General features: G+C 47.8%; 2 protein-coding genes across 2 annotated transcripts; one reads left to right on the plus strand and one right to left on the minus strand.

Moving 5' to 3' along the window:
• Positions 1 to 6628: 6628 nt before the first annotated feature.
• LOC149369738 (O-acyltransferase like protein-like) lies at positions 6629 to 116512 on the plus strand. Its single transcript, XM_089576279.1, has 15 exons — positions 6629 to 6935; positions 9428 to 9639; positions 10742 to 10853; positions 20366 to 20450; positions 30514 to 30596; positions 38032 to 38205; positions 43128 to 43221; positions 63503 to 63592; positions 69174 to 69339; positions 70632 to 70714; positions 74891 to 75010; positions 86328 to 86448; positions 112653 to 112839; positions 114089 to 114231; positions 116291 to 116512. Exons 1-15 carry the CDS (start codon positions 6629 to 6631, stop codon positions 116510 to 116512), a joined length of 2199 nt encoding a protein of 732 aa, XP_089432405.1.
• LOC149369739 (uncharacterized) lies at positions 48844 to 50065 on the minus strand. The gene has a single exon (XM_089577193.1). The coding sequence runs from the start codon at positions 50029 to 50031 to the stop codon at positions 48844 to 48846; it is 1188 nt and encodes a 395-aa protein (XP_089433319.1). The 5' UTR covers positions 50032 to 50065.
• Positions 116513 to 144179: the final 27667 nt, after the last annotated feature.

Below are 144179 nucleotides of genomic sequence, written 5' to 3' on the forward strand. Positions count from 1 at the left end.
CGACGATGCCGCACCAAGTAACGCCCTTCAGAAGGTTAAAATCAACCCGGAGTTGTCACCTCATCAGAAGAACCTTCTGTCGTCGCTGCTACTTGATTTTAAAGATTGCTTCGCGGCGAGCTCCAAGGTCGGACGTACGCCGGTAGCCAAGCATCGCATTGTCACCGATTCGACCACGCCACCAGTTTGTCAGCGTCCATAGCGCGTTTCGCCTAAAGAGCGCGAAGCTATTAGAACGCAAGTCGATGAAATGCTTGCAGACGATGTTATACAGCCGTCAACAAGTCCGTGGGCGTCGCCGGTGGTCCTGGTGAAAAAGAAAGACAACACGTTGCGATTCTGTGTTGATTACAGGAAACTGAATAATGTTACCAAAAAGGACGTATACCCACTCCCGAGGATCGATGATGCCCTCGACCGACTCCGGGACGCCAGGTTCTTCTCTTCCTTAGATCTGAAAAGCGGATATTGGCAGATCGAGGTGGACGAGCGAGACCGCGAGAAAACGGCTTTCGTGACACCCGACGGTCTGTACGAGTTTAAGGTGCTCCCATTTGGACTTTGCTCCGCTCCGGCCACATTTCAACGCATGATGGACACTGTTTTAGCTGGTTTGAAGTGGCAGTCGTGCCTTGTGTACCTGGACGACGTGGTCATCTTTTCGTCTAGCTTCGAACAACACTTGCAGCCATTGCGCATTGTCCTTCAAGCCCTCCAGTCTGCACAACTAACTATCAAGCCAGAGAAATGCCATTTCACCTTCGAGGAGCTCCGTTTCTTAGGACATGTTGTTAGCGCACAAGGTGTTCTTCCAGACCCCGACAAGTCTTCCGCCGTCTTCCGTTTCCCACGCCCAACCGACAAGAAGGCCCTCCGACGTTTTTTGGGCCTCTGCTCGTATTACCGCCGCTTTGTTAAAGATTTTTCTCGCCTAGCTGAGCCATTGACTGCCTTGACTCGAGATGACACACCCTTCGTATGGGGAAGTGCCCAAGACGCAGCCTTCGAGGAACTCCGCTGCCGCCTTCAAAGTCCACCAATACTAGCTCATTTCGACGAGAATGCAGAGACTGATGTCCACACTGACGCCAGCAATGTCGGCCTCGGAGCGATCCTCGTACAGTGGCAGGACGGCGCAGAGCGAGTAATCGCTTATGCGAGCCGCACACTTTCTCGATCGGAACGGAACTATTCGACGACAGAAAAGGAGTGCCTTGCCGTCATCTGGGCTCTTGTAAGTTTCGACCTTACATCTACGGCCGACCGTTTCGTGTTGTCAGCGATCATCACTCGCTATGCTGGCTAGCCAGCATTCAAGACCCTTCCGGCCGGTTGGCTAGATGGAGCCTCCGTTTACAGGAGTACGACGTTACGGTCGTCTATAAATCGGGTCGGCAGCACCAAGACGCGGACTGTTTATCACGAGCGCCCGTGGAACCGGCTACGCAAGACATGACCGAAGATTGCCCTACTCTTTGTGCCATTAGCATCTCCCGTATGGCGCAGCTTCAACGAGCAGATTCTGAGTTGGCGCCACTCGTTAAGTATCTGGAGGGTTTGAATGCTCATGTACCTCGTGTGTTTCGCCGTGGACTACAGTCCTTCATTCTGCGGCGTGGAGTCCTCTACAAGCGCAACTTCGACAGCAACAAGGAGACGTTTCTGCTTGTTGTGCCATCCCAGTTACGCTCCGAAATCTTAAGCGCTTGTCATGATGAACCATCCGCCGGCCACTTGGGGGTCAGTCGCACACTGGCAAAGATTCGGCTTAAGTATTACTGGCCCAATTTACTACAATCCGTGCGTAGATACGTAACAACATGCCGGGATTGTCAACGGCGCAAATCTCCTCCTCTAAAGCCAGCAGGCTTTCTGCAGCCCATAGCACCACCAAAGACCCCTTTTCAGCAAATTGGCATAGACCTCCTCGGCCCTTTTCCGAAGTCGTCCAGAGGAAAACGGTGGATTGCGGTCGCGACAGATTATTTGACCCGATACGCTGAGACCGCGTCACTTGCAAACGGTACTGCTGCTGAAGTCGCCGACTTCTTCGTCCACAACATCGTCCTGCGTCATGGCGCTCCTGCAGCTATCATTACTGACCGTGGAGCTGCATTTACGGCCCGCTTCACTCAGGCTGTACTCAAGCTCACGCACACCAGCCATAGACGTACAACGCCCTACCACCCGCAGACAAACGGCTTGGTGGAACGCCTCAACAGGACCTTGACCGACATGCTTTCCATGTATATTGATATCGAGCACAAGACATGGGACGAAATTCTTCCATACGCAACATTCGCGTATAATACCGCGCAGCAAGAGACGACGCAGTTCACTCCGTTCGAATTAGTCTTCGGTCGACAGGTTACCACCCCCCTGGATGCTATGCTACCCGTGGACCCCCCTGACAGTGAGAGTGAACTTGATGTCGACGTCGCCACCTATGTTCAGCGTGCGGAAGAAGCGCGGCAACTGGCCAGACACCGCATTCATCGTCAGCAGCAGATCGATGCTGACCGCTACAACCTTGGACGCCGCCACGTTACCTACAACCCAGGCGACTATGTGTGGGTTTGGACGCCCGTTCGTCGCCGCGGGCTGTCCGAAAAGTACTGCGCCGCTACTTCGGCCCTTACCTTGTTGTCCGCCGCCTCAGCGACGTAACGTACGAAGTTGCACCAGCCTCGCCAGCTCGTTCATCGCACAACGGCAAGCGCAGCGACGTTGTGCAAGTGGTGCGAATGAAGCCGTACTACGAGCGACCCCCCGAGTGACTTTCCGGCTGCATGTAGTCATATTCCGTGATGTCAGACTCGTGGTGCAACTCTTGGACACTTTTTCTTCGGTCTGACGGTAACACCGCATCGGGGCGATGCTCCTGAAGAGGGGGCAGTGACACGAGGATTGGACGTAGAAGAGGAAAAAGATCGCAGCCGCAAGAAGTAGACGACGCTGAAGTGGAGGTCCGTTTCTCTGGTGCCCTCGTTCAGCCGCTGCAGTTACTTTTCAGTGTAGCAACTGTTACAATATTATCTTCAAGCACTCCCTTAGACAGAACACATGTAGCATCGTTAGATGACATTCGGCTGGAAGGCATTCGAAGCGCCCGTGTAGCAGGGGTTACCATACACGAAAGGATGACAAGAAAGGGAAAGTTTTCACTCTTCGCTGAAACGTCATTTCGAGCCCTAGATTGTTCCACGGTAGCTTGAAGTGTAATGCAAATATGTTTACGCGGACAACCCATTTGTTAGAATTTAAATATACTTCAGACGGATTAATTGCGTATTTACGAAAGTACACTTTAAATAGATGGCCAGCACCAAAATGCGATGTCCCGAAACTCGATTTTGAGCATTAGATTGTTCAACGACAGCTTGTAGTGCGCTGCAAATATGCTAATGCGGACTGCCAATTTGCTAGAATTTCAGTGTTCTTTCGACGAATTAATTACGTATTTACGGAAGTACACTTCAAATACATTGACGACACGCAAATGCCATTTCCCGAAACACGACTTCGAGCACTCGACTGTTCATGGCAGCTAGAAGTGTGCAAAGACGTTTAAAAGGACTGCCCGTTTGTTAGGATTGCAATATATTTCGGATGAATTAATTTCATATTTACGAAAGTTCACTTTTAATACATTGACAAGATGCTAAAACTGCATACATATACGTTTACAAGGGCTGCCCGTTTTCTAGAATTGAAGTATACTTTCGATGAATTAATTTCATATTTCCGAAAATACACTTTTAATACACTGACAAGATGCTAAAACTGCATGCATATTTTTTCATGTATTTGAAAAGTGCTCGAAGTATGCTTTAAGTGAGGTATTTTTGTCACATTTTAAAAATATATTTCGAATACCAAGCATGAAATTTCAGAAACGTATTTCCTACATATTTTTAGTGCATTCACGAATACAAAATATGTTTAAAATACATTTTAAATAGACCTCCGTATATTCCAAACGTATTAGTTTTTGCTAAGGGTAATATTGATCGTTTGTGCTTTTCAAAGACACCTACTTTTTAAACCTATACGTTAATGTCTCAAAAACTTCCGAAGAAAGGGGAGCAAACTACGCCATGCTGCTAGTTAGAATCCTTTTATTGCATGGGCTCGCGATTTTTGTACTTTCGCGAAAAATGAGAAATTAAAAATTAGAAAAAAAGGGATATACTCCAGACATTTGCCATAAAGTGTGTATAACAGGAATATACTTCCATTTTCTTGACGCGGTACAGCAGGCTTCGGATCTTGAATTTTCGACGAATTTGTTTATCCACTCATTCTTCAATGCAGTGCTACCTACTGAACACCTCCGCTCGGAGCGCAGCCCGCGTGTTTGAAGAGAGGGTTGAATAGGCGTTTGGCCACAATGGTTTTTTTTTTTCTAAAACTGCCAAAGTTGAGCTCGCGCTTGATAAACCTGTACGCCTCACGTGGGCAGCCGTGGTGCGAATGCGGACGCCAGCGCAGGGCGACGATGATTTTCGAGACAAGCAGGAAGAGACCGGCGTCTCCGATCCGCGTTTTCCTGCGACTTACTGCGGCTCGGCGGAGCGTAGCATCGTGCGGCGGGGATCGCCGGTCGTCGCCTGCATCTACGTCGGGGAAGGAACTCGCCCGGATCAAGAGGGAGCCAGGCAGTGGCAATCGGTGACCTTTCATCTGGCGGACACGGTGATGGCAGAAAAGAGCAATATCCCCGATGTCGCATTTGAATGGCAGTCCCATCGAAGAAGGAAGCAACGCACACAGTGCCCTCTTCGAGACACGTGGCGAACAGCGATGATAGCGAACCTATACGTCAGGAGCCGATCTGGGATTATTGCAGGAGAAAGTGAACGGACTCTGCCCTCCTCCTCCTCTTGTATGCCCGCGACCAGGTAAGACACAACAATAAAAGCGGGTGTGCGTTTATAATTTTTTTTTCCGCTTTAAGACTTGTGTTGACACAGCTGAAAAAATAATTACATGCGCATCGTTTCAAGCCCAACTGCTGCTGTGCTTGGCTCTTTAGCCCACTCTTGGCCCGCGTTTATGAAACGCGAGATGGACGAAGTACGCCGCTATTAAAGGCGTGATTCGGCATGAAACTTGCAACATCTGAAGTGGCAGTGTTCTACTTGCGTTGGTGCAGTCATGTACATTCCCACATGAATCGGCACCTTTTGATTAGTCGACATGCACGTACACCACTTACGGGTTTCTATTGCCTTCTCCGTGGTCAAAGTTACGAGAAGGATTAAGTCCAGAAGACACATATTACTGGGGCACACACGTTCCGAAGCAAGGCTACGCAGTGCCAGTCCAGTCAAAATCAATCTTTCTGTTTAAGTTTAGGTTTCTTCCACAATTAAGAATGAAATGTTACGTAAAGGCCAGGTAAAGAGCACAAAAAACAGCTTGAAAAGGCCTGATCCCCAAGCACACAAAGCAGCACAACGGCGAGAGCCCAAGGCGATACCCGTACTGACATTCCAGTAGGTTAACTTACATCGCGTTAAAAAGAAATCAGAAACAAGGCGAGCTGAAAATGCCAAAGTACCTTACGTGCAAACGTGCTACGCGATTCCTTTTGTTGAAAGTGTGGGCACTTCAATGCTTATTTATATAAAGATCTGATTTCAAAAGCGTTTATAAAAGTCATCATTGTGGGATCGATACGGAGCTTTTAAGGCCCAGCGTGAGATTTTTTTCCTCAATAGTGGCAATTTGCTAACATTTGCTGCTGTTCTATACCGTACAAGGAATTGCTCAAATAACATGAAAGGAATTGCACAAAAGTAAGCTGACTAAGGCTGGTAGATAACTGTGGCTGCACATGAGTCTAGTAGTTGTAGACAATTTGTTAACGATTTATTAACATGTTCATGCCATGCCATATGGTAATAGAAGAAAATAAAAGAATACAATAATAGACAATACAAGAAAATAAAAGAATAACACTGAAGGGGCAAAAATTAGGGTGAGCGATTAAAAGAAATGCAAAATAATAGCGCCCAGCCCGCACCGCTTACTGAAGGGGTCATTTGTTAGGTTGGGGCAACCAAAAGGAAATAAAAATAATACGCCCCTGCCTGCACCGCGTACGCACAACAGGCTTTATTTGGTGGCGGGGGTGGGGCACGGGCAGGCCGCACAGTCGGATTTCCTCCCCTACTCAAGGGGACAGATATTAGGGTGGGCTTGTCTAAAAAGAAAGGAAAATAAAAGAGCCCGGCGCGCACCGTTTAGAGCACAACGGGCTACTGAAGGGGACAGCAAGAATCACTAAGGCGGCACGGCCTGCATCATGGCGTGGTGCATAATAACGGGGAGGAATTAGCGTTCAGTGGCTGTGGCTCCGCTGACCGGAGAGAGGAAACTCAGCTGGCCGTCCTCAGAGCAAAGCTCCGCGTCCGCCTTGCAGCAGGCAGTAGTCCCAGCTCGCTGGTCAATGCTATGGCAGCGGGATATCGTGGCCAGTGACGTCCATCGACCACAAAAATTATTCTGTGCGTTTTTAGATTGACCACATCATTAATGTACTTTTACTAACAGTCGCTTCGATCAATGTTCAAGCGCTGCGCAGTAAGAGCGGAGAAAATAGTGGCGGCTACACGCAGCAACAATGAAGCCGCCAGTGTCGATCCTGTTAGTGGCGCTCTGTTGCTTTTTGGTCCCTCCTCTGGCGGCGCCGCTTGTCAACGATGGCATCCCGCCAGTGGGCGGACCCTTCCCGAATTCAACCGCGGCTGCCGCGTCGACGTCTGAGAAGTTGGTGACGAGGCTTCGGCACTTCGCGCGAGGCCTCGCGAATCGCGTGCCTCCGTGGGTCAAGAAGAGACTTCTCCAGGCCCCAGTGTCAACCGAGTGCTCCCTGGGCTTGCTGAGGTTGCTGCGAGGACTTTCCAACTTGGATCCATGGGCCATGCGCAGTGAGTGTCGTTTAGGGAGTCGTGCGCTGCCGGCGATGTTAAGGCGCCCGATCCCAAAGGCACTATGCCATGTGACGTGGCACTCTAGGGTACGGAGCGCACATGGAAGCAATGGCATTGTGGCAGCACAGTCAATGACCACATTTACATGACTGGGGAATGAATAAATACTGCAGTTGGTCTAACCGGTATGGTTACCGGGGAATAAGGCCTACGAATACTCTTAACTTACAATGCCAGTTACGGTACCTAGGCCTTCTAAGCACAAGATATTTGCGCAGATGTTTTTAAGGAGCATGCTTTGAGGGAAAAAAACGGCAAAAAATATGCAATGTACACGTTCAAACATTTCATGCAGGAAGTCGAGTACCGGTGAAGATTGGCACTGAAAGGTGTAAGTCTGTGTACTGACGTTGCAAGAAGGTTTTTAAATATAACTAGATAGCAAATGATGTCATCGTGCGGGTAATTCTGATTACGTTGCCAAGGAACATTACTCCCAGCCAGTTACTGATCGCCCGTTTCACTATTAAGTGGCGAAACGCCCTAAAGGACGAAAACGAGGTTCCGAATGGGGAATATGATGATGATGACGGATTTTTATGGCGCAAGTGGAACTGTGGGCGAAGAGCACCATGGCACGAGGTTTTTTTGTTTTTACTCAAGGTGGGGTAAAGGACCCATTTCGCAAGCATTTCAGACAAAAGACGCCGCACACCAGGCGGGCGAAAGCTCATACCCACTGTATCACCTGTGGGGAACTGGTGGCATTGGAGTCGAACCCCGCACCTGCTGCATGCCAGGCGGATGCTGAAACGACTAGACCACAGCTGCGGAAAGGGAGCATCGAAGATGACACGTGGATTTGGAATGACATGTCGTAAAGTATACGCTTCTTCCGTCAATATACTCCTCAGTGGGAACGCTTCAGACACACACCTGAATAATGCGGTAAGCTATCAGTGTTGACAGTTGTATGCAGCAGTATATTTCGCGCAATTTTAGACAAGACACTTTGAAGCATAGGTAGCAGAATTTTGAAGAAGGCGTTTGTGGACATGTTTCAAATTTCTACAAAACCTAAATAGTATTACAGGTGGGAAGCGTCAAATAGCGAGCTGTATATAGGGCATACCATAATATTTTATTTGTATAAATATCATTACAACATTTTCTGTTTAGTTTACGGCGGTTAAATGCCCCAAAGCGGCTCAGCCTATGATAGATGCCGTAGTAGGCTCCCTAAATTTCGACCACCTGGGGTTCATTACCGTGCACTCTCATCACACAGCACATGAGCCTCTAGCATCCAGCCTCCATATAAATGTGACTGCGAAAGCTGGGGTCGAACCTGCGTCTTTCGGGTCAGCAGATGAGCGCCGTAACCACTGAGCCACAGCGGTGGCGTTGTTGCATTTTTACTATAACGTCTGGTGGAGTTCTTTCTGCTGTTGATCAACGTCAAAATTTACAATGCTGACAGTGCATCGGTGGCATAGTGGTTTGAGCATCTGTCTCGTAAGCAGGAGTTGCCAAAGCTGCCCCTGCGCCATTAAACACATTATAATCGCCATCAAGACACACCGAGCAATCCTTCGCACCAGAAGCAATTTGGAGGAAATGTGACTGAGCTTCAAGAAAATTTCATTTTCTACAATATGCACAACGCGCATAAAAGTCACGAACAAACAAAAGATGTCCACCCAGCTTTTCACGGGGCACCAGTAGAGCATATCAAGGTCATTGCACAGCTCAAGCGACCTTCTTCGATCGGTCTTGATGTGGGTGCACGGCTAACATCATCCGATCCTACACCATGCACTTCTGCCTCAGGCGAGTGATGACAGAAGCGACGGGCTCACTCGCTCGTCATGGATACTGACACTAAGCTAAGCAAAGTTTTTATTTATTAAGTCGAGTTATGCACTATGTAAAGGAGGCATTCGGGGCATATTCCCCTGTGATCCCGTGCGAGATCGATTTGTAGCTTTTTGAAGTTTCGAATGAGAGTGCATGTGTAGTTTCGAATGACAGTTCATGTAACGGTGTGTTTCCTGAGTTTAGTCAAATACTTGAGCAAATGAGTACGTTTTAAAAAGCTAGAAACTACAGAACAACGAAGTAGACTACGCACCTCACAGTGTATAAACTCAGTTCTTTATTGAGCCTAAAGAATATGTATACAAAAAAAAACAGTTTTCAGAATGCATCGAGAGGCAAAGTTTTCAAGCGCTGATTATTTTTTATCAGCCCATACTGGAATGCGTATGTTCGCTGTCTGTAGGCCTTCGTTAAAAAGAAATAGCTCGTCTGATTACATGACATCCTCTGCTATGCACCCAGCAATAACTGTCTATTCGAGTTATCTGGGCTGCCTTGTATATCAGTTCTCGCCTTTTTTCTGCTTGTATTCGCATCTACAACTCTCTGGTCCTCCTGTTTTGCGCTGGGGTTTCTAATTCTTAAGGTATGTTTTCGCTTACTCGACGCAGTGCTGGACTCTTCTGCAAAGGTGCATGGCGGCATTTTCATGGGCTCATTGACCGAGTTGGGCTCCTTCGACGAGTGCTTAGACACTGTGGTCAAGGAAGAATCTGGAAACGAGTTGGTCAGGGCGCAGTACTGCAGTTTCTACCTCCGTCCTGACGACAATACCTCGCTCATCGAACTACTCATGCCGGCCATGTTAATGACGAATTCAAAGGTGCTCCACTTTGCTTAGAGGTTTTCAAAAATTGCTTCAACTTCAGAGAACTTAATTAATGTGTTGCCTCGAATATATAAGTGATTTTAGCTTGGAACCTGGTGCCACCAACAAAGGCGACACCTTGTTGCAGTCTCAGACCGTTCTTCCTCTCATAAACTCCACGAGTTGTTTCCGACGAGCGCAGAGTATTACTTTGATGTCAATTCGGCAGTGATATGAATATCAGGGCGGCACTAGTTCTCTTTAAGAGGACATCGAAATATTTAAATGGTGCTTTGCTTACGTTGCGTAAAAAAAAAAAAACCAGAGCACTGAAAATGCGGCACTTCAGGCAGCACGTCAGGCGCTATTTTCCGCAGGGTGTTTCTTCCATGGTGTTTCTTTCATGTCTTCCATGTGACCTTCCCGTTATGATGTTGTTGTCGCGCTTGTTTTGTTGTCTTTCTCCTCATTCGTCGTATTGCTTACGGTCTTTAATAATAAAGACCGTTTGCTTTTTCCTTCTGAAGGTCATCACCTGGAAGGCAATGATTGAAATTGGATACCGTTTTGCAGTACTGAAAGCGCGCTAACTCTTCGTCTTGCTAACATCAGCAAATATTTCATTTCATTTCATTTTATTACCTTAAAGGCCCCTTAAAAGGGGTGTTACATAAGGGGTGGCAAGAATAAAAGCACAAATTCACAATGACAGGAAAGTTTCTACATTATCAGTGCAAAGTCGTGGGCAGGTGATGATGGCAACGTTGTTTGGAAGGCCGTTCCAGTCTGCGGCTGCACGAGGAAAGAAGGAATTAGAAAAAGTGACGGTGCGTGATCGTGGACGGGAAACTTGTAGGTGATGGCTGGTGCGGTGAGATATGCGTGCGGGTGGAAGAATATAAGGTGCGATGTGCATAGGGCTGTGGAAGAATTTGTGAAATAAAGACATGCTGGCGATGCGACCTATATGAAATATGTAGGCATTTAAGAGATTATCGTCGGAAGTGAGGGTCTTTTCAGGTTTCACTGACTAATTTCGTTTCCTGCACCAATGAAGCTGTGCTCATGCATTGCTCAAGTAATAGCATTGCTTTCCTCATGTGGCTACCATGCGCAGGCCTCGAGGATGGTAAAGTACCTGGCTGAGCCCTGGATGCCTGGTTTTCGCTGGGGGATCTGCGTCGTCTCCGACTGCAGCCAACAGGACCTGGAGGTTGTCGGCCGCGCATGTACGTTTCGTTCTCTCATTAATTAAAGCTCACAGAGACACGGGCCTGCAATCCTCAGCAGCGTAGGGAACAACGTGGAAGCAGTGCTGCCAACCCCAGGGATTTTTCTCTAGATCTAGAGAATTTGGACGTTGTTTAGGTGAAAAGGGATTTTTTATATAATCTAGGGAAATTACATTTGCTCGGAGAGTTTCTTTTTTTTTCTCCCTCAAATTGCGAAGACAGTACAAGCTTTTATTTGTTTTTTCTCTACAACTAACGGAGGCCCGCACAACACCGCCATACGATCGAGAGAGAGAAAGGAATTTTAATGAGGGAAAGGTGGAGAGGTCGGCCGGTGGTAACATGGCCCTGGCCTGCTACTCCACACAGGGGAAAGGGAAGAGGAGGAAAAGGAAAGTGCGAATGAAGGCTGATGATGGCATAATACAATGAGTTTCTCGGGTGATGTCTACACACACACACACCACACACACCACACTGGCTGGCACTCGCATCGCGGTGAGTAGACGCACATAAAACTCATAAAACTGGTGTCAGCAATACAAACACCGACACATGTCATTAACCATGTAGGTTGTGCACAGGTGGTCACAGACGAGTATCCAGGCCTGTTTCACACAAAAAGTTGAGCAGGGCCTTTGTCACACGGCACCAATCAGAACGTCTCGTCTGGCGCCCAGAAGAGTTTCCTCAGAGAGAGGGCGAGAGTCCAGTCGTTTCACGGTCGCCTCCAATGTTGTTCTTTCAGCAGTATAGTTCGGGCACTCGCAAAGAAGGTGTCCAATAGTCTCTGGAGTGTGGCACTGTGCGCAATTTGGGTTACTTTCGATGCCGATCTTGTGAAGATAGTGTTTGGTGTAGGCAACACCAAGCCGTAGCCGGTGGAGTAAAGTCCCATGACGTCGCACCACCATAGATGGCAAATGTAATCGTGAGCCAGCGTCAAGCTTACAGACGCGGTCCTGTTGATGACTCGAATCATGCCAGTGCGACTGAATAAAGCCGAATAAAGCCTGCTTCACAAGCAAGTAAAAACGCTGTGTTGCTGCGGCCTATAAGCTATTTAGAGCCATCGCGGCGGCTCCAGTAGTCAGAGCGGCGATTGCTCCAACAAGTTACCAATTTTTTTGCAGCACTGCGCTGCTAAATTTTCAGTCGCTTGCATGGGAACCAGCCTTTACAGGAACGTAATCGGGAGTATATGGTCCCTGACGTGGCCAGTGGCACCCGCTGCTGTGATCAGGCGTGCCACCGCCTTCCCTCAAGACGCGCGCCCCTTCCTCACGCTGTATTTGAAGCTTGCTGCACGACTGAAATTCCTATTTAGTAAGCATATCTGCATGTTTATTCTGATAACTAGGAAAGAACAAGGGCGCCATTTTTGTTTGAGAAAGGAGCGCCTGGCTGGAAATATTCGCTAGTCCAACTAGGGGAACAATTACCAGTTCTGCCGGCGCGGTGGCTCAGTGGCTATGGTGCTCTGCTGCTGACCCCAAAGACGCGGGTTCAATCCCGGACTTCGGCGGTCGAATTTCGCTAGAGGCGAAATTCTAGATGACTGTGTGCTGTATGACGTCAGTGCACCCTAAAGAGCCTTAGGTGGTCGAAATTTCAGGAGCCGTTCACTACGGCGTCTCTCATAGCCTCCGTCGCTGTGAGACGTTAGACGCCCCAAAACCATAATTCCCAATTCTACCACGACGAACAAAGTAAGTTGAGGTCACATGAGGCGTACATAAGCAGTAACAATCACTGCTTCATTGTTTTAATTTACTCAAATTGCTACGTCAGCCACCCTGTAGAGCAATCCCAGCAAATGGGCAAAAAGTTTTTATATTGCAGTTTCCGTACATTCCTCAAGCGACCTCCAGTCATTTTGCACGTGGTATCCTTCGGCTGAAGACGAAACCGACACAACGTGAGGGAAAAAAATTCAGTTAATTCCACATGCTGACGCATATGTTTACTAATATATCTTGCGGACAGTGAAAAAAAAAACACATACACGATATAGAGCCGTTAATATGTAATTTTGAAAGAGCGCTATACAGTTTACCTTGTAGCTTCATTTAGAAGTCCTTCATTTTAGAACCTTCATTTCAAATTTACAGGTAATTTGCTTATCTACGACTGGTAGTAGGGCAGCTTCATGATAAAACTTGGTACTGAAAAACCCATATACATTTTTTTTCACAATTGAAAGCTATTTTTCGTATCTAGGAAAATCTACGGAATTTTTATTGCAAATTATTTTTATTGCACAACAGAGGGAGAGAGCTGACAACTGATTTTTAATGGAGCCGGATACTCTTTACATAGGTGGTACGCAAGTGACACCCGTGGGACAAAAAAAGATCAAAGTAGAAAGAAAACATGAAAAAAATCGAGACGACGCACAACACAACCAAGTCTATACAATGGAACAAACTGATCTCGATAGCCCAATCAATTCCACTCCTTTTACTGACAGCGACGACGACACGTTGCTGATGCCGTTCTGAGCCCTTGCGGATTTGATTTCTAAGGAGGGTAGCTTGGTGCAGGATTGTAGAAAACCCAGCAGAAAAGACGCGTTCACAAGATGAAAGAGTTGACTGGAAGGCGCAGGAAACACGAGGGAAATTTACTCGGTGAAAGTTGTCTCAAGAGAGCCAGGTGCACCTGCACGTAAGCAGCACCGACGACAAAGAAAACATAGCAAAAACCAACAACAAAAAGAAACATTTTATAGTGCGGGTCTGTTATCTTGCAAGTGACAAACTATATCCCATTGATGAAACAGAATTCTCTTTAAGTAAACCGGACCGAGCTGTCGCGTTTGCATTCAGTGCCAAACTTTTTTTATTTTAAATGCTTCCAGGATTTCTCGCTCTATCTGTGTTTTCCCGCGGCTGATGATTCAGATATCATTCAAGAGAGGGTTACAGTATTGATAGTGGTTGCAATAATTAGGAAGATGGCTGTGTTAGCCGGTCGCAGCGAGGTGCGGTGCCGTCAGAAGCGATCGTTACTATATAGGCTGGTCTGCCACTCTAGACTTTCCATATGACAGGGGGATAGAGTATACAGCACTGGTAGTGCATTTTGTAACACACTCTGATGCTTGACATTGATTTTCTTCTGTGTTCTCTTATTGGAAGAGATACGGGAACACAGTGGCGACAGCTTCGTGAAAGCAGGGGGGACAACGTTGACACCGTATATCGTGGCAACCAACAATGCGTTGTATACTGCATAGCGTTCCGATGCGGAATGAAGTATGTTGGACAAACCGGCCGCTGCATAAACAAAGGTCTCTTAGCATGCCAACAGGTGTCGGTCCTTCACTCACCCAAGAAAGTTGGCCTCGCAATGTAACCGCTGCAACAAATGCATGCCACTGTTTGACAGAACCGGTCTTATACCATTCAAATAATGAAACAGAAATGGAAATAGCCGGAGCCTTCGAAATCGGATCTGAAGGGGTTGACAAGTATGTCAGTAATTTGTCGTTGTCGCCATCAGAAAAAGAAGTGCAATAGGTATGGTTTAGGGGAAGAAGCGTCCTAAAGCAACTGAGGCTATGAGAGACGCCGTAGTTAAGGGTTCCGGAAATTTCGGCCACCTAGGGTTCTTTATCGTGCACTAACATCGCACAGCACACGGACCTTTAGCATAGCATATTGCCTCTATCGAAATGCGACCGCCGCAGCTGTGCACGAACCAGTGCCTTTTGCGTCAGCAGCCGAGTGCCATAGCTATTCAGCCATCACGGCGGCAGAAGTGAAATTACTTGGAACTGCTAGGGCTACCGAAACGAGTTTGTTCCGCTTTGTAGACCTGCCTGTGGTGTGTGTCGTTTAGGTTTTTTTCTCCTGTTTTTCTTCCTCCTTTGATCTTTTTGTCTCCCACAGGTGGCAGTTGTGTACGTACTACAGAAAAGGAATCCCATTCTATCAAAAATCAGTTGTCAGTTCGCGCTGTTTGTTGTGCCTTCATTTTGTTTTGTTCGTAAAAAGATTAGCGCGTTTCCTCAAAATGTTCGTTAGGAGAGATGCAAAAGCTCGAAAACACATACTGTTCGTTCGAGCCCCCTGCCCGCTCTGCCATTTTCTATTGTTGTTCTAGACTGAGGACTTCTTTCTTTGCTCGCTTCGACCTTTGCCCCTCTCCCTTTTATGGTGCCCTGAGTCCAGTCGCTGGAAGTTGGATCCGCCGCAAGCCATGAACAAGCAGCAGCCGCCTTGGTTATGTGTCGCCAAACGGAATTAAATGAAAAACATACAAAGAACACAAAGACTAAAGAGCAAAGAAATCGACCTTGCAGCAAACACCCGGCTTCGCCATGCCACGACCGCAGCAAATTTCTGACGACAGCCTTTGGTGGTTCAGTTTCAGTTTCAGTTTATTTGCCACAACAAGTAGAGGGCATGTACGACGTCCCTCTCCTCTCGTTCCTTCTTGGCTTCCCGGCGCGCAGGACGCGTGCAAGGGCAGGGCATGCTGTGCCTGGGACGGGCTCGAACTTCCGGAGCAGGCGGGCTCCCTAAAAGAGCTTTTCGGTCTAAGAGAAAAGTAGATGTGTGCCACTCCAAACACGTACAGCCTTGTCAAAAGTGTAGTGCCTAGGGTGTTTGCTTATAAGCCGTGTAGTGGAGCTCCTGTAGAAATTTTGAAGGTCCTACGGTTTCTAGGTGCAGCACCAAAGACTGCTATCGTTTTAACATTCAGTTACAGATTTTTAAAAAGAAGGTGCTGATAGTATCGTGAATGCGGCCTTCACGGAATGTTTATTCGTCTCGGCAGACACAAGATAAGGATATAGTGGTCAAAGTTAATTAATTAATTAGCCAAATTTCGTTAATTATTTTTCTAACTCGAGTTTACACTGCATATTTCAATCGCAATTTTGGAGACTGTAAAATACAATTTGCAGCATGTCCCTAAGTGACACCCGTACTGAGATATTCGCGACTGAATTTTCAGCCTTTTCGGATCCGATTCGGCAACTGAATGCTCAGAGTGCGCCAGAATTTCCGCCCACGATACTACGTAAAAGATTGACGAAATCATGACGCACAACCGACGGAACCAAGGCTATAGCTGCGACTGGGGCAGGTAGGCACTCGAAAAGAGCGCATAGTCACTGCTCCCGTGCGCAGCTCGCGCTCTTTTTTCGTCATTGGAATTGAACTTGGAGGCACTTTTCCTGCAATCAGCGGCTTCGAAAAAGCAGCGCGGTGATAACGCGCCAAGTTTCCCTTTTCGCTCTGGCTCTGCCAAGAAAGGAAAGGTGTGCAAGTTAATTGTTTGTGCGTTACTAAGGTGAAAGCCTTTAATGCCTCATCGTTGTCGACAGAAGGTTGGCAGCAGAGGTGTCACAATTTTTTTGGGTTGGTCGAAATAGTTATGGCTTGAGAGTGCACGGATTCGAAGTTACGAGGTCCCCCACGGATGCCTGACGCCGCCTTTTGGAGCAGAGGACAACTAATAAAATAGTTGTCCTCCGCTCCCACAGGGAGCGTAAGGCGTCCGTGGGTCCCCACATTACATACCCTCATTACTCGAACAGAGCCGAACAACCGAACTCATCGAAGCAGAGAGAGAGAGGATGCTGCTAAAGAAGCAGTCAAAGTGTGTAGTCAAATAACGCACTAGTACAGCACAGACGGTCCCGCAGTCAATGAATGCCAAACAGTGCGCCAGGAAAGGCTTTCGCCTTGCAGCACTTTAGAGAGCCAAAGTGCCCCCTGAATTCTTTATTCTTCACTGTCGTATCTCGGTGGCTAGGTTTTATGCATCAGTAATGCTCAAAGTGCCAGCCTTCAACCGCCACGCATGCCATGAATCTCTACTGCAGCACTGGTTTCACAACCTGCGGGGGTATATTCGCGCATGCCTTGATGATTCTTTGCTTGAGGTCTGCCACGTCTTCGGGTTCAATTGCTCAGACTTTGTTCTTGACGTAACCCCAAAGAAAGAAGTTTAATGGAGTTAGGTAGGGTGACCTAGGTGCCGAAAACATGATTCCACCGCGCCCTATCTACTGACCGGGAAAGTTGCTGTCGAGCCAAGCCCTTGCACGCGACGAGAAGTGCGCAGGCGCCCCGTCGTACTGAAGCCACGCGCGTGGGCCTAACGGGATCTCGGAAATGAAATCGCTGACAGCACCACTCAGAATGCTCCCTGGGTACGACTTTGATGTTAGATTTGGTTCCAGAAAGTACGGAAAGTGCTCGATTTGCGTAAATGCCACACCAGACATTCCCTGACTACCGGATTTGGTGGTGCTGTTCCCAGAGCCAGCGCGAGTTCTGATGAGACCAGTAGCGGGGGTTGTGTACATTGACATCCCCATTACGGCAAAAGTGGGCCTGGTCCGTCCACAGAACTTTCCTAAAAAAGTGTGCGTCTTCGTCATATTTTATCAACGCCCAGTTGCTGAATTCATACCGCTTTTTATAATCGTCTTCAATGTGATCCTTATGCGGCAATATGTGGTAAGGATAAAAACTATGCTTCTTGAGCGCTCTCCAGAAAATAGCAGGAGGATCCGACGGCCTCTACGATTTGACGGATGCTGGCCTCGGGGTATGCACGAACGTAGGCGAGAACATTTATCTCGAATTCTTAACTCAGGATAACTCCCTTGGCCTTCCTTGAATGAAGCGCAGATCATGTGGTCCGGAACAGTTTGTGCGTTTTAGTGAACATCCTATGTGAACGAACCGGGCGGCCAGGATTCTGGGAGGCGTAGAGTCTTGAGGCGAGGCGAGCGTTGCCACTCGTTTTTACACAGGCGACTACCCTCGGCACCTTCTCGGTCCAGTATCCCGGTTGCATCTGCCCCGCCATTTCAACGCGCATTCAGAGTTCATGGGTATAATATTGTAGCAGCCTTGTTCGTTCTGTTAACAGAATCGACAGCCCGCCGCGGGCCACTGGAGATTCCGGTGAAAATTAATAAATCGCAAGCCGATAAGCCACCAGTCCTTTCTTCTCCCAGCCAGAGCGGAAAGGGAAATCTTGTGCGTTATTGCCTGGATGCTTTTTCGAAGCCTCTGACGGCGGGAAACGCGCCTGTAAGTTCAATGCCAATGACGAAAAAAGAGCGCGTGCTGCTCACGGAGGCAGTGACTATGCGCTCTTCTCAAGCGCCTGCCTGCCGCAGTAGGAGTTAGCCTTGGTGCCGTCAGCTGACGTTATCATTTCGTCAATCTCTTACGTAGTATTGTGGGCGGGATTTCCGGCGCACTCTGAGCGTGTAGTTCCCGAATCGGATCCGAAAGGCAGAAAATTCAATCGCGAATATCTCGATACCTGTTGCACTTAGGGACATGCTGAAAATTCTATTTGCTTGGAATCATTGCAGTCGCCAAAACTGCGACTTCAATATACCGAGTAAAATGAAGGGTTAAGATGATTGTTAACGAAATTTGGCTAATTAATTAAATAAATTTCACTGCTATGTCCTTATCTTGTGTCTGCCGAGCCGAATATACATTCCGTGAAGGCGGCATTCACGATACTACCAGCGCCTTTTTTAAAAAAAATCTGTAAGCGGTTAAAAAAAGACATCCTGTATATTAACCGAGTAGACGTGCGAAAGCATGTGTTTACCCCGGTTCTTTAAACGACTGTTTAGCTCTGGTTGTAAGTTGATGGAGACGACCATGTGCTATGCACAGCGCGTTAATGAGTTGCAGTTTAACACGAAGCGTGACCGGCCGCGGCGATAGCATAGTGTTTTCGTGGAGTGCCAGCGAAGGTGATCTGTTTGCGCCGTCGCGAGCTGAAAACCAATCCATGGACAATTTTACTTTATTTCTGCGTTGGCTGTTGTTATGCTTGGCTTGGCCAAAGACACTCTCAAGATGAACCTCGCATCGGCTGCAGCTGGCGGGACGCTGCTGCGAACTAAGCCGAGCTTAGCCGAGTCACTGCGAGCTTCACAGAAGATTCCTCGTTGGGGCTGTGTTAAGTAGTGCTTCCGCACTTGAATCTTCTTATCTTCAAGAGTTTGCATCACTGAGGATGTTTTAAGTTCACACTCTGTGGCTTACACCCATACCCCCTGGGCTCTAAATTGTTCACAGAGGGGCATGTCACCTGTCCGAGAATGATTCAAATAGTGTGACTAGCAGCGCCTACCACCCGGATTGGGATGTGTTACGTTTGTTCTACGATGCATTTCACGCCGCAAATTGTTCTCGACGGCAAGAAAAATTCTAGAACGTTTAAACATATTTTGCAGTCAGTGTCGTCCACGGCAGTCAGTAGCAAACACGTCATCAGAGGTTCATTGTTCAATGGGTTATCCCACCAGCCAAGCATTGAGAGACCTACTACAGAGGGAAAATAGAGAGACGGCTCATGCATGGTTCTTAAGTGAATGCAGAAACAATGCTGATTCAGAATTCGTCCTCATCGGGAGTAACGGAACCACGTTGGTAGAACAGCGGGAAGGCAATTCAAAATAGAAAAATACATTGATTTTTGGTAATATTTGAGTGGTCGATGCGTAGCTTGAAAGATAATGCAGACGGATGAAAGCAATGTCCAATTTTTGCGACTGTAGATATAAAAATTTTTTCGGTGCAGCGATACTCATACAAAGCGCTTGCGCCGATGCACGTTTCGCTTCGTTGTACAGCCGCTCGTTTCTTCTTTATCGAAGCAACCAGGATTTGTCAACTTTTGACTATATTACAAGAAGGCTTATTTTAACATTTTTTTGAATGGTCAAAAGATTCACAACTGGCAGTATGTTCACAGACGTAGGCGGAAGAGTATCTTTAGTGTGCGACGTAGATCTTGTATAAGTCCCGTTGTTGACCCGTCCGAGAGCGACCAATAATGTCGTAGAACAATTGGCTAAGTATTGAGGGCAGCTCCTCGTTTAAACTGTAAGAACAGTGGCTATCCAAGCTCTTACACTACTATGACGATCTCACAAGCCATCATACTTTTCCCCACTTAGCGTTTTCTAGGCTACTCGGCGTACGACTTTGTTCTTGCCTGGGATTGTGGTACTCTTCCCAAATCGATGTTGCACTGTGGGAACTTTGATGGCAGTCGTCAAACCATTGAAGTGCTTTGGATAAAAAAATGTCAGAGAATGTTAACGGCATTATTCGAATCAGTTCGAAAGCGCGGACAATTAGCGGGACGTGCCGCGGGACGTAGCACTCGCGCTTCTCGGACATAGTTCGTAAGAGACGATTTTGCTAGGCTCTGAACTTCCGCATTAGTGCCACGTAGAAGACGATGATGAGCGGGCCATGGAACGGAACGGAGCCCTCGCGCTTTTCGAACATACTATTGGGAACGGATTTTTCTCGGCTCTGAAGCTCCGGATTAGTGATTTCGCAGTAACACTGCTTGTGACGAAACCGCCACGTCCCATATCTCATAATGCACTTATCGCCGCAGCCGGTGATTGATCTTGTCAGAGTTCTCGAGCTTAGGTTGCAAACTTTCGTCTGGCGTTTTCTTGGTGGGTTAATTGTTTCCGTGTCCCCTTCTCGCAGTGTTCGGTGACGTGGCCGCGGTGCGCGTAAAGTACTGCACCACGGGAGTCTCGCCTGTGCCCACCACTCCGCAGATCACCGTCTGGTAAGTGCCGTGCATGCAGCTTCAACTTTGTTGCCCGGTATTTACAAAGTGTTCAGCAGGCATGTTGCATAAAAAAATTCATGGAGGTCTCTGTTACAGAGGCCTTCGCGTAACTAAAAACGAAACTCACAATTTTGGTACATATCACATTGGACAGATTTTTGAAACACAAAATTTAGATTATAAATTAAAATTCTGCCAAGCCATCGCCAGATTGTATTATTTGTAACCTAGATGGATGCAACGAAATAAAGTGGTCAGCGCTTGAAAATGAGGGCAGTTTGAAAACTCAGTACATTCGAAAAAATATATCAGTATTATCGACATTTTTGTATCAAGGCACTAATTCATTGCTGAAGGAGCTGCAATAAAAAAATAAAAATAATGCTTTTAATTAACGCCATTTCGTAAACACAGCACAAGTTGTAACCTCCTGGGGATCTAGAGAAACCGAAAGTAATATATATACAGCAAAATAATTCCCAAAACGTTTCCAGCATTTCTTAATTTTTCGCCCAAATTTTTAAGTTTATACCAAATATAATTGTTTGTTACCGTCTACGTCTAGTATTCGATAGTATGTGATAACTTACGCAATCACAAAAGTGAAACCGAGTGTTTTGGAACACATTGGATACTTACGTTAGTCAACCACCACTAAAGTCGGAATTGAAGAATTCCGTTTGTCATTTCAGCAAGAGAACTAAGGGATACTAAACATTTTCAGACACATTGGGGTCATATCTGTTCTGCCTACACTTAAAGCTTGCCTGACAGGTGACCCAAAATCATTTCTGGAAATCTTCCTGTCCGTCTACACATGCCGCGAAAAACACGTGAAATAAAAAGTGAGCCCTTATACGAGCGAAAACAAGGAAAAACAAGAATAAGGAGGAACTGACCTATAAATTGGTAAAATTCCAACCTTCCTTAGTGGTGCTTTATGGCATTTGCAGCTTTCTCTAATCTCTTTGACGAGCGTTTTTTTTCGAAACTAAATTTTGTGCCATTTCCTCTTGCGCGGAAATCCTATCTTTATTGCGGCAAAGGATTTTTTATTGAAACTTTGTAGTCTGATCTCTTATATATCTATCTGGGCAATCAACCATAATAAGTAAAACTGCGTAATTTGTTTTATATTCCGGTACTTCATCAGGAAAAGCTGCCTAAATAAAAAACCATTCTTTTTGGACATTGCATTGTTATAAAACGACAAGTGACGGTATTATATTTATTTTGGTTCACTGCACAGTGCCAGCCTTTATGTATGTAAATGCGAAAGCAATTGGCCTTGCGATCAACTAAATTGAAGTTGTGGCTGCTGGCTTGAGGTGCATAATTATGCATTACATAAACAATAAAAACGTAAATTTTCTTCAGCACACTTTCACACTTTGATTTAAGTAAGTCAATATTTTTTTAGACCCTGAATTTGATGTCTGTACCGGGGGTCAAATTTACTTACCCAGAGAGTGGCCTTATATCTTATCGCTCTAACTTTTATACTTCCTTATTGACTCATTCGAAAAATTGGCATCATTGAACCTGTAATACACGGGAACAAATCACGATATGTTTCCATGGCCAGAAATATGGTAAATTGACAACATGTGCCATCTCTACGTAGCTTCTTCCGGAGAGATGCGCATTTTCAATAGGCCGCCCTTGGTCATACTGTTTTCTTTGAAAAACGGCGTTGCATATGCTTAAAAATACCGCAATCTCGTTCGACGAGGCAAAATCGCTGTCTTACTTCTACGCTATGCAGCAAGGCACTCTTCTAAATTAGGTTAAGAAGCGCACTCACGAAGCCATGTTACTCATACTCCGCGTCCATCTAGAAAACATGCGTTTCTCAAAACAGTGCTCATCTGTGAGTGTGCATGTCGCTGAAAGTTCATTTTAATCGTAATGTAGATGACGCCTCAGGGAATTCGCTTCACTTATTCACTTATATCACCAGGGGTCATTGAACGTTTGCCAACATCCCCAAGACGCTGCCGTTCTTCCATATCGCCTCCAGTGTGATGCTGGCGCCACGGCCGAGTTCCGATCACACCTCCTTTCGATCAGTGGCCTAGAGCCAAATCCACTGAGCTCTTGCGGTCGCTTGTGAATGGAAAGATAGGGCGCGCATTATGCAATTTACCAAAATTCTGGAGGGGGGGGGGGGTGTTCGGAGAAAAAAAAAAGGGCGATTTAGGAAATGATATGCTAACGTTGCCCCCTGCCCCCTTCGCTGCTGATGAGGCGAAGGAAAAAATTACGCCAGAGTGTTTCAACGCCACGCGGAAAAAAATATTGCTGATTTTCACTCCCTCTTTTATCATTTCCCTTACGGTGCGGTTCCGGTGTCCGCCGAGAAGTGAGACAGATACTGTGCTATTTCTGTTCGTTGAAAACACATCTTGGTTTGGTTTGGCTTATGGGGTTTAACGTCCCAAAGCGACTAAGGCTATGAGAGACGCCGTAGTGGAGGGCTCCGGAAATTTCGACCACGTGGGGTTCTTTAACGTGCACTGACATCGCACAGTACACGGGCCTCTAGAATTTCTCCTCCAAAGAAATTCTAGCCGCCGCGGCCGGGATCGAACCCGCGTCTTTTGGGTCAGCAGCCGAGCACCATAACTGCTGAGCCACCGCGGCGGCGAAAACACATCTTGAATTCGATGGTGACGGTGGTTGTTCAGCTTGAAAACATGTTTGTCATACGTGTATCCTCTCGACACCAATTTTAGAACAGGAGGTGACGAACCTTGGCCCATCAAAGAAGGCAGCGAGCGAGATGTGAAAGCCGTTACCGAAGCAACGCTCCTGAGGAAGTACCAGGGGACGGTGACCGCAGCAGCAGGTGGCATGGACACCCGGCTGAATCATTAAGTGGCTTGCGAGTTGCCTTGCTACACGCACCATTTAAGTCTTCTCTTGGCTGAACGGCAGCCATAGGCATGATCTAATAAGGCGCGCCAGGTGGCACTTTACAGTCGCTCTTTTTCCACATGTAGAGTACTAGGGCGATTGGATGAAAGTTATAAATTCACATCATGAGCAGCTACGAAGAGCCAGAAGAGTCGGCATAAGTAGCAATGATTCTTGTCCATCTCGCTTCCTCTTAGCTCAAACCTCGCTATTACTCAAGAAAACACTTTCTGAAACCCAGGAAAGCATACTGGTGTTTTTTTTTTAAATCTGGGCATTAATAAAAAGTAAATTGGCAGTGTAACTATACTTTACCTAAGCGATGAATATTTTCTATTGCTGAAAATATATGCAGGGCGATTCCCCTAACATGCCACAAGATTAAAAAAAAAACAGTGCATCGGATCTAGGTGAGACCAATGGCATATTGTTTCACGGCATGTGGCTCTCCTGGGGATATCTTTAAATTCCGATTATTTAGTTGATTACCTCTTGTTAAATACGCAATTTTAAAATATTCCCTTCAAAGTCACATGTGTTTTGTCAGGTTGTAGATGGGGCTAGTAAACAGACGATCCCTTTTTTGTAGGAGCATATCTCCCACGTGGTGCTTTTTTTTCCTATCATCTAAAGAAATCCTGCGAAATATGATCATAAAATTGAGGTCGATTTGCGTGGTGAGGCCAGATGCGAATTAGGCGTGCTAGCACTGTGGTTTTCTTCTGCTGTGGTGTTCGGATCCAGTGTTCACGGATGGCAGTCGTTGGGATAGCGATGTGGGTTCAAGCGGAAGTGGTAATGCTCACCTTTAGATTCATAGATAACTGGGTGCACTCACGCCTCACCTGGCACAGTAGTGCGGTGGCCAAGGGATGGGCCACTGCCCTCCTATGGCAGGGTCTGCCATCGGCGGGACTTCGGTTGGTGGCGACCGAGGTTGCTTTTCGCGAGTAGCCTCTCGCGATTAAGCCAGCTCCCACCTGATACGATGGGCAGGTTGCTAGGTACACATATACATATGAAATCGACACACCTGGGCAGATGAGCAGCTTGTCACTTAGCAGGCTTCAGACAAACAGATGTATATTAGAAAGGGCGAGAAAAGGAAAGCAGTGCCCTGGCCGCACCGCCGGTTAGCACAACGGGCTTAGACGGACAGACGGACAAACAACGGCTAAATGCGGCCAATGCCCAATATAGGTGACTGAAAAACCGTGTGATTGCGCTCTTGCGCTACCCTACTGCAGCGATAACAAGCGCGCTTTGATTGAATGAAGCGTACATGCTCAGCGCCTTGAAGTAAGCGGTCGCCGACATTCTCAGCAGCCTTAAAACTGCGTCAGAATATTCTTCTAGAACAGGGGTTCTCAAACTGGGTTCCGCGGACACAGGGGTTCCGCGGGTTGTCTTCTTGTGTTCCGCGAGAACCCTCACCGGCCCTGACCCGGCAGCTGATATGAGACTGGCTCTGAGTGCTACTGAGCCACGCTTTGACTTGCTCTTAAAAGGGAAGCGGTACCACCCATCACATTAGTATTTGTATTAATCTGTGCAATAAACATTTAACCTCTGCAACTTTCCCTTTGCAAAAATGCACTCGACATCATTGCTGGTAAGTGAAAGCGGCGGGGGGGGGTTCCCTGGAACTTATTGAAGGCTTTTGGGGTTCCTCCAAGCAAAAAAGTTTGAGAACCCCTGTTCTAGAAGATAAGAAGCACGCGACGTGACCTGCGATCAGAGATAGGCAGGCAACCGACAGCCGATTCGGACCGAGGTTTTACTGAGCCATCACGCATACAAAACAAAAAACGATGGCAATACAGTGGGGTTTGAACGTGGCCTCCGTTTTCTTTACTTGCATCATTGTGCAGCCAGTACACTGATCGCCGGCCGCATGTTCCTTCAAAACACCGCTGGGGGCCCTGGAATATGGTACCGCGTGGCGGAGACATTTCATTTTTTTTATATTTCGTGTCTATTTTTTGACGCCTAAGAAAGGACGACGTAATTAACCTTTATGAATGAACTAATTAAACGAATTTTTCGAATACCCTAAGGAGCGCCACAACCCGAAACAATATGTTGTCGGTTTTGCTTAGCTCCACTGCGCTGCTTTTTGTTAATCCTTGGTATATGCTACGTGACACACCCTGTATATAAATTCATCATCAGCCTGACTGCGCCCACTGCAGGGCTAATGCCCCTCAAATACCTCTCCAATAAACCCTATACTGTGCAAGTCGCGGCCTTCCTATCCCCGCAAACTTCTTAATCTCATCCACCTACCTAACTTTCTGCCGCCCCCTGCTACGCTTGCCTTGTCTCGGAATCCAGATAACCATCGGTTATCTTCCCTTCGTATTATATGCCCTACCCAAGGCCACCTCTCCCCCTTCATTTCGACTAGCATTCCATTAGGTCTCATTTTTTCCGTGGCCTACCCTGCTCTCTCCCTGTCGCATCACGTTAAACTTTTCGTTTCAATTTCCAAAGCGTCATGAGTTGCCCTTAAGTTGAACCCTTCTAGATACTAAGGTATTTGTTTCACCTTCTAGCTAGCTTCCACGTTCCTGCCCGATAGGTAAGTAGTGGTAACATACAGCTGTTCAATAATTTTCTCCTTAGGGATATTGGTAAACTGCGATTCATGATCTAAGGTAACCTGTTATGCGCTCCAACCCATTCTTATTCTCCTAGTTATTTCCCTCTCATGATCCGGATCAGGGCTCACTACCTCTCCTAAGTACATGTTTTTCCTTACCACACGCAGCGCCTTGCAGCCAACTGTAAACTGCTGTATCCTTCCTAGATTGTTTAACAATGTTTTGGTTTTCTGCACATTCATTTTTATACCCACTCTTATGCTCTGGCTGTCTAAATCATTGATCAAACTTTGCCATTCATCCCCTGAGTGACTTAACAATGCAATGCCATCAGCGAATCGAAGATTATTAAGGTCTTATATAATAACTCTTCACCACAAGTATTCCCAATCGAGGCTTCTGTTACCTCCTGTGAGCCGCCGCAGTGGCTCATTGGTTATGGTGCTCGGCTGCTGACCCGAAAGACGCGGGTTCGATCCGCGGTGGTTGAATTTCTTTGGAGGAGAAATTCCAGAGGCCCCAGTACTGTGCGATGTCAGTGCACGTTAAAGAACCCCAGGTGGTCGAAATTTCCGGAGGCCTCCACTACAGCGTCTCTCATAGCCTCAGTCGCTGTGGGACGTTGAACCCCACAAACTAACCAACCGTTACCTCCTGAAAACAGGAGGCAAAGAGCGTTGGCGAGAATGTGTCTCCCTGCCCGACACCCTTCCGTACTGGTATTTTCTAGCTTATTTTTGAAGGCTATGATGGGAGTGCGGCAGATAAAGTTATCGCAGTATATTTTTACGCCAGGCTTAACTACATCTTGATTCCGTAATCGCTGCCTGACTGCTGAGGTTTCGACTAATTAAATCAGATGTTTTCTGGTGAAGTGCTATGCAGGGGATAATTAACGTTATTAATTCGCTTTTTGGTTATTGCAGTTAAGTGTCTGTTTGTAAATAGGAAATTTCAGAGGACCATCAGTCAAACCGATATCCGTCGTTAGATTTATGAAAATGCAATGGCGCGCAGAACCACAGCGCTCAGAATCAGAATCGGGCCAAGTAATCGGCCCGCCGCACCCAATCCATTGCGAAGGAAAGTTCACGTCAGTGAAACGGACATCAAAAGACGAATTTGGTGGCGCGCCATCGTGTTGGTATCACATCGAACGCACAAAGCTGAGTGGAAGTTCTGATGCGAAGTCCTTAACCACATCCTTTAGAATGCCGTCTGTGTAACGCCTGGTTGTCATGTTTCCTTCAGCAGAGTATCGCTCACAGATGCGTTTGCGAAAAATTCCACACCACAAGTTTTCATAAAATTGCCAATAGTGCCCTTGTTCTCGCAGCAATTTGGGTTTCCTATTGGCCAGTAGTGCGCGTGGTGAACGTTAGCTCCCGCATCTCTATCGAAGTGCGCCTCGTCTGAACAAAACAGATAATTAAGAAAATTTTCATCTTGGTCACACTGGATGAGGCACGAGTACCAGAAGTCCAGAAGTCGCTGGAAAACGGTTGAGCACCGTTTTGAAGGAAAGAAGTTTTTGTACGTGACGACCGGGCTGTCGTGCAGTATTCAGACGTGCGGCTAAAGCGATGTTTCCATCCACATTCACGTATGCAATAACCATGTGTACTCTGCAGGCATGTTGAGCGGCGGAAAGGATAATACATCCGATGCTAATGCGCTGCAAAAGAATTTGACATTGAGGGTTTCTAAACGACACATTTCTATCTTATAATAATGCGAAAGCATTTCTAGGCTATGTCGGCAGGGTCGTGTCATCGAAACGTGTCCGCAAAACGTGTCCACAGACGTTGTGATGTTCTCAGAAGAGGTGGCATCAAACGAGTGGTTGTAATCGAGAGAGAATGGTGCGAGGATGCTGCGCAAAAAAATTATGTTCATACAAATTATGTTCATGGCACGATTAGTCAATTAATTAGAGCCAAAAATGCCGAAAAAACGTCCAAATTGCGCGGACGCCGATATAGTCAGTGGATGGGAAAACAGCCTTGGACAGCAATAGTACAAAAATGGGCAAAGGAGTTAAAATAAAATTTAAAATGATTGAAATGTATTCGATGGAACAAAGGTGTTTCATTGAGGTACATTATTAGTTAATTAATTACCTGCAAAAACAATTGGACGGCTGAGTAAGCTGGACGGGTGTATAGTAAGTGGACAGGAAAGCAACCACGGCGCCAGATTAGAAAAATTAAAATGGTTGATGGAGAGGAAAGAAGGTATAAACAGAGTAAATAAATCGATCTTTAAATAAAGCAGAAGATAATTACGACAATTCCGTAGTTAATTTAACAGATAAAAAGGAAATGATAAAAAGAGGCAAAGAGAGGCGATCAGTGCCGAGGAGGCATCGATGCTTTCGCATTCTCCCTATGAGGGTCGCTGCAGGCATCTCTAATTTTGTACATGTATACGTACCGCGTCATTACGGGTAAACCTCAGTTCGAAAAATATTGGCAAATGCTGGTTCTTTAAAGAGCCGGTGTGAAACCAACCACTTGTAATATATCCCCATTCGACTCCAGCGCTTGGTGGTGACTGTGGTCGGATAAAAGTCGGAAACAAAGTGGCAAGTATCCATAAATGGACGTACTCCATCCAATGGCACGGTCCTTTTCCCATGAAGTTGTGGTCAGCCACTTTGCGTGGGCTAAAGTAGCAGTGCAGGTGTTTAGCAGGTGCACAGCGATTGGCGGCGATGTCATGGGAGAAAGTAGGCGCCAGTGGTTGGATGGCCTCTTTTCAGAGCCTTTAGCCACCTAATTCTCCAGTTTTAATAGGCCGTAGCTGAGCTGCATTTGTCGATAGAATAACTTGAGTAAAAAAATATCTGTGCTGAACGATCACAGCTCTCACCTTGGGCAATGCCTGAATACCCACAAGTGTCACAGATGATCATTTTTGGTGCATCAATCTTCGAATAAGTGACGACCCGTACACTTAGTGCTTAAAACGGTTACGGCACACAATGAACGCATCTTGCGCACTTCGAGCTATTTTAGTAGGCCAAGGTTTACTACACAATTTTATTCGCGTACTCTTTTACCATGTCCAAAGCGAAATTTTAATCAACAACTTCCTAATTACACCAACTACAGGACAAAAACCTCTCCGAAATATCTCTAATTAACTTCGTCCTGGGCTAGCTGCGGCAACCTTATCCCTAAAAAGAAGAAAGTCGGCTGATGATATTAGGAAATATCATCCACCAACGTGACTTCCTGGCCCCAACTGGTACGAGTGCGTTCTCTTGGAATAAAGTTCGTTACCCTTAATAACCATCGGTTATCCTGCCTTTGCATTAGATGTTTTGCCCAGACACATATCTTTATCTTGATTTGGACTCGAAATTCAGTAGCTCTTGTTGTTCTCTGACCTACTCTGCTCTCTTCGGGGCCTTTACCGTTACGCATGGTAGTTTCCTTTCCGTCGCTGTCAAAGTCCTATATTTACCTTACATTTTTTTTCTACCCTCCATGATTCTCTACGTTTGGACTTCCAGGGCTTCTTACGTAAACTTAATATACCCTTCGGCGTCTCCTGCAGCATCCCTACGCTGTAGTGTCGCCCGTGGATGCGAGTGGTTGAGAATGTCGATTCCCAACCAATCGCAATGGCAGACGCCCCAGCGTGTGAGAACTGCGGATGCGATGAGAGGATTGGTACACTCTTTGTCAAAAGTAAGCAGGCTGCATGGTTTGCTTCCAGCTTGTATAGTGGAGCCCTTGTGGCTTTCCTAAACATCAAAAGTTGTTGGAAGGTAAGAAGACCCGCAGTCCTTACCTTTAGCAACCATTTCAGCTTTAGAGAAGCTGTAAGGGCTCCACTGTACGAGCTAGAAGCAAACCATGCAGCCTGGTTACTTTTGACAGACTGTACCTTGTTTGTGCCATGCCCTCGGGATGAGCGTGCGCTGTGTTCCTAGCTGCCACTATCTGTCGCCTAGATCCTAACCCTTTTACAGAAGCCAGGCTTTCGTGGCATCGGACAAAGCGTCCCTCTCAGACAAACGATGTGAAGGCGCTTAAGAAATTCCTAAAGGACTCAGGGTTGAGTTCGAGACTATGAACTTTCGGTCTGCGCCCTGTGTGACTGAAGTGCGTCCTATGTGCCCTTTGTACCCTGTGTAACTGGCCGTTCACTCCTCTATACTCTTATTTCATCTCCTATATCCCCCTTTTTTACCCTTCCCGCGTGTAGGGTAGCATACTGGGCGTAGTCTACTTACCCTCCCTGCCTCTCCGTTCTTTTGTTTCTCCCTCTCTCTCTCCACATTTCTTCCCTATATGGGTAAAATATAGAACTTATATGTATACTGCTGCCTGAATCAGCCTTAATTACGGGCTGCGCATCATAACCAGCAAAAAGCAACGGCACTGACATGGGTGCTAAGAAATGCCACGTGTTTTAGAGCACTGTCCTCGAGCACATGTCAGTGGCCGTGCTTGCCTTTTGAAGCACAACTGCGTCGTTGTGGTGCTAAAGCTTGGCCATTACAACCAGTGACTTACGCGGCCTTTTTGCAGGGTGATCCTGGCAGCAATTGCCTTGCTCATGGCGGCAGGGACCAGCACCGATCTCTGCACCTCAAAGGAGGGCAAATCAAGCGGTGAGTCGCCGTAGAAATATTACCAGCTCCATGAGAATCTATTCAGTCGTAATATAACTGCGTCGTCTTGGCGATTCTGTTCGTGACTATCCAGTGCAATACTTGGAGCGGTAACTTTTGCCTAGGGTGCTTAGCGGGGTGAGATTGCTTGCAATCTTTGCTGGCGTCAACTGAAAGTGAACAGTTTGAGAAGCATGAAGGTAGGCGAGAAATGCTGCGATGTTCAATGTTAGGTGTAGCTTGGTAGCGGGGTGAAAACATGGAGAGGACGGTGTGCAGGATCTTCTTAATGGGGTTTCTAAAATAATTTTGTTTTGAGTCTAACTCTTAAAACATATGAAGGGACAGGGACACGATGAGGCCGTCCTGGAGACTGGCGCGCACTTCCTCGGAGGTCGACACTGGCTGAGTGCTGTTTTTATCGTAATCATGCCAGAGCACTAGCAAGTGTTAGGAATGGGCTGCTCGCCGGCCACACGCCTCCCCTCCTGCCGGGGCGCTTGTCAGCAGGCATCAGGCACAGAGGAACAATGGAGTTTTTAGAGCGCAGCTCTTGGTCACACGTTCTTGCGAGGAGCGGCGCCGTCGCCGTCGTCGGCGTAACCGAGCGAACGAGAAGAAAGGGGAGCGTTGCAGAGCATGAAAGACGGTGATAGCGAACAGAGTGCAAGGATGAAAGTGGAGAAGGACGCAGTGGAAGCGTGAAGAGTGGCGCTCCGCCGGTGGCCCGCTACGAGATGGCGCTAGAGCAGGTAGTCCGTTTGCCCGAGGAGAGGCCCAGCGGCGGCCCACAACTGTGCGCTCGCGAAGCTGAAACGCACAGCCGTATTCGTTCGCCGCTCCGCGTGCGGCCGCTGCCTACGGTTTGGGTAGCCGAGCAGCTCCGCTAATATATCACCCTTCTGTAAAGCGTTATCGTCGATCAGTTATTCTTGTCCGGTCCGACGACGTCATTTCCTGAAAAAGTCGAGAGGATGACACTCAACGTGCTGAAGCTTACATGCTGTCTGTAGGTCATGAAGGGATTTCTCCCCATCGTCCTCGATCCTTCCACGGCGTACGTGAGCACGTATACTTTTCTCGCCGCGTCGGCTTCCTCAACGTGCGCCAAATTTCACCACACCTGTGCAACATATCAGCTGGGCAGTGGAGGAACGCTCGGTAAATATGATGCGACTAGGATGAGGACTATGCTTACACCAAAGGGAGTCTCGAATGCAGCGGCCGCTGCAAAAGCGGGAATGGCTCCGCTTTGAGCTCGTTTCCAGCGTCGGAAATCGGTCCATTCGAGAAACAAGATTTCAGGGGGGCACTTTGTTGACCTTAACTGCGGTGAGGCGATAGCCTTAAGCACGGTGTTGCTGCTTGTGTCACTGATGTGTGGTTAGAATGTTAATTAAGTACACAATTGTTTGTGAATCTTAAATGCTGGAAACATTGAAGGGCGTTTGGGAGGCATCAGTCTGATTCGATGCCTTTCTGCAAACACTCTGCAGCGTCCTAGAAAAGGAAGACTACATATGCGTTGGCAGGAAGTAGCGTAGCTATCAGCACGCTCGTCTGCGGAGCGGAAGGATGGTGGTTCGAATCCCGTCGTTCAAGAAGTTTTTTTTTCTGGTTTTACTAGAAAACCATGACAGCCCTGCTGACAACCTTCTGTCGACGTTTCTATGAGGCATTCAAGGCTTCCGCCTTAATAGCGATCACCGTTAGGCGTACCAGGTGTTCGGGTACGGAAAGAGCAAGACCTCTGCTCTCCAAGCGAAGAGCAGGATGACGAGTTACGGCAAAGTCCTTTTTCAAGTTAACCTGGAGAGGTACCTGATGGCTGCAGCGAGACGAACAGGGATGGAAGAGGAGGCGGCGTCGTTGAGCTTGTAGGCGGATTTCAGCCGCTCCTAGGCTACATTATCAGGAGAATAGTGGATATCAGTGTTGTACGATGCTGTACTGTGGTTGAGAACGCGATACAGCGCGAGATTCTCAGCCAGACAAAAAAAAATTGGCTTACGCAAAGGAAATTTGAGCGCACCTCTTCAAACGCCACCTGCCACAGCTGGTAAGTGGTTTGTGACGTTGCTAGCCACCCGCCCGGATCGTTCGGTGGCAGCCATCTTCCGGTTGTTCATTCCTGCGCTCTCGCGTTTGTAGGTGACGTTTAGCTGTTGTACTAACTGCCACCTGTCAGGTTGCAGGTGGCGTTTCGTTCTGGTAGTTGGACAGCCGCTTACGCCTACAACGCCGTGCGACGCAGAACGCATGAACGAGCGCCTAAGAGCTACGCTCTGTAATGTCGGTAGCACCGCAGAGTTCTGGGCAGATGGAATCTTGACGAGGATTGCCGTGCTTGAGGTGGATTGCAGCGGAACACATCGCGAATTAGCTGCATATACTCGAAGGGCCTAGGAGATAAGTACGATGCCGAAGTGCGGTGTCGTATACAAGCTCCACCGCCTAACAAGGGGTGTCTTTTTTGAAGGCGCAGCGTATACCTAATAAGATGAGATGCCTGCGCTGAACCTACTCAGATGGTGTGGCATATGGGCGGCGAGTCCAATCTTGAGGTGTCATTGGAGGTGCAAGTGCAGGATGCCTGTGAGGTCGAGGGTGAGGGAAGTTTGTTTGTGTCCGATATGGCATAGTATGGCTCTGCCCACCGTTGTAGTGAGGAGGCGAGTATGTTCAGAGGTGAGGAGAACGTTGGGTTCGAAAGGGTTGTAGGTGCCAACGGCGAGGAGACGTGTTGTAGAAATGCAGATTGGGAGGCCCAGGACAGGCTCGTAGAAGTTGTATTAGTGAATGTTGGTAGGGCAGGCAATTTGCATGCGCCTGATAGGGAGGGCTGTAACTAGGCGGAGGCGCCTTCTTCATGAATCATGCATGCATGATGAAGGGCAATCCGTCGTATTGAGTGCGATGTTTAGGGCAGCGGTTCGAATTGTAATAATTCTATAAGCAGGGCCCCATCTTGTTGGAGCCAGAGGCCAAGGACGCGTATTAGTGATCATTGCATGATGGGGTCGCTATGGATTTTGATCTCGATGCGTCCTGGTGATGTGTAGTTGCGGCCATGAGCACAGATGGCTTCTGAATTCTCGCAAGCACATTGGATGCCTCTTGAACTCACGAAGGCTTAAACTGTATGTATCGCGGATTGGAGAACGGCCTCTGTCAGCCAAGAAACCATTGGTAGGGCAGATGGTAATGTGATCAGCGTAAACTGTGTAGTCGATGTGAGGGAGTGCAGAAAGTGTGCGCGCCATTATCACCACAGCAATGTTGAAATCGAATGGGGATATGACTCTGCCCTAGGGAGTGCCTTTGTTTTATGTGGTGTATAGCGGTGAATGTGTAGAGTCGATACCGATTGTGGTTCTGCGGCTCGATAAGAAAGCGCTGAGTATTGAAAGATACGGGGGCCACCGTTGATAGAGTTATGGGATATGTTGTCGAAGGCGTCTTTAATGGCCAGAATGCGGAGTAGATGCTCTCCTTTCTGAGGGATGCCCTCGAGGACATTATGCTCGAGAAGGAGAAAAAACCATCTACAACAGAGACGCCTGGCTGAAAACCGAACATGATGGTAGGAAGAGTTGATATTCCTTGATTTAGTTCTGGATGAGAGAGTGTAGAACCCTTTCATACAGTTTGCCCAGACACGAGGTGGTGGATGTGGGTCTGAGAGCCTTGATGGAGGCTGGTTTATTGGGATCGGGGATTAGGATGAACTCAGTATGCTTCCATAGATCTGGGAGGTAGTTCGGAAGCCAAAGTTCATTGGCGATTTAGGCGGTTATCGCTTGGAGAGGTTCCGTGGAGAGGTTTCGGGCGATAGTGGTGGCGACTTCTTCCTCCTCATGAATATGGTTATAGGTGAAAGAACTAATTACCCCGTAATTCTGCTAATATTTGAATGGGGCGTCCAATTCTAGGTTGGAGAGTAGGTGCCGAAATAATTAGTTCAGAGCGCAGTTGGCAGGGCTTGATCACTGCTCTGGAGAGCGTGGTCAGTTTGATGATGCTGTGAAGTTGATGTCCTCAGAGTGCAAGGCCGAAAAAATGACCCAGGTTTTGGATGCGCTAACTGTGCTATTTAGTGTATCGCAGAAATGGAGCCAGTTTTGAGCGGAGAGCTCGGAGGCACACTTGAATCTTGGTTGTAATGTTGGCAATGCAAAGCTGGAGCTAGCGGTTAGGTTTTGGCGTGGAAAGGTGGAAAAGATGGGTCGCCGCAGCCGGGTGTTCTTCGGATTGGTGTAGTAAATGGGAGAGCACCAAGTGTTGGAGACAGGTTTTGCGACCATTCGAAGATATCAGAGATGGGTTGGCTTGATGAGAGGGTGGCTTGAAAAGAGCCCTACTTTTTGGCCAGGTTTCCCAGAGTGGCTTGCGTACTTGTAGGGTCGCACTATTGATAGAGGATGAAATGATCGCCTCCAAGGATATCCCCTATGTTTGCCCGTAGCGGATGATTGGTATTTCTTGCACAGGTGAGGTCGGGTAGGTTGTCCCTTGATACACTATTGGCAATTCTGGTTAGTGCCCTGAAATATTTTAGAATATATAGTTTTACACCATGAAATGCTGTGAGAAGGGAGAAGCTTTGAGGTGTATCAGAGCTGTATACCCATGTGGAGTGGGGTGCGTTCATGTAGTTATCCTCATCATCCACCTGACAACGCCCACTGCGGCGCAAAGCGTCTCAACCTCTCTCAGTTTAACCCTGTTCTGTGCCAGCTGCGGCCACTTTGTCCCCGCAAAGTTCTAAATCTCATCCGCCCACCTAATTTTATGCCAACACCTGCTACGATTGCCTTCTCTGAGAATCCATTCAATTACTTTTCAGGACCATCCATTATCACGCCTTCCTATTACACGCCCTGCCCACGCCCTGCCCACGCCCATGTCAGCAAGCGCTAATAGCTGATTACTGGAGTCTGCTGTGAAGAAGTCAGGAAGAAGAGGTCCAAATGGGTCTTGCATTTCTTGCATTGCACTGTACATGTTGAGTTTGTAGGTGCTCCGTTTCTGATGTTTGGGCGGGTGTATATCCACCGACTGATGCTCGAGCGTGTCATATAGTAGCAGATGTAGCCGGGATGCGATCGGTTTTGAACCCCTAGTGGTGACCCGGAAGGCTGGGTGGGTCCATAGTGTATAATATCCGACTAGTCGAATGGGCCCTGGTCCCACTGCTTACAAACATATGTCGGTGGTATGACGGCTGACAGAATATCCTGGAGAGGGATACAGGCAGCTTTTGACTAAAAACACCGGCAATTCCACTTCCACATTTCGAAAGGGGGGTGGTGGGTTTGCGGAAAATTAGTGAGGGCTATTCTGACTGCCCAGGTGAGGAAAGCTATCAATGGTTTCCGAATCGCTCACGCCTGGGAGGGGTTGGATGCGACGGTTTGTTTTTGTCGACATCATTGCACTGCAGTAGCCCATACTCGGAAAATGTAGTCAGTCCGCTGGCTGAGAGCGTTATACAGCTCCGTCATGTATTGTTGCCAGACATTCATTTGTTGCTTCATTTGCAGTTCCAATTGTTGCAATTGCTGGTGCATTTCCGTTAGGAAGTGTTGCACAGTAGGGTCCAGGGGTGGTAAAGGAGGTGTAGTGGATCGTATGGTAGAGTTTGTGTCGTGGTAGAGCTGCCGGGGGCCGTGCCTCAGTATGAGTGGAAGTTAGCGAAACGGATTCCTGTGGTGGGCGTGAGATTAGTTGGTGGATGTATGCTCTAAGCTTTTCTATTTCGCCTTTAGGATACTTAACCTGAATAGGATGAGCTGAAGGAGCGTCGGCGGGAACGAATGAGTAGCTCAACTTGTGCGGTGGATCGTTGACTGGAGACTCAGGAAGGGGCCGTTGTGACTTGTTGGTGCTGCTATGGGAGCCAGGCCAGGATGTCAGCGATTTTTTGTCGGAGAGCGGGTTGTTTGCGGCGTAAGAAAACCAGTGACTACCTAAAGCCCAGCCTAAGGGCGAAACTGACGCTAAAAGTATCCGAAATATTACGAAACATTGTATTTGAATGGTGCCTAGATGAAGAGAAGAAATGGGATAATATAGCAGCCAGCACGAGTCGAACCAGCGAAGGCGCAGAAGCTGCTTACTTTTTGCGTGTTCTAAGTCGCTGCTTCTGGCGCTCTGTGTTCGCAATCATCTTCCTAGACTTTCATTCGATCATGCTAAGCCTCGGATATAGAAAGTAAATAGCAGGCCAGTGCTGTGGCAAACATTGACAAGCTTTGCAAAGCGGCTGGTGGCAGGAGCATCTCATGCCGCGAAATCAGCCGGGTAGACCATGCGCGCTGCTCAGCTCAGTCGACAGTCGACAGCTCAGTAGACAGAAGGCGTGACCAATAAACGCATGCAGATATTCTGCATCTATAAGCCATGTTAGAATGCTGCGCGCCTTTCCTACAATGTACATTCCTTGTCAAAAGTAACCAGGATGGATGGTTTGCTTCTAGCTCATACAGTGGAGCCCTTACAGCTTCCCTGTAGCTGAAATGGTTGTTAAAGGTAAGGACTGGGGGTCCTCTTACATTCCAACAACTTTTGATGTTTAGGAAAGTCACAAGGGAAAGTCACTATAGAAGCTAAAAGCAAACCATGCACCCTAGTTACTTTTGACAAAGTCTGTACATCGAGCTTTCTTACATCTGCTCTCGACGACGAGATACTACGCAATATTTTACAAAGGCCCTACTGTACATTGAATGTTTATTTGTATATTTCGTTGAGTGTAATATAATCTACTTCACAAAACCATGGCGTACGGTCTCAGGAAATGTTATCTAGCTTAGGGCTGCCCTAGCGCTTTTCTCTAACAGGTAAATATATTATTGTTGGTTATTGTGGTAGTCACAGCATACCTACAGATAGAAATTCCGACGTGAATGCACGAGACACAGGCTAAATGTCTCTTTATTACCACTCGCAAAATATTTCTAAATGTATAAAAATACTCACGAAACAATAGTCTTTTTTAAAAACATATTCTATATGTGGTGTTCAAAGGAGATGCCGTTCAAAATTAACACCAAGATTTGTTTAGAAAACTTTCCTGAAGATATGCATCTTTAAAAATAAGGTGCAAGTGATTTTCAATGACATTATTACTAACTTTGAATAATATGTAGTTAGGTAAACAGAGGTTTTTTATGAGCGCAATTTCGACTGAAGGACTAACTTATCGGCGTAGCAGTATTCTTCAGAAAACCTGCGCTTACGCCTGTCTGGGCCACGAGACTGCCCAATAAACCTGGTGCGCATTAAATTTTTACTTGAGGTAGAAGTTTAGGTGCTTATGTCCATAGGAGTCTACTCAGTCTCTTGTGCATTAATGGCGGCTATACGTACCTAACAATAGTTGTGGCCGCACTGAACGGACGCGCTTACATGTACTCCGTTCGCCTTGCGATAGTGAGCCTGGCCGTGCTGCGGTGCTTCTCGGTGCCTGCTAACCTGCGGATGATGGGAACCCCGACCAACAAGGCCTCACCTGCGTACAGCCTCCGCTTCATGCACGGCATGCGCGCCGTCAGCATCTACCACGTGGTGTTCGGCCATGCAGCGATGGATTTCTCCTTCGCGAGCGGTGAGCCGTGCGTGGGAGAGCAGCGTTGTACCGCTGTCCACGTTGTTCTTGGGCCCAGTAACTGGGTACCGCCCCAAATATTACGGAGAGTATTGTAGTATGGATTATTTATGTTTAAACTATCGGTCATTGTGACTCATGACGAAAAAAATCCTACAGCCGGGCCCCTTCCTAGCTGGCCACTGCGCATACGCAGCAGGCACCACAGTCCGGCACACGTCTCCACTAGTACACCTGCGCTGCGCTAGAATTCTGCGCAAACAGAGCGTTTCAGAACGCAGTTTGCAATTTTCAATCATTTCGGCGTTCCGCAACGTCGTCATGGTCGACTTCAAAAGAATTGTGGGGAGGAAAGGAATGAGAAAAAACGAAACGAGAGTTGCGGCGCGCCACGTTGATTGGTAAGAATGCCCTCGCCATTAGTGAAGTCTCAGAAAGGGGGACAAAAAATTAGGAGCCACTTTGGCGACTAAAGTGGTGCAAGGCGAAAGCCTGAGTACAGCATTCTGCCACGAATGTGGTTTTGAATGATGATTCAAGTGCTGCCAGCGAATGACGCGTCCATTGGCTGTCTGCTTGTGTCACTGATGTGTGGTTAAGATGTTGAGCTTCGCCTCTAAGAGTGGAAGGCGACAGCGTCTTGCAACGCTGCCAGGGAGTCCACAGAACGCCATCGCCCATTCGGTTCTACGCCTTGCTGGAGGGTAAATTTATTTTTGAGGAAAGGAAATGTATCTCTCTCTCTCTCTCTCGCATATCTGGGTGGACACCTGAACCTCGCCGTAAGGGAAGGGGGGAAGATGGGAGTGAACGAAGACGCTGTTAGCTAGACGCGCCTTTGTTCATTCCAAACCGTTCAGCTGGCATGGCGGAGTGGCTAGCGTGCTCGTGTCGCACTGCGGAGACCCTGGTTCGATTCCCCAACTCTATCAATTCCGTATTCGGTTTTAATGATTTATGTGGTCTGACTGGAAAGGTTAATTAGGCTATTTGATATTTGTACTATTGCAATTCTATCCATCGCGTTCTGTCCTTCACCTTTCAAATGTTGGAACTGTCTGGGATGTTCGACACAATGTATATGAAACGAGAAACTGGGTGGAGAAGTAGGTGGTGGTGGAGCGAACGAGGCTTCGGACGGTTATCTGTTTTTTTTTTTTTTCGGCAGGGTCTGTTTTTGCGGACGCGGTTGTTACTGCTACGCGGCTCTTTATATTCTTTTCTTTTCGTCTTTCTTCTGATCTCTTTATCTTAGTAGGCTAATTGATTTAATTAAGCAATTAACTAAACTCAGTACCTCTTAGTTGGAGCATCACTATACGATCCCTTTAATTGGTTGCATGGTTACTAGCCAAAGTACAATTGGCCCCATTTGAAATTCGCGCCCTGTGACGTCACGGCCGTTTCGACCAATTGAAAAGCGTGACATTTTCTGTCGACAACTTCTGCTTACAACGATGAGGCATTAAAGGCTTCCGCCTTAATAGGTGCCGAGCATCATGCAGACTGCTCGTACCTCGTGTCCGTTTCACTCATTGCTCCTGTTACGTCGAACAATGGCCTTAAATTCCCCGCGACGCATGCTTAAACCACACTTAATCTTAATCTCGCACCCGGAATTACTAACATTCTAACATCTGCATTAAGAACCATATCAGCTGTGGCTAAAATTAGTATTAGCACAAATATGGCCGATGAATGTGTTTTTATGAATGCGATTCACAGTCGCGTGACGTCACAGCACGGGTGCAGGAAAGCAAATTAGGCCGTTGTGATGTGCACGCACCGGCACGAAAATGCAGGGGCTTACGCAAACAGGAGTAGCGTGCAGCGCTTTTGTACTGGACAACGTAGCTTCAAAAGGGCCTCAGCTCACTGGCGAAGTTGTGTTCGACGCTTTTGGGAAATCAAAATGGGAACGCTTCGGTTTTAAAGGGGTGAAAGTATATATCTCCTTTTATACAACGTTCTGTTATCTTGCCTGTCGCATTCTCCAGAAATGGGAACTCGGCGAGTAGAAAACCGTGAGAAAACAACTGCAAAGCGAGTGACAGACACTTACAGTGTGGCCGCTACGACGTACTGCGTACCGCGCGCCAGCCCTATGGTGGCGCAGACTGTGGACAAACATGCACGCAACACGGTCTTTAACCAACAAGAAAAGCACCGATCCAAGGGCCCAGTTATGTCGGAGATGTGGATTCCGAAGGGAAACCACATTCCACATATTGCAAGAATGTTAATAGTTCAAACTCCCTCGTACTGAGCGTCAGTTTTATCTCTAAGCGAGTCGCAAGACTTGGCAAGGAGGAACTCCCTGGGGCAGGTGTCAGGGAGGAATCAGTCTTGAGAACGATTTGGGTAACGTAACTCAAACCAGACACTTTAATAGGGTCAAGCAGACAGGGGATCGTTGCAGACGCAGCAGAGGTGTGGGACGCCAATGAAGGTTTTCTCACCCACAAAAGCTTGGAGAAAGCTGGCAAGTATAGCGTGCTCCGGGCAAACTTCCTGGGAAAGAAAGAATTTCTTGTCGAGTTATTGGCCTTCTAAGGCCGAAGCATGTTATGCCTATGAACTATCAAGGTGAGCAAATTACTAAGACAAGCAATTACTTACACAAGCAAATTACAAGCCGCAGGTGGGAACTCTAGATTGGTTGGGTCAGAAATTTAATGTGTCAGGTTAGGGACGGAAGGGGGCTACTACGACAACGTTGTAATAAATCCTAGGGTTTCAAGCTCTCCACAACCAATTTCGTGCAGTGTTGCGACCTGTTTAAGTTACTTGCGGTAAGGACACCGAGATGTTGATACATCTGTAATCGTGTAATTAGACTCAATTTAATGAATACGCGCAGGTAATGTTACGGTACTTGCGGTTATCTTGCGTAAAATGGCATTCAGAAATATTAAGCTGCATAAGCCACTTAATACATGAGTTATTTGGTAGAAGCAGGTCGTTTTGAAGATTGATCTCATTTTGAAATTGGAAATTTGGCACTAGATTATATATTCATCTGCTAAGAGGGGCGGTGATGCTGAAATGCCACAGCCAAGGTTGCCGACGCAGACGAGGAAAAGAAGTGAAGCAAGAACTTATTCTTGGAGAACGCCGTAGAGTACTATGCTTGAGGCTGAGGGCTGTATCCGGTAACGATGCATTGAAAGCGGGCGGTAAAGAAAGAGTTGTTCCTGTATAAAATTAGTGGAATAAGGCTGGGAAAGGAAAGCCATATGACAGGAACATGTTTGAATGGTTAGGAAACGCTGAAAATTCTACATCATTCTAAAATACCGAATCTATGTTTAAATGAAAATAAATGCTAAATTTAAAAGCTGTGATGCCCACGAAAGCCCAGAGCGGAAGCCATGATGCTTGGCGAGAAAAGTGTAATGTTGTCGAGGTGTAAAGCGACTTGGAATCAAAATATGTTCGCCATTAATGTATGCGCGACTCATTTAAAGTGATTACAAGCACAGCCAGGCGGACATCAGTCAAAAATGTTCATGTTCAAGGTATGCTTACTGCGTGCATATGTGCCCCAGGTAATACTCAGTGGCAGCACTGCAGGCATGCATGCACTTACGCCCCCCCCCCCCCCCCCCTCCCCGATAGCATCCTTGCAATGTTAATCGGAAACAATCTCGACCGCCCTGGTGCGGCTGTTCGTTTGCTGACGTCGAATCTGCTGGTGCAAATGCGCCTTTAATGAGATCATGCCGTTAATGTGAGCTTTGTGCTGATAGCGAACGATTTTCCCGCTAGAAATGAACTCCCTTCAAATAGCTGTTGCGAGGAAAACACCCGGTGAGGTGGCCATTATGCGCGGCTAGTGAAAACAATGTCGCCGGATCCACTCCCGGCCGTGGTGGCAGGACTTTGATCAACGCGCAATAATTAAATGCCCGAAAGCACGGTGTGTGTGTATTTCGCGTTAAAGGAACATCTGGCGGTTGAACTTAATTTAGAGACCTCCGCTACGGTGTCTTCTCCTCGCTTCCTGCTGTGACTCCCTCCCTTGTCCCTTTCCTTAAGCACAGTGCAGGTGAACACCGAGCCTGAGACAACTGCAGCGATTTTGCTAATTGCTAGCTCACTAGAACATCCGCTGCCAGCCTGACAAGTTGAAATGCAAGAGTAGCAGATGCAGTTAGCTGAGACCTAATAGCTGGTACATCAGTATAAGGAGGCGGCAGATCACTCTGAGTAAGTTGCGATGAAAACGTAAAGTCTATCTGTGGTTGACTCACTGCATTTGAGAACTTCATTCCTCTTTACGGCCGCGATTAGCAGGCAACAACTTTGCCCCGCGGGTCGAATTCTATGATCGGCTTGAGTGTAAGATCACATAAGACGTCATTTCTTGACTGGCACATGTAGTATGAATGAAAATTTACCACGTTATTGCGCGAGGTTTTTGAAGAGCAGATCATGAAAGCTCTGTCAGCCCAATTAACAACTGAGGCATCTGTATGTAAGTGACGGAAGAAAGAAAAGATAAGATAAAACTCATTTCTCCGTTCACCAAGAACAGTGCGACTCCAGTAAGCCTGGCTGGCCGACATGGCTCAGCTTAATTTTGAAGACCAGGCCTCATCGGTAAGTGGTTTTCGATTGTAGCCAACCACGTAGCCGAATATGCAACAGTAGCGTTTACAGAACCGTTGGAGTGCTACAGTTGTAGAACGTCTATCGAGCAGTGGTAAAACAAGGGCAGAGATTACGTTGGGGCTCTCCTGGAGCGGAATACTATAGAACGAAAGAAGTGGCATAGGCCTCTGTTCTGGAGTGAACCTTATCTATAGCCCAGTGACGATGGTGACGCGTTACTGGAGCTTGAGTGGCGGCCGCATTGTCTGCATTCCCGGCTCGTGGAGGCCTCTGCGAAAGCGCGTCGTTTCTCTCTTGCTCGCCCACAGCTGGCATCGGGTTCACGCTCTCCTACGCGGACCGCTACGACTCAACCTTGACTATGGCTGCCTACATGGCCGTGGACACTTTTTTCTTTCTCAGGTAAGAGGTGCATGCTGAGAAGTGGGATATATGAGAAGTCAATGGAATGTTCTATATAGAGCCCTTATTTAATTCGAGAGCCTAAAGATGTCTCTGAACGCGAAAACTGTTCGGTGTCGGCTTCTTTTTCAAGGATCCACCAGCCCACCTTGGCAGGTGATTTTTGGGGGCTTTCTTTCTGTCCTGTAACCACCTGTCCATCGGCCGATATCGCCCATATACCGAGTGTTTAAGCGAACACTTTGAACAATTTTCGAAAATAGGCTTTTTGGGGTAGATATATGGCTTTTGTGACATAGTATTCCCAGTGTTGGCGGACACCAGAAAACCGCTGACACGTCTTAAGTAGTAAGCTGGTTAACTAATCTTTCATAATTAAATTTTTAGCTATTATAGTTAGGCACTTAGTTGCAATCAGAGAATTGTAGCCGGTCGTTAGTAATAGCCATATGAGTTTTTAGAATTTCGAAAACAAGATTACCTTTGGCGCTGTGGCTCAACAAAATTCGGCTTTTTCGACTAGTTACGTGCAGTGGAGGGGTTGCTTTCCCGCATGCTTTAGAAAGCGCATGTATTTTCGCACGACGTAGCCAAACTTTGTCCAGCCACAGCGGCAACGGTAATCGCGTTTTCGAAATTCTAAAAACTGATATGGCTATTACTAACGACCGGCTACAAATCTCTAATTGCAAGTGGGCGCCTAACTTTCCTAGGTAAAAAGTTAATAAAAGTTAGTTAACCGGCTTACAACTTAAGGCGATTCACCGGTTTTCTGTTGTCCGCCAACAGTAATAACACTATGCCGCAAAAGCCCCATTTTTACCCCAAAAAGCCTATTGTCGAAAATTTTTGAAAGTGTTCGCTGAAACAGCCCGTATATTTGTATGCGATAGCAGGGAGACATACGAAGAGCGCCCGCGCCAGAGTGAAAATTACGAATAAAATGACTCAGGCCTACGTCAGGCCTGAGTCATTCAGGCCTACGTCCAAATAGCCGCTCGAAGAACTGTCTGTGCGAAAATGAGGCTGGCGAGAAGTGTTCCTTTTCCGCAATCGCTTCTCAGCACTGCGGGATGCGATTACGATTCGCTGTGAAATAAAAAAAAACTGTTGCAATAGAATAGGAATTTGGATAGATTGGTGAGTTGAACTCAGTGTTAGAATTGAATCAGATTTGGAATAGATTGGATAGTGAAAGCAAAATGTTGCCGCATTTCCTCCTCGCCGATCTAAATGATCACCCCCTTATTTTTCGGTCTTGCTCTCAAAGTAATGATAGTGAAAGCTCGTTTACAGCTCGCCGTCCGCTGCGGTCAGAAGCGACAGCGATGCCTACGTGAGGTTATTTCATTCTTAATCGCCGCTGGCGCGCTAGCCCATCCACCAGTGGTAAATGTTCAGGTCGGCACGGGCTACAGCTCACACAGAATAATCGGGCAGTAGAGCCGGGACTCTCTAAAGCGTGCCGTCTGTTGTCACGCTATAGACTGGCGCCAAAGAGTGAGGGCTCGTGCACGGCCCTCTGTACGAACCCTTCAACGTTTCGTCACGGATATTAAGGCTAAAGCCTTTAATGTCTCATCGTTGTAAGCAGCAGTTGTCGACAGAAATGTCACGCTTTTCAATTGGTCGAAACGGTCATGACGTCACAGTGCGCGAATTTCAAACGGGGCCAATTGTACCTTGGGTAGTAACCATGCAACCAATTGAAGTGACCGTATATGATGCTCCAAAGTGTGACTGAGCTTAGTTAATTGCTTAATTACTCAATTACCTAATTAACTTTTCTAGTCAGGCCATATAAATAAATAAAACCGAGTACGAAATTCGTCGAGCTCAGGAATCGAACCCCGGTCTTCAGAGTGCGAGACGAGCATGCTATCCACTCCGCCATGCCAGCTTTTTTTTTCTTTATTTTCGAGATTGACATGAAAACAATAAGACCACTTCTGCTACACTTGAGCTGATACGGGTGAAGTTAAAATTTCTTAAGTTTCACTAGATCATCTAGTAGTGTTACCCACTGGGGTGGGTCACGCTGCGCCTGGTAACATTCCCGCAGATAAACAGCACTTTAAACAAAGTTCTCACGTGTACTACGAGTGTTTATATCAGCATGCCTTACTTGCATTTGCGTTTTCCACACGCTGTGGAGGCCAAGAAGCATTAATAAGTCATAGGGTACCTCTTTGCGATCAACTGGTAGAAATCTGATCCCATAAGGGTGCAGTGGTAGTTCTTTCTTGATGGTCCTCTGCAGGACATCCCAGAAAAGTATGGCGTCCCAGCAGTCTAGGAAAACATGTTCAATTGTCTCCGGCTGCTTACATAAGAGGCAATTTGTTGTCCATGGGACAAAGATTCCTTTTTCATGGAGCCAGGTTTTAACGGGTAGTGTATTAGAGTGCAATTTGAAAAAGAATGTTTTCACTGTCGGCCGGACCGGCTTCATTTTCACCCGTTTTAAAATATCCTGCCCTGGGCCTCCACGGTAAGGCGCACGATACAAAGGTGGCGGCAGCATAATATCAACCAGATCCTTATACAGCTTCTTTTTCGGAACGTTATACAGGTATTCTAGTGAAAAACGCACTTCCAACAACCTGAAGGAAAGGACAACCTCACGCAAATATCCGTTTACAGCACCACACATGTTTTCACACGATGACACTATGATTCCGGGGAGCAGCCTTTGCAACCGCATTTGCATAACAGTTCTCAAAAATATGTCATTTTGATCACGAAGGAAAATAAAGCGCGACACCATTTGACGCAAAAACAAATGAACCAGTCCAACGCCACCGCTTTTGACTGAAATAAACAAGTTTGTTCGCCTGGTTTGCTCCCAGGTCGACGTCCAAAGAAAAACTGCAAACGCTCGATGGATTTTTTGAATATTGCTGCGCGACGCACAGAGCACATTCATCACGTAGCATATCTTAGAAATCAAGAAAACATTGCACACAAAGGCACGCGAAAAGATTGACAGCTGCCTTCCTTTCCACGCGTCCGCTTTCTCTCTTGCCTTTAACGTCTCTTCGTTCCAGTGTGTGCTGGCATCGCGATATCTTTTTAGGGGCACCCCAAGGTACCGCGTCGGCAAGTCAGTCCATTGCAGTCGAGAAAAAAAATCTGGTGAAACATCCCATTCCCCATGCCAATATCCGGAGCTTTTTTCCCCGTTTACCTGACATCCAGTTTGGTCGCAGAACTTTTCGACCACATTCGTAGCTTCACGAATGCTGTCTCTGTGCAAAATACCGCTATGTCGTCCGCGTATGCAAGGATTTTCACTTCGGCTGCCTGAAGCTTGAATCCAGAAATGCAGTCACTGTTAAGAATGGCCAAGCACAACGGCTCGAGATATACTGCAAAAAGCAGGGGAGAGAGCGGGCATCCTTGTCTCACCGACGAGCGTACTATGAGGCTGTTGGTAAGTTCGCCGTTAACTATAATTCTCGTCGTACAATTTGCGTAAGCCATTTTTACCCCTTCTACTATTACGTTACGCAGGTTGGCATGCTCTAGAATGGAGAAAAGAGTGTCATGAGAAACACGGTCGAAAACTTTTGCTAAATCTAGCTGCATCATAGCTACTTGACTGCCAAGCGCGTCAACGCATTCTAATACGCTTCGTGCAACATGTATATTTGCGGCAATGCTGCGACCTTTGATGCCACAGGTTTGATGCGGCCCAACTAACTTGGTGATTGCACTTTGCAATCTGCTGGCTAAAATCTTCATGAACACCTTGTAATCCACATTTGTGAGGCTGATTGGTCTGTAGGACCCCACCAACATACGCTTCTCCGTGTCATCAGTCTTGGGAATGAAAACAATGTGGGAGGTAGTAAAAGACAATAGAACTTGATTATTTTCATAAGCTTCTGTTAATACTTTGAGCATCAGTTGAGCGACGTAGTGTTTGAATGTTTTGAAGAATGTAGCACTCAACCCATCTGGCCCAGGGGCTTTCCCAGATGGTAGGTCGTCTATTGATTTTTCTATCTCCTGCAAGGTAATTGGCAGCTCTAGGCGCTGCCTGATTTCATCGTCAATTGTTGGCATCAATTGTAAGAAGTTTACATGAAAACCTTCTACAGTCTGGCGCTTGTTACTGAAAATGTCTGTGAAGTGGTCCACAAAGGCGTTCTGAATATCTCCTGGATCGCTGGTAATTGCGTCTCCGTAGCTTATCTTTCTCATTTCTTTCTGGCAAGCGTACCGTTTTTCGTCCGCGAGCGCTCGCTTTGTAGGCGTTTCGCCTGCCCACAATTTTTCGGACCTTGCACGTACGACGGCAGCTTTATATTTTTCTGTGTCATTGCGTTCCAGTTCGCATTTCACATCTCTGATTTCTTTTGTGAACATTCCAGGAGCTGTGCTTTCCATGTTCAGCAAGCATTCCAGTTTAGCGTGCAGGGTTCTTTCTTTTTCTTTATACCTAATCACACTGCTCCTTTCTATTGCTTTAATCTTCACCTGCTCTTTGAATCTTTCCCATTCCATTGCAAAAGAAACTGGTTGGGCAATAAGAATGTTCTCAAAATCAGCCTTAATTTTCATCACGAACTCATCCTCCAAAAGTTTGGCATTCAGTTTCCACAAGTGCCAGTTAAAGCGTGCTTTCCTGCTCTTTTTTCCAAAAGTGGCACTCACAAGACAATGATCACTGAAAGACACTGGTTGTAGATGATAACTAGAGCATAAGGGAACAAGATCAACTGACACATATACTCTGTCCAATCGCGCATGACTATCGCGCTGAAAGTGCGTGTATTCCGACAGCTCCCAGTGGAGAACACACTGCCAATATCCTCTAAGCTGTAGTCACTAACAAATGCGGTCAGCATTTCAGCACTCTTATCTCTAAATTTTCTGCACTTAGCTCTGTCAACAGCCATGCACACGCAATTGAAGTCCCCAACAACAACAAAAATTTTGTCGCACTTGAACCATGACTCCAAGGATTCAAAAAAATTCTGACGCTCTCTTTCCACATTCGGAACATATACACAAATAACACGCCAACATAATTTCGAAAAGGTGAAATCAACAACCAAAAGACGGCCAATTTCACAAGAAAAAACCGACTCCACGCCTATACCCAAAGTGTTGCGTATAAATAAGAGGCATCCACCAGATGCGCCTACAGAATGGCAAACGCAGACATGAAAATTTGCCTGAAAAGGAACCACCATGCGGCCGGCATGTTCCTCTGACTCTATCTTAGACTCTTGGACTGCTATCAGGTCTAGATCATTGTCTAAAAGGAGGCGGTGAAGCTGGTACTGCCGCCGTCTTGCTCCAAGCCCTCTGACATTCAGTGTGGCTACACGAAGTGGTGTGTCCAGCTTAAATACCATGTGTTATATAGAGAGAAAACACGCTTCTGGCCGTCGCGTTCCTACCTCCGTGGTTGGTGTGGCTTTCGTCGGTGGAAGGTCCGCAGCGTCCGCATGACCATGCGGCTTCCCAATGTAACGTCCGGTGGCGATTGCAAGCACATCGGAGGAGCAACCTCGATTTTTTTTTTCAAACACAGACACATCGCCGCTGCCGGACCATCTTGAAGATGATCGACGAAGAGTTGACATTCACACCAACACGGTCTCACTAGAGCTACGGAGGCGGTTTACCCGCCTGCCGCGTGTCAGCCGAAAAGATCGGCCGCGGCCGTAGCGTCGAGCGTCTGACTCCCGATGTCTTCGGCGGCGGTTCATCATTGCCCCCATCAGGCGGCATCTTCTCGCCTACGCTCTCGTCATGCGACCGCTTCGCTGCTGTCATAGCGGTCTCTTCCTTGCTTGTGTCCATGGCGACGTTGTCATCACTCTCCACGCTGCTCAGGGTGTCGGACGCGACTTCCGTCGCGTCCGTCTCCTGGCCACTGTCGTCTTGTTGAGAGCCATGCTCCACTGATGTTGCAGCTGCTACTTGACTGGTCGTCGTCGTCACCTTTTTTTGAAGAGGCGTCAACGTAGGTCCATCCTGCACAACTGGTTGCCCAGTTTTTTTGGCTGCCTCTTCCGCGTCCACCTCATCCATCAGATGCTCGGACGCATCTTCACTGGTCCCAGGTCCTGCGATGTTCGCGTAAGTGCGAGAACACTGGCCTCCTTGATGGCCAAAACGCCGACAGGTTCCGCAACGCGGGACTCGGCACTCCCGACGAATGTGGCCCGTACTTCGGCAGCGAAGACACAAAGGGGGTCTTCCGGGTACCACAACGAGTGCCAACTCACCTCCGACGTTCAGCTGGTGAGGCAAATCGTCAAGTTTAACACCGGCCTTCAACTTCAGGGTGACAAGCCTTGTGGTCGACCCCTTCTCTGAGACGCCTTTCACGCGCCAGCGTTCCCGGGCCACTTCTGCGACCTTCCCATATGGCGCAAGGGCGACACGCACGTCCTCGTCGGGCACGTTATGGAGCAGCCAATGGAGCTTGAGGCGCACTTCCTGGTTCGTCGGGTCGATCATTAAGCAGCGGCGTTCCTTCACGAGCAGCTCACCGACGCCTGCAATCTTCCGCGCTGCATCGGCATCCTTCATTGTGATAGCCCAGACGTGGCTCATGCGATACGCCCCCAGGGCGATAACGTCAGGGAGCAGCGCATGCTGGGCTAACGCGTCTCGGAAATCTTCCACCCGGTAAGGACGGGCCGTGATGTCGGCGTGCAAAAAAACGGTATTTAAAACAAAACGCCCTGTAGGCAGACCTGGCAGAACAACCTGGTAGGAACTTTCCTGTTCAGCAACCCTGTTTCCGCGGCCAGACAAGGCCGCTGAAGCCGCTCCTACGAAGCCCATGATCGCACGTCCGAACACTGCGGTGGCTGGAAGCTCCGCCATGCCAGCTCGATGGTTTGGGAAGAACAAAGGTGCGTCTAGTGAATACGATGTCTTCGCTCACTCCCATCCTTCTCCCTTCCCTTCCGGCGAGGTATAGGTGTCCTGAGATATGAGAGACAGATACATTTCCTTTCCTCAAAAACCAATTTACCGACGAGCGAGGCGTAGAACCGAATGGGCGATGGCGTTCTATGAACTCCCTGGCAGCGTTGGAAGACGCTGTCGCGTTCCACTCTTAGAGGCGAAACTTAACATCTTAAACACACATCAGTGACCGCACTTTAGGTCAAAAAAGTACCCCCCTGAGTTTTGACGGGTGTCCACCGAGATATGTGAGACAATTCCGTTTCCTCAAATACAATTTTCATTTTCTTCATTACGGGCCATCTTGCGTTTCTTCTTCCACTGCCACTTCCTCCCTTCCTCTACGGTGCGGTTGAGGTGTCCACAGAAATGACAGAGAATTACTGCGCCATTTCCTTTCCTCAAAAAAGCGTTCAAAGGGCAAGGCATCGCGCCGAACCGATGGTGGCGTCCGTGGACTCCCTGGCAACGCTACAACACACTGTCTCGTTCCACTCCTAAAGGCGAAGCTTAAGCGTCATTAATTAGCAGTTAATTAGTTTTCAGGCACTAATCAGTAATTAAGCATTAATTAGTGATTTGTCATCACTTAGTAATTAGTACTGAATTACATGTGACGTCACCAATGCCACAGAAGCAGTCAAAGTGGTGCGGAAAACGCTTTCGCCTCTACAGAACGCTACATGGCGGTTCAAGCAAGCGGACGCGCGTCGCATCGGTTCCGCACATTTTGAGCAAATTCCACCGGACCAAATCATTCTCGCCACCGGATTTTATTCGGAACGGAAAGATATCAAGTGCTGGATCCCCAGGATAGAAATTTCAAGAGGTAGGACCAGTTTTCGGCTTTCTACCGGACTTGAAAGTTATAAAGCGGGCGCCGGCCCGCTAACCCTAACGGGCCACCCAGCTCGACATCGTGAGAGCATGGGCCGCTAACCTTGTCGACGACGCCGACGCCTAGCATCGACGCCGTTTCAAAGACGGACCATATGGCGGGGCCCAGCCAAGACAACGATGTGCCAGCACAATCGTCAAACGTCCTTCTCAACGAATTCCAAGTGATGGATGAAGACGACTTCGGAGACGCCGACTTGGGAAGTGAGGACGAGATCCCGTCCGACTCCTCGTCGAAGCCAGCCGGGTACAACAACGATGCCAGCTGGGAGCTTGTACAATCCAAGCGCCAGAGAAAACTTCAAAGGCGAAAGGAACGCAAAGGCACGGGAACCGGCCCGGACGCCAATCCTCAAGACGGAAAATTACCGGGTGATGCGACCGGCTGCAACAAGTATGGATCAAGGGAGCAGAGCAGGCCTAGGCGAAGAATGCCGCCACTCCCCAGAAGCGACTACAAGATCATTATTCGACCCAAGAAAGGACTCATGGTGAAGTCCCTCACCACCCACCAAGTAGCGCGCGCAATTGTCATGGCGTGCGGCCAGCAATGTAAGGACGAGGACCTACTTGTAAGGCTTCGCACCGGATCCAATATCATTATCGTTAGCACTCCGCACGAGCAAACGGCTCAGCTAGTGCGGCACATTACCCGCCTCAAATTCGACGGAAAGCCTTATGATGTAAACGCTTACGTGGCAGCACCGGAAGACGTCCTGCGCGGCGTGATCCACGGTGTAGAGCCAGGTACCCCTCCCGAAGAACTTAAAGCACACCTACGGGTCAGAACTCAAGGAGTGACCATACTTCAGGCAAGGATGCTCGGAAAATCCAAGACGGCAGTGCTCACGTTCGACGGCCCAGTCTTGCCGAAATTCGTCATTTATTACGGAGGTGAAGTACCATGCTACCAGTACCGCCCCACTAGGCAAGTGTGTTACGTCTGCTTCCAGCAAGGACACCGTTCCGACGTGTGCCCCACACCGAACATTATTGTGTGCGGACTGTGTGGAGTTTCAAACCCGCCCGCCGACCACGAGTGCACGCCCAAGTGCATAATCTGTGGCGAGGCGCACCGGACCGGATCCAAGGAGTGCCGAGAGAGATTGAAAAAAGCCAGGCCAAAACCCACAGGAGAAAGAGGACGGAGCGACCAACGCGGGCGACCACCCAAGCGATGGCTCAGCTCAGAGGGAGAGACATCGAGGAGCCGATCGAGGTCCAACTCCTTCCCGCCTCTACCACCAGCCGGCCCACAGGAGGGGGAGAAGCAAGAGAAAAAGAAAAAGAAGAAGGTTTCCCAGACAAGCGGCAGCAAGGTGAGCTGGGCTTCTACCACTGCTTCGCACTCGGTAGGAAAGGGTAGTAACATAGACAACACAAACAACAAAGACAGTTGCGTCACAGAACCGAAGGACGCGAACAGCGATGCGCTCAGACGCGAGCTAGAACTCGCTCGAATCAAACAAAACGAGCTCGAACGCAAAGTTGAGGAACTCACAAAAACACTAAAGGACCAACAGCGGGAACTCGACACGACTAGAGCACTTCCAAAACAACAACCACAGGCATCGAATGAAGGAGACCTTGAAGCACGAATGCAACAGATGATGCAGCAGATGATGCAGGATATCATGCAGCAAATCCAATCGCAAATGCAACAGATGCAAGTACAATTCCAAGGGCAGATCGCAGAGATCAGAAGCGCTTTTCGAAAACAAAAACATACCGAAAACATTAGGGAAAAAGCGTACAACCGTCCAGCGCTAACAGCTTTCGCAAGCGAACAAGGCAACAGCAGTGACGCGTAAACATGATCAATACGTATCGGCAAGAACAAGAACACTTAGATATTTGGCAATGGAACTGCAGAGGCTACCGCAAAAAGCAGGCCCTTTTAAAACAATATATAAACACACAACTGACACCTCCTGATGTAATTGCGCTCCAAGAGACTGGAATCAAGCCGACCTTACAAGGGTACGAGGTTTACGAGAGTCAAAACGAAGGTAAAGCGGCCGTCCTAGTCAGCAAAACCATTACCGCCATCAGGCACGATACCATCGCCGACACCGACATCGAGCACGCGCTTGTTGAAATTATTCCGAAAAAGCGACAGGGAAGCAGCACGTTCTTACTTAACGTGTACAGCCCGCCGAGACAAAGAAAAGCCAAACTCTTCGAACTGTTCTATGGAGCGCACAAGCTGGCCAAAAAAAATGCACTCATCATCGTAGGAGATTTCAACGCCATGGACAGGAGTTGGGGATACCAGAAACAAGACATCAAGGGAAGAACATTAGTGGAAGTAGCGGAGTACTTTGGCTGCAGTCTAATCACAGATCCTGCGACCCCCACGAGAATCGGAAATAGCGTGAGCAGGGACACATGCCCGGACCTCACCTTCGTAAGGAAGAGCAGGGAGTCACAGTGGGAAAACATGATGGAAAATCTAGGCAGCGATCACTTTATCCTCCGGACACGAATAGCATCCGACACCATAAGACGCCAGATTGGACAGGCGAAAATCACTGACTGGAACGCGTTTCGCGGGGCTTGCAACAAATCTGAAGGCGGTATCCAATCACTGGAGGAATGGAGCGGCATGCTGAGAGAAACGCGACAACGATGCACAAAAAGCCTAAGGAGAACGACAGCAACGCCTGAAGTAGACGCCCACCTCCTCAGACTATGGGAAGCGAGACGCAGTCTCACCAAAAGATGGCGGAAGCAAAAACACAACAGGAAACTAAAACTAAAGATAGCAGAAATTACGGCAAAGGCGGAAGAATATGCGATGCAACTCGCGAAACAAAATTGGGACCAACTCAGCGACTCGCTTAGGGGAACTCTAGGCACGGCCAGAACCTGGAATCTCTTAAGAGCACTAATCGATCCGACCAAAATAAAATCAGAAAACAATAAAGCCATCCACAGGTTCATCCACTCCTTCGAGGGATCAGACATCACCCTACTGGAGAAGGCACGAGAAAAATGTTTCAGCGATCACAACCCCCCGCGATACCAAGGAACGTATCGAGGAGCCGAAAACGAGAAACTCGACCGCCCCATAACTGTGGAAGAGGTTTACGCGGCCATAAGAAACACCACCAGAAACACGGCAGCCGGAGCGGACAGAATCGACAACGCCCTAATCCGCAACCTGAGCGACGACCTCATACAAGAGCTCGTCAGCTTTCTTAACAAACATTGGGAGGCGGAGACGGTTCCCGAAGATTGGAAACACGCCGAAGTAATAATGATACCTAAACCTGGTAAAAAGCTACAAATTGAAAACCTCAGGCCCATATCACTCACGTCGTGCCTTGGCAAACTTTACGAACGGGTGGTAACTTTAAGACTGCAAAATTACATGGAAGACAACGACTGTGTACCACATACCATGTTCGGCTTCAGAGCGAAGCTCTCGACGCAGGACGTTCTCCTCCAAATACAAGAAGATGCCCTGCGAAACGTACCGCGGACGGGAGAAAATGTCATAATGGCCCTGGACATCAAAGGGGCATTCGATAACGTCAGCCACGAAGCGATCCTTACGGGCCTAGACAAGCTGGATTGCGGGCGCAGAATCCACGGCTTCGTCAAAGCCTTCCTGTCCGACAGAACTGCCACCATCGGCATAGGAGACCTTCGATCGGACAAAATTCGCACTCCAAATAAGATAACTCCAGATAACTGACCCCAAGGGTCAGTTATCTCCCCCTTACTTTTCAACATAGCTATGATAGGCCTAGCTCGAAAACTAGAGAACATCGAAGGCATCAGGCATGCAATGTATGCTGACGATATAACAGTCTGGACAAACACGGGTTGTCTCGGAGAGAAGGAAGAAAGGCTACAGCAAGCGGCCTCTTGTGTAGAGCAATACCTCGCAGAAAGAGGACTCGCATGCTCGACCGAGAAATCGGAACTGCTGAGAGTCTGGAGAGGCAAGCAAAACCGGACCGTCCCAACCAACGAGGACCTAAAACTCAACGTCTACCTTGACGGGACACCCATCCCCGAAAAGACAACAATAAGAATTTTAGGCATGTGGGTTCAATCCAACCAGCGCAGTACTCACACTTTTACCCTGCTCAAAGCAACAACACTACAAGTCTCACGCATGATCACCCGCATCACCAACAGGCGACATGGCATGCGTGAAGAGGACACACTCAAACTAGTCAGAAGCCTTGTAGTTAGTAGAATCACGTACAGCCTACCCTACCAGTGCCTCAACAAAAACGAAATACAACAAGCGGATGCCCTGCTACGCAAAGCGTATAAGACAGCGCTCCGACTTCCGCGCAACACGTCAACCGAAAAACTCATGGCCCTGGGATTACATAACACCTTTGAGGAGCTACGAGAGGCGCAGCTTGAGTCGCAAAAACTCAGGCTGTTGCAGACAACGACTGGAAGAGCGCTCCTGCAGAGGCTCGGATACCGCGAGCAGATGCGAGAAATGACGAGGACGGCAACGATCCCCGACGAGCTTCGCAAGACCCTCAAGGTAGCGCCAATACCAAAAAACATGGATCCCAACCTCCATCGAGGCAGAAGAGAAGCGAGGGCCGACTTCATCGAAAGAACATACGCTCCTCAAGCCACGACCGTGTATGCAGACGCGTCTTGGAGAGGAGGAGACACCAAAATCGCTGTGGCGGCGGTGGTCAATTCGTCTTTACGCGAAATGACCAGCGCGTCTCTCCGAGGCTGCACAGCTGCAGAGTCCGAGGAAGTAGCCGTTGCTCTAGCGGTGGCGGAGGGCTATAGAACCGGGCGGTCGCTAACAATACTCACCGACTCTCAAACAGCCTGCCGAAATTACATGAATGGCAGGATAGGTCGTCACGCGCTCCGTATACTCCTCGCAGCGAGCGACAGAATTAAAAACCAGGAAGAACAAAGCGACAAGATCCCACACAAAATTGTGTGGGTACCGGGGCACACGGGGGTGGCAGGGAACGAAGAGGCCGACAGGATAGCTCGAGGATACATTACTTTCCGAGCATCCGATGAGCCCGCGGAACTCGCGCCAGCACCCAGGGATTACTCGGCCATACTACAAAACTACAGAGGCAGAAGATTGCGGTATCCCCCACCGCACAAATCTCTCAGCAGAGAGGAAGCTGTCACTTGGAGACAATTACAAACAGGCTCTTTCCCAAACCTACATATACTAAACAAAATGCACCCTACCATATACGCGGACAAATGTCCCTGGTGCGACGGAAAACCTACTCTCTATCACATCACATGGGCCTGCCAAAAGATAGACGTGGTCCCCAAAATACAAAACCCGAGTGCGGAGCAGTGGGAGACTCTGCTGTCCAGCGACCGCTGTGAAGACCAAGAAGGTCTGGTACAGCGAGCTCAACGGGCGGCAGTGGCCAGCGGAGCCCTGGACTGAGGGCAACCGACCACTGATTAGAGGCGGACGACTTCGACAGAGAAGACTCCTGGGGGTAAAATCAAGGAGAAAACGTCTCTGAAGATGCTCCCAAACCGCAGGAAAAAGGACTAGAGTAAAATAAAGTTTTTCCTTCCTTCGCCTCTACAAACTTTAGACAGTCAGAGTGCCCCCTGAATTTTACTTGAAGGGGAACGGGGCGGATGCAGGCGTTTTCGGTGTTCATATGAGTGTATAGAATGGCAAATAGTTATCCTAAATATGTTAAAACACTTTCAGAAGGGAGAAAAAATTTTAGGGGACAATTAAGAGCTGCTTTAAAGATATGACCCTACAGCGTAATTTATTATTTGTCGTACATTCAGAAGGTCATTTTATACTTTACATTCATAGATTCCTGGGACTCCTCATACCCCTCCTGCCGCAGTGGTGCAGCGGTTAAGCTATGCGCTACTGCCCTGCGATGGCAGGTGCTCCCAGTGGTGGGCCTTGTGCACCCGAGTTCCACTTCCTGAGCGACCCGCCATTAATAACTGCCACGTGCCACAGTGGGCAGATTACGATGTAGCGGCAAGGTCACGTGACCAAGGTGGCCAACCTTACCCCTAAGTTGTTCCCTGGGGACCACCTGCCAGAGCCATGCTCGTTATTGTTCGCTTCCAACGCCGACGCCGACAGCCCCTACAGCCATTCTTGTGGAGAACGGGGCATTTAACACTATCGCGTTGAAATGCAATTCAACTAGCAAAAAAGAAAATTTTGGCATAACGCAATAAGTAATAAAGCCCAGGCGGAAGTAAGGCAGTAATACAGGATGTTCGGATAGCTGCTTAGAGTTGCTGAAAAAAAAACGCGCGAGTAATAAATTGCAGTGATTGTTCTTTCCCCTCGTTGGCCAGAGGTGGCGAACCTCTTCTTCAGCCGCCTCCCATAGTGTACCGCTAACACATCCCATTCAGCATTCTTGAGTGGGGCGACGGAGAATGCGGTGGATGGGCGCCTTTGTACCCCCCTATTCTACTCGTCTTTTGCGCTTTGCTGGCTGCGCAGACAGCGTACGTCGTGTAGAATGCAGAGAGAGACGCCGCAGCGACGGTGATGCAGTCGGACGGGCCGGGACATATGTGTTTCTAGCCTCCCTGCTGGCCATGCTACCGATGAGGCCATCGATTTGAGGCGTTCCTCGATAAACAGCTTTGCCCAGTGGCTATTTCTCAATGTTTGGTTCCTCGAACTTATAGCTGTGGCCCGAGCTACTGGAGATTCCCTGTCCCACCCCACGCTAGAGACCCCAGATTTTGGCACATCAATGTGAGGCCCCTCTGAGAGTTCAGCTGGGGACTCTAGGTCACGAAGCAGAGCACGGCATCCTACTGCAGATGCAGAATTCTGGTGTCCGTAGAATTCCATGCATGAAGGGTGGCTGGAGACCGAACTACATCACTGGTGGACCCTGGCAAGTATGCGAAGCCAAACCAGATGGCAGAGGCTTCCAAACACCATCGCCTCGAGCGCGACCGCAGGTGCGGCTTGGCGAGCGAGTTTCTCGCGAGGTGATCCAGATGTGCGTTTATGGTGTTGCCAGTTGACGACGGCCACACTTTCCAGTGCGCTCAGACAAGCCAGCCATTTGGCTCCGCATAAGAATAAGTGAACTGCTTTTGAGCTCCGACTATGCCCGCAGAAGCGTGATTGAACTTTGCAGCTATCTCATAACTGTGTTGCATGTAAGGAGAAGGATGCGAAATGAGAACGATGCCGTAGCGTGGTCGGTCCAAGCTCAAATTTCGGCAGCATGTAAGTACCGGTCCCCGCCTCTTGCAGGCGAGGTGCGTCTACAGCGGCGTTGCAACAAGGGCTGAGGTAACCCGTGCACAGATGATCAGTTCACGAGCGAGCGTGTGCCGTTTGAAACGGGGGTGTGAATGAGTTGTCACAGATGCGCTCTCAGGGGCGCAGGTTACTGAAACCGAATAGATTGGCGGAAGGAGCTAGTTGCGAGGAATTGAGAGCACATGCAAACTGTTGGTTTGGCAACCCCCCTAGAGGCTGCGTTCAGCAGTGCTTTCGATCATTAGCAGGAAGGCTCATTTTGTCGGTAGTAGGTATCGTGCATTCTTGCTCTAGCTGGTTTGGTGCCGGCTGGGAAGGAAATGTAGGGTGCGCAGCGCATTGTGATTTATGGAAAAATTTACGGCATAGACAGAGGCTAGAAATAGGACGACAAAATGAAAGGGACACTAAACTGGATTTCGCTTTTGAAGATGTCACACTAATGTCGTATGAGCAGTCAGAATGAATGAATATGGCCGCTCTCTTTTGAAGTGTTCCGAGCGCAATGGTAAGGTAAATTTGATGAGGGCTGTAAATGGGCGATGCGTATTGTTACTGTGACTTGACAAGATATTTATATGCTAGTAATTTTGCCTTTTGTGGAGCGTGATAAAGATGGTGTCGGAAAAACCCAAGCGTTTTACTGGCTCGAAATTTGGCTCATGATAAGTTGGCTGGAGATGGCGGTAAATTTGCATTGGTATATTTTTTTTTTCCTGTGACATTGTGATCTTGCGCATAATTCCGATGCGAAGATGATGATGGTGCGTGACTTTTCGTGTTCGGAAGAGCACCTCATACCGAACCTAGCTGATGAATCCGCACCATAAACAGTGGTGGCTGGTGCAAAGGCAACGTTTATTGCTTTGATGCGTGTTAATAAAGGCGTTGTGCGAAACGGTTAAAGAAGGAGTGTGTGGAGAACTACAGTGGCGATAACTGTTGCCGTAAGCTTGCGTGACGTCATTCCGATGTAGCTCTAGCGAGATAGAGGGGTAACAGCCCTACGTTAACCTCTTCGACGTTTTAGGAAGCAAAAGACACGGAAAGGTTTCGTTTGGTTTGGTTTGGTTTGGTTTGGGGGGTTTAACGTCCCAAAGCGACTTAGTCTAAGAGAGCCGTCGTAGAGAAGGGCTCCGGAAATTTCGGCCACCTGGTGTCCTTTAACGTGCACTGACATCGCACATAACACGAGCCTCTAGAATGTTGCCTACATCGAAATTCGACCGCCGCGACCGGGATCGAATCCGCATCGTTCGTGTCAGCTGCCGAGCACAATAACCACTGAGCCTCCGCGGCGGACAAAAGAGAGGAAAGGCCGATAAAAGATTGTATGGGGTCCTTCTTAAAATCAGTGACTGCCAGCTGTGGGAATAGTCGACGTAGGCAAAGAGACGATGCTTGTTTTGAAATGTGGGTGCATGTGCATATCGGCGTGTATGCAGAAAAACTGTGCTAAACAGAATATAGAATACCCGAAGGTCTTCCTTCATTTCTTGTCATTAATTAGCTATAAATGCGAAGTTATTCACAAGCAGATTCATATACTCAGTTGTCTTCTAAAAATTCAAATAACTACCCTATCCCTGCGTATTACACGGATACTGCGCAACGTTAGCTGCATGAAATACTTCTAAGACCCACCCTTCAAATGGTGTTTGTAGAAGGGTCATGCGTGCTGCCAGCCGCACGCTTTGGATCGAGTGGGCTGTAGTGTTTTGGGCGGCGTTTGCCCACTTTTCTACTTCAGCTTTGGAGACTTGTTCAAGGCCCTCCTCGCAATAGTAGCAAAGTGCTCTCGTTAGCGAGCAATCGAGCGCTTATTTTCTCTGCCTAGTGCGCTGCGCATTCCCATTTCTGAAGAAGACTGCCACCTCTAGATTCATCCCACCCACAGCACTGCTCCGGTTGAGCAAGTGAACGCGCACCACGTATGCACAAATAGCGGTTTTCCGAACCACCCACATCAGCATTGCGATGATGGAGGAAGACCGTTGCGAAAGGCGCATTTTCTGAATGACTACTTACCCTGGATGTGTGTGACAGAATTCCAAGCGGTACTTGTACTCCACTTTGTGTGCTAACATTGCCTTTTTTCTAGCATTCCTTGGTTCTTCGTAAATAGCTGTAGTACAGTCTTTGTCAAAAGTTTAGAGCCTAGGGGGTTCATTTCCAAGCTTTGTATTGGGACTCCAGGAGCATTCATGGAAGCCCTACCTATTGCAGGAGTCAGTACCAGAAATCTTCTCATGGCCAGGAAATTTGGAGCACTAAAGATTCATTAAGAACGACAGAGTGTGGCTCAAAAGAAAACCCCCTGGGCTCCAAACTTTTGACAAAGGCTGTACATCCGTCCACGACTAAACACGAATGACGGAAAGCGTGGCCGGGACTGCTGTCAGCGCCACGAAGCGGCAGTCACTGGTGCGAGATAATGCTCTCAGTATGCTTACGGTGGCGGACCATAGCTGCTTCGAAGCTCGCTTTGACTGCTTTTCTGCTTGTGCCTGATCGCCGCGTGGACACAGCGCTCGTGACGGGGGCATTTCTACGCTTTATGCTCATCGATGCGGCCTCCATTGCCCCGGCCACGCCATTTGCAGTTTTCTTATCGCGGGAACCAGAAATTGCGCACTAAGCTGCACCAGTTCGCACCAGCTATCGTCAGCCACTGTAGACATACCGAGAGCATTATCTCGCACCCGGCGACTATTGCTTCGTGGCGCTGACGGCAGTCCAGGCCATGCGTTCCGTCGTTCGTGTGAAGTCTGTGGGCGGGTGTACTATCGTGCGCAAAAGTGAAGAGAAAACGGCTTCGACGGCAGGGGCGGCTGCGGGGCCGCACCGCGGCGCTGCTATCTCGCGCTGCGCGCTCGCTGCGAGATTGCCTCGCGTGACGCAAAACTTTTCCCTCGCTCTTGGGCTGCTGCTTATCACGACTGACAAACTTCTAGTGCGTCGTTCGGCTATTCTACTGCTGACGATCGCGTCGAAGGGGAGCGCGCATCGCAAGGAATTCAGGAATAGCGCAGTGGCGCTTTAGTGAAGCAAGCGGGCGGTGACGTTGCGTCCACTCACTTCACTCCGCAGCGGCAAAGGCCATTCTAATTGTAGCTGCAGTGACGTTTCGTATTTTCTCCACAAAGAAAGAAGAGTTGTGTGTTTTTGTGTTGATTTGCGAACACGACTGCACGATATTTTCCCCTTCTAATCGAGGTGCTAGCGTAGTCAAATCGGCGATGTGCAACAAGCTTTTTCTCCATGAACCGGAAAGCGCATTTCAAAAGATGATTTCTAATAGGGTCTTCAGTCATGAATGGCTACCGTTAGGCAGTGTTGCATTTTGCGCTGTGTCATTCGGTGGGTGAGTTCCTCCAGATCGGAAGTACGGAAAAGTGGAGAAATCCCACGCGCTGTGATCAGGTCTTTTGTCAGCGCCATAGGACGGCGTGTGCCTGAATGTGCAATGCGTCTGTCCTAAACTTGCTGTCCCGTTCACCAAAGCGTCTCAATAAAGCGCGGAGTTTTGGATACGAAAGATGCAGAATGCTGACGAGGCTTGAATCGCTCGACACGACCCACGCCGACGACCGTTATTTTCGACATGCGGTTATTAACGCTATTGCTTTAAAATAAACCACTCTTCTTTCTGTGGGGAGAAAATACGAAACGTCGCTGCAGCTACAATTAGAATGGCCTTTGCCGCTGCGGAGTGAAGTGAGTGGACGCAACGTCACCGCCCACTTGCTTCACTAAAGCGCCACTGCGCTATTCCTGAATTCCTTGCGATGCGCGCTCCCCTTCGACGCGATCGTCAGCAGCAGAAGAGCCGAACTACGCACTAGAAGTTTGTCAGTCATGATAAGCAGCAGCCCGAGAGCGAGGGAAAAGTTTAGCGTCACGCGAGGCAATCTCGCAGCGAGCGCGCAGCGTGAGATAGCAGCGCCGCGGTGCGGCCCGGCAGCCGCTCCTGCAGTCGAAGCCGTGGTCTCTCCACTTTTGCGCACGATAGTAAATAAACTACTTAGGTACATAAAACACTATCTCTATATATGAATGCGGTGATTGGTGAGCGGTTTTAGGCGTCAGCTTAGCACCGTCGTGGATGTGGTTATCACTCTGAACTCAAGGAATGTTTATTTTTGCTACACAAAAGCACGTTGTCTCCTTTCACGTTCATAGTATGGCTCCCATTTCTTCTGCTTTCGCTGTTAATTATGCGTTAATTATAGTGTTTTTACGGCTGGCGTCCCTGTCAGGATTTTAGGCTATACTTCTATACTGTATTAAAGCGGGCAGAAACTAAGTCACGCCTCTGTTCACCATTATTTGGAAGGCAGGACTCATATGGGCTCATTTGCTTCATCAGCTGACAAACGGCAATGGGTGCACCTATGCACCGTATTTTTCCTTGCTGAATTCTGCCGAACTATCAAACAAACCATTCACCGTGTTTTTATCCTTCGCTGATAGGCCTCCCTGATGTGCTGAGTGTTTTTAGATGCGCGGGTTCACTTTTCAGCACTGCCCAGTTTGGCGGAAAAAAATATTTAGGAAACTAATGTGCTTTCGAGTATTTTATTTCGTGAATTGCCTCATAAAACTTAGAAAATTATTTTCAACACTAATGCAAAATTTCATATGCATAGAAAAAGCTGAGGCAGGGATACGTTACTCATTTCAGGTGTTTCCAAGATGTCCTTGATAGAAATGCGTACTGCCATTTGTTTCACAAAACAATCCTCGAAACGGATTGAAAGTGATGTAAATAACTTTATAGGGAATTCTTTGCTTAATTTTCCTATTTTAAGCATGCGAAACGTGCATGCAGTTTGAACTTTTAAAAAGTGTTAAGAAATTCCACTTTTAGGTAAAACTAACATGCGCAAAACTAAACAGTCCGGGCTTTCCACAAATTGCTTACAATCCGAAATACTCGCTGCGGGAGGCCAAGTTTCAAACATATAGCACCTTACAGCGTTCTCTAACACGCCTCCAAAATGGCGCGCCCAGGTTTATGCAGGTGTAGAACGTATCAGCGCGGGCACATGGCTACAATTTTGTGCTTTTTCCACATCATGCAAACAACTAGAAATCACCAAGCCATTTACGAACATTTGTGAGGGCGACGAATAGTGGCTCAGTAGCTCGACCAGACCTTATACTTTCAATCAGATGACTCCGCTGTTCCCCTTGCAGCGGCTACCTGCTGCTGTACGGTCTCCACGGTGTGAAGAACTCGCGAGGTGTCAAGGCGACCGCTGTCATCATCCTTCGACGCTGGTACAGGTGCGTACATTCGCCCGCGCTGCCTGCGGAAGCTGGATCCTCTTCTAAGAGGAGCCGTGGCAGGTGCCATCAAGCCTGTTTCTCCACCGTTTTCAGGAATCCTTTGAAGCTTTTCTTGAAAGAGTCCATGAGCACCCACCCTTGCAAACCATGCAGTATCCCTCCGTATGTGCGGATTGTCCAAAAGAAAAAATTGCCAAGTGTTCTCTATCTGCTTTGTAACACATTGAACTCGGCGAAAGCAACGCGGCTTGCCGTTTGGGATGATCATGGGCTTTCATAGTGACCGACAGTGGCTCTGCCCTACTGCCTCCCGTAAGTTGCTTATTAGAGCTCGCCAACGTTCTCTTTATTTAGCATGGTTTTGTGAGTCTTATGTAGGCGGGCTTAATTTCATACGACCGGGGGGAGGCGGATGTGGAATGTAAATACGTCATCATTTAGCAGCTGTAAGAGCTTTTGCTGAAAAACGTACATCAGTAAAAGCTTATCAAGTTGATGATAGGTGCACCCTGAGGATAGATGCTGAAATTTTTAGTACCTTTGAGATAGTGTACCGAGCAGGGGTTGAAACTGACCGCATCATGGGCACTGCCGACAACCAGCTTCGCAAGGAATGCCAAATGGAGGGTTTCAGCTAGTCCTTCAAAAACAGCCGTCCGGCGTTGTAATTGTGGTTTGGAAGAGCTCCTGTGACTGATATCATTATGTTGCAACGCTGCAGCGCTGCTCATAGTTTTTGAAGTAGCAGTTCACGAACAAGTCATGGCAGGAAAGCAGACATGTTGATGCGCTTGGAGCGCCTGTATTCAGAAAAGAAACGATTTTCCTATCAGAGTTTCCACAATCTGTGAAGAACTGTGGAAGTCTAAGAGCTCATTTTGAGAAGCTTGGCCGACGTAGTTGAAAGGGAAATATCGCGTATTTCCCTTTATATTGCTATTATTAATATTAGTACTTTTACTGTTGCTGCAGAGTACTGTTCTGTCCAAGGCTCTAGACCGTCGTGCGTTGGTCCGGTCTTAACTGTCCCTGTATAAATCCGCCCGCCGGATGCCCCTTCCGCCGGATGCCGAGAAATTCTCTTATTAGTCCAGACAGCGACAACTTTACACTTATCACATGACAACCAAAGACCCATCACAGCGCGCTGACAGATTTGAAAATCCATCACCACTAGGGGAGCTGGGAGGCTGCAACAGTATCGGCGTCGCTACTGGAGAGGGCAAGCGTATCAGGGGTAGTCGACGGTAAGGCGGGTGGACGAGATAATAAAAAATAAAGAAACGAATAGAACATGTAATTCTAGTGAGCTATATGAAAACCCGCTATGGCGCGAAAAGGCCAGCTGTTCTGGCCATCACCCACTCTGGCCATCGCCATTCAGTTGTGTGGTTGGTCAATGCAAATATTCTCGCATCTAAGAGGAACCTTATGCACTACATGCGTGGTGTAAGCCTTCTAAAAGTCCGAGAGTTTACACGGAGTAGAACACCCAACGTTTATGCTCTGCCTGACCGCTACCTTCTTAATTTTGTGGGCTACCTGTGCACATAAAAGAAAACTTTAGATTTCCTCCATTTAGCTGCTATCGTTTCAAGAAACTTAGTATCGTACTTATTACCCTCTGAGGCAGCGATTCATCCAGCGGTTTACAAATGGCAACACGGAATTTCACGGCTTCCAAGCGTTCGGGTCAGCAGTCAAAGCTGCTTTCGACGGCGTAGTGGCAAGTTTTTTTTTCAATGTATTCCGGGAAAAATCTAATGCATTTCATCTTTTCCCAATGTTTCGGTATGCGTACTCACATGGCAACAGTGTCGTTTTCCGTCAGTGTAAAAAAATACCAGCATAAGTGGCCATCGATGCGAAAATTTAGTTCAAGTTCTAAGAAGTCGATGGGGTGATGATAAGCGTCTGTGGCAAAGCTGTGAAAGCACTTAAAACATTGTGTACAACGAGACGCAAGAAGTGATTAGGTAAAAGCTCTAAAATTATAAATAAATCATCAATGTTCTTAAAACTCCGCACACACACTATTGTTTTTAAGCAAGCCTTGAAGTAAGTTGTCAAATTAGGCTGATGAATCTGGCGCAGCGCTGGTGCAGCGCTTTCGCTTATACATTTCCCTCCTGTAGGAGGAACACGTAACTCTTCAATTAATAACGGTGGAGTACAAACAAAAAGTTGGACTTTAAATTGACAACGATTCACTGGCCACATACATTCTGCAACACTGGACCTAAATGTTCGATAAGTTCATGCACAGCTACGAAAAATAAGTTGTGAGTGATGATGTGGAAGAGATCATCAATATCCGCATAAAAAAATCACAGTGGCCGCTGGGATGGCCTCGCTTAGCGAGCCTACCATCGATGCTGAGCAAGAAACGCTACATGGTTCAGCAGAGAGAGCGAATTCAGTGTGACAAGTTGCTTCCCTGCCATTAAAAGCAACTTTCACGAAAAACTAGAACGTTTTGAAGCCACGGCGTTCCCTAGAGTACCTTTGAAGACGGTGGTCGAATCATTGCTTCAGCGCACAAAGAATGTCAAGGCCGAGCTTCTTGACGCTGGAGTAGCTGAAAGAAGGAAACCTGAAGTTAAGCACAGCAATGAGAATGTAGCGGTCAAGCAGAGCATAAACGTTCTTAAGCCGCTCGCCTGTAAAGAATTACCGATGGCATTATAGCGACCAAATTTGGCACGAAAATCTGTCCTTTATTTCCAATTGGGCAAATCGCTATTTTTTGCAAGCATGGCTCGTCGTTCACGACACGAATAGGCCGATGTCCAGCCGGTGGAATGCTAACATTGACCTCAAAATATTCAGCCAGTTCAATGCCAATATTGGCCTAGTGCACGGCCCTGCATGCGCTAACAGTGGCGTTTGAATTATTGGCATAGCATGGGTGTCTACAGGCATATGCAGTATGGCATACCATTGCCTTTTCCATCAACATCAGCGGAGAATTATCTCATGCAATAGAGGTACCGTCTGTGGTTTGTAATGCTGTCGGACCTTTTTCTATATAATGCGTAGTTTGTTGTATCTTTGTAACTTGCAATAAAGGAGCAATTACTCATTGACGTTCACCCAAGCGCAGCCATGAAATCCTGGAGGAAGACTGCAACAAGTTTTGAACCAATGTATTTTTATTACACAACAATTGACTCAAACCGTCCTGCCGGACATATTTTATAGAAGTATCATTTACTGTCGAGTTAGCTGCTGTTCTGATGATTCGTATTGAGCAACAAAGCTGGGCAAGCTGATGTTGCGCGGCAGAAGCATACATAAAGTGCTTTGTGGAGCTGTCCTTGAGTGAACTGATGAATCATATCGGAACTACTCATGGCTCTCCTATTGCAAGATGACTGTTGCACTCCCTTGAAAGAAACTCCTGGCCCAGCTTTTGCTCGATGACTTCAAAATACGTCGAAGCTTCAAAGAAATGCGCAATGTGATATTCACCATAAGTGTGACCGTCGCAGGAAAAATGCAAAAATCAATATTTTCCACTTTGACTCTTGCGGCGTAGAGCGCGAGAGAAGATCCCCGCAAATATTTTTGCAGAATAACTTGTAAATATTAATGAAGAACTATCGCCAAATTGCAAAGTTGGAATCATATTTATCACATTTGCCTTGCGCTCATTGGCCGATTTATAATTTTATTTTCCGTGTGACATCACGAAATACAAATATAAAACTCACAAACGGAGATGAATGAAGCAGTTTATACAACTGGAGATATTTCCTAGCTTGATTATCATAATTACGTACCTAAATTATGAGCAGTTTCTGCCCTTTTATTCAAGCAAAGTTATGAAAATTCCAAAGATATGGAACGATAACTGAAATTACCATGCTGAATGCATGATCTTCGTGTGTTTCATATATATGATACGTGCGGCAAACAAAACAGTGTAATACACGTCCAAGCAACTCCGTTCTTGAATACGATGATTCCCTAGAGCAGCGAAAAATACTGTAGTTTTTATTCAAAAAGTGGACAGGCCGGCCTGAGCCATAGTCATGCGACCCGTCCCTGAATGTCTGGGCTAGCTCGAAATGACGCGATGGGCTGTTCAGCACTGCAGCATTTCTGGATGGTTGGTGTTAAAGCTTCTCACAAAAAAACGAAAAACCGCGAACAAGCACCTTTTGTTCACTCAGTACGCGCCTAGCAGCGCTGATACATGGGAGAGCAAGAGCGCGATCCCGTGTTCTTTTTTTCATATTTCTGAGGCTTTCTTTGAATTCTAGAAACAAAACGCGCAGAAGATATGTTGCTACAAAAAACTGGATTGGTTGTTTGTAACTACCTCCGCAACTTAACGAAACGCACGAGGCGGTGAAATCAGTGTTGAAAGTTTTGCATAATTTAAGTTAGTTAACCAAATTAAGTTGAATTTAAAATTCTCCTAGCAGCGCCAAACGATGGGAAATAATATGCCGTTGGTGTCGTCGTGCTCCGGTCGCCACGTTTTATTTCTTGGTTTAAGTTACGTAAGAACTGCACGAAATGGTGCATGTTGCCAAGCCTGTTAGAAAGGCACCGCCAATCCTGAGAAAACATTGGACAACGAGCCCTATTGCAGGCTGTGTAAGGGAGTGACGATACCAATATTCGTAGCTTATTATAATCCGTGTTCATTGCAAATGTAACTGAGTGCCACTGCCAACAAGGCAGAAATAGTGCTCAACTAGGGCCATTGTTGTCAATTTAATGAGCAGCGCTGCTAATATTGCGGGAACAGAGTGCATGTAGGACCGTTAATGTGTTCATCTTATAGCGGCACCACCAATACTGGGCGCTCATAGGACAGGTACGGCTATTATCGTAATTGCCACAGAGCAACATTACAATGAGCAACACGCTGGCGACCGATACATTTCCAATAATGGGCCGAAACCCTGCGCTGCCTGGGTTGTATGTTCTTCCCTGTGCAAGTTATCAGGCTTCTGGACGCAAATTTCACTATGCAGGTCAAGGAATCCTGTGTGTACGACGCAGCACGATAACCTTTTCACGACATTTCCCATATGTGTTGTATAAGTGTCCTGTACATGGGAAAATTATGAAAGTTTCTATACCACCTAAACTCACCGATTATATGATGGCGAACTGATAACTAATATACATGAATAACAAGCGAGCCACTTGAGAGCAAAGTATAAACGTTTAGGCCAGGAGTGTCAGCTGTGCAACCCCCGCCCCCTTCTTCCTAAGAAACCGCCCTTTCCCTCTCGCCAATGTGGACTCCCGGATCAGGCCCTGAGGAGTGCAGCAAGGCTGCTTCTGCTGGTGATGATGATGATGGCAGTACGTCTTGTGGTTCTTTACTATCCGAGGAACGGCTGGCAAAGTAACTATACTGCGTAGAGCTCGGGACCACTAAGTGCATGACACCTAGAAGTCTTCATGAAGGGCCCTAGAGTGTATGTGCATATGAGTGCTTGCGTTCAAGACTGAAATCACGGCTATTTTGCAGTGTACCTGGGCAGATTGAGAGAGCAAAAATAAATTAAGGCCCGAAAGCATGTTTTAAAACGCCTCCTTCCTCAACCCAGCGCAGGCTTCTTCTGCCCGTGATGGTAGCAGCATGCGGCTTCTCGCTGCTGCCGCTTCTGGTAACGGGGCCCACGACCGCCATGGTGTACACCACTTTCTACGACCACGTGCGCAACCACTGGTGGACCTTCATGCTCAACATACAAAACCAGTACCCCCACCTCACACACGTGCGTGCTGGTACCTGACTTTTGTCACGGGTAAAAGGGCCGAGAAGGCTGCGGACAGGATCACAGGCGGGGCGCGTAAAGCATTACCATATACAGACCCGTCGTGTGCGTCCTGTTGTCCTCTTATCCTGTTCAAATTGGTTCAGCACTTCTTGAGTGCAGACATTTTATCGCGTGCACGCCTTTTTTGAAGTGAGAGCCTTAGTGGATCTATTCAGCGCTACCATGCGACTGACTCTCTGAAAAGCGTCGCCGCCGCTTAAGGCTGGGCTGATTGCTTACGGCTGTTATCTTTGTACTCTGTTCGCGTTAATGACTTTCAACTGCCCAAGAAGGGCAAAAAGCCCATGAGGCGCCGACAGAGAAGTGCTGTGCGCGATCAAGCTACTGCGGTAGTTGGTAGAATAGCTTCTGCAAAATATAATGCAATGACAGGGAAAAGTGCACAGCAAGAAAGTAAGGAAAAGATAACCTAACAAAAGCTATTGCCACATTCCTCCTCGCCCTCCGCTTAGGGCCAGAGGTGGCAGCGATATATATTTTCTCTAATGCGTGAGCTCAATCACTGCCACTAGGCGAAAATCTTGTCGTGTGTCTCTGTGTAGCTGTCGAGCTAAGTCTGCGGCGCCCGCAGCAACCTGTCCGCGGGGGGCCGCCCTCCGTCGACAGGCGAGAGGGAAAACCAGCATTAACGCGTACGGAGAGGCGAGGTGCTTTAGAGAGGCGGGCCCAGTGACGCCTACAAGCGAGGGGCGAAAAAAGAAAAAGGGAAAGCGGCCCGAAAGTGAGTGCGCGTCTGCTGACTACGCCAGCGAGCCCGCGACATAGGTTGAAGTAATGCGGCGCGCCAAGGAGAAATGTGTATAATGCAACAAATGGAAAGGCGAAAAAAATATTAGCGTGGTATAAAGGCAGCAGGAGTAAAGCAAAATATTGATGCGGCGATTATAACTTTTAACATAATTAAGAATGCATAAAAGCTGGCGAAAGTAAAGCGAAATTGGCGCAAGTTTCAGGCAATGAGATAAGGCAAAAGTGAGAAGAATCGTTTTAAAATCAAACTCTTTTTATGAACTTCATCGCACCGGATGATCTCTGCCTGTCTTTTTTGACGTACAGCGTAGATATCTTAACAATAGTATCAATTTTACTTTCACATCAACACCTGTGAACTGCTTTATTCTTCGTAGGTGTCTAAATGATACGCCTGCAACATTGAGCATGAATTTTTGGGAAAGAAATGCGCGTTCCAATTTTCCGACGGGGTACGACAATGACGTTTCACCTCGCAGGGTGTGGCTGGCCACCTGTGGTTCATCTCGGCGGACTTCCAGCTGTTCCTAGTGGCTGTTCTAGTCTACGAGATTACGCAACGGTAATGTGGTCACCTTTTTGCAGCTCGCCCAACGCGGAAACAGGAGCGCTCATATACGCCTCACACAGCTCAGTTTAACAACGCTTTTAGGCACGGGCACTCTAATGTACTCGGCTTATGACTAATCCAGGCTCAGGAAATTCGCTATTAACTGAGAAGATCAGAGCTTTCCGCCGGTTGTTTACAGATGTTGAAGGAAGGGAAGCGCGACTTTGTAAAAGGCGTAAGAAAGTGGACAGAGGGGACAAGCATGGCTAGCAACAAGTTTGCTATAGATTACCGTGTCATGATTACGGAAAAATGAGCAAGAGGAAGTGGCACGTTCGATATTCGAAAAATTACATCGTAAGCTACTGCTTAACACAAAAAATTAGGCGCAAAGCTTTTCCTTTCGGCGGAGTTCCTGCTGCTGTTCGACTTTGCCAGAACGGTGTTCATTTGTTAGCCCACGTTTAGAAGGGAAGGGAGCGGCTCCGTCGGCGGTATACGGAGGCAGAGATGACAAGGAGACCAATAACCCAGATGCTTCCACCTTATGCTTGCTATGCTCCAGGGCATAGTCCTACTGCACTGTTCAAGGGTAGCGGCGAAGACCGTGCTAAAAAGCGCCCTCTGCGCTTCTGCTCAGTAGTGCAAAGCTCTGCCCTCGAAAGTATCAGAATGGTACGTATGCACAGCCCTCGGTTGCGTCACGGCGCGGATTCCGCAGTTGAAAGGTCTCAACACCACTGGAAATTTCCTTTTGCCGTACGGAATATGGTGGGCATATGATAAGTCATGCAGTGCTATCATTTAGGAGATTTCCTTGAAAACTCTAGCTCCTCAGCACCACTGGCCTCTTTAGAAAGCGGCACCTCAATGCAGTGAACAAAGGGAATAACAAGAGACAAAGTTGGGTGGGGCTCGGAACAAGCAGCGGTAGTGGATTCTTCAATTGGTTGCAGCACTGACACGAGCGCTACTACTTGACGCCATTCAAGTGTGCTCAGGTTGTTAACAGAATCTATTTCTGCCAAGTCTACTGTCACAGCTCACTTCAGCTTCTGCGAGTGCGCTAGCATGGTGTATTCACTCTTCCATCTTGTGGGCACATCTTGTATCCCCTCCAGTGGCTCCTCTATGCCCATTCTCCTTTGTATTTCTTGCAGTCGTGTTCTCGCGCTGCTGCTTCGTTTGTAGAGTCCAACGATAGCCCGTGATCTTACACAGGCTTACGAATCCGTTGCTTTCTTCTTTCTTCGCGTCCTGAACACAAAGTTGCATAGTGTGCGCGAAACAAGCAACGTGCACCCAAGGCGTTGGCCCAATCGCGGACACAAAGTTCCGAGCATTGTCAGTCACAACATAGCAAGGAAGGTCCTCATGTATGTCCCACTCTTTCAAAAGGTCCATGAGTAAACAACGCAGGCTCTCAGCAGTGTGATTTGCACAAGGTGGCGGCACGCAAGAGCAAAACTTAGAGGCACGAAGTCGTCACTCAACACGTGGCACGTCACAGGCACGTAACTGTCCTCAGCTCGCGACGTCCAGCCGTCAGTTGTGATGGCGACAGAGCCTACAGACAGAGCTGCGTGCTGACAGAGCTGCGTGATGGCGACAGAGGGGCGTGCTGATGACGCTGTGCAGCTTATCACGGACGGAGCGTTTGATAGCTTTGTACATTTCAGGCACGACGGTCCTCGAGAACGTCATGCCTAGGGGGCTCTGGGGGCTCAGCTGTGGCTAGAAAAACGAACTAGCACTTGCCTGTCTTGTCTTTGATGTAGAACGCTGCTGAGAAGGAGATGTTCCGCTCTCATACTCCTTGCGGGCTCCTGAATGCCGTCTGAGGTGGTGATCAAAGGCGTAGTTGTGCTAGCTGGCGTTTTGACAACCGCTACGCACAAGACGCACTTGGACGAGCCTGCCTCTACATGTTCGTAAAAAGCCCGAACACCATTGCGTTTCTTTGTGCATGTCGCAGTCGCTGTTTCACCTTCATTCCTGACGAGGCAGCAAGAGGCGTCGGAGCAGCGGCGTCGATCGGCGCGCAGAAAGTAGCAAGCGGAAAAGACCCGTATAGTTCCGTGTAACTAGTGGTGTGCGGGCAGGAGCAGCGGAACGATAGCGGTGGCGCTGCAGAAGGGCACAATAATTCGTGGAGTAACAGTATAGTGCCCAGAATATACTGGTTATTCTAGGCACTATAGTGATACATGCGACGGGAAAAAGTGAAACGCTGATCCCCTCTAGGGGGCGCAACAACTGATCTCTACGCATATTGTCAGTTGCTGTTTGTTTTCATCAATGACAGTTACGTTTCAACGAGTTTATTTAGTGAACTAGACTGCATGATGCAATATATGAAAGATTACGAATGGCTCAGCGACGCTTCCCTCCGACTTGCGTCCGCGTAGCCCGAGGCGCTTCCCCTGCTGTCGGCTCTTCGAACCAGTTATCGCCGAGTTCGCGAACTACTCATCGTCTTCTTCGTTTCATTGACTTTCGTTCTTTCTCACTTAGCTCGCGTGTTCGCCTCTAGCTGGCTTTAGGCGACCGGAGGTATATAGTGGAGAGATGTGTGAGTATGAGCTGACAACATTCATGCAACTCTCATGTCATGCGCCGCTCGCATAATAAACTTAACCTCAACTATTGACGATGAAAGTGAATCAAATTTTCGGGGAATAGGCATGTAGCGGAACTTCTCGGCAGATTAGAGATGTGCGAGCTATGACACTACTAAGAGAAGTGGCCTTGGCGATTGCAGATGTGCCCAGTGAAGGTCGGCATTATGAATGTTTCCATACGAATGGACCATGTCGTGGCCACGCTGAAGCCTGTAGGCTCTATAAATCGGTGATATTTGCTTCTCGCGTAGGTTGATTGGGGCAGCAAGCTGTGTGTACTCGGAGCTGACGCTGCCATCGATAGAATGGTCGGAAGTAACCGAGGGGTTCATTCATGCCAGTTAATCGAAAAGTATTCGAAAGTTATTCGAAAATTGGCGGAGATATTCGAACAGTTTCGAATAATTTCCAATTTCCACTATTTCATTCGTTTAACGAATTGAATATGAGGATATTCGATTCGATATTCGGAAGTTTCGAATATTCGCACACCTGTACTTAAGGGGTTAACGTCCCGAAGTGACTCAAACTATCATGGACGCCGTAGTGCAGTGCTCCGGATAATTTCGGCAACTTGAGGCTCTCTAACCTGTACTTACATCACACAGTACACAGCCTCATACATTAAGCCTCCCTCGAAATACGACCGCCACGGCCAGGACCGAACCTGCGTCTTTCGGGCCAGAAGCCAAGCAGCATAGCCACTGACCCATCGCGGCGGTTTTGATACGCACAATTATCGTATGGCAGCATGGGTAGATACCGTATAGATACCGTAGATACCCATTTATTGTTTAAGAAGCATACAAGAAAAATAGAACCGCACTGAAACAGCGGAACAAACAGCAGTCTCGAGGTGTGTGTGCCGTACGCGCGCTCGTGAACACTCCTGGCCAGCAGACGACGCGAGCGGGCGTCTACACTAAGGGGGGTTTGACGCTGCTCCGAAAGGTGGCAGCTCTGCTTGATCTCGCGGTCAGTACTTGTGCGCTAGTTATTCTACGGTATGCAAAATCTCTGTGTTGCTAAATACATAACCAATTTGGTTTTCAGTATAAACATCTAGTCCACGATTTCTAAGAGCATGTCATTTGTACGCTTCTTTGTATTTAAACGTTGCTAATACTTGACATCTAGTTTTCTGTTTGCGCATTCTCTTTGTAGATGAAGTATATGAACAGGAGTCATCAATGGCTGAAAAATGTGTGAAACTTGTGTTTTTCTCTTTTGTTATGCGTTATGTATATATTTTTTTAATTTCCCTTGATGCTTGAATTTGCTCTATGCCATTTAGAGGGGCTCGGGGTGCCTCATGCGGAAATCGTTCGCCCTTCTCACTGTGCCTGCTCAAAGCACGGCGATGTAAACAATTCCGACCAACATGAATTGGCTTCCAATCCATAATGTCACACTAGTTGGACGAAGAATTACTGAAGTCAGTTTCTGTCACTGTACCGCTCAGTGCAACTAGCGATGAACTCCAGGAGTTGTGGGGAACATGATCACCGATACCCCCCTCACTCCTTTCCTTGCCCTGAACGGCCACCTCTTGCGCCTCTCCCCCCAGGAGACGAGTGATCGTGGCCACGTTCGCCGTGCTGTCTGCTGCCGGCTGCTGCTTCACGGCTTGGCAGGTGTACGGGACGAAATACACGCCGGTCATCGTCTGGCTGACAGAGACCTTCCAGTGAGCCTTTTTCGCTTGTTCTCCTTTCCGCTGCCGGTGAGCTCATTGGACGGTGAGAATGTAGAGTATGATACACGTGAAGCCACGTGATATATCTAAATGTAGGCCGTCTTAAACAGCCCCATTTTATTTTCAATTATCTAAACAAGGTGAACAATTGGGACATTCTATCATTGTTAACAAAATGCACTTCTTTATTGAGAAAGGATGTATAATTTTGCGTTCACTTCTTTGCAACATTCATTTAGCTCTTTCATTATTCGACAACCTTTATGCTAACAGAGCGAGTGCGCGAGTTTTGTTTCCTGCTGCAAAAGCAGTAGTACAGCGTTTACCGGTACCCTTTTAGCCTGAGAAAAAAACAGGAATTAAATTATAGCATGGCAAAACGGGCCTTTAGAGAAATTTTTTGTCGAATATTTCCTTGCATCTGCGTTACTACCGTTTGTCAAATTTGCTATTCTGTGTTTTCGTCCTGCGTTGGTCTCCAGTTAAAGACATTACCCTGAATTCTGGACAGCCTACAGCCAGTTCCGCTAAGCCTTGCGCGGTATATCACGTTGATTTCTGCAGCCACACGATCATTCTCTCTCTTTCTTAACTCAATCAGATCTTAATATTTTCATCACTCAGAAAAGGCCTTTACGCATTATTGCCAATGCATCCTACACTGAACATAGTGAACCTCTCTTTGAGATCACAAAATGAACAAGGGAGGGGAAAACCTCTGGTTGCTTGAGCCAACGTTTCGACAAGGGGACTTGTCTTCGTCTGGGCAAAGCGTTCATCATTGGCAGGGATTAAATAGGGCCTTCGCTCCGAGGAGGAAGGCCCCGTGGGTGGGGAAGGAAAGTGGTGTGAGAGGGGATGCGTGTCAGGAAGGGGAGGGAGGTGAATCTTGATTCGTTAAGCTGCAATAGTGGAAAAATTTATATCCCGAGGGTGTGTAATGAACAAAGGCTTTGAAGGGGCTGCGACGGGGGGTTGGCGCTGGATGGACCTGAAAAACTCAGATAACAGGATTAGTCAGCGTGGTACAGGGAAATGAGAACAAGGCAAACAAAATAGGCTGGCACGTATGGAAGGAGAACGAAAGGGAGGGTATTTCCAAGGAAGGACAAGGCAGGGGGGGGGAGGGGGGGAATGGCTCGAGTTCAGAGAAAGCCAAAAGGTGGGGGCAGAGGGGGTAACAGGAATGTCAAGGTTTCCGAGAACTGATAGTAGGGGTTTAGGAGAGAAAAAAAAAGGGTGAACAAAGGGAGAGGGTGAGAAGGCCGGAAATGTGGTGGAAGATATGACGTGGGAGGGGTGCAAAGAGCGATAGTATACTCAGAAGTACTTGTATTTGGGCGTGCTGGTTCATAACTTTTCAGGAGGACATAGGGGCGCAACAAAAGACATGGACATAGAAGGAGACAGGGACAAGGGCTTGTCCCTGTCTACCTCCACGCCCGCGCCCCCCATCGCGCCCCCGTGTCCCCCTGAAAAGATAATATACTTATGCGAGGTTCTAGGAAATGGTCTGACCACGTGCAAGACATTTGTTAATTTAAAATGATGCTAACCCTGAAATGTACCTGAGAGATTCCAGGTTTCCTGTGGACATGTTAATCCCTGTTGGTTACAGTGTTTTAAATTTGTGCATTAGGAATGCTTCTCTGTATTTTCTGTCCCTAGTCGATTTGAAGCCTGACTGAAGAATGAAGAATTTGAATTCGTCGAATTTGTGATGGCGTTGATTAAAATGGGTCGACACTGCCTTCTGTTCATTCCGTGTTGTGTCAGCCCGGTGCCCGTTTAATCTGGCACTCATTGTTTGCCCGGTTTCTCCGATATATTGTTTCTGGAAGAAGGAGCACTGGAGCATGTAGATAATATTGGACGATGTGCAGTCAGAACTAGTCTTTATATCGAAACTGAAATCGCTTGCCGTACTTTTAACCGTAGTGTCCCTTTGTAAATGTTTGCATGTCTTGCATCTAGGTCGAGAGCATGAAGTTACTGTCGGTGGTGGTTTCTTACCGAGCCTAGCATGCACCAGGATGTCCTTCAGGTTTGTGTTGCGTCTGTATGTTACCTTTGGTGCGTCGGGAAATATTTTCTTGAGACGGTCGTTACCAGTTAAAATGGTGTGGTATTTCCGCAGGATATTGTTTATGTTTGGAAGCGCGTTTGAGTATATCGTTATAAGTGCAGGAGGTCGTTGACTGTTAGCTTTTGTTCTTTTTTTAAGAACTACATCTTGTTTCAAAGTGGTTGCTCGTTGGAACGCATTATTAAGGGTTGTCTGTGGATGATTTCTGGTGATTAGTGTGTTTTTTAGTGAGTGGAGGTGTTTCATGTAGTCGTCGTCGTCGCTACATATTCTTCTTAGTCTCGTTGCCTGTCCTACGAATATACCTTGTTTGCAGTGTCTTGGATGATGGCTCGTGAAATCTAAGTATTGTTGTCGGTCAGTAGGCTTCCTGTAAAGTGTGGTTTTGAGCTTGCTATTTTCTAAATGGACATTGGTGTCAAGGAAATTGACTTGCGTTTTCGAGGAGTTGAAGGTGAATTTAATGCTGGAGTGGCATGAATTGAAATGTGTGACAAATGCCTTCAGGGTCTCAGCCCCATGCTCCCATATCATGAAAATGTCGTCTATGTAACGCAGGTATATAAGTGGTTTTTTTTAGAAATGAATTTAGAAGTTTAGATTCTAGTACCCCCATAAAAATGTTCGCGTAGGTGGGTGCGAAGGGAGTGCCCATGCTTGTTCCAAATACTTGAAGGTAGTAAGAAGAATCGAATTCAAAGTAGTTGAGTGTTAGCACCAATTCAAGTAGCGTGAGGTACACTTCAGTTTCGTGCAGGTGAGGACTTTCACTTAGAATTTTGGAGAGTGCGTCGATACCTTCATTTATGGGAATATTTGTGTACAAAGCGGCGGCGTCAAGTGTGACAAGTATGCTATCGGCCGGGATAATGGAAGCGTCATTCAGAGACTCTATTATGCGGAGAAAGTGCGGTGTATCCTTGACAAACGAAGGGACGTGGGTGGGAATATCTGCAAGATAGGTGGGTGGGTGCAGGAAAATTCATAAGTTCTCTGTGGGCGTGTTATTGTTTGAAACGATAGGTCTGCCGGGAATATCTGCGGTAAACAAGTCTTCTGCGGGAACCTTATGGATTTTGGGAAGTAGGTAAAAGCGTCCTGCCTGTTTGTTTAGCGGATTTAAGAAGTGGTAGTCGGACTGCGTGATTAGTTTCCTTGATAATAAGTTTGCCAGTTTGTTCAGAATCAATTTGCAGAACTCTGAAGTGGGATCTGAATCTAATTTCCTATAATGACAAGGGTTGTTGAGTTGGCTAAAAGGTTCTTTTTTGTATTTTTCGGCCGGCAGGATAACTATGCTACCTCCTTTGTCTGCAGGCTTAATGACTATATCGGTTCTAGAAGCTAAGTGGTTCAGAGTAGCCTGTTCCGTTGGGGTGACGTTTCTGCGTTTTCGAGCTTGCTTTGTTTGGTCTATAATTTCTTTCGAGACAGATTTAATGTACAAGTCTAGTTCAAGACTCTGCTGCGCTTCCGGCGTCCACGTGCTTTTGGCTTTGAGAGGGATGGGATTAAGGCTGGTTACTTCAGTAGGGTGAGCACGTGTTGACCACGTGTTACAGGAAAGAGCTAGGTTAGTAATCGGGGTGTTCGTTTTTTCGGCAAAGAATTCCTTAATTCGCAATCTTCGCGCAAATTCTGAGAGATCTCTGTGAAGTTCATACTCGTTAAAAATATTGTTAGTTGGACAAAATGTGAGGCCATGCTTCAGAATCCGTTTGTCGCTATCACTTAGGGATTTGGAAATATCGACAATGTTGCTGTCAGTGTCCTGCGGCGGAAAAGGCGTATCTTTTGTCTGTATCGAAATTGGCGGGCGGTTGTTAAACTGTCCAGGTATATTCGTGTGTAGCGGAAATTTATCTCTAATTTGTTTACGCTGTTGTTTATCGTGCAGCTTGCGTTCCTTTCTGGCTACAAAATCTGCTAGTGCCTGGCTTTCGTCCGAATTTAGTTCTATCTTACTAAGTTTATCATCGAGGGAATTTAACTGCTCTTGACAATGTTCTTTTAAAATAACTATGAATGAAAGCGATGCGTCATTTGAAACCTTTTCCCATCGAGCGAGGAGTTCAGGCCTGAGCGCACGGAGGGAGCACCTAACATTAACTCGAAGTCCTTTGGGTATTGTCCTGTGCTGCGAATAGGATTTGTAAGTGTGTAGGTGGAATTGGTAGTGAGTTTGTTTAGTGGCTAGTTTTCTGGCGACCAGGAAAATTCGTCTTTTGGGTTCGGGGCGATTGGTGCTGCCAGATGTAAGTCATCTGTGCTTGCGCCGAGTGGACCTCTTGACGGGTGTTGTGTGTTTAGGGGACTTCTGTTTGGGGCTAGTATCGGTGTCGAGGTCCGCGTCGGTGACAATCTGGGTGCTAGTGTGCGTCACTAATCGCGTAGGTGTCTGTGTGAAGTGGTGGCTTTGTTGTTTAGTGGCTACTTTCGGTGGGATTCCTACGTGCTGTTCCGCTGGTGTGGGATCCACGGTTAGCGTCTGTGTGCCAGCGTCGCGAGTCTCTGGAGTGAACTGTGTGGAGGTGTCCTGAGTCTTAGCGGGGGTAGGCGGTGTTCGTTCCTGAGTGTTGTCGCTTTTGTGGGTGGTCTGTTGTTGAATGTTGGCCAGAGTGGGAGAGGGAGCGTGAGTGGGCTGTAGCGTCCGCTTAAATGTGTTTCTCAGCCGGTACTTTATGTTGTCTGTAATTACTTGGACGTCAAAAAAATTACGGTGAAGTCCATCTCTGGCCAGGAGTGCCTCAGGGTCATGACGGATCTGAGCGTGGTGGATGATTTCAACGTCTTTTTGGTAATGTTCCATGTCCAGCAAAACATTGTTGAGCTTAAACGAGTCATGTGCGTGAGCTGCGAGTTGGCGGGATTGTGGCATATCTGTGGTGCAAGTTGACTACCCTAGGAAGCACGGTTGTCAGGTGCAGTTTCGTGTTTGGTCTGTTGGCATGGATCTCGTGTACCAGTGTATTCATGGCCTCAATGGTCTGTTCCACACTGCTGTGTTTCAGGTCATTAGTCCCGCAGTGAATGACGAAGTGCGTGATGTTCTGTGGTGCTGCGGCTATCAGTTTCCTTATGTCATTGGTTTTGGCGCCGCTCTGAAACCTAATGTGTGGTGCATGTTCTCCGGGAGGAAAGTGATTGTGGATGTGCTTATATTGACTATCACCTATCAACGCTACATGTGCCAATGAAAGAAGGGGGAGAGGCTTACCTTGTTCCGTCATCTTCACTTGACTGGAGTCCATGGTAGAGAGAGGGTGCGGTAGATGGTCCTTGGCGATCACAAAATGAACAAGGGAGGGGAAAACCTCAGGTTGCTAGAGCGAACGTTTCGACAAGGGGACTTGTCTTCGTCTGGGCAAAGCGTTCATCATTGGCAGGGATTAAATAGGGCCTTCGCTCCGAGGAGGAAGGCCCCGGGGGTGGGGAAGGAAAGTGGTGTGAGAGGGGATGCGTGTCAGGAAGGGGAGGGAGGTGAATCTTGATTCGTTAAGCTGCAATAGTGGAAAAACTTATATCCCGAGGGTGTGTAATGAACAAAGGCTTTGAAGGGGCTGTGACGGGGGTTGGCGTTGGATGGACCTGAAAAACTCAGATAAGAGGATTAGTCAGCGTGGCACAGGGAAATGAGAACAAGGCAAACAAAATAGGCTGGCACTGGAAGGAGAAAGAAAGGGGGGGCATTTCCAAGGAAGGACAAGGCAGGGGGGGAGGGGGGAATGGCTCGAGTTCAGAGGAAGCCAAAAGGTGGGGGCAGAGGGGGTAACAGGAATGTCAAGGTTTCCGAGAACTGATAGTAGGGGTTTAGGTGAAAAAAAATCCTTTGTGCAACTTTGTGCTGCTAATAATGCAGACTCAAAAGAAACATTTCATAGCATAAGCCCGGCCAAAACACAAATTCGTGCAGTCACTTCTTTTGTGTCCCCAGAAAAGACTGCGCTATCTACCTCCTCCTCCTTTGCCATCTGCCAACGGACGCTGCTAAGGCCTCATGTGCCACCACGTTTCAGCGGAAGCCGCGCTCCCAAAGAATTTTTGAATATTAACGTTTGTCGCCGGTATAAACCAAGCGTGCAGCTAGTCGCCACAAAAATGAAAACAGATTTGAAGCAGCGCAAGGCCAAAAGCCAAAGAAGAGAGCAGAGAAAGAAACGGAAGAAACGGACGGCCTTGCGCTGCTTCAAATCAAACAATGAATAACCAACTCGCCCATCAGCTTGTGCTGAAAACAGATAAGTTCTATGCAGGGGTTCAAGCATCTCTAACGGCCCAAAAGGCGAACTTTATGAAGTGTACGTGCAAATTACAGTATTTACATCGAATCTAGGCCAGCCACGATTCCAAATAGACACCCATAAATAGATGTCCAAAAAAAAAAACTTTTCCTCGAATGTAAGCAGGCCGAAAAAATAACGAAGAGCGACAACGTGGCCATCATCCAAAAACCGCCTTTATTTCCAAGAACTTTCTCCCGCTCACTCGTCCTCGTCGCCGCTGACGTTATCACAGTTTTTTTTGGTACAGTGCCCATTATTCCATGCCACAAGTGCGTTAGAAATGCTGCACTTTCGCAACAAAGACACAACAAAGCTTTCCGGGATGTCACCTCAAGCTGCAGCAATTCAGCTGCACTCTAAGCAGGAAGGAGTAAAATAGCAGTAAGCTGTCCTCTATTGTACACCCTTTTTTAAAAGGGTGTGCGCTAGAGGACAGTTTACTCACATTTTGCTCCCATATAGGGGTATACCTGTTTAGAGTGTAACTACATCTCCTAGAAACGCGCGCTTGATGCGGCCTGATGGAATTTGCTTGTGTGTTTTACTCAGCCTGTCTACACAGAACTTGGGAAGCCTGTCCTTAGGCAGTAGGTGGCCCCTCATGTCGCCAGGTATTATTGCGAGATCGATACTGGCTGTGAGAAGCGCACCTTTTAGCCCGTCGGTAGGTGTCCGCGGTAAGAATCCAGGAGGAGGAGAGAATATTTGAATAAGAGGGGCCCCTGGACACAGCTTCACACCATCCTTACCCATTCTTCAACCATTTCGCTCGCCATCCATCTATTTCCATGAGTGCGAACAATTACACTCCTCAGGATTACTTCTCGAGCCAGAGGCGTCTTCTTTTTGAAAATTATATAGGCCAGCAGCTTATGGACATCCTCCGTGCAGCACGACATCACTGCCCTGCGCTGCTTCTCGTCAACTAGCCGAGCGCATTTTTGCTTCCTTTGCACCTTTCTCGTTCACGGTGCACGCCACTGGCGTACCAAACCATGCGGCGTTCGATGGGCTTTCCCGATTTGCCGTAGAACGAAGCCCTCTTCTTAATGAGAAATCGCCGAAATGCAATAAGCTTTTTCTTTAAGCCGCTCGGCAGCTTCTGAAAAATGGGCGTCCGACGCAGGAGGCTGAAATGAAAGCACTTCATAACCTTCTGCAACCAGCCCCGGCTGTCTTTTTACTGATCTCACGGAATGCCTCGCTCTCTTGCCAGCTCTCTCGCTCTGGCCTGTAGCACTTCTGTGGTGACTGGAACTGCCGCTTACATCCACAATTTCACGCACAATGCAAGTGGTGATTCCACTTACAGATGGCGGCCTTTCTTCGGGCCCGTGAAGGCCCTCCTCATTGCAGACCAAGCAAAAAGTTCATCACGCTGCCACCTCCAACGGCGAGCATTCTTTTCGTCCACGCCGAAGTCGTAACCAGGTCGAATGTTTCAAGGCTGCCCTGCAGTAAACTGAACTTGTCGCTTGAAGGCGGCATTATAATGACACCGTATGCATGGGATTATGATTTCGGTTTAAAAACCATGGGTTTTTGAAAACCGTGCACTGCCGCGGAACGTGCCCAGACCACTACAGCAAGAGAAAACGAGCTGAAAATGGCAGCCAGTGATCGTGTCTGCTTCAGTAGGCAGCGGCTACGGACAGTAAAGGCTACAGTGCCGCCTTCTCTTGGCACCTTTTTGGGTGCCACCTGCGTGCTACTTTTTTTTTCGTTCTTAGGCGTTGTTGTCATATTGTATTAGGAGTTCCATATCTGATGTTTTAAAAAGCCAACTGTCTGGATTCCAAATAATTGTCTTACTTTTAGGTATTCAAATTTAAACGTGGTCAAACATGCGGCCAACATGAATAACGTCCATAACGCACAGTAATCTCACACAGTTATCTCCTCTTGACTTGATGTGGTATGCCTCTAGAGGCATACCACATCCAGGCAAGTGGAGATAACTGTGTGAGTGACACCTCCGTTTCACTGTACAACGCGTAAAAGAATTGTTTGGACCGTTTTTGATGGATTGTCGCGCAGGGTTCGATTTGCCTCTTATCCTCTCTTTCCCCTCTTTGTAGGCACGTGTGCACACTGCCTCTAAAGCGGCACTGAATCGAGTAAACACCAGTTGATAGTTTGCGCTCTTTCAGTCTCGCTCGTGTTTTTTTCCTGTGTGTGTCTTTTGTGCGCAATTCGTACCTACAACTGAATATTTGGAAAGCAAAGTTTCCTCCCGCCCGCCCCCCCAACCCCCACTTCGTTCAAGCCAGGACTGTCTTCCTTCTGTGTATAGAATGATGTCCTCGAGAAGAACTACACTGCGTACAAAACAGCCTGCCTCGTTTATTGTACCTGCAAATCTGCATGAAGTTCTCCAGGCTTCACACGACGAGCTGACAGCAGCACATCGCGGGTTTTTTCACTCCCTCCGTCACATTGATGACAAGTATTACTGGCCCCAACTTTCTACTTATGCCGCATATTATGAGAAAATCTACCGAGATTGTCAGCGACGAAAGACCCTTCCCAGCCGACCAGCAGGATTTCTGAACCCCACTGAATCTCCCTTAAGGTTCTTTCAGCAGGTCGGCATGGACTTGCTTCGCCCTTTCCCGAAGTCAACGTCTGGAAATATGTGCATCATCTGACTACCTGACCCACTACGCCGAGGCAAAAGTCCTATCGAGCGGAACAGCAGCAGATGTCGCCAGATTTTCGTGGAGTGCATCCATCTCCGACACGGCGTCCCCGTTGTGCTCATTACGGACAGAAAAAGAGCATTCACGGCATAACTAACGCAAGCCACCCTGCGTTACAGCCAAATCGGTCACCGGAGGACAACAGCATACCATCCGCTGACCAACGAATTGACCGAGCGCCTGAACAAAACCATAGCCGATATGCTCGCCAAGTATTTTGATGCCAAACACAAGACCTGGGACGTCGTCCTGCCTGACATTGTATTCGCCTACAGCGCCGCAGTGCGGGAGACCATCCAGATGATGCCTTTTAGGCTCATCCATGGCACGGAGGCCACGACTACGCTAGACGTCGTGCTGCCCAACGTTACCGAAGAAGATAACGTCGATGTCGCCACCTGCCTTCAACGTGCAGAAGAAGCTCGAAGACTTGCCCGATTACAGATCAAAGGCCAGCAGCGGACCGACGCCAGACGCTGCAACCTACGAAGACGCAACGCATAATACAAGCCAGCAGACCGAGTCTTGGTTTGGACGCCCATTCGCTGCCGCGTATTTTGTGAAAAGCTTTGGCGCCGCTACTTCGGCTCGCACAAGGTTCTTCGTCGGCTAGGTGAACTTGGACTATGAAGCCGTCACTGTTGAAATGGCTGCATCCCGGCGACGCCATGTACGACTAGAAGCTGTCCATTTGGTCCGTCGAAAGCACTATTGCGCGCGCTAAAGGACGCTGTGTTTTCACACTCGGTGTTTAGTTTCGCATAGTGCGTGTTATTTATTTGTAGTCGCCTATTGTTTTAAAGCATCGGGTCGATGCGTCTTTGAGAAGGGAGCAATGCCGCGAATCTTTGTAGTGACTGTTTTTTTTAAATTTCAAAGGTGCAGACACGCTGCTTTATCGTTTTTTTTTTCTGATGCAAGACGCACCCATATTTATCTCAGTTGCTCGCATCCAGGCATAGCCCATTCTACTTTGTTTCAGAATGTTGTAGTTGCTTTCCACGTTTTATTTCGAAAGTTCTCTAGCAGCATTACAATGAGCGCAGCCGATAGTGGCGGACATTCGGTTCGAGGACAGCCGAGCACTCTTGTTGCTACGCCGCCACTCACTTATTCAGTTCCTTGCAGGTGTAAGTCAGGCCAAATAAAGAGTTTTGTTTAGAAGCCATTTTTGCTGTCTTCCTGCTCTGTGGACTGCAGTCGCCACTACGTGAAAATATAAACCCACCGCGCACACCACCGGCTGAAATAACAAACAAAGCAATAAATGACCGATGAAAGTGCTCCAATAAAGGCTAGTACCATTTCTTTCGTAGAGAAGAGAATAGCTACTGTTTTTGGAACAGGCCAGACATTATACCTAGGGATGCTTGCACACAAAGAAATAGCAGCAGCAAAACACACAACATTATTATTACGTTTGAAAGGAAATTTGAAAAACAAGAAAAACCTACACTCCTCCGCGGAGACAAGACGCCGTTAAATGTGAACTGTCTCAGAGCGATATTGCTTGAATGAAACCAACAATTGATTCTTCAGCTATCTCTCTTGTTTACCCTACCCTTAACGTTCTACCTTTTCCCGTTTTGGCCATGTCTCATTTATTCTCCTCTCTAAATTTGAGTTTCTAGTTTTGTGTGAAGAAATCTTCGTCTGGTGATGTTGAAATCGTCACCTTTAATGCGTATTTCACGGTCTTTGATAATGCCTACTTTTCTGACAGATGACAGAATTATAAACCCGGGAGGCAAAGTGTAGTTCCCAATGGAAACCATGTTCGCAAATGACCTGATTTTAATTGCACAAGCCGATCTTACCAGAGCTGAGCTTTTGCGATAGTTCATCATATGAAAGAATATCGCTGCGTGCGAGGTCAGAGCACGTGTTTTATTCCATACTGTAGCGCACCTCCTGCCCCGATCTCCCCTCGCCCTGGGCTCTAGCACTACTCTTTTTAACACGTTGAGTTTAGCCAAAGAGCACCACAGTAGAGTGCCACCCTATGCACGGCTCACATGTTTAAGAATGACATATCTATTTTAAAAAAAATGCGCTTAACTTTCATATAGCAAGCTTATCAAACCGCGTTGTGAGAAGCATTTTTCAGACCTCAGCAAAGGTTTTCAGTAGTATGATTGATCTTCCAAACAGTGTTGCCTCAAACGCAGTGTGCAGTACGCTAAAGCGAAATTTGAAAACTAGGTTTCGCATTTTAGGCTGATTTCGCTGAAATTTCACAGGGACCAAGTGGACATGGTAACTGACGTCTACATGCTTCCCACCTACCACGCTGCTTGCTATTTCGGCGGCTGCATCACTTTCTATGTTGTGGAACACTACAAGAACAAAAAGATATCGAAGGTGAGCTATAGAGTTTACCGAGTTTGCATGCAATGGAACGACAAAGTTGGCCCGTAAGTGGAGTTCGCTGTACCGTGCTGCTATCAGTTTAAGAGTGAACGTTGGAACCCCTCGAAACAACGTATACTACAGATCTTTTCACATTCACCTTTTTGGGCGGAGCCATATTTCCTCAGGGCTATGCCAGGAGCGTTCTGATTGGCGGATTTCATGCAGGCATCTACTGAGCATGCGCAGCACAGTCCAACACGCACGCGCGCTCAATCAAGCTGTCAGCAATGAAAAGATATATTATATACAAATGCACTGAGAAGTAAAAAGAGCTCCAAGATTTTAATCGATAAGGTAGCTTTGTTTTGTTTCCTTTAATCTCAGTTTTGTTTACTGGTGTTGGTTCTTTCTTTTGCTAGTCACTACCACTGTAATGACTGAGTTGGCGATTCAGGCTAGTTTTGCATATAGGCCATTTCGGAAGTGCTGCAATTAAACGCCGACGCAGGAATACACACAAGGACGACCGTTACACCCAACTGACTCATTCAGTGACACTCTCACGCTATGTCTTCAACGCCAAATGTCTTGGCGAGATCTCGGTTCTAAGCGCAAGACTGAAGCAAATAAATTTTATAGACAGACTGACCAAGGGCACTGAAAGCAGTTCGCAAAACGACCAGGACGTATTCTTTAGTGCGAAAAAGTATAAGGTAAACATGTTCCTAAGCGATTGGCAATAGTGTGTGCCGTGTTTCTGCAAGAAATGCAACCTACGCAACGTAGCTGACGATTTTCTGATTAAAAACTGTCAACAAGTGTTAGATTTTGTTATGTTCAACCGCGACAAAATCCTTAGGATTTGTCAATCGATGGCAAAGATCTCCATTATTGGTTGCGGCATACCTCTCTGCTAGTATATGTTGAAGACAACATTGACACCTTCGCAGTCGACGCCCTCCAAAACAAAACAGGCGTTTTATCTGCAGTTCCCTTAGATATGATTCAGTATAAAGTAGAAAAAATATCGTCATAAGCAGGAATAAGAAGCTCTAGCTAAAAAAGGAAGGAGTGTGAATTACGTCGTGTTTGGCACTTAGTGTCGGTGCCTTTTTTTACGCCACCTCTATGAAACTTTTCTAGGTCACTCCGACGGTTGAAATGATCATAAAATATTCAGATTCGTTGATGACTTCTTAATTTTCATTGACAGGCTTCCGAATGTTCTTCACTATGGGGCCAGCTATAATTTAGCTGGCGCTCAAAATTGCCTCAGTCAAATAATACCAACCCACGAACTGCCATGCGGCGGGAAAATTCGCTTTATAGACATTAAGTTTCCGCTAAATGACAGCTATGCTTGTTGGAGCTATGAACCTAGCGCCAGTAAGCCCCTTATAGCGTTTAACCTCACCCATTATAAGTGAGTAAAGCCAGGAGCAGAGGCATCTTGCTTTAAGAACGATCTAGGAAAACCTTGCCTCCAGTGCATGGTCATGAGTTTTTCAAAACATGTAAAACGCTTATCCGAAGCAGACTACACTGTTTCACCGCTTGTGCCGATAGTAGAATGCATTCTGAGGCGCTTGTGCGATCATGAAGTGAAGCATCCCCAGGCAGCAAATGCAAAGAAAATCGTCGCTCTGATTGCATGTGTTCACGCCGTTTCACGCAAGGTAAATATTTGGCATAGGTTTAGACTCATGGTGTTTAGCGTCGCTAAGGCTATAAGAGACGCACGTCGTAGTGGAGGGCTCTTAATAGTTTCGACCACCCAGGTAGCACATGACAGTGGGCCAATATTAGAATACCGTTGGCAAAGCATGGCCCTAAGTAGGTCCAGAGTTCCCAATGAGTATCTAATATTGGTTGAACCACTCATTACCGCTTCCAATGATGGCCCTGGCTGTCCATCGCGTCCCCAGTACTGGCTGTGCCATTACAATATCCTGGCCATCATGGCCCTGATTAGCCAGAATTTTTTCACTCGTTGTCATTGTCAGGTGTACCATCACAAAATCCTGGCTATCATGGCCAGAATTTTCCCGCTGTTTGCAATTGTCGGTTGTGGCACCTTAAAATCATGGCTGTCACGGGCCATCTTAGCCAGAGTTCCCCCACTGTTTACCAGATTTCGCTATGCCATTTAAGAAAGCTGTCTATGTTGTCCTATAACGTTGCCTTCACTCATCGAGTGTTAAAAGTATACTGGCATCTCCCTTGTGGCATCTCCTAAAACGATATGGCAACGTTCTATATTGCTACAAGAAAGAGCGATAGTTTCTATAATTTTTGGGACTCGTAAAAAGTCACCTGAGCTATCGGTAAGAGGTGTGAGACCTCTTGTATAAATCTGTCTCATCTCAGTTTAACTATATTTGGCATGTATACGTTGCCAAAGTAGACGTTTTACGTTAATCGTTGAGGTCAAAATGCATGTTCCTGGAGCACATTACAGCAAACGAGCAGTATTAGAGTAGTAGCGCAGTGCTATTGCTCCACTGCTACTACTGCAATTCTGTCATAACACCCGTGCTACGCGGACTTTTAAATGGTATTTGAGTCGAATGGTATTCCGCACTTCTAATGGCATCTGGAAGGGCATCTGGCATTCGGAACATTCAAAACGAATAATGGATTAGTGAAAGTGCATTCGCTAAACCAACATTGTGCGCAGTTGTAGCAATGTCCAGAAACGAAGCAGTCGCCTCGTCATTTATAATTATGCACTGCGCATGTAAAATATTAGGCCGGTGCTTCATAAACGCACGCGGACAACGCGCTAAGAGATTCGTGCGCTTCCCTACATCGTGAACAGTGATCGCGCCTTTCCCATGTTTTCTGATTTGGCATTTCCTTCCTTTTCTGCGAATCGTAATGTTGAAAATTGTTGTTTTTGCGCATTTTATTCTTCTGTTGCGTAATTTGCATTGAGCGCTATATCGCTCTTGCTCGCTTCTTTATATATTTACTCGCAAGTTTTTTTTTTGCATTCGAACATCATCTTTATTGATGAAAACCATCGGTAGTAGTTTCGAACCACATTTCAGCATGCTTTTCTTTGTTTTTGCTATTTTTTGCGAAATTTTCCGGCCAGCAAAGAATTTCAGGATTCTTCGACGACCACCGAATAGATCGACTGACAGTTGTTGTTGTCACCTAGCTTGTTCGGCACTTGTACAGTACATGAAACTATGAAAGAGCGCGCATTCTGCTTGGATATTTTTATTGCTTGATATTTTCGTTGTTTTGTGGTAACATTTTAAGCAATCTTGAACTAACAGAAGCCACATCATACTTCCCTGAAAAATACGCGAGTGTCTGAAGTCGTTTAGGCGAAATCCATCGTGAAGCTCCACGTTTTTAACTTCAAAATTTTCAAGCTTTTGCTGCGGCTTTGTAACAATACTTTCACGCTTCCGTGTTTCCCATCCACTTGTTTCTTACAGATATTTCCTTGCGTACTGCCTTGGCTAATTCTCTGAAAATTCCTAATCCCTTTCATATGTTTTCGCCCCATCCTCTCTCGCTTTCGAGTCCAATATCTCCCCACCTTTTCACCCGGCCGCGCTGTTTTCCAGGTAGCAATAAACGGGTCTTTTTACAGGGATTCTTTGGCGCCGTCATTTATCAATATTTCGTAGGCAGTATGGCACATCCACAGTGCCGGTCATTGGCGAGGGGGACACAGCGCTGTTGTGTCCCCCTCTTGTTCTGTGCCGTCGGTGCGCTGTAATAATGAATGAAAGAATGGCGAGTGGGTTATATTACATGTGTCGATTTTCGAAAACAGGATAATCAATGCTCGAAAGCTGGATACCATTAATCGAAAGCTGCATACCAATGTTTCAAAGTTGGATGCCAGTACGAGACTTTTACTGGCCCCTACTGCAGAACGAACGCCGGGCCTGCGTTGGTCCCTCGATTGGCCGTACGTTGGCCCTAAACTGGGATGAAAGAGGGCCAATGTGTCAAAATGGTAGCGCTCGGCCAAAATGACAGTGTAGGACCGATGTTTGTGCCAGTTTTTGCCAACAATTGCCCGACTTTCGACCAATGGGGTTGTGCTGCCTGGGCACCTGGAGTTCTTCAACAGGCACTGGCGTCGCACAGTACACGGGCCTCTTGTATTTCGCCCCCATTGAAATGTGAGCGCCGCGACCGGGACTGAACACAACGCGGTTCTTTGAGCTCTTTTTGTCACTTTTGGCGAAAGTAAAGAAAGTATACCGTCATAATCAGTTTGGTGAGCTCATTTAAAAAATGTTGTTACTTTTTTATTATGTCAATTATTTGCCAAGGTGTTACAAAGTTAAATACCATATCAGCGACAAGGGAAGCAGTTGTGCTAGGATTATTCCCATGGTGGCTCTGAGAAGAAAGTCTGTATACATTAACGCAGAGAGCTTTTCTTCACTTTCAGTGAAGACAAAAGGTGCTCACAGAAGAATTTGATCCAAAATGTGGCAAAGTTCTTGTCGTTTGGTCTTGCAGAGTTGGAAAAATTGTCTTATTTAAAGAAATGCTAAACTACCGCATGCAGTCTTCAAACTTCTGGAGTTATGTGGTTCGTGAGTAAAATTTAATGAACTCTATTTTCTTGTGGGCTTGAAGAGCGAACGGTGAAATTTCAAACTTTTCGGAGAGTCTGCGGATGTCTTGAAAGCGCACTTTGAATTCTCTCTCGAAATTGAGGAGGAAGCCTGTGAAAACATCACAAGATTCTTGGACTCCATATTGTATTGTGTTGGCAGTAGACAAGTGGGGCAGCCTTTCACTCTTATTTGGCGCTGCCAGAGTGGTATTTTGACTTCGAAGGCACAAATACATTCGCTCATTTTCCTTGTGATTGTTTTCTTTTTCTCTGAAACTTTAGGATCAAGATGTTCAGATTGATCACTCACATCATAGTAATACAAGCGAACGAAGCCACTTCGCACTTGACAGCTCAGCTATTGAATTAGTTTTCGCCTTCAAGAAACTGTCGATTGTCTCTCTGAGGTGAAAAAATCTCTGCGTCACTTTTCCGCCGCTTAACCAATGTACGTCTGTGTATTTGAGGTTCAGCACCATTACCGCTCTGGGTTTAGCCCCGTATTGCCATTGCACTGCATAGCAAGCTCTTGGTAGTGTCTAAGAAGCACCGGCAAGACGATGTTGCTTCCCATTTTCAAGTGGAGCCTGAGAGCTGTAGAAATAACGTGCCACCTTCCTGACTAAGCGAAGGTTCCAGTTTAATGCCGGCATCCGCTATTACTCCCGTCCTGCAGGGTTGCATAGCACCTTTCCCCGCCTATACCGCGTGCTTCAGGGAGGACTAGTAATTTTCAACAATAGGCTTTTGGGGGTAAAAATGTGGATTTTGGGCATAGTATTACCGGTGTTTGGTGACACCGGAAAGCCGGTGAATTGTCTGTAGTAATAAGATGGTTAAATAAATTTGGATAATTAACATTTTAACCATTACAGCAAGGCAACTGCTTGCAATTAGAGGTTAGTAGCCGGTCGTTAGTGATAGCAATATCAGTGTTTAGAATTTCGAAAAAGCGATTATCCTCCGCACTGTGACTCGACAAAATTTGGCTACATGGAAACAGGCTACATTCGCTTTCGAAAAGCATGTTGGCAAATCAACCTTTCTAGTGCACATAAGTAGTCAGTAAAGCCAAATTGATATGCTGCGTACAGTGACAATCTAGGAGGATTGGTTCGTTTGAGCGAGAGTCGTGGTAGCAATCTGCTATTTCACTATTTCCGTGCATATGGGAGCCGCGGACTAGTATGGTATTACAGAAAGTGGACTTTTCAAATCGTACTCAATACTACCCGTAAGGTAATCGAACTGCTCATACCCCAGTAACACAAACGGAGCTCTGAATTGTAGGCCCGGCACGGCCTGCCCATGAGGGCCGGACGGGGGATATGTGCGGCATTTGCAACTCGGCATCGCGCGGGACCCACAAAGGCAGCCCAGTAGGCTTGCTACACAGGACCAGCAGGGACCCCTATAGTCTCCATGCATAAAAACGATAAAGGGGGCTTTCCTCATTCCCTGGTGGGACCCAGATGGGCAGTAATGGGCTTCTCACAGGGGAACAGCAGGGGGTTAAGGGCGAAGTGCAGCGGGTCCATGCCAAGCCCACGCGAAAAACCGTCCACTTTCGATTTTCAACAGGTTTTTAATTAAACAGTTTTAAGGCGCAAAAAACAGACAAGACACATAGGTAGGTGACAGTACGAAGCGAAAAAAATGGCGCTTCGTCCTGTCACCTACCTACTGGTGTTGTCTGTTTTTTGCGCCTTAAAACAATTTAATTATGAACCAAAACCAACTAGCCCAGCAGCAAGTGCTCTTAGGTCAACAGGTTTTGCTTCGGCCCGATTTCTTCCGATTCGAGATGCGGATTGCTGCGCGTCGCAGCCATTCTTCTCGCGATTATAGCCCCCTCGGTGAGCTCCATCTTTTGCCTATCAAGCCAGGCACACGAGCTTTGATGCAGGTCGGCAGAGCTCTATTGGACAGTCGCAGCTATTCAGCGATAACGTAAGGAGCTCGTTCTTCTGAAATCCCGGCGTGGCCCGTTATCAGTCGGAAAAAAATCCCGCTATTCCTGTAACCAGAAAATTTAAAATGAAAAATAGCGGGCGTTTGGCTTCGACCCAGCCCCACTGCGTCAGGTGGGAGCGCAACGCATATGCCACGATGGTTTTTTTTTCTTCTGTTATTGCCCGTATGGCACAGAGGGTCGTTGGTTCAGGCGTGTTTGAGGGGCACCCAGTGAACGCGTTGTGAGTGTATGACGTAGTAACGTGTGTTTATAATGTGTTCTGACCTTAGAGTGATGAAAAAAGCAAACAAGTATTAATATGCTAATTATGCTGCAGAAATCGCAGGGAATGAAAAGGTGCGGTTATGGTGCATCATTGTACTGAAACATCAGGTGTATACATGTATGTGTATGAAGTTGCGCGGTATGCCATGCACTGTAAGCTAGATAGTGATTGATGATTGGTAGTCGATAATTGTGATTGTAATCGACGATCGTGATCGGTAATGTGAGTGTGGATTCGTAAGTACTAAGAAATAAGAAAGAAAACGAAAAAAAGCGGGAAAGGTGGAGGAGACGCTGCCAAAAATCTCACAGAGCGAACGTTGTACGGCACATGACTTAAAAAGAGAGAATGCACACGAAAGAAGACAGGAAGAACCAGAAGACACGGACAAGCCAGGAGTCGCATGACACCTGGCCCTATGCATGGGCAGGACCCAGGACAATCAGGGAAGGCGGTGGTCAGGCTAAAGAAAAAAGCTTGAAAAACAACTTGTGCAAAAGCGTGCTGCTCGTGTGGCGTTTATGCGCGTTTTTCGTTTTGTTCTATCGGGTGCTGTTTCTCTTCGCTAGCCACAAGCGTCGCCCTTTTTTGTGTGCAAGCTGCTGGCTTCGTTGAGTTAACCTGTTTTCGTTCGTCGATAGAAAGGTGCAGGACGATTTTAGTAGTATCTATTCCTAATAGGGAGAAGGTGGGGCCATTTCCGATGGTTCGTGTTATCTGCACTTGGACAAGCTGCGGTATCAATTTGCGATCAATTGCCGAAGAAGCGGAAAGGATGCCTGCACAAAAAGCCAAGAATTGGCTTTGTCATCGTCGACGCGTCGCTACAGAAGGCGGCTAGCGGACGTCAAGAAAGCTGCTCTAATGAACGACGACACTAAAAAGCTTCTGCAGCATGTGGCGCAATCGCCGGAGGCTTGCTATGATCATCAACCTGTTGTGAAGGCTCATGGTTTATGGGGTTTATGGGTGAGTTTAATGACCCAAAGCGACTCAGGCTACGAGGGGCGCCGTAGCGAAGGGTTCCGAAAATTTCGACCGCACGGTTTCTTTAACGTGCACTGACATCGCACAGTATACAGGCTTCCAGAATTTCGCTTCCGAAAAATTCGACCGATGGGGCCGGGATCGAAGCCGCGTATTTCGGGTCGGCAGCCGTGGACCATAACCACTAAGCCACCGCAGCGGCTAGTTGTGAAGGCTATGTGCCGCATTTGCACGGGACGACGAACCCGTTTGTAGTGCTGTCGTAAGTGAAGCGCAATGAGACAGGCAAGAAACGTTATGCTTGCAGATTTCTCCGCGGCGACCGTAGTACACCAGAAAAACTTCAATGCGATATGCGCAAAAGAAGCACGAAATAATCCTTGGTAGAGAAGCGAATTTTTTCGGTTATTATGACGCTTAAACAGCAGCTTTTTACAAGGGTGAAACATGCAGAGTCTTCCTATTTGGGCACGCTTAGCCGTTTTACGCCCGGTGTAGGATATAAAGACACGCTAAATGTGAGAATTTCAACTCTTCCCTTGTACAAGTATTGTACGTGGGACTTTTGATAGGTGTTGCCCGGCTACTCGCTAATGGCGCATGACGTTTCTGCATTGTGATACCCCGGGTAATCTGCGCAGGACTTAAGGAGGCTGCAGGCGGAATAATACTACCTGTTTGCCAACACACAGCCCCCTTGGCTTTGTCAGGGTGCTGCACGGGAGCCCCTACTGGGGTTGCCCGCAATTCACCGTCTTGTAGCCCGCGTCTTTCATGCACACACTGCATGTTTCGTCCCTGCGCAGCCTGTGCTTAGCCCTTTTTTACCAGACATGAAGGATACAGGCGGGGAAGGTGTGGGAATGGCAACTGTTCCCATGTCCAGCCCATGTATTTTCTATGCAGGACTCATGTAGGCACCAGGCGGGAATACTGGTGTTAGAAAGAGAGGGAAAGGAATTTTAAGGAGAGGAAAAGGAGGAGAGGTGGTATTAACCAACACACAACCTAATGGGCTCCGCCAGGGAGCTGCACGGGCAGCCTCTTTTGGGGGTCCCCGCACTTCACCATCTATCTTTTATCTTCCGCCCTATCTTTTATGCACACGAACTGCATGCAGCCCATGCTTAGCCCTTTCATACCCGATTTACGATACAGACGGAGAGGACGCGGGAATGGCAACAGTGTCCATGCCCAGCCGACGAGGGACCGTAGCACGTACTGCTCAGACAGCCCAAACGGCATGCCTGTAACACTTCGCCACTGTGGAGCCCAAAGTTTAGTCCCTGTATTTTCGACTCCGGACCCATGTAGGCTGAAGGCGGGAATAGTTTGGTTTATGGGTGTTTAATGTCCCAAAGCAACTCCGGCTATGAGGGACGCCGTAGTGAAGGGCTCCGGAAATTTCAGCCACCCGTTGTTTTTTAACGCGCACTGATATCGCACAGTACATGGGCCTCTAGAATTTCTTCTTCATCGATATTCGACCGCTGGTGCCGGGATCGAACCCACGTCTTTCGGGTCAGCAGCCGAGTGCCATCACCACTGAGCCACACAAAACCACGGCGGCTCCCTCAGGGGGTTGTACGGGCAGCCTTTTTTGGGATCATCCGCGCTTCACCATAATAGAGCCCTCATATTTGCCTGCAAGTATCTACAGTGGCACCTAGGTGGGCGGCCTAGTCTGTTTACGCCCATGCCTGGCGGACGAGGGCCCACTCAGGCACGAAGTGGGCAGCCCAAGAGGTCTGTGCCAGCACTGCATCCACGGGGGACCCATGTTGGTTTCCTGGAGGCAGCCACCAGCCCTCATTGCCCATGTAGGACCCGCATGGTCCCTCCATCTAATGTTAAACGTCTACCTCCTATATTTACTAGTTTCACTTCAGTGTGCAACTACGGCTGAGCCAATGTTATAGAACTAATTTTAGTATTAGCACGCTCCCAAGGACAACATGCCTGAGCTATGGTTCCTTAGCCCAGTCTTGACTGCGCTGGATGCTCCGCAGGCACGGTAAGATGCCTGGGAGAAGGACTGTATTGAATATTCTCTACTGTACGAACGTCTGCTGTTGCTTATTTCAGGTGCCCGGAGAAATATGCCAGCTACAGGTTAGAAGTGACAGAGAACAAGAGAAGGCAGAGCGTAGGGGTGGCTGCGTCGTATGCACGAGTCACTTTATGTTGCGCGCGCCACAGCACACGTTAAAATACAAGACGTGAGAGGCGCTGGTACCGCCAATGACCGGAGCGCGGAACGGTGGCCGCCTGAACGTGTGTATGCCGCAGAGAAGAATTCTTGAGCAATGTTGCTACCGATCTGTTCCACAATAACTGGTCACGCAGCGTTGAATTTTGGCGATTTCCTATATTCTGTGAGCGGAATCGCAATTATGTGTTCTGTGAAATGAGCCGTGTTTCCATTTTTATCAAACACTTCACCGTGAAATTTGTGCCTGCACACGCCACAAATCGCAAATTTTGCTGTAGACTTTTTTATGCTTAAGTTCGGTATTTTCGAATCAAGTTCAAGCGTTTTTACGAAGTACTCCATATACCACATACCCGATGAAGCGCTTTCTGCTGCTCACGAATGTCGTGTACGTCCTTGAAGAAATTGGTAGAAAATTACTTTAACCCAAAAAGTACGAAGCTGCCAGCTTATTGCTGGCTAATGCTATAGTAAAGGATTGTACAATCTTCAGGGCAAAGTTCTAGAGTGGAACAAAAACCAATGTTTTGTAATTCATTAATGAGACCTTGTTTTGCACTCGTCTCGGAAACTGAAAGGTCTGCCATATGACGACAACATTTTTTATCCCGAAGATGGTCTGGAAATTACTTTTTACACTGGGAGAAAGAGCAAAAAAATTTAAGTAAAAACCAGGAAGCGTCGGTAGGAAAATAAGATGTTTGGCATGAAGCTGCCCATTAGAGATTTGTACATTGCTGTACATACGAACCATAGCAGTCAAGGGTGTCCGTAGAACTTTTTCCAGCGGGGTGCACCCGCTGGCCGGGTATGCGGGAGGCGGTAGGTTAGCACCAAAACGGAACTATTTTTGGTCTAAAATGCGCACATAAAACAAAAATTAGAAGCAGGAAATTAGTGCTAGGCTTGGAGAGCAAACATTAGAACTTATTAATGAAGAAAGAGTTGAACTCAGTAAGCAAAATTCAATAACTTAATATCACCTAAGCGTGCTAATCAAGCTGTGTAGTTGTTTTCTACTAGTGCATAAATAATATCCGCAACTCTAGGGGGGGGGGGGGGGGGGGGGAGCAACCGCCTTGCCCCCCTTCCAGACGTCCATGATACCAGTATAGAATATCGAAAACCACGTTATCCTTGTGGCTCAACAGATAGTGGCCGAAGCGCAGGGGCGTCAGAGATAGTCACCTGCCACCTGCCCGACGGAGTGACGTCTATTGTGAGAGTTTCTGTGTGCACGTGAAGGAAGCGCGCGTTTTGAAAGCGCGCACCTAAACGCAATGCGTAGTTAGAAAGTTCACTGTTAATAATAGTCACTCACTTGCTAGGCTATGCTAGGTTATGCTGGGGTCATAACAAGGCAGACTTCTTCTTTATTCATTAAAGCTAAAGAATTAACTGCGCGAAAGGGTTAGGACACGAGGTAGGCACATACGCGACAATTAGAAGTGGAGTCTCCCTGGTGTCCTAGCCCTTTCGCTCAGTTAACTCTTTAATTCAGAAATGAACCAAATAGCCCGGTAAATCCTTCTGCATCGTTAAAGTCTCTCTCTTTCTCACCTGTTTTATTACGCCCGCCTACGCTATTACAACGTTATTTATGCATAAAAAAGTATTGTGCAAATTAGTGGCGAGATGGTCTTGAACACCTGGTATGTATGTTTCATGGCTCTTTTTCCTTTACATTGGTCAATCATGGCATTGTAATATACGTGCATGTTTGACCAAATGAATATCTGTGGTACCTGTTTTTTTATGATAATTTTCTGTGCCTTCTAACAGCTAAGCCGTGCGCTTCAGTGCCAAAAGTAATCTTTTTTTGTTTTTGTTTTATTTTTGTTGTTTTGTTTTGTTGGCTATTTCTTGACACTTAAGGGGCGTCAACAAAAAGCGGTTACACAAACCGCTTCGTTCAAAGCTAAGGGTGTCTACCGTCTACGCTGTATGTCAGAATGCCTGGATGTGGTGCACAGTCCTGAGAATAGAAAAAAGAAGCCCCGCGCAGTAGGTTAGCTAGTGAATTTTATTGCACAATGCTCTACAGGTCATGACTTGAGACAAGCCACCGTATTTTGTCACATTGATTGAGAACATATTTTCGGAAGAGGCGCTACTGGCCCTATAGAGGAATTTCACCTGGATACCCGTGAAACCGGCCGCGGTAAATAACGCCATACACCTATTGAAAGACCTCGACTTCGTCCGCGTTGTTTCTGCGGTTTTTTAAGGCGGAAGCCTTTAATGTCTCATCGTTGTAAGCAGCAGTTGTCGACAGAAAATGTCACGCTTTTCAATTGGTGGAAACGGTCGTGACGTCACAGTGCGCTAATTTCAAACGGGGCCAATTGTACTTTGGCTAGTAACCATACAACCACTTGAAGGGATCGTATAGTGATGCTCCAATTAAGTGGGACTGAGCTTAGTTAATTGCTTAATTACCCAATTAGCCTAATTAACTTTACTAGTCAGGCCATATAAATAAATAAAACAGATTAAGAAATTGGTCGAGTTCTGGAATCGAACCCCGGTCTTCGGCGTGAGAGACGAGCATGCTATCCACTCCGCCATGCCAGCTTTTTTTTTATTGCCACTCCGCCTTGCCAGCTCGATGGTTTGGAATGAGCAAAGGCGCGTCTAGTGAATACGGTGTCTTCACTCACTCTCATCCTCCTCCATTCCCTTCCCGCGAGGTTTAGGTGTCCAACAAATGAGAGACAGATACATTTCCTTTCCTCAAAAACCAATTTACTGACGAGCGAGGCGTAGAACCGAATGGGCGATGGCGTTCTATGGACTCTTTGGCAGCGTTGCAAGACGCTGTCGTGTTCCACTCTTAGGGGCATCAGTGACCACACTTTATGTCAAAAAAGTGCACCCCCCCCCCTGAATTTTGTGAGACAGTTACTGCGTAATTTCCTTTCCGCAAATACAATTTTCATTTTCTTCATTACGGCTCCTCTTTATCTATCTTCTTTCACTCCCACTTCCTCCCTTCCTCTACGGTGCGGTTCAGGTGTCCACCGAGATGACAGAGAACTACTGCGCCATTTACTTTCCTCAAAAAGCGTTGCGTTCAAAGGGCAAGGCATCGTGCTGAACGGGTGGTGTTCCGTGGACTCTCTGGCAGCGCTACAACGCGCTGTCGCGTTCCACTCCTAAAGGCGAAGCTTAAGCGTAATTAATTAACAGTTAATTAGTATTCAGGCATTAATCAGTAATTAACCATAATTAGTTATTTGTCATCACTTAGTAATTAGTAGTCAATTATATGTGACGCCACCGGTGCCACAGAAACAGCGAAGGTGGTGCGGAAAACGCTTCCGCCTCTACCCACTTTAGACAGTCAAAGTGCCCCCTGAATTTTTTGAAGTTCAACGTCAAGACCTACGTGTGTTCGTCCAGGTAATGACCCTTAAACCTGGTCCACCAATTAGAACCATTTTTTTTGCCACAAATAGCGTTCGCAAAGTTTTTTTTTGTGCGGTGACACCTCAGCGTGCTGGCGCTAAAAGACCTATTCGGTATTAGAAATTCGGCAGCGTTGGTGGACACGTTACAAAACCCAAGCCTGGGTGTTTTGCGCGTTTTCGATGTGAATTTGAGAATTTTCATTATTCTCTGCCCCATTATGACCTTCTCAGTTCTATGAAAGAAACCATCACAGAGGCACATGACGATGTCAAAAGAAGTGCCCTTCCTCTACCCAGGCAGCACGTAAGGATGGGACCAACAATGGCTCATTGTTGGAATACAGTGGCATCAATATTGGGCTGGCATTGGCATACAAGCACATTACTACATTTTCCAACCTTGGCCTATACTTCATACCAAGATTGCTCCATTCTTCAGCCATTGTGGCATTGCCAGCATGGGCATATCACTGGCCTTTCCACTCATACTTCATTGGTCCTGCAAGTATCGGTCCAATGTTCAGCCATGCTGGTACTTCCAATATGTACTGAACATCAGCTATTCCATTGATGTCCCATTGTTGATGCCAATATTAGTCCCATGGATAGCCATGTGGCACTGTCAATGCAGACTAAGCACAGGCTTTTCCATTCATGACAGTGCATACACCCTGTCACATCAGTGGCTTAAAGATTGGCATGCCACTGCCCTTTTCTATTTACTACTCGCCAGTAAAGCCTATGTTAATTTTTATCTTCAGCGGCCAACATTAATGCAAATGTTCACTCGTAAGCAACCATGCAAATATTCATAAAATGAGACAACCAAAGTATTCATTAAAAGAACATTTATTTTATGAAAAAGTCCAAATAGAATTAATCGTTAGGGGCCGGGAAGGGTGGTGCCAGGGGCTGTGGGATGGGTGGTGGCAGGTGCTGTCGGATGGGTGATGGCACGGGCTGTGGGATGGTGGCAGGGGCTGTGGGGTGAGTGGGGGCATGAGCTGTAGGGAGGGAGGGCCCTCGGGAAGTGGAAGAGGCCAGGGGATTGGGAGGCACACATGCGGGCACAGTGCAGGGGGCTGTCCCCGCACTCGCAGGAGGCGTGCTTGGTTGGAGGGGGGGAGAAGACTTCGGCAAAGCGTCTCTTCCTTCCACTCCCTCTATCACATAAACCGGGCAGCCACCTGCGAATAAAACCTTGTGCCTCTGATGTATCAAATGCACTTTTTCGTAAATGGCATCTGCACAGGAAAAGTGAACAAAGAAAATAGATATTATTTCCAGGCACACAAAAATTATGTCCATCATTTTAGAAGAATGTAAGAAAATAAATTCCAGGAAATGGCCAATGAGAAATGCTGTACTGAAGGGCTCCAGATTAATTTTGGCCACCTAGAGTTCTTAATTTAAGATGCACCGACATCCCTTAGCACACGTGCTTCTTCGCATTTAGCCTCCAAAGCAATGCAGCTACTATGGATGGTGTTTGATCCCTCACTTGGAATCAGTAGCTGAGCATCTGAGCCATGACATCAGGTAAAAAATATAGTAAACAGATATATTCTTACGTGCCTCATAATCAAGGCAACATACAAAACCTGGAAACAACTAAACAATGAAGCAAAAAATCACTGGAGGGTCCTCAATCCATTGACACTGACTTCTCGTTGCGATTGACCACCTTGCACCTGCTAAGTGGCATCATAGATGCCTATAAATAGAAGGCAAGTGACTGCAACTTCTATTACACACCGCAGGTTCGAAGGGCATTTTCAGCTCCAATAAGCTTACCAAACAATTAAAATAAAACTGTGAAAGCATGTTAATTAAAGGGAACATGAAAAACTATTTACTAAAGCTAGAATTTATTGCCATCATTAAATACTTGTAGATGAAATCAAAACATGATTCTCTTTTCTATAAAAGGGAGATAACGCATCTTTCCAACTTCCACTTATGAACTGTGTTGCACTTCAACTGTCATGCACAACAATGAATTTTAACCTGACTCTAACTCTTTCACGTGGCTTGCGAGGCCAAGTTGCGACGACAGTCCACCGCAGAAATATATCGCACCTTGCGGAAACATTTTACGCTGTAGTTCAAAAGGTGTACTGTCTTGTTCCCTTATTGCATCATCCTTTTGTAGATGCAACCATTCAGGCTATATACACGACATTACCTTTACATTTAACTCCCGACCGCGGCGGTTGAATTTCTTTGGAGGAGAAATTCGAGGCCCGTGTACTGTGCGATGTCAGTGCACGTTAAAGAACCCCAGGTGGTCGAAATTTCCGGAGCCCTCCACTACGGCGTCTCTCATAGCCTTAGCCGCTTTGAGACGTTAAACCCCATAAACCAACTAACCAACCAATCAACCTTTACATTTACCACTTGAAAGCAACACAGTCGCTCTACTTTAATTTGTCAAAGAGAGTACACATCCCATTTCCTCGAGGCAAAGCTTTGATCAGCAAGCAACGGCACATAAACCAATCTAGGCGGTCTTAGGAGGGCAGTTCTGGAAGTGGAAGGTATCAGAAGCATTCCTTTCAACTGGACAACTCTGGCAGATCAATGCATCATTCTGCAGGAAGCACTTGTGACCATCACAAGGTGTACAACACATGTACCGATAGGGTCACGCATTACTTGCTTCTAGTCTAAGTGAGCATCATAGATGACCAAATATATTTTGAATTACATAAACAATTATACCAGGTGTTTTCTGCAATGTCCTGAAAACCGTGACACAGGACCAGAAGAAGTCACACACTTTTGGTGGACTTACAAATGATTCATTTTTGGCTCATCCACGAACTTGAAGCCATTTTCTCGCTCAAGCGCCCATGCAAATGAAAAATTAAGTTCAATCATCTTTCCATCCCAGGCAAAAAAACAGCAGTCTTTCACTACGCTAAGGATAGATGGCTCGCTTAGGCAGGATTGCTCATTCTTTTTGATTAAAAATGCTTCAATCAGTCCTCGCTTGTGCAAGGACTTCCCCGTGCTAGTAATGCTCGTGCGGTGAAACAGTGACAAACATTTGCTACAGGCCCTCACATGCAACGCCAGGTTGCTCCCTGTGCTCACACGCAATGTGTTTCCCGAGGCATTCATTCAGGCATTGCCCAGCCTGCTCGATGTATACTTTCCCACAGCCCGTGCGGTTGAATACACAACTCCCACCACACACTTTGTGAATCTCGTTTGGTGGTTGGTCTTGCATGCTTGTTCTCTGCACAGCCAGAGATGCGGGTGAAAAGACCAGATAGCTCATGAGGGGCTGAAAACACCATGTTGATACCAACTTTTTCGGACGCTCTTTACAGCCCATGGGAAATTTTATGGAAGAACAGGATCACCTCTGTGTTTCTTGTCCCATATTTCCATAAAATTTCCCATGGGTTGAAAGAGTGTCCGAAAATTTTGGTATCCAGTCTGTGTTTTCAGCCTGCAAGAGCAACCACCAATTGGAGTTCACAGTGTGTGTAATGAGGGTTGTGTATTAAATCCATATGTCCAGTGGGAAAGTATACATCAGGCAGACTCGGCAATGCCTGAATGAACGTCGCAGATAACATGGCAAGAAGTTGCAAGCCGGCACCGGTAGCAACCTTGCTTTGTACGTGAAGGACTGTAGCAGATGCCAGCCTTTGTTTCACAGCACGAACATTATTAGCAGGGGTAAGTCAGGCATGAGCAAGAACTGCTTGAAACTCTTCTAACACATTATAAAAAATAATAAGTGGTACAAACATTATTAGCAGGGGTAAGTCCAGGCATGAGCAAGAACAGCTTGAAACACTTCTAACAAATTATAAAAAAGAATAAGTGGTTCTCTGTCCTTATCACAGAAAAAGAGTGGCGCTTTTTATCGGGAATGGAATGACGACTGGGATGTTTCATTTGCATATGCGCTTGCAAAAATAAATCAGCTGTAAGTTCGGCGGTAGTGTGTGTACATTCTCATCGACGTGTGTCTCAGTTTTTACTATTTTTTGCTAGAACACTGAATAACATGTAACAAGTTTGGTAAACGCTGTAAGCGATGATGCACGATATGAATAGTGTCAGCCTTCTGTGCTAAGGGCTGCCAAGTTATGAGATTACTCACTAGTGCATAAACCATAAATCCCTGAAAGAAAGGATTTCAGTCCTGCACCTTGTATTGCAGCACCCTATAAGAACCCACAAAGCCAAGGAAGCTGACCAGAGGTCAGCTAAGCTTCTTCGTTGGAAGAAGTACTCGATTTTAAGTCGCGCATATTACTTGAATAAATTTTTTACTGCTCCTGAAATCCCAACCTTTATAGAAAAGGTCTTTCTAATTATTTCACACTCGTTTACCTCTGCAAACGTTCGATAGTGAGAGGGCTGCCGGGTGGATCACAGATGTTGAAACCAAGAAAGGCTCCAAGAAAGAGTCCCACTGCCTTGTCCAGACTTGTCCACTTGTCCACTCCTCTCTGTCGACTGCAAGGGCAAATAGGTGGATGTCGCCCACACCTGAGCCTGCATGGGAACAAAATTACTAGCACGTAATACTATTGAGTCAAAATTTTGCTGTGTAATTTCAAGACTAACACAGACTACGCATACGGCAAGCTTGGTGCCATAGGAAAGACATCAGAGATTATACTCGGTTCACCCTTAAGGTTACAGGGCAGCGAAGGCTCTCGGTCTGGCCCGATCTTTTGCTTTCGAATATGCATTCCTAGCAAGATGCTCGTTCTAGAAAATCGGGGCCCGCTTGCACGAAGCTATTACAGCTTGCTGCAGGCACACCGGACCTCGGAGTTATCACGTCAAACTACGGCCTGTGCAGCAGGAACACACAACCAGCGGGCCGACCGCCTTCGCCTCGCACTGCTGCAGCGTTAGGAGCCGGGGCGAGTACAGCCGACCGAAGAGCTGCAGGACAGTTCCGGACAGACGAAATAGGCTCGGCAGAGCGCGAAAGTAAACGATACAGGCGTGCTCGAGATGTTCCCGCAAAAATCGAAGGGAAAGGCGAACGCACCTAGTGCAGGTAGAAGCAATACGGCAGCGAACACGCGGGATCATCGCGATGCGGACCGATCGAGCCCCTGCGGCTGTTCTAAAAACTGGAGGCAGGCCACGTCTGAGCAATACGATGCGTGCGTGCTATACTTTTGGAACAGTAAGAGTTTTAGAAACAGTGAGGACGATTTAATTCGAAATCCGAATACGCACCGAATGAGCACTATGGGGTAATAGCTGTCACACCACATCTTATCAGCCGCGCGACCAGCAGTCTAAGCAGACCGCGCAAAAGCACGACAGCGCGTTGTTTACAACAGCCACAAGCGCGCGATCGGCTCGCGTGTTCCCTTCACCTCTGTGTAGAAGCATACAAGGCCACCTCTCGCGTTAGGAAGGAGCGGGCTCGCAGGGAACGCACAGAAGAAAGTTTGCAGAGATGGTAACCCTTGTGTAGGAAAGCGAGCGAGCACAGCGCGAGACGAATCCACGACGGGCTTGAGGCGAAAAACGTACGTATGTACTACGCCGGCCGCCGCTGTGTGCACGCCACGACGGCTCGAACGAGACTCTCCGCGCTTGTGTCATACACCACGTTCCGAAAAAAAAAATGTAAGCAAATATAGTAAACATGCAGTACAGCTACCGTAATCAGGCGCACTTGGTTTGAGACAGCAGCCGCTTCCATGAATCCCAGCCTCGCCGTCTTCTCACTAACGCGGAAAAACAAAATGGGGCGAGAACACGAAAATAAACAAGGCCCGCGCGCACCAAGCACGCCAAGATCGCACGAGGAGGCCAAAACTCAGTGATGCCAACTCAGGTCAACGTTTTCTCCCTAGATTGAAGCTCCAAAAATCCCTAGATTGAAGAAAAATCCCTAGCCTATAATTGTTTAATTGTTAATGCAACCATTTGAGCTTTAACAAAGTCTAAGCGCAGGTCACTGTTTCGTCCATTGGTTATACATTTTGTTAGACATAAATAAAAGCATGTTAGCCACAATTGCACTTTTTTTTGTAGATTTACCTTACATAGAGGGCCCACAGATGGTGCCAGCTTTTACAGAGACATGTGATCACTGGAGAGAAAGATAGTGAGCAACGACACTCACGCAAAGACGACTCCCGTTTCACCGCACCGGCTTTTGAGCTGCTCCTGCAGCCGGCTTATCTTTACATGCAAAGAACCTATGTAGCCCTTTGAAAAATAAATGCAGTTTATACCAAGTTGAAAGAGCTGGCATTTTCTGCTAAGCCCAGTCAACACATGAAAGTATTTTATTCAGACACCATTAAGGGTTGTTTTAAGAGGCACACAGAAAGACGAAAATGTTTGCATTAATGAAAGACCCCTTCTCGCCTCATAGAGAACATTCAGGAGCGGTGAAATGGCATATCTCACCGCACAATTATTTATTAATCATAGTCGCAATCAAAGACCGTCAAATAGTTTTGGAGCTACTAAGGATTGACGTCCCGAGAAACTGACATAACCAAAAATGTAATCTTGTTATAGTCACACAGCAATAATACAGACATAAGATTGGTAATTACAAAATCAGAAAGTGATTCCTTACAACTTTGAATGTGTTTTTTGTTGAACAGCGCGTTTAAAGGGGTGGAGACACCAAATTTGTGGTTCGCGCGTTCTTAGTTTCAAACGTTTCTTATGGCTCCAGGAAGCATGATACACACTCAAAGATTCATATATTTACAGTGAATAATTTATTATAGCATTTTTAGGTGAACGATTTTCGGTTTCGGTTTCGGAACGCCGAGTTGTACAGTGACGTCACAGAGGGGGAAGATCAACTGCTTCGCTTGGTCACGTGGGCCCACAAAAGTTGTGACGCACCTACTGCTGCATCGTCTGCTTTCCCACACACGTGCTGACCAGCGCATATGAAAACAAACAACTGCACGTCTAGTCCCAGCAGCTCGGATTCTGACAGATCTGATTCCAACGAGTGAGGACATCGACTTTTTTTTTTGTTCGCACGCTAATATCGCCTTCGCGGGTTCGCGTGAGGATGCGAAACACTTTGCAAAATGCCAGTAAGCATCGCTGCGCCGCTCTACCCAAGTTGCGCCCACAACCGGTGTCACACTTCGCTGCCGTGCAGCAGTACCTGAGCGCTGCTTGGGATGGAGTACAAATATCACAAGAAAAGACAAGATCGCCTTGTTATCAGAACTGCCAGCTATACTCGAGCAGCGACAAAGCATGTCTGCTTATGTTGGGAGCTTTCGGCAACGGCACCGCTCGCGGGCGCTCCGGGCGACGAGCTCTGCTGCTGCCTGGCTGCCGTGGTCGTCGCTAGGCCTATAGCCTGTTTAGCGAGCGGCCGGCGCTTCGGAAGTCGCCTGCGCTATAATAAAAGGCCTACTTTTCACAAATAGCTGTAGTGTTAACAGAATCATCTCACAATAAAATAATAGTATGGTCAATCTCCTCGACGCCTTCGGCAGCGGAGCTAGCGGGCGCCAGGCGAGCCGGACCCCGACGTCGCGCCAGCGGCAGCTGCTAGGCGCGGTTGTGAGAAATTTGCTCATATCACAGTTGTTACCTCTACTAGCAGCTCAGTATTGGTCAGCGATCCTCAAAAATGACACTTTTTTCACATTTCTTGTCCCATGGTTTATTATTTACGTCAAGAACACTCTTTAGCTCGCTTTTATGACGTCGGCAGACGGTATCCAGGCTGACCTACCGGCCGGCAGACTCGGCGTACTTCACGTCCGCACAAGAAAATACAAAACAGCCATGCTACCAGAAAGGATGCTTTCTAGATTCGAGATACGACAGCATGACTGTGCTAAAAGTGGATCTTTCGGCAGCGACACTGCCTGCGGCAACGCCGGCCGACGACCTGCGCGCTGGTCCCAGACTGCCCTAGTCGTCGCTAGGCCTAGCTGCTTTCGCATATCGACTCCGCAGCTGAGGGCGCTTCGGGACTGGCCAGCGCTCAGAAACGTGCTCCGCTCGGCACCCATTTACTGTGAATTCGTCCCATAATAAAAGATATGCTCGATTTCCACGACGTCTTCAGCAACAGAGCTAGCAGACGGCAGGCGAACCGCACCAGGTAGCAGCAGCACAAAACCGGCTATGGGATGAAATTTGCTTGCATCGCAGTCATCACTTCTACCAGGAACTCGGTATTTGCCAACGATCGTCACAAACGATGCATTTTTGATATTCATATATCCCAGGGTTTGCTATGAACGTGAACAAACAATACTATCGCGTTCTTCAGATGCCGGCGTTCGGCACGAAGACTGGCGCAGGCCGCCCTTGTTTTGGTATGTGTTTTGGTATGACGTCACTAAAACTTTATTTTTCTACACCCCTTGTGACGTCATGGTTGATGGCGCTAGCGAATGGGTCTAGGTCGTGAGAGTGAGCATTTAGGTAATCTTTGGAACCGAATTAAAATATTTTTTAAACGTTTGTTGCGTCCAACACCTGGCTATGACTGCCCTTGCATACATAGGAATCCCATAGCAGGCTTTTTATAGCTTCAAAATTTGGTGTCTCCACCCCTTTAAATCAAGCGGTCTAGGATACGTGGAGAATGTGAACAACTGTGGCACTTTTTGTTAAAGGTAAGCGGTGAGCGTAAACGTAGCGCGTTGATCCAGGCACAAGAAGTCAAAATTCAACTTCGTCTTTCGTAGAGGAGCAGTCACTCGAAGCGCCAGAGATGGCACGCACGTTGAACAGTTTGAAATTCACATGGTTTCGTTTTTCCTCCCTGTGCAGCAGTCGATAATTTCGCGTTGCAGAACTGCTTTCGCCCTCTCTCGGCTCGGCAGAATACTAAAAATAAAGGAGTAGTAATTAGCATTTTTCATAGTTTTTTCTGTTTCAAAGGCAAAATAATCAGATACACCTGCCATTAAGCCGCTTAGAGTAGCAATTCTACGGCCTCTCAAAATCCCTAGATTTCACAAAAAAGACGCTAGATCTCTGAAGCAAAGAAAAAAACCCTAGATCTAGGGATAAATCTCTAGAGTTGGCATCACTGCCAAAATTGCTTCGCACGCTGAGTCCGCGCGACGCCAAACGCGACCGCATTGCGATAGGTCATTGGTCGTATGACGTTTGCGAAGAAGAGCTAATCAGAAGGCCCAGAATTTTGTTTATTTTTGTGCGCTCCTCGTTGCTCTGCCCTCTCCCCCTGATTCACGCCGAAGGAACAGTCATTTCGGAATACACAGAGGACCCGTCAAAACTGACTAAAGGGTGACCGTCAAGGTGAGGGCTAGTTTTTACAGTGCAACTGTAAGAAATGCGCGTAACATTAGGACGGCTGATAAGCTCCGTTTACATAAACGCGAGAGCAGAGCATCATGTCAACTTTCTCGTGCATCCCACTCATGTCAACAGGGAAAATGCGCCAGGAAAATGCACTAATCCCACAGGCAGGGCGCAGAACGGCAAGTGCATGTCGAGTGCTGGAGTGAATAGAAACAGGTGCTCGTAGGGCGCCTAGATGTGAGTGCGCGTCTCTCCGCTCTCCCCTCCCGCACATCGAGACACCCTAGTTTCGGGGCCCCCTCTTCCGCCCTGGGCGCCTACACAATACCCTCTGGGAAGGAAAACAAAGCAGACCACGCTCAAGTTGTGACCGGCTGTCCCCCCCCTCCCCCTACTTCCGCGTGCCGTATGCTTACATGCGAGCATGGCGTCTCCCCTCCGCGAGGAAATTTCTGGAAAAGAAAATGCATCATCAACTAGCCCCGCCACTGGGAATTACGATGCGCTACTGCGGTATTTATGTAAACGCAGAGCTCTTCTTAGAGAGCCTTCGTTCTCGCCCAACTAATTCTTCTTCAAGCTACAGGAGGGCTAATGCCCCATTAATCTCCATATATCAGAAGGAGCTTTCCAACATAGCTTCGCGACTTGAGAACGGAGATCAAGACTTTTTATTTTTGTTTATCTAAGCCACCTTTTTTCCACTCCTAGACTGCTCTCAATGTCGTAGGCAGCGCGACGCTGCCTACGACACGAAGTCGAGCTGCCTATTGCAGGAAGAGATTGTAGAACTGGTGAGATACTGCCAATATCGAAATATGATAAAGTGAATGCAAGGGAAACATTCGAGCTGTGGTCCAATACTGCCAGCTTCGAAATATGGCTGAGCCAACGCAGGGAAAATGTCCGAGAAACTGGTTCAATACTGCCAACTTCTAGAAATGGCTTAGCCAAGGCGGGGAAAACGTCCGAGAAACTGGTCCAGTACTGCTAACTTCTAAAAATGGCTGAGCCAAGGCAGGGAAAACGCCCGTAAAAGTGGTCCAATACTGCCAACTTCTAAACATGGCTGAGCCAAGACAGGGAAAACGCCCGAGTAGCCGGTCCAATACTGCCAACTTCTAAAAATGGCTGAGCCAAGGCAGGGAAAACGCCCGAGAAACTGGTCCAATACTGCCAACTTCTAAACATGGCTGAGCCAAGACAGGGTAAACGCCCGAGAGACTGGTCCAATACTGCCAACTTCTAAAAATTGCTGAGCCAAGGCGGGGAAAACGCCCGAGAAACTGGTCCAATGCTGCCAACTTTTGAAAATGGCTGAGCCAAGGCGGGGAGAACATTGGCCTTCATAGGACCGTAGTTTGCCAACTCAATTCCTACATTGGACAACTGTCATGTGCTGCTTGAGTAAGCTTTCTATACCTTTTCAATTTTAATCTAAAATCTCCCTTTGCGCTCTGGTGGGGGGACGTCTTGTGTCAGAAATTGACTCCATGCATCTGCTCATGTGTCGCCCCCATAGTACAGAGCTTGATAACGCATGTGTTCAGATTTTTATATGGTTACCTAGTTCTTGTCAAACATCTAGATGACTCTTGTGCAGCTGTAAATGTGCTAAAGGGTTTAAAAAAACAGGAGATTGAGCTTCAAGTTCACCGTGGAATTTCTGTAGGCTGGTACGGTCCACTACTTTGATGTTAATCCTTTTTTTTTTCAGGACGGTCACGTCTATTGGCCTCGCTATACCACATCGGTGAAGCCGGCACTAAATTACCAATCAGACCATTCCAAATTAGTCACGATGGCAGTAGTAACATCATGCCTGGGCATTTCTCATTCAAGGTTGTTTGCGCATGAAAAGAAAATAGTTTTGTATTGCATGAATTGCGTCTCCGAAATGATGGTTTTCAAGAAACTCTGCTGCTCTCTTTCTGCCAATCCCTTCTAAGCAAAGTCATGAAAACCGAACTCAGTCAGCCGAGGGAACAGATTGCTCAGAAAACGAAACTGGCTGTTCTTTATACGCACATGTTCCTGCATGTGCTTAAGAGAATTGGCTCTCGGCTAGACATCCTAAAAAAATGGAACGTCTTTATTCAACTGCGCACATGAAAGCGCAAAATGGAGGTGCTAGCAAAGCTGGGCATGAGGCGGGGCACGCTTCGGAGTATGTTCTGTGCATGATTGGAGTAGTGCATTCCATTTTGGTATCTTGCAACAGGTATACGTTGTTCAAACCGGCCGGTGTTTAACCGTGTGCTTTCAGGAACAGAAGATATAAATGTAAATTTTGTCGGGAAAAAAATTGCCTCAGCACTGTCGAGACAGCAAAGTGGAGCGAGAGCACTGCCCAAGGCTGCACAACCAGCACTTTGTCCTGAAGCACCGCGACCAACTGTCTCCAAAATCATGGCAACATTCCATATCGCAAAAGTAGAAGAGCAGAACGCTAGTAAGCTTCTGATGCGCTTCATGAGAGCGAATTTACAAGCCTTTGCTGGCCTATCGCTTGACTAGTTGGGTTAATACTCTGTCACTCGGTTTCTTATTTTTTTTATGACGCCTGCATATACGCAGTGCGAACATTCAGTTGCGAGTTAGACCTCGCCATGTGTTGTCTACCTTTGTCCTTATGTTTTTCGTGCTGTTGACCGCCCAACTGTTTTAAATCAACTAGCTTGCTGTTCGAGCTTGTTATTCTTCCTTATCTCCATTGCCTATCTGTGGGAGCGAGCCTTAGTGCTGCTGGGAATGGCAGCAGGGAACCAGGCGCATTAGTGACGTCTCGCCTTTTGTACCTCACGGCCGTTTGAAGACCGATCAGGGGCTCACTGGCAATGCAGTACACAGCACTGACCTTCAGTTTCGCCATGCTTACTTGGAGCTTCGAGAGCATCGGCGTGTTTCATGAATTTCGCTGAATGAAACGCTAATGATGACTTTGTATGACGCTTCGAATAATGGTGGTGGTGATGAAGAAACGCTAAGGCTCTGAGCAGCTTTCCACAAATTCGTTAATGCTGTTACGAAAAAAATCTCATTTTGGTGAAACGTTTAAGCGAATCCCCCAAGGTGGAGTAGATTTGCAGTAAGGGAGTAATTACTCCCGTATTACAAATCTATTCCACCTTGGGGGATTCCCCTAAACATTTGACCAACGCAGTTCCCACTTGGAGTTATTGATCAATTCGCTCTCGCCCTACCATAAGCTTGCCGTCCTGGTTGGCTCAGTTGCTAGAGCGACTGCTCCGGTGAAGCGGTGGTCCCGGGTTTGAACCCCGGAGCAGGACGAATTTTTCTTTAACAGCGAAGTTTCTGAGCAAGCTGTAAAGCTTTCTTTTGCAGCCGTATGGCTGCGTTTGGGTGGATGCCAATTAGTGATTACTCCCTTCTTACAAATTCTCATTTTGTGTTAGAAAGATGTGTTTCTTCGCATGTGCGCTCTCCATAAAGCACACCCATAGTGGGGCTGAAGTCTCAACAACCTCTGGGGGTTGCAGGGCGTGGAGGCGGCGCTCTGGACCACCGCCTTGGGTCTTGGCGCTGCGTGCGTCTTCTACAAGTACGAGTGGTCACGGGGAACCCAGCACGGAGATCTGGCCAAGGTTTCTCTCGCCCTGAGCGACCGCGTCGTGTGGGCCGCAGCTCTGGCGGCGCTCACCTTCCTCTGCGTCACCGGAAGGGGCGGTGAGCACTTCCGCCGGATGAGGTCGGGTCGCAAGAAAAGAATGAAAGGTTTAGCAGCATGGAAGTGCAAGTGAAGTCATCAGATTGATCATATTTCTCGAAATAACCGGGAGGGACACTAGGCGCATATTTCTGAGTAAAATTTTCTAAGATAGCTTCATTAACTGCGACAATGTCAGGACGTGTTATCTCAGTATCCGGCTTAGCTATTGTTTGCCCCAAACGGGGATTTGGCCGGTCAAGGCACGAATAGCCGTGCTATAATAAGAAAACCTCTAAATATTCCCGGAGGTTACTAAACTTCTGAAGGAGGAGTTCTTCAAACTCTGCGTCCGATGTATTTCTCTACCTGAATTTTACGTTGTGGACCAATTGGCGAAGCCGTACACGAAGTTCAAAGCATCATCACCATCACCTGCCTCAACACGTTCACTACAGGGCGAAGGTCCTCTGCCATTTTCTTCCATATTCCATTCTTCCATATTCTACCCCGTCGTGTGTCAGCCGCGGCCAATTTTTCCCCAGAAAGTGTCCCATGTCATCCGCCCGTCTTTATATCTGCCGCCGCTCTACGCTTTCCTCCACTTTGAATCCATTCTGTAACCTCTAATGGTCGGTTCAAACGGGCAGACCGGGTCACGGAAGACCCACGCGAGCCACCTGCCACGCGATGTAAACGTTACTCCTCTGAGTGACCTTGAAGTTAGCAAAAAGCAATTGGAAGATTGGTGGCTCAAAAGCAGAGAGGCGACATAAAGTTGGAAGTGTAGAAAAACGGATTTAAAGAAAATGGCGAATTTTACAACATTTTAGAACATAGTTACACAGAAATATACAAAAAAGCCGTGCATGGTGCCAGTTGCCACTGTCTGTTTCAAAGGGGACGCTCCTATCTTCTATCCATCAGTCCATGCCAGAGCCGGCAGAGGCAGAAAAGCAGTCGAAGAAAAGCATAACAGCAAACAAGCAATCAAAGGTAACAGAGAGCTACAAGAAAAGGAATGATATTCGCCATTTTCTGACGATCTGACAGGCGCTGGTAACAGAGGAAGTGTTGGTTCTAGGCACTGCTCCTCGTATCTTTGAGCTCGGTCCTCATTTGCACCGTATATTGCAGCTGTAACTCTTGCTCAGGCAGCTTTCGCATCTTCATCACGCATGCTCGTCAGTTTCTTTGTTTTTGGTATTAAGAGCATAGTGCACTGACTGTGAACAACCGTGCCCTGCTCTCTCTGGTTCTTCGTCGCAGGCGTCTTGCAGCGTGCGCTGTCCGCTGACCCCCTCGCGGTGCTGAGCCGGCTGTCATTCGGGGTGTACCTGGTCCACTTTCCATTCTACATCCTCTCCAGCCACGCCACGCGGGTCAAGAAGCCAATGAGTGTCTTCTCCTGGGTGCGTAAAGAAGCTCCTGAGAGACCGCCGCCCTGTACGAGGCAGGGTGTTTGGTGAAGGGGGGTCATAGCTCACAGCTTGATGCAAAAGTCACCGAACGTGCTCTTCAGGGAAGCGGCTCCGTTAATCTCTCCACAGGAACTCGGCAGCAATAGCATAGTGCTGCTTAAACAGTTTCAATCCTTTTGGGCGCTGTTGGCCTTAGCTTGTCAGAATTTTCATCCCGCTAAAAGTCTATGTAGTGCATAGCGGAAGGGTAGCAGCGCGAAAGAGCGTGTACGAAACTGAAGGAGCCAGCAGGCCAGGCGCTGAAACTACTATCAACAAATTTACTGGCAGCAAGCAGCAGCATAAACTATATGCCAGCGGTGACCTACCTAAAAAATAGCGGTAGGGATTTGATGTAGTTTAGCTCCGTATACGGGTGAAAGGAGGAGACACTTAGCTACGCCTTAAGTGCTTTAGCGATTTAATGGCCATACTTGGAAAAATCGCCATTCTCTACATAACCTTCCTAGATCGCAGCGGCTTCTCGTACCACTACCAGCGAAGTGGTGCAGCAGCTAAGCGATGGGGCACTGCACAAGCAGGTGGCTGTTTTTATCGCAGCCACCGGCAGTACTGTCCGGCCCATGTTGCTCATCCCGAGCAACCTTTCACGACCAATCTTTATTTTAACTGCCACCTTCCACGGTAGCAAATTTGCTCTCAATTCGGTGGGCAGATTAGGATGACGGCTTAATGTTACATCACCTAGATGGCGCGAAACCCTCCTCCCACTGACTACAGCTAGTGCGATGCTCCTCTGACCTTACGCGAGCTTCATCCTAATGGGGGCAGCTTGCACGACGATGATCAGAAATAACCCTAGCTTACACGAGTAACTGGGGTAGGTAGGTAAACTTTGATGATCCAAATCAGGCGAATGTCTCGGGGTAGCGGAGCACAAGACAAAATACTTGCTCGGGGCTGTACGTCTGGAATAGTGCTTCCGCACTGTCACATAAAAGTAAATAACGAGTAACATCAATCGATACAGGCATAACCTAGGTACTACGGCATCCTTCGGGTAGAAATAAAATTTATTCATCTGCGAGCAGACCAAAATGTTAACCGTAGCGCAGCCAAGCGACAGGGGATTTGCCGTACTGCCTGAGCGCGTTTCCTTTCAGAAAGCTGCAGAAGCTCTTTGGAAGAATTTCAAGACTGTAAGGTCCATCCCCAAGAAACAAGTCCGCAGCTCAGAATTTTTGATTGGTTTACATTGTGAGAACGCCTTGAAAAAAAGCCGCTTCAACAGAAACCGTCGTCTTGGAAGTACTTTTTAAAGGCGACACCCACAAGTGCGGCTGGCTGCTGAAAACCATGGTGTCAGAAAAAGGCACTTAACAAGCTGAGCCTGCTGCATGGTAATTCCTAGACTGGCGCGTTTGTTTTCCCTACGCCGCTCACGCCTCTATTGGGTAAACAGGATCATGTGGTCAAAAGCACCGATACATTGCAGAGAGGCAAACTCTTTTCCATTGTTTAGCACAAGACCGTAGAAGACAGTCCAATCATACACCTGTTGTTCCCATGCTTTGCGGCGTTTTGTTCGGTCCGAGCGCACATGTTCACTGAAAACAATGTTTTGTTCTGACACGCAATTTTGTCAAAGGGATCGTTGATTGCCAAAAGCACTACGCTTTTGATTTGTGGCGTTTACAATAAGTTCATATTGCGGTTTTCATTGTAGTACAGTGTAACAGTTATCTCAATTGCATTTTGGCGGCGCTATTTGCGTAATCTTGCTGTTTATGAATTTGGTTAATTTGGCTTACTTTACTTCACAATATATCTCGCCAAACGTTGTCGGCGCTTACAAGGGGAGTAAGATCTCCTGCTAAGCTTCTTCCATCTTGTCCGCCGCCTCCACAGGAATGCACTGTGTCCGATTGACCTCGATCCTCTGTATCCGGCGAGGCAATTTATCCGTATCTGACACCACTATCCGACGTATGCCCGCATTAGAATTAATGTCCGGCTTTTGCTGTACCGGCCCTTCTTTTTCGCTGCACAGTTCTCGGAGAGCGTGTCCTTGTACGTGTGGAGCTGCCTGCTGGCTCTGCTGCTGTTCCTGGCGTCCGAGGCGCCACTCAGTCGCCTGGACAAGATCCTCTGGGGAACGCGCCAGCGGGCAAGGAGGAGTGGAGACAGGCCTGCCACTGGGAATAACGACAAGGGGAGCCAAGTGGAAGCTGCCGACCAGCAGGCTGGATGCGGGAGTGTGAACACCGAGTAAACTGCAGGCTACAGTACTTGCGACCGGTGTACCCTCTGCCTATGATTACTCTTCGTTCTGCCTCAGACTAACTGCTTCTATCAGGAGAAAAGGGAATTACTGAATAGCGCTTCAGTGCCCCATGCGATTTCACTCATTGTATTGAATAAAAAGTCCCACAAAACCAACACTAAAAAATTGAATGGCTACCACTTGGATTGATGCGCAGAAAATGCGATAGCTATTTCTTTCATTCGCTAGGCTATTCAAATTCTTAATCTATGACAATTGTGTGATCATCCCTTTTAACTTTGTGTCAATTCAGGTTTGGTAACTGCTGCTGTGGTAGACACTAAAACTCTGACATACTAATAGATTCGGGCGAGTCCTCCAACACAGTGTGCTCGTGCTGAGGAATGTGGAGAAGGGGTAGTGCTAGGAAGCCTATTTTTAGCAGAGGGAGTTCTTCGCGAGGCTATCTTGCACGTAGGTATCTTGTGGTTGGAGTCATTTTCCTCATGGTCATTGCTTATTTTGCCGATTATTCTTAGTCTAGCGTCTCCCTCCTCTCTTCTATAAGTGGAGATGGGAGTGGGGGAGGGCATGGTTGGCAGGTGAAGGATTCACAAGGACGCCGACTTTGGAAGGTGTAAGCGGTAGCAGTTCGCGTTATGCTAAAAGGTTATGATGATATTTACATATCCTCCGTCTATCAGCCACCCATAAAAAAACAATATGGTTGGATAATTACCGCGGGCAGTGCTCGAGGAGAGCTCATTATGGGCGATATTAACACCGGGTTGGGTATGAAACGATATTGGTCGTAATCAAGGTGCTGTGCTCTTGCAGGGGTAGACGACAGCGTGGTGCGAAAAACTGGCGCTCGTTCTAATGCCTGCTAGGAAAGTAAATTTTTGCGTTTTGTAAATTGTGATATGCCACCATGAGGAAGGATTTTTCTGGTCCTGGGAGCAACACTAATGTTCCTGCTTCAGCATGTCGCAAGCCAGGTGGTGCTGTGGCTCGTCTCCATCAAGTTACGTAGAGCAAGAAGTCCATATATGTTTATGTTTTGATTTATGCAGTTTAAAGCCCCAAATCGACTAAGGCTATGAGAGACGCCGTAGTAAAGGGCTCCGGAAATTTCAGCCACCTGGGGTTCTTTAACGTGCACAACATCGCACAGTAAACGGGCCTCTCAATTTCGCATTTTACCGCTAGCAACGCTAGCAAGCTCGAGATAAGCGTACTTGGTTGCAAGCGGTAAAATGCCAAATTTTAGAAACGCCTCAGTTGTACTTCTACTCACAAGATGTTCGCAGCACTCTCTCGTCCAATCAGGGCTGCAGGAACACAAAAAATAGTCCCTAGAATATTTGAGCAGTGTAGAACTAATAATAAAACAATAAGCACAGCAACTGAAAACAAAGTTTATACCATCTAAACCTACCAGTCCAGAGTGCTTCAATAACTGGCGAAATTAACAGACAAAGCCCGTACGAACACAGCTCCGCGGAGGCTTGCTGCGAGGTAGTGATGCATCGCCATTTTCCAACATGGCGCCGGCCGAGTCGGTTGTGTCGGCAGAGCGGCCTACACCGACAGTGCACTGATTTTCCAAGCAGGCCATCGCAGTTGGCTTCTTGAAGTGCTTCGCGTCGAGAACGGGAACAGTTCAAGTGCGAATGCGCTCATCAAGAGGACGGCAAACTCACTCAGGTGAGCGAGCGAACGCTTTACCAGTGGACAACGCAGACGTTGAAGGCGGGCCGAATGTTGTCCCCGAAAAAGCCGGCAGCGTTACAGTGATGGGCAACGCGCCATTTCATTCTGTGAAGCAGGATAAAGTGCGGCAGATGACTAGCCTAAAATAAGGCATGCAGACTTGGCTGCCCGGAAAACGTGTCGCGTGGAGTAGCGACATGGTGATGGCCGAGCTCATGAAGCTTGTCAACAACGTGAACACAGATGGGGACCGATAGCGTGTTGACTGCATCGCCGAAGCTGCTGGCCGTCTCGTTGTGCGATTGCTACCCTACCACTGCCAACTGAACGCGGCAGAGCTTGTTTCCAGCGATTTCAAGGGTTTCGTCGCCAGTCAACAAGTCGTTTAAGCTCTAAGACGTGGAGCCTCTTATTTGGCAAAGCATCATGCAAGTGACTGCTGAGAAATGGAAGAATTACGTGCAGCATGTTATTAGTGAGGAAGATGGGATGAGGAAACTGGACCACATCATCGACGTTGTTGTTGACCAAGGACCGACTATTGTTGTCATCCTGGAGGACGACAAAACCAGAAGAGCTGAATGGAGTTGTGATGAGGACGATGAGATGAGCGCCATTAACGTGCTAACGTACGCGCGAAAGTCGGAGCACCGTCGCAGCGTCTCTCATGAGATATGGCAGACGCCGTAGCCGACGGCTCCGGATTAAGTTTGACCGCTTGTGCGTTGACTTTCATGCAGCGCATGGGGTTGTCTTGCCTTTAGCCAATATCGACATTCGATTGCCCCGGCCTGCATTCGACCCAGCTTAATAGTGCAGTGACCATGCTGGAAAAAATAAATTGATATACATATGACAGGAACGTTGAAAATAACTCTGACGTGACAACATAGGAACTGATACAAACAGGTGGCGACAAAAAAAAAAGAAAGTGTGGGTCCAGTGCGTCTGGAACGGGCGTCTGCCTGTACAAAAACAAACAGATGAAAGAATAAAAAGACATCAAGCGCCACCTACTAGAGGTAGAAAGAAGCTAGCTACTAGCACGCCTTCTTTCATATGGATCGAGCCACCTGGACATGAGGTGGATCGAGCCACAGGCATGTAGGAGCACACTAATGTAGTGCGCGCCATAATGATAGGACGAGAAAGCTCTACCTTTCGTAGTGCTGCAAACATCTTGTCAGACGGACTATAGGTGCACATTTATTGCGAGTCTACGTTTCAGACAGAGCTTGTTCTTTCTCAAGAGTGAAGTTACACAGTTCTTGCTTCTCTCAGTAAACAGTTGGCATCTGTACAGGTGCCCGAAACATGAACAAAACAAGCAAAATATGCGGGAAAGAAGAACGGCTCAAAAGAAAAAGAAAAGGAAGGAATTAAAAGAAATGGAACGGGAAGGGGGGAGGGGTGGCAATAAGTGTCGTCTCTCGCCACCAACGTCTGTGGTTGCGGGGAGAAAAGAAAGACGGAAAAAATACTTCACAGGTACAAACAGCCCGCACTAGCTAGCATTTCCGCAGTTACAACTCGCATAATGAATGCATTACCACTGATGATGGCAACAATGACTACGAGACGTGCGATATCTAAGACGCGCAATTCCAACACACGTCCTCTCAGTCCACATGCTTTTGACAGTTATGAGAGAACGAACACTTTATATGCCTAAGCAAGTTGAACCCAATTACTTTAGGTGTAATTACTGCAAATTAAGTGGTATATTTAATCATTATTTCTATCAGAAATATTCGATTACTTTTGATTTGGCCCTCATTACTCGCGCACCTTGCTGGTAGAGGCCGCATGCGGTGGCAGGCCTGGCGAGTTTGGCTCCAGTTCTCTTTCGCAGCATCTTCATGCGTCCTGAGCGTTCTGCATGTCTGCAGGGCAAAATTGGTTCCCTGCGGTTCTCAGAGCCATGGCTCTATTTGTGTCTGTACTTACCAAAAGTTTCTCACAGGACTTTTGCAAGGATGATACAGCAACATTAAAACCTTGAAATCAGCATGAATAGTGAGAACAGATTTTGTTACGATTGCAGTATTTCTTGTCGTGCAAATGCGCCGCATTGAAAAGGCTGAACGAGGTATTTTGGCAGAAAAGTATATCATACATTAATTAGCGGATGCAATTTGTCCCGTGGGTACGTTTGCTACGAAAACTTTTCATGACTAAAGGAAGCAGTTTCTTGACAACCTAATATTCCTAGCACAGCCAGTTCCAACTGCCGTTGATCAGATTAGCAGTTGAGCCTTTTAGTTTGCATTATAATGGAAAGAGGCATCCTGAATTGCATGGCATTTTCCGCTAAGTCACTTAAACCTCAATATCACACTGTCCCACGTCGTGCGGCCGATTCGTGTACAAAATATACTTGTCGTTTAGTTCATTGCGGAAAGTAGAGCGCGAAACGGGCAAAAGAGAAATAAAGATGACGACACAAAAGTAAGGATTACTTGTGATGTAACTTTTGCCTGTTTTGTGCTATACCATCCACAATAAAATGTTACCAACTCGCCTAGGTATCCATCTTTCTTGTCATTTCGCATTTGATGCGAAGCATACTACTTTAGCTACCACTTCAGCCCTTCACCGTGGTTATGCGCCTCCAAATCACGTGATACATGACGTCACACCACGTGACACGATGACGTCACGACAGTGGAGAAACGGGGGCCCACCTCGCGCCGTCGCTGTGGTTGTGCGCCTCCAAATCATGTGACACGATGATGCCACACCACGTGACACGATGACGTCACGGCAGTGGAGAAACGGGGCCCACTTCGCGCCGTCGCTGTGGTTGTGCGCCTCCAAATCACGTGATACATGACGTCACACCACGTGACACGATGACGTCACGACAGTGGAGAAACGGGGGCCCACCTCGCGCCGTCGCTGTGGTTGTGCGCCTCCAAATTACGCGACACGATGATGCTTCGCATTCTCCAGGCTTAACCAAGTTAAGCCTCAGCCATTTTTTAGTCAGAATGTGCCTCTCATTTCGTATCTATAATTTTAAAAATGCGTTGCATGCTTTATTCCACTGAAGTGCAATTTCTACACAAGTTTTGAGATACGTGCATCCACAGCTGAAAATCATGGAAACAGAGAAAAATGGTTCAGTAAACAAAGCTGGCTGCAGCATCTGTCCGCTCGTTTTCTTTATGCTGTTTCTCGATTTCCGAATTTATGGCGCATTCAAGTACCGACAGATTCATATGCGTATATTCGTGAAGATTCGCATTCGTATAATAATCAGCAAAAGAAATCTGAACGTGATTTTAGAGCCAACGACAGCTGCAAATGCCTTCGCAATTTGAAGCGAAATCTTCTCTACGGGACATCGTGCTTCGATCCCCGGGGGGCTAGTTTTGACCTTCAGGCAAGTTTGAGGTCAAACCAAGAAAAAGAGGAAAATAAATTGAATCAATCTACAAGACTGGGAGGCGAGCCTGCGGCTGTGCGAACAGATCTCCTTTAAGGGCCGCTCAGCGAGACCACTAGACTGCCGGCTTTTTTTGTCGTTATTGCCTCTTTTGACAGATAACAACAGATCACAGACATATGTTCTGCGCTGCACCTCTCAACCATCAAGGGGGGACATTTGTTTCACTCACGTGAGAAAATCAGAACTGCTTCAAGGGACACAACTCTCCCATCAACTCGATAACTTCATTTCCAAAACGTTGGTCCTTGTACACTTCACGCAGCTTAAATATGTTTTCTTTGAAGTAATCTCGGACAGACCACGCATCTTTATCGCAGTGCCGAACAGCACTGCTTCGCTGTTCCTGCTTCGCCAAATACTGTGCAGGCCAAGAACGAAAATTACATCTCATTCATAAAGATCCGGCTCAACGTTCAGGAAACGTAGCCCATACGGCGTCAAAGGTAAGTCTTTATTGCACGCTGAAGCACATCCCAAAAGAACAGCGCTTCCCAGGAATCAATAAAGACGTGTTTTATTGACTCTGGTTTGTGACAAGCAGTCAGCACCCCATGTGAAAAACAATCCCTTCTCCTCCGTCCATGTATTAACCGGCAACGTACCAGTGTGCAGCTTGAAGAAAAACGTCTTCACACCCGCTGATACCACCATTTTGCGTACCCATATTAAAACATTGCCGCCGGGGCCTCCACTATACAGAGGCCGATATATTGGCTCGGGGAAGGCACAGTAAAGCAAATCTTTCAGCCAACACACCTCGTGTTAAACCACACCCCACTCTCGCGCTGTGCATTGGAGAGCGTCGTCTTCATCGACTTCCATCTGTTCTGTGCCTTTGCACTGCCTGCTCACCTTCGTCTTATATGTATTAGAAATCCGTGCTTTCGCTTCGATTAGACTGTAGTAAACATTCTCTGTATTATTCTAATAAAATGAGTCCATCGGCCGCTATCATTACTTGACGCATGCATCTGGCACCCATTATTTCAGTTAAACCATCTGTCCTCGAAAATTCAACAGTAGTCTGGACTAGCATGTCACACCTGTAGGCTGCTGGTGCGGAATCTCCGCAGCACTGCGGAGAGTACAGAGTGCAGCCGCTCCTCCGGAAACTCGTCTGGCACATAGAAAAGAAGTTCACAACCTGGCAAATTCATGGCAATGTCTCCAGTGCCACCGACTTCATGGCCTTTGAGGGTGCAGAAGGAAGGTCGACCGGCGCTGAGGATGACAAGTGGTTTGTGGGCATACAGGGCATGTCCAGATCTCTGGCAGCATTCCACTGGGACGTCTCGTTAAAAGAGTTCAGGAGGCCAACCTTTTTGGTAGCGTTGTCTTGTATGGAGTTTTATGGCAAAGAGGCAACTAATACCAATGTGAGGCAGACACTATTTTTCAAGAGTTTGTTTAGTGGGTATGGAACGAAACGGTTCGAGATAACATAATTTGATAGATACCTTCGATTACTACCGCGATTTCAACGCTTAGCGGCTGCTATGGGGAAGTCCTTGAATGAACGCTAGAGGAAGAAATTTGGCTTTCTTTTCCGGAGAGAACGAACTTTACGCAATGAATGGCAGCTGCCCGACGTAGCAGCGAGGCAGCTACTAGAGAAGTTGTCTGGACCTGGCTTTAGCTTTGCGGTCTCTGCACCGGCTTGTCCGGTGGTTTTGTTATGTTGAGACCCGTGACAGTGACCACATACCGACGTACCTCAAGATTACAGTTCTTTGGCGCGTCCGGAGCAGCTATCCATGTGCACAACGACTGGTAGATATTAACGCAGATATGGAAGAGGCGTGCAAAGGTGCCCTCACGTCGAGTTTTGAGGACATCATAGCAGCTGCATGAAGGCTGCTAGAGGGTACCTTACGTCAACTAAAACACGCACTTAATTTGATTTCGGATTAGCTATTAGGCGCCGTGCAGAAAGATGCTACAGACTGACCAAATGCTTGATCTCAGAGAGGCGGCGAAGTTTGCAGAAAAATATCAATCGGCGAGTGCATAGGCTGTCGGACCAGAGCTGGATGTCCTCTTGTCAGTTTCCGGGTCATCGAAAGACTATTTCCCTAATTTGGCGGACGGTGCGGGGGCTTCCAACGCTCGCACAACAAAGAGAACTTTTCTATGCGTTAGTTTTGTACCACCACCAGACTGAAGTAGCAACAGACTTCTGCAGGACAATGACGGGCGCAATGTCTTCCTCAAGTTCCCAGCATTCTCCTCCTGTATCAAAGGAGTCATGGATGTCATCTTTTCTCGCAGCACAACCCGATGCGGCCCTTGCGGAAAGTAAGCGTTCGTCTCCATCAGGACCAGACGGCGTCACATTATGCTGCTCTGTGATACGTCGGCCACGAAGCGCAGGGAGAGCTACTAAACCTTTATAACCATTCACAGCAAGACGGTGCTTTTCCTCCACAGTGGAAGGCGAGCCGGCTGATACCATTACTTAAACCAGGGAAATCCCGCTCCAGCTCATATCTTACCGGACAATATCTTTGGCCAGTTGCGTTACACCTGTGCGTTCCACCTACCAGAGTGTGCCTGAGGATGCTGTCCTTAGCCCTGCTTGAATCTGACCCTTATATCACTACCAGACAGCCTGCCTAATACTATGCGCTTCTCTATGTATGCCGACTAAATCCGCATTTCGGCACCCTCTGTGACATGCCTCCAGATGCGAACAAGACTTCACCGGGCAGCCCTCATAACGTCCTCCTATCTCCGGAAGCAAGGCCTGAGCATTCCAGCCGACAAGGACGCGTTCTTGGCATTTACATAGAGATGTATGACACGATATCCGGTAACTATCGATGGCTATACTACTTTCTACTGTACCTCTCAATGTTTTTTAGAGAATATCATAAATCGGAATGTTTCATGATGCCCGCACTGCACCTTTATAAAGAAAAAGCTAACCTCTATTGCTCACCTACTCAAATTTCTGGGCGGAAAATAATGGGGCTCGTCGGTTCAGTCAATGTTGGAGCTCTACAGAGCATTCATTTTGCGATTTTCGCGATACAGTACACCCGTGCTTTCGAACACATGCAGGGCAAATTTGCGTACCCTGAAGGCTGTACAAGGTCAGGTTCTTCGCACATGCCTGGGTCTCTCTCGCAGCGCATCAACAGTTGCCACTATTGTTAACGCCAAGGACTACGAACTTCTGGCGTATAAGTCCTTCACACACTGCGGATTCACATATGTCACCTAACAAGCACTCTTCAGCATCAACTTGCGTCAGTGCCGGTAAGGAGCCCGCACGCTGCGTTCTCCAATATTATAGCAGCCCCGCCAGTCGTCCACTCCATCACAGTTCATCCTGGCGGCGGGCCTTCGACTGCGCTGTGGTGTCTGCGGGAGCCTTGCGTGCGTCTTATAATTTCTGGGATATCGAAGAAATCGGCCCTATCGACGCCGGCCCTTCAACAGTTGACACTCTGCTACTCCACGCCGAGTATAGTGACCGAACGCATGCATACAAAGATCGCTCGGTCTCATCTCCTATTCCAGCTTGCGCCGCGGTCATTCCCGTCAGACACTAATTTTGCATCGAACAAGCTCCACAGAATCAGAACTGGCTGCAGATCTTGCGGCTGTGCGGTACATCGGTACACAAACACCCGTTAAATGAGCTGTGTTCTGCGCTTAAAAAGCTGCCCTACAATGTCTCAATTCTGCTTTACACCATGGCGATAATAGGAAGCTAGTAGCCATAATAAGATATCGCCAATACCAGGCAGAGGAAGAGGGTGATTACACCATCTTCGAGTAGCTACTAGGACACAGTGACATTTTTGCAAACTTCAAAGCTGATGCTGCAGCCCGATCGGTCTACAACAGTGCCAACATTATCCGGATACAACTGACAAGAGCCGACGCAGCAAGACATCCGCGACAGCATGGACAAAACAAAGGCTTCAGCGTCATGGTCTAACCATGGAAACTCGGCATGCCGTTTATACCGCATTGACCCTATACTTCAACTCAGTCCACCGTCCGACATGTCCCGCTGCGATGCTACGCTCATGTGTCGCCTATGGCTTGGAGTGGCTTTTACAAATGCCGACTTCCACTTAGTCACTGTCGTACACTCTCCTGCATGCCAGAACTGCGGGTGCGAAAAGTCAGTTAAGCACATACCTTGTCATTGTCATCGGTTTGAGAATGACCCTGTCTTTCTGGCTGCCAAGCTCCGCTGTTTACATCCTCATATTCTTACACAGGCCCAGATTATGGGCCCTTGGACTAAATCCTCACCGCAGAAGACAGCTAGGAAGGTGATTTTTGAAAGGCTCAGGATTGAGTTGAAGGCTGTAAACTTTCAGTGTGCCCAGTGTACTCTGCTAGTTACGCAGAGTACACTGCGGACTACGGACTACGGACAGGCAAAACGTCATCTACCGTCCTCTATCCCCTTTCTATCTATCCATTCGTCCGTCTTCACACGTGCATGGTAGCATACTGGGCGTCCCCTAGTTAACCTCTCTGCGTTTCCGTTCTCTCTCTTTCTCTCTCTTGCTTCGTTTAAGAAGTTAAAAATCGATGAAATTTCAATAATCGAATTGTCTCCTGGAAAAAACGGGAGGCGAGAAGTGGTGTGTTTATTGCAGAATAAAGTGAAAATGCTTTCCATAGTTGGTTGAGTTCTGAGCATTACAATGAAATGTGCTTTACTGTGGTGTTCTATTTGCCTTCTTTTGTCCATAAGAAGTTTTTTGCCTTGACTGTGTGCCTGGTACAAAGACGGCGTTAAATTAGTTTAGTAGAACGTACTTGGCGTGCGCATGTCTTTGATTCATTAATGATGGGTTTTACCACGTGCTGCTTATTTCTTATTGAATATTCCATTGAGCCAGTGAGTGGTCTATCAGCTGGCGGAAAATTATTGTTTGTTCTCGCGTTGTGGGTTTTACTATGCTGCAACTGATGCTTCTGTAGCAAACCACGGCGGCCGCGCCTGATACCGCCTAGGCCGATCGCTGTCAGAGCGCCGACGACGACGAAGCGTCGATAAAAGACGCAGTGCCGCCGCGCTGCACGAGCTCGCTTGGGTTGGACTGGCCGTCTCCTGCGCTGCCCGCCGTTCTGCTCGCCGTTTTGTGTTGCCTGCCGTGAACACCACGCCCTCTACCATTTGTGCAGAAACCCCCGTTTCACTTGGTCGAGGTGCGGATTTACTGCCTTCTTGGTGCTTCAAGGCCATCCGATTACCAATTTCACCATGCCTGAAGATTCTGAACAGCCGCCGATCCTTCTGCCACGCACTCCTGCCCCACAGCCGCCGACAGTCGTCTGCGCTGGAGCTTTGCGCCAGCGCGATCCCGCTGTCTTCAGCGGTACCGGAGACCACGACGTCGAGGACTGGTTAGCCTCGTACGAGCGGGTCAGTGCCCACAACAAATGGGACGATCCTCTAAAACTGAGCAACGTCATTTTCTATCTGTTCCACCTCCGGAGGCCTACGCCACTGACGATCGTCCGTATACGACCCGTCGATCCCCGTCCCCACGTCGCCGTTCACTTTCACCTATGCGCCGTCGCCCTACATCTGCTGACGAGGGAAACTAAATTCTGCAGTTCCCGAGGCAAGAACTGCGTGCTCTTCAAACAGCTCAAGGCCTCAACTTTCTCCTGCGAGCATTCTATTGGTTTCAGTCGATGGTTTTCCTGTGTACACGCTTGCCGATACGGGTGCTGCTGTGTCTGTGATTCATGAGAGACGGTGCCGTCGGTTACGAAAAGTGACGACATGATTTTCTGATTTGTCGCTTCGGACTGCTACCGAAGAGAGGATCGCACCTTTGGCCGCATGCACAGCGCGGGTCGTCATTGCCGACATTTTGTACAGTGTTGAGTTCGAGGTCCTACCGTCTTGTTCCCACGACGTAATTCTCGGGTGGGACTTCCTGTCAAAAAATAATGACGTGATAGATTGCGCCCGCGCAGAGGTAGAATTTTCTGTATTGTCTGACGAACCGGCCGACGACTACCATTCCCTGTGTCCGCCGAAGATCAACGTAACTGAAGACGTCGACATCGCTCCGGAGGCTTCAGGGCTTGTATCCCTCTCGTGCCCTGCCACGCCTGCCGTCGCAGTTTTATTTACGCCGTTGTCTTCATTCGTCCATCGCAGAAACCTGCCGCTGCCGTACGCTGTTCTCGATGTTCACGGAGGTCTCGCGAAAATGCTTATTTACAATCCGTCTCCCCGCCCGCTTACCCTGCTACGTGGCGAGTCTCTTGGTTCAGTTCAACCTGCTCACCTTCTCTCTGACCTGGATGCCCCTGTGACCTCCCGCAGTACCTCCATAAATGCTCTTCATCCTGATTCGGCACCTGATCCGTTGCCCGACGCCTTCTTCCAAGCCGCCATCGACGACGCTCTTCCTTCCGCCTACCGGACGCAGCTCTTAGCTCTTCTACACACGTTTCGCTCTGCTTTCGACGCCGCCCACACTCCTCTAGGCCGGACTTCTACCGTCGCTCATCGCATTGAGACCGGCTCTCACCCGCCTTTTCGCCAGCGGCCATATCGTGTGTCGGCGGCAGAGCGCCGCGTGATTAGCGAACAAGTTGAGGACATGCTGCACCGTGGTGTCATCCGTTCGTCTCACAGCCCTTGGTCGTCGCCGGTGGTACTTGTCAAGAAGGAGGATGGTTCAATCCGATTTTGTGTCGATTACTGCCGCCTCAACAAACTTACCCACAAGGACAATTGCCCTCTTCCCCGCATCGACGACGCTCTTGACAGCCTCCCAGGCGCTGAGTACTTTTCGTCCCTTGGCCTACGTTCCGGCTACTGGCAAGTACCGATGGCTGCACCTTACAGAGAAAAGACAGCATTTGTTACACCCGCGGCTTCTACGAGTTCAACGTGATGCCGTTCGGTCTGTGCGACGCTCCCGCCACATTCGAAAGGATGATGGATAACATCTTGCGGAAGTTGAAATGGCAGACCTGCCTCTGCTGCCTGGATGACATTGTTGTCTTTTCCGCCGATTTCACCACACACATTGCACGCTTAAAGCAGGTTTTGACTTGCCTAACTGCCGCCGGACTGCAGCAGAATCTCAAGAAGTGCCACTTCGGAGCACGACAGTTGACAATATTGGGGCACATCGTCTCCAAGGAAGGCATTCTCCCTGACCCGGCCAAGCTCCGTGCTGTGGCGCAATTTCCTAAGCCGGTTTCGCTCAAACAACTTCGAAGCTTCATAGGTTTGTGTTCTTATTTCCGGCGCTTCGTACGCAATTTTGCGTCCATCATTGCGCCGCTGACGAAGCTACTTGGCGGCACCAATGACATATCTGGCTGGTCGGCCGAGTGCGACGAAGCGTTCACTACCCTGCGCCATCTTTTGACTTCGCCGCCAATACTCAGACACTATGACCCCACAGCACCTATCGAGGTCCATACGGATGCGAGTGGCGTTGACCTCGGAGCTGTCTTGTCCCAGCGAAAAGATGGTTTTGAAGAATACGTAGCTGCGTTTGCGAGTCGCGTGCTTACCAAAGCTGAATCCAACTATTCCGTTACGGAGAAGGAATGCTTAGCTATTGCATGGGCGCTAACGAAATTCCGGCCCTATCTTTACGGCCGCCGGTTTGACGTCGTCACGGACCACCATGCGCTCTGCTGGTTATCGTCGCTTAAAGATCAATCCGGTAGCCTCACTCGGTGGGCTCTTCGCCTTCAAGAGTTTGACATCCGCGTCATCTACCGTTCCGGCCGTAAGCACATGGACACCGATGCTTTGTCTCGGTCTCCCGTTCCCAGCGACGCTGCCTGCTCCTCGGCGACCGATCCCGTACTTTCGTCTCTTACCATCGCTGATATGCCTGCGGAGCAGCGGAAAGACCCGTGGCTTGCGTCCCTCATAGACGCCGTCTCTTCGTCACAAAACGGTGCGCCTTCTAGAACTTTACGGCGCCAAGCTCCGCACTTTGTCCTCCGGGACGGCCTTCTATACCGCCGCAACTACATGCCTGATGGTCGGCGGTGGCTCCTCGCGATCTCCTGCCGTTTACGATCCGAAATATGCGCATCTTACCACGCTGACCCTCAGTGTACGCACGCTGGTGGGCTGATAGCATTCAAACGAATTTCTCAGCGTTACTATTGGCGCGGCATGTACGCCTATGTTCGAAAATATGTCCGATCTTGCATCGCCTGTCAGCGGCGGAAGATTTCCACTCCCCGAGTGACCGGCCCCTTACAACCACTCCCATGCCCAGCACGTCCTTTCGATCACGTTGGCGTTGACCTTTACGGACCGCTTCCCTGTACGGTCTCTGGGACCCGTTGGATTATCGTCGGCGTCGATCACCTCACCCGGTATGCCGAGACAGCCGCCCTTCCTGCTGCTACTAGCCGCGAAGTTGCTATGTTCCTGCTGCACCATTTTGTCCTTCGTCACGGCGCGCCGCGCGAGCTGCTCAGTGACAGAGGCCGCGCCTTCCTTTCCCACGTCGTTGAAGCACTGCTTGCCGAATGTCGCATCGTACATCGGACCACCACTGCCTAGCATCTTCAAACTAACGGGCTGACCGAGCGCTTCAACCGTACTCTCGGAGACATGCTCACGATGTACGTCGCAGCAGATCAGACCAACTGGGATGCCGTCCTCCCTTTCGTGACATACGCGTACAACACCGCCACGCAGTCAACCACCGGCTTTACCCCTGTCTTCCTTCTGTATGGGCGTGAGCCGTCATCCACGATGGACACCATATTAACTTATACTCCTGACGCCTGCGAGTGGACGCCTCTCTCCTAAGTCGCAAAGCATGCAGAAGACTGCCGCCAGTTGGCACGCTCTTTTACCTCCGAATCCCAAGGCCGCCAAAAGCATCGCCACGATAACGTTAACAGGCAACACGTTTTTCCGGTTGGATCCCTAGTTTGGCTATGGGTTCCCGGCACGCCACCCGGATTGTGATCAAAATTTCGCAAGGAATACCACGGGCCTTATCGCGTTGTCCAGCAAACGTCGCCAGTCAATTACGTCGTGGAGCCGCTCAACCCCTCTTCGGACCTGCGCCATCGCGGCCGGGAAACCGTCCACGTCAGCCGCCTGAAGACTTACTACGACCCGCTCCTCTTGCCCTCGCCATAAGTCGCCAGGGTGGCTCCTCTTCGGCCCCGGGGCAATTTTAGCGAACCACGACGGCCGCGCCTGATACCGCCTAGGCCGATCGCTGCCATAGCGCCGACGACGACGAAGCGTCGATAGAAGACGAAGCGCCGCCGCGCTGCACGAGCTCGCTTGGGTTACACTGGCCGTCTCCTGCGCTGTCCGCCGTTCTGCTCGCCGTTTTGTGTCGCGTGCCGTGAACACCACGCCCTGTACCATTTGTGCAGAAACCCCCTTGCACTTCCAACAACATTCAACCGCATTTCTGAAATGTTATGCGGCGCGTAAGCTCAGGGAATTAGTATAGGTCATGCTGTTTTTGATATTTTTGTACAGCTATACAGACAACATAACATTCGCCGGTAATTATAGATGCACAGTTAGGTAGCCCTGTTACTTTTCCCAGTTACCTTGCACAACAGCTCTTCCGACATAACTTTTTTTAGTGGTCTGTTTAAATTTTATGTAGTGCATATATTTCTCCTTTAGAGCTACGTGTTCTTGTAGTAAGTGTTCGAGAGGCGTTTGCGTCCTAAGTGCGTTATTTTATAGTCGCATACAGAAGGAATGCTGTGCCAGATTGGCAGTGGATCATGCCTTGAGGCAATATTAGGCAGTGCAACAAGTATTCATAATTCCTAGCATATATCAGCGATGCAGGTTAGTAAAGGGACGATGGATTGGAGTTTCTTTTTGAACGATGTTTTGCAAGCTCACTTGCTAGCTGTGGGTTAACACAGGAGTTTTGGTAAGGACCTTATTTTCAGCACGTATGCCCTTGGAAGAATTTTTGAAGCGAAAGCTTCGATACCTAGAGCAGCCTTCGCCGTACGACCACTTTTCACCTTCAAATGACCTTGAGCTTCGAAAGCAAAGGAAAGGCGCATAACTTCTCCCTGGGGCAGTGAACACCTTAGTCGCGCATTAAGCTACGTAACCAATGGAGCGGGAGCTGGGAATGCTAAGGAAAGGAGCATAACTGCCCTCTTGGAACCGTGGACACCTCATTCGCGTTTTTAGCTGGCACTGACAAAGTTGTGCCAGAAACGCTGTACTGAAGCCATAGGTCGTTCGTGGTAGTTTTCAAAGTTTGCAAGGCGGTCAAAAAACACTGATGCAATGTTTTGAAGACATTTTTTATACTTTCTGCACAAATGAGAATGTATAGCACAACCAAATACTTTGCATACATGAGCGCACACGACTGCACTGCTAAAGCCGCAAAGAAGTGTTCCAGCTGAAAGGTGGTTTTTGCACCAATGAAACAGGGGATGGAATTCACGGCGGGTGACGCGAAACGATGAGCAGAACGGCGGGCAGCGCAAAAGAAAGCCAGTCCAATCGAAGACATCTCGTGCAGCGCGGCTGCACTTCGTCTCTCTCAGTCATCTTCCTGGGCGGCATCAGGCGCGGCCGTCATGGTTTTCACAGCAAACCCCTTTGTTTCTGTTGTAGCGATGGTGTATAAGTTTATTATATATGCGCCGAGAAGGTGAGGTGGTGTACTATGGTTGTCTTGACATCTATAATCATGCAATTAACGGCAGTCTAAACGTCGAGTCTGTATAAAGCGAACGGCGGGGCGAAGTAATAAAGGGAAGAGGTCATATCTTCAAAAATGTCCTCAACGTGACGTAAAAGGAAATGATAAAGTAACGCCCAGCCACCGCGAAACAACTAAAGGTGTTTGCCAAACTGCTGGTTTTTGTCGTTTCGGTGTAATATATATAAATAGAACATGCATTTTGTACGAAAAACAGCACACTGAAACGAAGGGCCCGTGGAAATTTGGAGGACATGCGCTTTTTCTCTCTTTACCTTACACTCGTTCATCTTTTTTTCGCTATGTCCTTTTTTTTCAATGAGCCGCAACCAAGAAGTGCAAATATTCGTTTTATCGAACATCTACAGTTTTCCCTCAAAGGTAACGTCATTGCCAGGAACTGGAATCGCACACGGGTAACACCTTTCACTGATAACACGACAGGCAAGCTGATAATATGGCTGAAATCGGCGAAGCCCTCAGAACGTCAATGCAGTCGTGAGCTCAGAAACTGTTTTAAAGGTTTATAAAAAACATTCGTAGAATTCTGTGACCCTTGTCAGCAAGAGCAGCGAACAAAAAACGCCGGAAATAGTAAAATACAGGAAGGAGCACCGTTGCGCGAAGAATGTCACCAATGCAAGGAGCCCTCTTCCTTTTCTTCTCTAGGGGCGTGGCGTTGACTTGTCTGATACCACGCTAGCGCATGTTGAAGACCGCAAGTTTAGCACGCATGCGGCGGATCGCTCTCGTTCCCTTCTCGTCGCGGCTACAAGTTCCAACCGATTGCCCTTCAAAAGGTAGGCCTCTAATTACATGCTCGAGATATATCGTGGGACGCACCTGTTTCAGCTACCCAGCTGTTGCTAGGATCTTCCTGTTCAGGTAGCAATTCGCTTGTGGACTACGAACTCGCTAACCTCAACCCTCGCTGCCTAAACATTACTGAATGTGCTGCGCTAGCGGACTAGTGGTTCCGAAGCGGCTGTGTTCGTCCGTTTTAACTTCAAGCTTGAATACATTTTTCATAGTATGAAGCCAGAGCAGACTTTCTTACGGTTGCTTTCCAGACGCTTGTCATAGAGGAACATGTAGACGGTATCCTCGCCACACAATCTATGAAAGCTTCTGCCTTCCCGGAAGGCGATGAGGGCTTCCAAGAGCTGATACGTGTGATTGCTTCCACATTGCGTTTATTTCGGTGCCACTGAACAAACCTAACATTAAATTACATCACATTCTGTGATTGAAGGTATATGTACCACTCTAACGTGCGGTTACAACGTGGCTTTCAGCATAGACAATATGGTTAGCAATTGTTTAAAGCTCCCCCAAGTTGCTACAAAAGTGGCGTTCCTCAGCGTTAAGTGCATTCTGAAGTAGTGTTGCATGAAGTACCGTATTCGACTACCCTAAAGCTTGTTTCAGAGTAGAATAACTTTTGTCAGTGCAGATTCTGCCCACACGCGCGATTACAAATCAACCAACCGATGACTTTCGATGAGTTAGCCTCTGATAATACAGTTCACGTCTATCATTTCAAAGCATCGTAGTATCTCTGTAAAGGTCGGCATGAGTGAAGAAGCTACCGGCCACGTTTTGTACGAAGAACCCACAAAACTTAAACACCGGACAAAAAAGGTATACACAAGAGAAAAAATAATGATCAAATTAGTGCACATGTCAAAACCTTCTCTAGTTTACTTGGTCGTTTGGCAGAAGTTTATTTAAGAGTGCTGAGACGGCAGCAGCGAATTCTGTATAAATAAAGTACGTAACCATGCAATATATCCAATGTTATGATTGTATATCTTGCTCGCTAACGTGGGTTAAAAACAATGAAACGGCTTTTTACTAAGACCACGGCACTTAACAGTGCAGTCACCAAAAGCAGCTTTACACTTCAACCAGTGGTGCGGTAGCTTATGCATGCCGTTGTGAAAAACTGTCTATCTTGTACCGGCGTTATGGCCCGTACAGAGGGCAAAATGCATGTCTAGAACGATCGAACTGCGTGCTCCGGGCCGCTCGGAGCTACCTGCGCGACATCTAGCGATATGACGCCTGGTTCGAGACGGCGTAGTGTGGGCATGCGTGGTCAAACTGATAGCGCTGCCTGTCTTTTCGGGGCTCGCAGGCGGCCGCGGCTTTACCTCCTGCTTTTGTCGCTTGTAGCGCTGATTTGCGCTACCGTCTGCGAAAGGACATGCGTGGCAGAGCGCACACTACTGGCTTTTTTTTTTACTTTCTTTTTGTGCGACGACAGCCACCTCACCTGAGGCCCCAGTATGCTTTCAATAATCACATGCCTATTTTGGCATTTGCCGAAGAAAGCAAAATGCCAAACCTCGCTCCCTTATCTAAAGCTCGTAGCCGCGATGACGATGCAGTACACCGGCGCCTATGCGATGCGGTGAATTGCTCCTCGCCAGAAAAGTGCAAGTGCACAAAAAGAAAGTAAAAAAAAGCCAGTGGTATGCGCTCTGCCGCGTATGTTCTTTCGCATACGGTAGCGCAAATCAGCGCTCGACAAAAGCAGGAGGTAAAGCCGCGGCCGCCTGCGAGCCCCGAAAAGACAGGAAGCGCTATCAGTTTGGCCGCGCATGCCCACACTCCGTCGTCTCGAACCAGGCGTTATATCGCTAGATGTCGCGCACGTAGCTCCGAGCGGCCCCGAGCACACAGTTCGGCCGTTCTAGACATGCATTTTGCCCTCTGTACATAGCAGCACTCGACTGTTACTTCCTAGATTAAAGAGACAACTGGCAGGTGCCTGTGTCCTGCCAACTTTTTTAATATCACGTGAGCGTTAACTGCCTGCCGAGGCTGCGCTGAGGCAAAGCAGAGCGGAAATCGGGAGTGGAAACAAGCATGAGGGGTGATCATTCCGCTGTACTCGAGGACATCTCTCTGTGGCTATGCAGAGGAAGCTACGCGCGCCCGCCGCCAGCTTAAACGCCTATATCTCTCCCTCGTGATCGCGTGACAGGAGCGCGCTTGTTAAAGCCTCGTCCTCGTAGCTTCCACTCCACAGCCACACAAAGCTGTACCCGAGTGTAGCGTCGTATGCTTGGCTGTTCTGCTCCGTGTGAAGCAACCCCTACGAGTCAAGATTCATGGCCGAGTTCTGGAAGCATTTGTTTTATGTTCTATCTGCTGCGTGTTTCTGGCTCTGTACTGGTGCAAATGTCCAACGTTATAACTTTCACCCTGCAACATGCTTACAAGGCAATGAAAGCCGGCAAGTGGAATACGCGCGTTAATTCAGGCCCCATGCAGAAGACATGCGCAACGTACCAAGCCCGATGATAGGCCCCGATTGCCTTTGTGGGCAGCGCCTCGACAGGGTTTGTTAAGTTAATGCGGAAAAAACGAGGGTCCCGCACACTGCTTTTTTTTAAGTAACAACTGCAAACTAGTTTCTTGGACAGGTTACGCCATTTATCTTAAATACGTTCTCAGTATAATCCACGCTATATGCAGCGGATAAAAATGATTGTTCCCAGCTTTTGGGGGGCTCCCTTGCATAACAGCCGATGATCGGCAGGGGTTGATTCGCACTAATCAGAACGCTGACTCGAGCGGCAGGAATTATGGGCATGCCCTTTCGTCGCATACTCTCAGCTGTCCTTCTTCCGTCTCAGCAGCGTCTGGCGGTCAACGTTCGCCTGATATTATTTCAAAAATAGGGACGGTGTACTATATCAATGGAAAGAAACGCGAACAATGCCGCACTTACGCGCTCCGCTGTTCCAATTTCTTGTCAACCTGCTTTTACCTGGGTGGTAAGTTAAAATCACTAGGACCGTCGTGGACCGTACCATGGACGACTCTATCATCCTTTTGATATCACCGAAGTAAAAGCGAAAAGAAATGAAATGCCAACGGGGGATTGCGTAGGCTCCGCTCTGTTCGCATTTCCTTCCATCGCCTCTCTACACCGTACTGGAGAACCTTGCCAAGCGGAGCGTCTTTCAATTAGCTACCAGTCATTCTTCTCGGATGGCATGCGAGGCCTAGGGCGCATGACCAGCACTGGTAGGCAATATAACTGCGATTCGCTTATGGCGAGAAGATAATTGCAAAAAGATATCAAAGGAACCAAACCACGAAAAATAAGAGGTTAACCTGGAATGCTTCTTATTCACCACCTGTGCAGGCGTGAGAAAAGGTGGTGAGACCGAGGGAGCGGTGTCACAGTCGTGTTAACACTATTTGACACTGCAAGCATGAGGGCGAGATCGGCGCAGGGCATTGCGCCAGTAATGATGGCGTTTTTTTCCACACACTTCCGCCGGACAAGCCTTTTTTCGGCAGAAAGCAAGAGACCGCTATTCACATGCGCAGGCTGTCTGCGCGAGCAAGATAGCGCGCGCGAGCCACTTTATCAAGTGCATCTCTACCGCAGGTCGCTGTTTTGACAAAACTTCGCGGGTTGGTTTATGACGCGTTCAAGCAATTTCTTGTTATGCTTACAGCCCGAGGTGCCGTAATTGGCTACCTGGACGGCAAGTGCCACTGACTGTTATAACTTTCACCCTGCAACATCTTTACAAGGCAATGAAAGCCGGCAAGTTGAATACGCGCGTTAATTCAGGTCCCATGCAGAAGGCATGCGCAAATTTTTCCATCATAGGGACTTCTGATATAGAATGACTTATAAAGCGGCTGAGCGCGCCGAGTCTCTCGCTCAGAAACCTAGCTACAGTGGAAATGAACAGTCCCTTGGGGCTTTCCTGCTTAAGAAGCCGTAACTGATCAAACTTTGTAGGCGCGCATGCCAACAAGTTGGGTAGGACGCACTGCGGATATCTCCGCAACAGCTGCTCTCCGAAAGCGAACGCTGATATTCAGATCTGTCGCCGTTCCCACTGTGTCTCCACTTTTGCTGACGCTTCTACGCCAAGTTCATTGTCTTCATCAGCCTGGACGCGAAACGTGTAGAAAAATATGTTTTGTTTGATCCGTTCACTTTCAGGGTGGAATGGCCTTGGAAGCAAACCAGGAGGCTCTCCTTGTGTATGCTTCAAGGGTAAGCCAACTGTACCCAGGCCTGCCGGACCCGCCTATACTCGCTGCCAGACTGCTTCAGATACGGAACTGCTTCGCCAGAACAAAGTTTGAGTTCCCGCTGCTGTGTACAGAGAGCCCAGGCAGAGTGTGCGCCCTGCTCAAGCGCCTGCCAGGTATCAATGATGTCCTCGACTGGGTGTCGGCAGAAGTTGTTGAGGATGTCCCTGGGAAACTGGCCGTGCGCATGGAGGACGGCTTCAGAGTTCCGAGGCATGGCGGTGGCGGATACTCCTACGAGGATGCAGCCATTCTCCTCAACTGCCTGGTGGCTAGGCATCACTGTGTGCACCACGTTCAGGTACAGCCTCCCTGATTTTTAATAATATAGCGCGAGCGTCGACCGAACTGCTGGTCAGCGCCTTATAACGGCGATAAGCGTGCAACAAGGCGAGAGTTCGCGCACGCGCACGAAGGCAGAGCGTCGTCTGCTAGGCTGTTCCAAGCACGAGGACACACGCCCTGCCGCAATATCAGTTCGCAAGATCCCGCCAAGCCGTAAAGCGCATGCGCATTATTAATATGTGAGACTGCATGAGACATGATTTCTTTCTCTCTTTTTTTTTTGTTTGCCTATTACGGGAGGCCAGCCTGGCGATGCAAAGTGATAAGAAAAAATAAAAGTAAAGAAATATAGCAGCACATTGAAACCATTGCCTGGATCGCGATAAGCGGGGTTCCAACCAGCTCTTTAATGAGCCTTGCAGTGTCTCGACGGTATAAAAAGGCACCGCAGCTCTCAAACGCCCACTTCGGCGGAGAATGCCTCCTTGCGAGTTATCATTTTTCGGTTTTTGTGGCTCTGGACCAAGGCCCACTTATGCTGTCTTTTTTTGTTGTCTCAATTCTGTAAAGTTTACCCGCTCACTCCTGAACTACTTAAGCAAAACCACGGAGCCACGAATGGTTGCGCCTCCTTTTTTTTCTGCAAGAAGGTTGCCGCTTTCAGCATGCGTCACCTGAGCTGGAAATGGCAGTCGCCACGTTAGGAGCGATGAATGCATTGAGAAGCGTGGGGTGTATAAGCTCGTTCTTTCAGGAGAGGAAGGGGTAGTAAGACACAGCTGCATGTATCCGCGAATGTAGAACACTTCTGTGTATTTTCATCAAATAACCTTTATTTCCTTGGTGCATTTTAGAACTGAAACAGGGCCTTGTCTCAAGGCTCTCACACATCATACATATAAGTTAATAGCGCTGAAACTCGCCTCCGGACTGAGCAACACCCGCGATGCGCCTGGGCAGGGAGTCGAAGAGTGCGGGTACAAGGTCCACGTCATCCTTAAGGGCATCCCATGCACTCTTCACGGCTTCCCACAAGCCGTCTGCCGATGCATCGTGGAGACTCATCTTTGACAAGTTGGACTTGAGGATACCCCAAACATTTTCAATTATATTCAGGTCCGCTCCCTGGGGAGGCCAAGACAACGTCATGATGCCTAGTTGTTCCAAATGTTCCTTCACGGCGCGTGCAGCATGCACCGGTGACAGGTCATGCTGTAGGTAGAAGCAACCATCCGTGAAAGGGCCGTCCAGAAGATGGGGAAGAAGCTCCTGATCAATAATTTCCAGGTATGCTTCAGCACAGAAGCGGCCCGATATACGACGGAGCGGGCCAAGGCCGTTCTTAGTTATTACGCCCCAAATGTTTACGCTCGTCCTGCCACTAGACTTGACCTTCTGAACATAGTGTGGATCATACCTGCAACAGTGGAAGAAAATTTTATACACAACATAAAGTGTGTCAATGACTCCTAGACAATATTAAACGACACGTAATGAAAATATTACAGCGACAATACACCCCCTCTTCACATGGAAGTATAATCCATCCACAATCTCAGCAAACATCTTTTAAATTTAACCAAGTATAAGTAATTCTATTTAGGAACCATTTTACCCGCCTGTGCTGCATCATCTATTTCTTGAACAGTGATAGCTGACATTGATAATCACATGTCACCCCGGGAAGCAAATGCCATATACTTTCGCAGGTTTAAGCCAAACATAGCCAAATCGAAAAAATGAACAATGATAAATCACCAACCTCATGAGGTCTGGCCGGTAAACTTTCTGTTGCTGGCTCCATTTTGTGCAAACCGTGGACTCGTCTGTGAAGACAACATTTTCCCAGTCCTCCACGGTCCATTCAATATGGTCGCGTGCAAACTGTAGCGTTTTCTCCTTGTTAGTCGCCGAAAGCTTCGGCTTCTGCACCGCAACTCGATTGCGAAGACCTGCTTCTCGAAGTCGGGTACGCACCAAGTTGTCACTCACGTCCACTCCAGCAACCTGCATCAATTGGCCAGCAGTCATGAAGGGCGCTACACAAGCCGCAGCAACAATGGCATGGTCCTCTTCTTCCGTTGTCTTGCGCTTCAAATGTCGAGGAGCGTCACAAATGCGCCCTTCGTCGCGATAAGCCTGAACTATTCTGCTTACGGTAGCCTGAGTGACTCCAACGCTCTTAGCAATTTCATTCTGAGACTTCCCGCAAAGCGACATTGCGATGACGCGGTGGCGTTGTTCCAGTGGCATGCGTGGAGGCATTCTCCGCCGAAGTGGGCGTTTGAGAGCTGCGGTGCCTTTTTATACCGTCGAGACACTGCAAGGCTCATTAAAGAGCTGGTTGGAACCCCGCTTATCGCGATCCAGGCAATGGTTTCAATGTGCTGCTATATTTCTTTACTTTTATTTTTTCTTATCACTTTGCATCGCCAGGCTGGCCTCCCGTAATAGGCAAACAAAAAAAAAGAGAGAAAGAAATCATGTCTCATGCAGTCTCACATATTAATAATGCGCATGCGCTTTACGGCTTGGCGGGATCTTGCGAACTGATATTGCGGCAGGGCGTGTGTCCTCGTGCTTGGAACAGCCTAGCAGACGACGCTCTGCCTTCGTGCGCGTGCGCGAACTCTCGCCTTGTTGCACGCTTATCGCCGTTATAAGGCGCTGACCAGCAGTTCGGTCGACGCTCGCGCTATATTATTAAAAATCAGGGAGGCTGTACATTGTACAGCAGCCGAATTCGTTTCAGGTTATGTCATTTTGCAAAATTTCTCCGATATTGCATCTGTTGTTTGTTAGCGCAAAAAAAATTGATAATTATGAAAGTATGCTTAGCTGCAAAGGTCAGCTTTTTTTTCTGCTGTCAGGTAAGCAGCTTGTAACAAAGAGAAGGCTTTTCCGGGATCAAATACTGTAAACGCGAAGAAATTTGAAGCGACTTCAACTGCGGTTCCTCAGTCTACATTGTTTCACACTCTGGATAACAACACAAGTTTCTGGGAGATGCACTGTGATGACATGAGGCTTCCTCAAGGCTGTGGATTTAAAATCGTGTAGAAATACAAGATGCAAAGCACGAAGGCAAAAACACTAGAGATCACTGCCGCGGCCATCATTGGGAGAATGCGAAACGATTGATGCCTCCTTCACACTCCTCGCCCTTCGCACACCGTCTGACGACGTAGACGCCCCATCCATAACGGCAAACGCGCTAACGCGCGCCCATCATGCACACACTCGAAAGAAGCACATGGACTCGACGGTAGCGAGGTAACAAATGACGTAAGAGGAAGAGGCCGAGCGGAAATGGCGTGCAGGAGCATTCTAGAAAGTTTTTTGAAGCGAAGAGCTTCACTAGGCTCGTCAACACCGCGCTCCGCGTGGGCCACCCCTGGGCGCCGCCGCGGCGCTACCCTTTCCCTCCTCGCCACCCCGTCCTCTTTTCCTCCTCGCCACCGGTTTACCCTTCGCCGCTGCCGCGCGGTCTCCGCCGCAGTCCCAAGAGAAGAACGTTCTTTCGCAAGGCGTTGCGATAACGCGTGATTGGCGGCGGCGGCGGTAGAAGAGGCGCATGCATTCGCCATGGAAGGAACAAGACCGAGAAGTGGTAGCGAGGGAGTTGGCTCAAAATGTACACCGCTATCGTGGTGCTCCCAGTGCATTGTGCGCGAACTGCGACCGCCATGACGTCAAACAAAGCATAACTGTAGCTTTTCGTTTGTATATCCAGGCTTAACAGGAGCTAAGCCACTGCCAATTTTTTTCCGGCCACCACTCCTCCCACACGTCAGTGACCCCATTTCAACGAGGCGACATGACGTCACGCGTCACGATGACAATCACGTTGGCGCGCGCTCCGCGCACCCACCCACTGACGCGCGGCTCCCTCTCCTATGACGTCACGGTCGCTCCACCTAACGTCACTACATGACGTGACGTGCGACGTCATGCGTCGCCATGGCAATCACGTTGCTGAATGTCAGCGCTCCCAAGTATTCATCATCATCGTAATCAGGCTGACTACGCCCATTGCAGGGCAAATGCCTCTCCCATTTCTCTCCAATTAACCTTGTCCCAAGTAGTGCATCATCTTTTTCGATACATTTTCATTTCTTTAGTTACCGTGGTTTCATGTAGTTGCTTTTTTTTCCCGAAATTTTGATGTCTGCTACTTTTTCACATCCTCATGCTATATCGACATCTCATACTATTTTGACGTCGAAGTAACCTTTTTGGCTCTGAACTAATTACTCCACATCGACCAAATTTTCCCGTGAAACATCCTCGCATCATCCTCTGTCGCACATCATCATTCATTTTTGCTTAGCTCTCACACGAACGGAGAAATCGCTGCCGACACGTTTTGCGGACACGAAATCGTCGACATATCCAACAAAGGCTTTCGCATTAATAAAAAGAGATAAGTGAAACAGCAGTGCTGTCTTAGAATGTATTAGCCAAATGACGAAACCTGATTTTGTGACGCAGTCTTCGCGCAATCAGTTCGCCTGCTCCGGTGTAAACGGCAGATTCGTTCATGAATTCCAACATTCCCTATTCTGAAAAAATTTTCCCGACAAACTGCACGAAACAGCTGCAGAGCCCATGTCTTTATCCGAACTGAAGAAATAAAACAGTCAGGGACAACATGGCGTGGATGTAAAGTATTCCCGTCACATTCAAGAGGGCCACCTTTCGGGTATCTCTGCCGTGGAAATCTCTATGGGATACCAAAATCGAGCGTCCATGCACTTGAAGAACCAGACCTGTGGTGCGGCCTGATCCCGGCGACCAGTGCCGACAAAGCACCCTTTTACCAGAACAGGATTAGGCCACGCTCTTATAATAGTGGGCACCGCCACCCATATGACCACACCAATAATCTCCTGGCCCTCATTCGCCAGCGTCTAGAGAGCCACTGTCCATGGTGGCGGTCAGAACTGTGATGCAGCAGATGGTGCTAAGAAGGCTCCCAAGTCGCCACTGGAAACTGAGCCTGGAAACGCTTAAGGCGAGAAAGTTGTCAAGTACGTAGCAGTCTTGTTCGAGGAAGTAGCGGGCATTAAATAGGATGCCAAAGGGTTTAATGAGGTAGGTAAAACAGATGAAGCATCACAATGTTAGATGGCGGACACGTACTATGCTATCGTGCATTAGCGTACCGCCGAGAGCTAGGTATGGGATTCGTGATGAGTGAAAGTGTATAGCTTGCGACATGGAGGAATTTTCAGCAATATGTATATGGTGCCAGTTATCGTAATTAAGCTTACTAAGAAGTACACTTGAAGGTTGCACAGGCTTATACACCCATATCCAGTCATTGTGGCCAAACAGTCAAACGTTTCTGCGAAGAGGTAGAATCGATAAAGGATAAAATAAACACGTTTATGCTCTGCTGATGTGCCATTTGTATGCAACGGTAGACAAAGAACAGACACGAGATGAGGCTGTCGGGGACTATTGAATAGGAATTCCAGAACAAAAAATTTGCAGTGGCTTAGTTCTGGTTAAGCCTGAATATACAAGCGAAAAGCTGCAGTTATGCTTTATTTGACGTCATGGCTGTCGCAGTTCGCGCACAATGCATAGGGCATGGTTGACAAACAGCGCACAAAAGACTAGAGACAAAAGTAAAGGCACTGGGGCACCACGATAGCGGTGTAGATTTTGAGCCAACTCCCTCGCTACCACTTCTGGGTCTTCTTTTCTTCCTTCTATGGAGAATGTCTGCGCCTTTTCTACGGCTGCCACCGCCGCTCACGCGTTATCGCAACGTCTTGCGAAAGAACCTTCTCTTCTTGGGACTGCGGCGGAGACCGCGAGGCAACGACGAAGGGTAAACCGGCGGCGAGGACGAAAAGGGAGGAGGTGGCGAGGAGGGAAACGCCGCGCCGCGGCGGCGCCCACGAGTGGCCTACGTGAAGCGGGGTGTTGACGAGCCTAGTGAAGCTTTTTCCCCGCAGGGGGCGTCTTCAGCATGCCGACGTTGGTGAGTGGCGACACCGCGGGGTTAACCCGAGCATCCGCAGGGAAATCCCCGCGGGGGATGCTGGTGAGCAATGCGACACCACGGACCCGAGCATCCGCGCTTAGCCGTGCGTGGCATCGCCGTGTCCGGGGAGAAGAGGATCCTGGTGGTTGAGCCGATGCCGAGCGTTTGGACCCTTAAGGCCCCTCGGCGGAGGCAACGCACCACTTTGGCCTCAGCTTCCTGTAGACGGCACCTACGGCCTGACCCGACCGGGGGAAATCGGCAGTCGCCCTTTCCTGTTCTCCTTTCTATCTTTCACTGTCCTATCTCCTTTCTTGCAACTTTCCTGTATCCTCCACCCTTCTTGGTTTTTTCCTTTTTTCCCGGCGGCGAGGGTTAGCCTTGTGTGGCCAACTAACCTGAGTTGCGTCATATTTGGTTATAGTTAAGGTGTACAGCTGGCGTAGGCAGGACTTGCTCTGAAGTTCCTGTCGC

Source organism: Amblyomma mixtum, chromosome 1, assembly GCF_055824585.1.
Source record: "Amblyomma mixtum isolate Tamu chromosome 1, ASM5582458v1, whole genome shotgun sequence".
Taxonomy (NCBI): domain Eukaryota; kingdom Metazoa; phylum Arthropoda; class Arachnida; order Ixodida; family Ixodidae; genus Amblyomma; species Amblyomma mixtum.

Bases quoted from the DNA above. Each gene is read 5' to 3' on its own strand.
- LOC149369739 (XM_089577193.1), bottom strand. From the start codon at position 50,031: ATGGGCTTCGTAGGAGCGGCTTCAGCGGCCTTGTCTGGCCGCGGAAAC.
- LOC149369738 (XM_089576279.1), top strand. From the start codon at position 6,629: ATGAAGCCGCCAGTGTCGATCCTGTTAGTGGCGCTCTGTTGCTTTTTG. The intron at 63,593-69,173 runs GTGCGTACATTC...AACCCAGCGCAG, and splicing joins ATCCTTCGACGCTGGTACAG to GCTTCTTCTGCCCGTGATGG. The intron at 69,340-70,631 runs GTGCGTGCTGGT...TTCACCTCGCAG, and splicing joins AGTACCCCCACCTCACACAC to GGTGTGGCTGGCCACCTGTG.